Raw genomic sequence first — 144,179 nt, forward strand, 5'->3', positions numbered from 1 at the left:
TTATGTCTGTTAAAACTTGCTTTATATATTTAGGTGTTCCTATGGTGGGTGCATAAAAGTTTATGAATGTTATATCCTCTGCTTGAATTGACCTTTATCATTGTGGAATGCCCTTCCTTCTCATTTGTTACTGTCTTTCTTTTAAAGTCTTTTTTGTCTGAGTACTGCTACCCCAGCTTTCTGTTTGTTTCCATTTTCATGGAATATCTTTTTCCATCCTTTCACTTTCAATCTGTGTGTGTCTTCAGATCTGAAGTGAGTCTCTTGTAGGCAGCATAGACAGGTGAGTCTTTTTTATCCATTCAGCCACCCTATGTTGTTTGATTGGAGCATTTAGTCCATTTACATTTAAAGTAATTACTGATAGGTATGTACTTGTTGCCATTTTGTTAGTTGTTTTCTGGTTGTGTTGTAGTTCTTCTCTGTTCCTTTTTTCTTCTTTTGATCTCTTCCATTGTGGTTTGACAGTTTTCTTTAGTGTTGTGTTTGAGTTCCTTCCTCTTTACTTTTTGTAAGTTTTTGGTTTGTGGTTACCATGAGCTTCATATATATCAACCTATATGTATAGCAGTCTATTTTAAGGTGATAATCACTGAAATTCTAACGCATTCTAAAAGCACTACATTTTTACTCCCTCCCCTCATGTTTTATGTATTTGATGTCATCTTTTACATCTTTTTATTTTGTGTATCCCTTAACAACTTACTGTACTTCTAGTTAATTTTACTACTTTTGTCTTTTTGCCTTATACTAGCTTTCTGAGTGGTGATCTATTGCCTTTACTAACTATTTGCCTTTACCAGTGAGATTTTTTTCTTTCATATATTTTCTTATTTCTAGTTATAACCTTTTATTTTCCACTTAAAGAAAACCCTTAACATTTCTTGTAAGGCTGGTTTAATGTTGATGAACTCCTTTAGTTTTTGCTTGTCTGAGAGACTCTTGATCTCTCCTTCAATTCTGAATGATAACCTTGCCAGGTAGGGTATTCTTGGTTGTAAGTTTTTTCCTCTCAGCACTTTAAATATATCATGCCACTACCTTCTGGCCTGCAAAGTTTCTCCTGAAAAGTCAGCTGATAGTTTTATGGGGGTTCCCTTGTCTGCGATTTGTTGTTGTTTTTTTTCTTGCTGCCTTTAAGATTCTCTCTTTATCTTTAATTTTTGCCATTTTATTTATAATATGTCTTGGAGTGGGTCTCTTTGGGTTCATCTTATTTGGAACTCTCTGCTTCCCAGAGGTGGATGTCTGTTTCCTTCCCCAGGTTAGGGAAGTTTTCAGCTATTATTTATTCACATAAGTTTTCTTTCCCTTTCTCTTTTCCTTCTGGGACCCCTAAATGTTATTACTTGATGTTGTCCCAGAGGTCCCTTAAAGTATTCTCATTTTTTAAAATTCTTTTTTCTTTTTGCTGTTCTGATTGGGTGATTTCCACTATTTTGTCTTCCAGATTGCTGATCCATTCTTCTGTATCATCTAATCTGCTGTTGATTCCCTCTAGTGTATTTTTCATTTTAGTTATTATATTCTTCAGCTGTGATTGGTTCTTTCTTGTATTTTCTAACTCTTTGCTGAAGTTCTCACTGTGTTTCTCCATTCTTCTCTTGAGTTTTGTGAGCATGTTTATGACCATTACTTTGAACTCTTTATCAGGTAAATTACTTATCTCCATTTCATTAGAAGTTTTTTTTTTTTTTTAATGGGGTTTTATCTTATTCTCTCATTTGGAACATATTCCTCTGTTTCTTCATTTTGTTTGACTTTCTGTGTTTGTTTCTCTGAATTAGGTGAAACAGCTACCTCTCATTGTCTGGAGTGGCCTTGTGTAGGAGTGTTCCTTGTGTAGACTATGTGTGCTGGGTGGGTTTGGTGGGCCAGCTGGGGTTGCGGTGGTTGCAGGCTGGTGAAGTCCTGCGGTATGCTGTGTTTGGGCCAAATTGGTGGGCCGTCTGGAGCTGGGGTGAGCATGGGCTGGGGGACTATAGTGGTGCACTGCGTCTGGGGCACCTTAGTGGGCTGGCTGGAGCTGGGGTAGGTGTGGGCTGGGGGAGTCCTGGGGTGTGCTGACTGCAGCAGGGGTGGGTACAAACTGGGAAAGTCCCAAGGCATGCCATGTCCAGGGTGCCTTGGCAGGCTGGCTGGAGCTGGTGTGGGCCAGGGGTCTGGGGCACACTGGAGTGGCCTTAGCAGGCCAGCTAGAGCATCTGGACTGTGTTCCTGCCTGCACTATCAAGGTGGAGGGGGAATGCCATAAACGGTGCTTGCCGGTGCCTCTGACCCTGGTAGAGTTCCAGCAGTTCTTTCCCCTACAATCTAGGTGCCTTTTTTTAAAATTTTTTATTTTATTTTATTTATTTATTTTTCCCCCAAAGCCCCAGTAGATAGTTATATGTCATAGTTGCACATCCTTCTAGTTGCTGTATGTGGGATGCGGCCTTAGCATGGCCAGAGAAGCAGTGCGTCGGTGCGCGCCCGGGGTCCGAACCCGGGCCGCCAGCAGCAGAGCGCGTGCACTTAACCACTAAGCCACGGGGCCGGCCCTCTAGGTGCCTTTTAAACAGCTGTTTTTCCTTTGTGCCCCAGGGTGGGCAAGCCTGCACGCAGGGCCTTCAGTGATACCCTCCCTGCTGCAGGTCACCACATTGGGTGGGGGGTTCCTGTTGATACTGTGTCTCCCTCTCTCCTACCCGTAACTGTGTGGTCCCTCTATCATTTCTTGTGCAGAAGCTGTTCAGCTAGCCCTCAGTCCTTCTTCAGGAGGAACTACTCTACATTTAGGTGTAGATTTGGTGTGTCCATGGGAGGAAGTGAGTCCAGGGTTTTCCTACACTGCCATCTTGGACCTCTGCCTCAAGATGAGTCTTGATGTAGTGGGAGTCAGATTTTTCTTTCTATTAAATAAAAAGACCACTCTTTTTTCCCTTCCCTTTCTCAGATCCACTGTTCAGTATTAGATAGCCAACCTAATTCTTTTTCCTGTGTTAGCTTTTATTTTTGAAGCTCAAAACTGTCTAAATATCTCTGGTACCAATGATACATGAAAGCATAAACTACAAAGAAAGAGGTTATAACTGGGTTAAAATTTCAGACACTTTGAGATTCAAGATAGAGTCACTTTTTGTAATATTGTATTTCAAGAGAGTATGAAAAGTAGAGAAAGTATAGAGGCTCCACTCTTGGTAGACATAAGAGCTATACAAGGGACAGAATCAGGTGAGAAAGTCCAGAATACCATTGCGCTGTTTTGGGTTGATGAAAAAGGGAGAGACTAGAGAAAGCTTCCAAATGTTGAATTTCATAGAAGTAATCTGTCAGTCCTTTGGAATGTAGCTGCCTGCTTAAACTTGATCTCTAACCGCGGCTCACACTGTGTATTTGTTGACATTCTGTGGTCTAGAACAGTTTTAAATCTTCCCTGTGTAAATAAGTTCCCTTTGTATTCACTCCCAGGGAGATAGCTTTGTCCACCTTTAAACAGAAAGAAAAGAGGGCTGGCCCTGTTGCTTAGAGGTTGAGCACATGCGCTCCGCTACTGGCGGCCGGGGTTCGGATCCCAGGCACGCACCGATGCACCGCTTCTCCAGCCATGCTGAGGCCGCGTCCCACATATAGCAACTAGAAGGATGTGTAACTATGACATACAACTATCTACTGGGGCTTTGGGGGAAAAAAAGGAGGAGGATTGGCAATAGATGTTAGCTCAGAGCCGGTCTTCCTCAGCAAAAAGAAGGGGATTAGCACGGATGTTAGCTCAGGGCTGATCTTCCTCACACACACAAAAAATAATAAAAAAATAAAAAAAAAGAAAAGAAATGAAGTATATTAAAGAAAAATGACCTTTTAAGTATGTTGATTTAAGCACAGAAGTTTTTAAGAGGCATGGAATGAAAAATGGATCTGACTATTAAAACTACATTAATATTTTTGAGAAATGGAAAGACAGGTAATTAGTCTTGTTTATTCGACTGCTGCTAATGCCAACCCAATGTTTTTAATATTAACAGCATTGAAAAATGTGAAATCAAGCTTTGAAGCATTGACTTTATACTTAGATCCACATCATTAAGGTGTATACATCTCTGGCTGGAGCTCATTTATTCACTTCATTTTGCTTTTGTGGCCAATCACTGCTTCAAATTGAACATTCTGTACATGATTTATAGCTGCCAAGGCACGTTCAGGAAGAAATCTATATAAAAAAAATGATGAAAAATTTTCAATTTAAAATCTTTGACAACAGAGTTCTTTTTTATTGTCAGTTAAAATACCCTAAGAGTTATCAGGTTTGCATTTAATTTTCCTCTGTTCTTCCTTTCTTCTTTCACAAACATCTACCTCTCTGTCTTTTCTTGTGTGTGGCTTTTAATACTCATAGTTCAAATATTATGCAAATATAAAGAAAGCACTGATACATACCACTCTTCTCACCTTCTCATCTTATATTCATAAAATATTATATGAGTAAAGATCTAAAACTGAAAGTCTGGGCTTATTGCTGAAACTGTCAATGAATCCTGATGCTAAGGGTTCACAGAGAGACACCACCAGAATCCATTCCATCCATCCCTCCACCTCTCCTTAAGTACAGTCATGTGCCGCCTAACAACATTTTGGTCAACGACAGACCACATGTATGACGGTGGTCCCATAAGATTAGTATCATGTAGCCTAGGTGTGTAGTAGGCTACACTATTTAGGTTTGTGTAAGTACACTCTGTGATGTTCACACAACAACAAAATCTCCTAACAATGCATTTCTCAGAACATATATCCCTTTTGTTAAGAAACACATGACTGTATTTACTGAATATCTATTATGCACTTTATAATAACGTAGACTAAAGTACTTTAAAAACAGCTACTGCCTTTGAGGAGCTTATTGTTTGCTGAGAGGCTAAGGTGGCCATCTTGAAACAATTATTGAAAAATATTAACCACCTCTAATTAAGGGCTATAACTGTGAGGAGGTTTAATGTGGGTTGGAAAGCGTAAAGTTTAAAGTGAAGGAAAGCGTCAAAAGGACGATTGGATGCTCAAGGATGGGTAACATTTGAGTCGGCAGATGAAAGGAAGAGCGTATGAGTGAATATATAAGGAGGCAGACGTCACACATTCTGCAAAGAAAGTCATATTGAAAATCACTTTGGCATTGTTGGCTAATGCAAGATTTACCTCCCCGTCTTGAGGGGAAAAAAGGAGGAGGATTGGCAATAGATGTTAGCTCAGAGCTGGTCTTCCTCAGCAAAAAGAGGAGGATTAGCATGGATGTTAGCTCAGGGCTGATCTTCCTCACAAAAAAAAAAAAACATGAAATACTTTGGGACAAACCTGACAAAAAAGTTTGTAAGACTTGTACACTGAAAACTACAAAATATCGTGTAGAGATATTGAAGAAAATGGAAAAAAAAAAAAGGAAAGATATATTGTGTTCTTTGTATTCTTGGATTGGAAGACTCAATATTGTTAATATGTTAATTCTCTCCCAATTGATCTATAGATTCAATGCAATCTCAATCACAACTCCAGCAGGCTTTTTTATAGACTTTTAATTTTTAGCTACTTCACTATATTGTATTCTCTTTAAATTGTCTGTCCTTCGTTAGAACAGTCCCTGGCAAAGTTTGGGTGGAGATGCTAGATGTGGTAGAGAAAATGAATCATGATCTTTTTATAGATTGGGTAAGGCAATAACAGAGGAAACTTACCTGTTCTCCCCAGGGATGGAGAGTTTCCATGGCAACTTTCACAACTGAAAGACTCACCATAATGATAGCTCTGTTAGTGTTTTAGTATATTAGGTGTTTTGTGCTGTACTTACCTCTCTAGTGTTAGAGCGATATTGAGATAGGATGGAACAAAAATCATTTTCTTATTGGTAAGTATTCCATCTATCAAGCTTCTTGCAACTTCATCCGTCTCCAATACAGGCCATAGTCTATGATTAAAAGGAGAAAAAGTTTGGCTCTTTTTGTTGTTGTTGTTTTTTAATTAATAAAGACAGGAAAATTAACTTATCTTTTCACCAAATTAGGATTTAAAATGCTCCAGGATTCACTGCACGAATGCCACCTGCTCCCGGATGCCCTCGCAGGCCATATTGATGTTTTGTTATCACAGTCTTACGCTCTCACATCATAGTTGTATTTCATGGCTCACTCAATCAAACTTTCAAAATGGTGGAGAGGAATTAGATGGTAGAGGAGAAGAGGAACCAGGAAAAGAAGACTAGTGCATAGGATTAATCATGGGACAGAAAGGAAATATCTGACATCTCTCCTCAGGACTTGTTGGGACAGGGAGAGAACTCTATAGCTAAGTATACTTTCTTTCTTGCAGAGGTATCCCATAAAGCTGGATTGTTTTAAGGGTATTTAGTACTTGAGATTTACCTCTGACTTCCTATGCTGCAGTTTAATGAAAGTTGGAGATATGCACAGGGAGTATTACATTATAACTGGAGGTGTGACCTTGCTTATACTGAAGACTGTCTATGTGGGTTCTTGAGAAGTATTCATAACGACAGGTCCATTGTAGAATGCCCATTAGTGCAAGATGATGACAGGAAATTAAAACGTAAATGGATTGACAGTGTTGCACCAGTTAAAATGTCTGGGCATGAGTTGAATGGCCAGTGAATAAAAAGCTTGTGTAGAGGAGTTAAGTAAGCAGTGAATGTCATAACCTCCTTCCTTCAGATATTCTGTAGTTTACTGCAGATTATTACGTGATTGAGGTTTCCATGGCATTGAGTGGCAAGCCAGTAGAGAGTAATACACATCCGTACTTTTCTAAATTATTGGGTTCTACTACTTCCCTCCCTGATTTCTCCTACCTAGTTGCACCTACCCAGTCTCTGAGCTAAGCCTGACATCAGTATATGGACATTTTAGCCTTTGTGAAGAAAATTCAGAATTCAGCAGTCTGGTTAAGACCAAGCCTAAATCTTCAGCATTGCCTGTCAGCTCCAGGGGTCACCTCCAGGCACCACACCACCCAGGGTTGCATTAGTCCTACTCTTTTCTACTGTGTCTTCCCCACCAGTTGACATGTACTCTTGGTACACGCTAAGCCTGAATGCTTACCAAGAGGATTTTTATTGGGCTCAATTTCCTATTTAAGAAAGCTGAGCCAGGAGTCCCAATCACACCACAGTATTTACCTATACATTGTGTACTTGTTAAGTGCCTATGGTCTAACACTGTCAAGGACTCCACCGCCAGGGAGTGACCACAGCTCCAGAGACAACACAGCTAATTCAGAGTTTTGGAGTCACTAGCTTCAAATGAGGCTGAGTTTGAAAGGGAATTTTTTAGCTCTTATGAGTGAATATATTTAGAACTAATTCCCTTCCAGGAATAAATTAGCTTCAGATTAGCAAGCTTAATATATTTTGTTAACTGACAACAGAATATATACTAGAATCGAGGCAAATTTGTGAGGCAGATGTCTTAAGTTTAGGGCCCTTGTCTTCTCCTTTCTGCTTTTTCCCTCCCTTTCAGGACCATTTCTCCTCTTATGGTCTCAAATCCTCCCTTATTAGAGACAAAGTTCTTGCAGAAATTCACCTTGACTAAGGGGTTAAGAACTCAATTCATTGCTGCTCTTAGGAACATGTGCATTTTTAAGGAGAACAAGGTGGTAACAGTGATCAAGTGCTTGTGGTTATATTTCATATATCAAAGTTTTCCAAACCTGTCTCCAGACTCACCTGGTATGCTTGAAAACAAAATAAAACAAAACACCTCATTCTTGGAGCTCATCCCAGCTTATTGAATCAGAATCTCTAAGAAAGAGCCTAAGAACATTTATTTTTTATGTAAGCTTAGGTGATGATTCTTAGAATTAGGCAAGTTTGAAAAATGTTGGAGTACTTTATGCTAGCATTGTGCCAGTGCTGTGGGAGATGGAAAAGGGGCATACACCTATACCTTTCCATACTCTATTTGAGGAGGAAGAGCCATGAATGGGAGAGGGGGTCGTTAGGTGTCATTCATTTTGAGGTGTGGTTTCCAGCAGAGGACACTCTTCCTATCCCCTTAAGCAACCTCTCCAGCCTGCCCCAACCCCCACTCTCACTCCCTCTTGGCCCCTGAGTGTGTGCTGAACCTTTTACCTGGTCACAAAAATACCCAATTGCCTAATTCATTGGCAGCTGATCACTCCTGCTAGTCCCTAATGCATTTTTCCCCGTTGTTCATCTAATTTCTAAGTGAAAACTTAAAGGCAATACAGTAACGTTAATCAGAAAAAATATTTTTACTTTTTTTTTCTATTTTCTCAGTTGACCCACCTAGAAATTTCTCATATAGTTTTCATATCAATTTCTCCTGCCATATTTCCATCCTAACTTGATTTTGACCTCACCTTGTGCTTGGGTTTTTGGTGAACCCGGTATTCACAAAAACAGGGCAGAGACACGAGGTTTTGATACCAGTTTTTCCCAACGCTTTAAGTTCTGATGTCAGAGCTCTGTGGAAGCCAACAGCAGCAAATTTGCTGGAACTGTAAGAGAATTATCCACCATCGTTAGCTATGGGCAAGTGAAACACAATCCTCAGCTCTCCGTGAGAAGGCAATGTTGATTTGATTTGAGAACAAGTAGAAGCCAAACCCCCAAATCTTCCACTTGAGTATTCATTTTCATTTACATTTTCTTATAGGATTTCACAGAATTCTCCATGTACCAATTTCTTAAGTAGTAGCGATAGCAATAGAACAAATCCTAATAACTTGTTGACTGGCTTACTACTCACTTTTCCACCCTACATGTAAGGTGTTCCATTCAATCTTCGAACTGTTTTCTAATCAGTTTTTATTGCTGTTTTTGCTTTGAAAAATATGAATCAGGGAAAGCATATGTAGAAAACATATTTAGTCCCGCAAACTTCTGTGAGACTCTACACATTTCTCCTCTCTCTTGATAACTGAGTTGATACTTTCTCTCTTGACATGGAGGCCACTTTGGCTTCTTAATTTCATTTTAAAGATTTGGAGTAAAAAGACTTCAGGAAGTGTGTGTATGCGACCTTCAGCATATCACTTTATCTTCTTCCTTTGATTTTTCTGATCTTTAAAATGCAGATAAAATATAGGGCTGTCTTGAGGATTAAATCAAGTAGCATATGTATAATAACTTTATTACCTATAAGGATCTATGTAAATGTTAATTGTATTTTTGAGCCAGGTGACAATAAGAACAATAAAGTTAAAGACTGGCTGCTTTCCTAAAGGGGAAGAAAAAAAGGAAAACTATTATTACATTGGGTTTCCACATTTCTAAACATTAAAACAATAGTGAATGTTTAATCTGTGAAATTCTTATTTATGTTTTAAGATGGTAGAGGCAGCTTGAAGCAACCATGTGTATGTACAGTGATACCTTAACCTACACTGAAATTGAACTATATCTGTGACTATATTCAGTGTCAGAAATAATTTGGTTCATGACTAAATTTAACCTTGAACATGGATGTATAAGTAAATAACAAATCAACTAACTACCCACCCCCACAATCACCCACTGATAATCATGTGTTAGCAGTTACAAAAAGAACTGACCAAAATGTTAACAAGTTAAATTTATCTATGAGGTTGATATAAAGCAAAAGGAAATGAGATGCCATCAAAGGAGTTTACAAGGAAAATATATTTTGCAAATAGTGTATCCTTAGGGTCTCCCACCTTTTTCTTTTTCTGTCCTTGGTAGAACATGGAGTGTGCTATCTGCCTCTAATCAGGTAAAGGCTTTCAATCTCACTCTCTCTCTCTTTCTCTCTCTCGCACACACACACAGACACACAAAGACACAGACACAAAGACACATACACAATCTTTCATGACACAAGCACACTGGAAAAGGTTTTGATCCAGGGGCCACTCTGGGTAGCTTATCTTCGGCATGCAGGCCATGGCATAGATTTGTGTTCATTTGGACTTCTGTATGTTTTGCTTCTTAGTCTGTGGGTTCCCTGTTCCTTTTATCCATGATACAATGGAAACATGTATAGCGTTCCTGTGTTCTTTCATTGCTCTACAGAGGAGTTTTCACAAGTCCAAAAATATTTTAAATGATTACGACCAGTTTCATTGTTTTAGGAAAAGTCATTTTTAGACGTTTATTCTAAACTAATACATAAGTTCTGTAAATCCAAATTACCCTGCTATGAGGACTGGAATCTGAGTTATACTAAAACCTTAAAAGTATAAAAATACATAGCACTGCTGGAAAGTAATACTTACCAATATGGAATAAGATAAGGAATCACTCCATGGCCACACACTGAAGCCACTGTGACAATGTGGCCATGATTTCTCTTCATCATTGACGGAAGAAGTGCTTTTGTGATCTTCAAGGATTGTTGCAGAAAGAGAAGAAATGATGACACAGGTGTTAGGTTTCCAGATTAGGTAGTTTTATTTTTAAGACCAAATGGCATTTGAGACAACTTTTGCAATGAAATGAAATACGTGCCATGATTACACGATTACTTCTATGCAAATGATAGAAATGAAACAAAGATTAAAATGTATTGGTTTGAGCCGTCATTGAGTGCTGTAAACTGTATATCATATGCCAACAACTCATCTTAATATTCCCCCTTCTTTCCTTCAGAGGGAATCAAATATCTCCTCTATGGATATATCATCTAAACAATATTATTAAGGGAAAAATTCAGACTTTTCAGAACTGAAAAATTTCCTATGGTAATCTGGTATCATGTGATTTTTTTGTTTTGGGGCTTTATCACTCTAATGAGAAGGGTTGAAATCTTGTGTACCTATATCAAGTTGAGTAGAAAACGCTGAGTTCTGTACTGACCCACAAGCGTTATGCATTGTGATTAGATTTAGTATCTCCCTATTTGTAAAACTGTGCATTACATGTTGATGTTACAGGAAACAAAAAGTCTTTCTTTATCTCCAAAAAGCTTTACTGTTTTGTGAGAAATATTGATAATATTTTATGAGAGTTTTATAGACCCACGCTATGGACCCCATGCCGATGTGTAGAGCCAGAACCGCCAATCCAAGCCACCCTCAAATTCCTGATCTGCAGAAACTGTGAGAGGAAAATGAATATTTATTGTTGCTGTAAGCCACTAAGTTTTGGTATAATTTGTTATGCAGCTATAGATAACTAATACATGAGGTCTCTATGTAGTTTGGCGGGCATAATAATCAATTATCATTAGCATGTGTGAGGGGTTGGGGAGGATGGGGGGACACATCTCTTTTTTTCTTCTCTCTTCCAGCATCCAGATTTGCCCTATTTCTACACTAATATTGCAGCACTGGAAGATTAAGTCGTATAAATGCTCTCTGCAAAGGCCTATTTCAGTCTCCCAAGAAACTAACCAATTATAAGAGGTCTCTATAGCCATATTTCTAAGTTCCAGCATGGATCTAGAGCTCATCTCAGAGTTCCTTCCAGAAGAGCCCCTAACCCCTGCATACATCTGAGTAGTGATTTTTGTTGTCCTTTCAGTTCTAAAATTCTGTGACATGAGGTCACAAGTGAATGTACACTGTATATATTTTCTCTAAAGCACTGAAAACACGTACCTGACAGCCCTTAGCAAACCTACACAAATATTTTTTGAGCACCTGGTATGTGCCAGGCTTTGTGTTAGGTATCAGTGGATAGGACAGACTACCTACTTTCTGTTAAGTTGTGGCCCCTTGAACTCTGTGCCCTTCTGTCAGAGACTCTTCCACTCAAACTAATTTGATGGTTCTTGATTTAAGGTAAATATCTGGCCAGTCTTCCACCCAGAAGGATGTGAACTCAATTATGAACTTCATGTGCCTTAAGAGGACGAGCCAGACATGCACAAACCAGAAAAGTTTCTGACTCATACTCACCCAAAAATGTCCGAGGATGTTGACCTCAAATGTTTTGGAAATCTCTTCATCCTTGGTACTAAGAAGATCAGCTGGATATATTGTCCCAGCATTATTCACCACGATAGTTACATCACCCACTTCTTTCTTTACCTTTTGAAATGGAAAGAACATGTATGTTATAGAAACTCATAGTTTTGGGATTGATATCATCCAGGGATTAGATTCTTTATTCTATTTGATGAGATCTCTGAGTTCAGGCAGCTTTAGCTCAAGTGCTGGTTGCAAAGGGAACACCGTCATAAAGGTGGGATAAACTGTTATTTTAGCATCCAAATTTCAATAAATTTTTAAAGTTGATCGATAAAGTGAAATTAATATTTGTGTTGATTAATAAGATCTGACTAAACATTTTTAAAGTGGTGATTTAGTGATCCTGCTCCACTTAGTCTGGCTAAACCTCTCTGGGCCTCAATTTGCTCATCTGTCAAATGAGGTTAATAGGGTTTTTATAGGGATTAAGTTCAAGAATGTTATAGTTTATCAGAGTGCTTGGTTCATTGTGAGTATTTGATATTTACTCTTCTAAAAATTGTTATAATAATCATTAATATTACATTTTCTATAGAAGACTAGATTAGCACCAACATAAATAAAATCTCACACAGGAAATAATTAAAGTAAAAAAAAGAATTACTGTTAAAGTAACAGGACTAAAACAAAAGAAGAAAGTGATCTTTTTTCCTGGTGGTAAATCTTTTCTCCGACACTCTGTACCACTGCTCAAATTTCTAATCAGAATGAAACTGACTAATAATATGAAATAATAATAGGCAGAGGTGAGTGGATTATATGCAAGGAAAAAGTACTTCCTTCCTTATTCACACAACTACCTCAGTTAGCAGAGGCTAAAAATCTAATTTAAATCAGGCAGTCATAAAGAACCTTTCCATTTTCCACGTGAGTGGACACAAAATTATTTGAAGAGATTTGTATCCTGAAGTCTCACCTGGCTCACAGAGTTATAAATCTCTTCTCTGTTGCTGCAGTCCACCACGAACGCATGTGCTGTAGCCCCTAGTTTTCCGCATTGAGCTGCGGTTTCCTCAACACCGCGCTGAAATTGGAAAAAACAAATTCAGAAAGATGTAGGTCAGTTAGGGGACAAGAGTTGGGGAGAAAGGACTGGAGAAGAAATTTTTTTAAAGATTAAAATTCATGTACGAAATGCCCTCCTTATTTGTAAGAAAATTTAGTGAGAGACCCTGCCTAATTCTCAAAGAGTCTATACCCGGCTTTTCTACCAGGGAACGCTCGTATTAGTCCTGTGTTTTTATCTTGTTTTGCTACATTCTCAACAGCCATTCTGCACCAAAGCAAAAAAAAAAAAAAAAATTCCTTCACATTTTTCCGGCTTTTCCTCTTGGGTTGGAGGTTGTGCAGGAGGTGGTTTCTGTAAAGCAGGCTACTCTCATAGCTTGAAAAACATGTTTGAGAGATGTTGCTCTTTATTGTGTCATGAAAGGAGACGTTTGAGTATGGAGAAGAAAAGAAAACAATTAATTTAACATATATTTGTTGAGCGCCAACTATCTAATACGCAGTAAAGCACCAAGTAGTAATTCTAAATTAGTGGTAATTTTATAAACTATGTACCTCTGCCCATCATACTTTCGTCAATGATTCTGATTTAACCCTCTAGAGGGCAGGAGAAAGAAGGACCTTTATTTGAGGAAGTCTTTCTTTATTTTTTTAATTATTTTATTGAGGTCATATTGGTTTATAACATTGCGTACTTTCAGGTTACATTATTATATACCAGTTTCTGTATAAACTGCATCAGGCTCACCCCCAATAGTCTAGTTTTATCCATTACCATATATATGTGCCCTTTACCCCTTTTGCCCTCCCCTCTACCCTCTTCCCCTATGGGAACCCCTAATCTGTTCTCTTTATCCATGTGTTTGTTTATCTTCCACATGTGAGTGAAATCATACAGTGTTTGTCTTTGTCTCGCTTATTTCACTTAACATAATACCCTCAAGGTCCATCTATGTTCTTGCAAATGGGACAATTTTGCCTTTTTTATGGCTGTGTAGTATTCCATTATATGTATATGTGTATATATATATATATATATATACCACATCTTCTTTATCCGTTCATCAGTTGATGGGCACTTGGGTTGTTTCTACAACTTGGCTATTGTGAATAATGCTGCAATGAACACAGGGGTGCATAAAACTTGTTTTTTTGTGTGTGAGGGAGATCAGACCTGAGCTAACATCCATGCTAATCCTCCTCTTATTGCTGAGGAAGAGCGGCTCTGAGCTAACATCTATTGCCAATCCTCCTCCTTTTATTCCCCAAAGCCCCAGTAGATAGTTGTATGTCATAGTTGCACATCCTTCTAGTTGCTGTACGTGGGACGCGGCCTCAGCATGGCCAGACAAGCGGTGCGTCAGTGCGTGCCCGGGATCCGAACCTGGGCCGCCAGTAGTGGAGCGCACACACTTAACTGCTAAGCCACAGGGCTGGCCCTGCATAAAACTTTTTGAATTGTTGATTTCATGTTCGTTGGATAAATATCCAGTAGTGGGATAATTGGATCATATGGTATTTTTTTTTTTTTTTTTTTTTTTTGTGAGAGAGATCAGCCCTGAGCTAACATCCGTGCTAATCCTCCTCTTTTTGCTGAGGAAGACCGGCTCTGAGCTAACATCTATTGCCAATCCTCCTCCTTTGTTTTTTCTTCCCCAAAGCCCCAGTAGATAGTTGTATGTCATAGTTGCACATCCTTCTAGTTGCTGTATGTGGGACATGGCCTCAGCATGGCCGGAGAAGCGGTGCGTCGGTGCGCGCCCAGGATCCGAACCCGGGCCGCCAGTAGCAGAGCGCGTGCACTTAACAGCTAAGCAACCGGGCCGGCCCTGCATAAAACTTTTTGAATTGTTGATTTCATGTTCTTTGGATAAATATTCAGTAGTGGGATAACTGGATCGTATAGTATTTCTATTTTTAATTTTTTTAGAAATCTCCATACTGTTTTCCATAGTGGCTGCGCCAATTTGCATTCCTACAAGCAGTGTATGAGGGTTCCCTTTTCTCCACATCCTCTCCAACATTTGTTATTGTTTGTCTTGTTAATTATAACCATTCTGACAGGTGTAAGGTGATATCTCATTGTAGTTTTGATTTGCATTTCCCTAATAATTACTAATGTTGAACATCTTTTCATGCGCCTGTGTTCCATCCATATGTCTTCTTTGGAAAAATGTCTGTTCATATCCTCTGGTCATTTTTTGATCAGGTTGTTCATTTTTTTGTTGTTGAGTTGTACGAGTTCTCTATATATTTTGGAAATTAACCCTTTGTTGGATATATGATTTGCAAATATTTTCTCCCAGTTTGTGGGTTGTCTTTTCGTTTTGTTCCTGGTTTCCTTTGCCTTGCAGAAGCTCTTTAGTCTGATAAAGTCCCACTTGTTTATTTTTTCTTTTGTTTCCCTTGCTTGAGTAGAGACAGTATTCAAAAAGATGCTGCTAAGACCGATGTCAAAGCGTGTACTGCCTATATTTTCTTAGGAGTTTTATGGTTTCAGTCTTACATTCAAGTTTTTAATCCACTTTGAGTTAATTTTTGTGTATGGTGTAAGATAATGGTCTACTTTCATTCTTTTGCACCTGGCTGTCCAGTTTTCCCAACACCATTTATTGAAGAGACTTTCCTTTCTCCATTGTATATTCTTGGCTCCTTTGTCAAAGATTAGCTGTCCATAGACGTGTGGTTTTATTTCTGGGCTTTCAATTCTATTCCATTGATATGTTTGTCTGCTTTTGTGCCAGTACCATGCTGTTTTGATTACTATAGCTTTGTGCAATATTTTGAAGTCAGAGATCGTGATGCCTCCAGCTTTGTTCTTTTTTCTCAGGGTTGCTATGGCTATTCAGAGTCTTTTGTTGCCCCATATAAACTTCAGGATTCTTTGTTCAATTTCTGTGAAGAATGTCATTCGGATTCTGATTGGGATTGCATTGAATCTGTAGATTGCTTTAGGTAATATGGACATTTTAACTATATTTATTCTTCCAATTCATGACCATGGAATATCTTTCCATTTCTTTCTGTCTTCTTTAATTCTGTCAATAATGTCTTATAGTTTTCAGCATATAGGTCTTTCACCTCCTTGGTTAAGATTATTCCTAGATATTTTATTCTTTTTGTTGCAGTTGTAAATGGAATTGTATTCTTGACTTCTCTTTCTGCCAGTTCATTATTAGTGTATAGAAATGCAACTGATTTTTATAAGTTGATTTAGTACCTTGCAACTTTGCTGTAGCTGTTGATCATTTCTAATTGTTTTCTGATGGATTCTTTAGAGTTTTCTGTATATAGAATCATGTTGTCTGCAAACAGTGAGAGTTTTACTTCTTCCTTTCTAATTTGGATCCCTTTCATTTCCTTTTTCTTGCCTAATTGCTCTGGCTGAAACCTCCAGGACTATGTTGAATAAGAGTGGTGAAAGTGGGCACGCTTGTCTTGTTCCTGTTCTCAGAGGGATGGCTTTCAGTTTTTCACTGTTAAGTATGATGTTGGCTCTGGGTTTGTCATATATGGCCTTTATTATGTTGAAGTACTTTCCTTCTATACCCATTTTCTTTAGAGCTTTTATCATAAATGGATGTTGGATCTTGTCAGTTGCTTTCTCTGCATTTACTGAGATGATCATGTGATTTTTAGTCAAATTTTATTAATAAGATGTATCACATTGATTGTTTTGCAGACGTTGAACCATCCCTGCGTCCCTGGTATGAATCCCACTTGGTCATGGTGTATGATCTTTTTAATATATTGCTGTATTCAATTTGCTAATTTTTTTTGAGGATTTTTGCATCTATGTTCATCAGTGATATTGGCCTGTAATTTTCTTTTTTTGTATTGTCCTTATCTGGTTTTGGTCTCAGAGTAATGTTGGCCTTGTAGAATGAGGTAGGAAGTGTCTTGTCTTCTTCATTTTTTTGGAATAATTTGAGAAGGGTAGGTATTAAATCTTCTTTGAATGTCTGGTAGAATTCTCCAAAGAAGCCATCTGGTCCTGGACTTTTATTTTTTGGCAGGTTTTTGGTTACTGTTTCAATCTCTTTACTTGTGATTGGTCTATTCAGATTCTCTCTGTCTTCTTGATTCAGGTTTGGGGGGTTGTATGATTCTAAGAATTTATCCGTTTCTTCTAGGTTTTCTATTTTGTTGGCATATAGTTTTTCATAGTATTCTCTTATAAGTTTTTGTATTTCTCTTGGAATCTGTTGTAATTTCTCCTCTTTCATTTTTAATTTTATTTGAGCCTTCTCTCTTTTTTTCTTAGTGAGTTTGGCTAAAGGTTTGTCAATTTTGTTTATCTTCTCAAAGAACCAGCTCTTAGTTTCATTGATCCTGTCTATTGTTTTTTGGTCTCTATTTAATTTATTTCTGCTCTGATTTTCATTATTTCCTTCCTTCTGCTGACTTTGGGCTTTGTTCTTCTTTTTCTAGTTATGTTAGGTGTAGTTTAAGATTACTTATTTGAGGTTTTTCTTATTTGTTGAGGTAGGCCTGAATTGCTATAAATTTCCCTCTTAGTATCACTTTTGCTGCATCCCTTTTGCTGTTATTGGGGCAGTCCCTGAATGAGTGGCAGTTGGTTTCCCTTAGCCAGTGTTGCCTCCCTGACATCCTTCATATTTCACTACCGCAGGCTAAACCCTGGACTATCAGCCTGAAATTCCAAAGAACAGACTCTAACAAAGATTAGAACACTTAGTCACAGAGCCAATGTCCCCTCGTAAACTTTTTGGGGATTGCAGAGGAGTAAAGAGGGAGGACAGGAGCATCTTTCATCGATTTAGGCTTTGGCTGATAGCTTGCTCATTGCAAGATTACAAGAACGACTACACACTCTTGACTCTAGAATCAAGGTTGGTAGAGAGCATTAGTAACCAGAGCTTTCATCAGATGCTTTGATTGGAGAATTAAAATTTCTTCAATCTTATCACTTGAGCTAGAGCACTGCAAAATGTAATGCCTTGTCTTTTTGTAAGCAAAATCCTTGTTTTAGCTTCAAATCCAGTGTGCATTGTTCACTCCACTTATCACAGTATTCCTAAAATAACAGTTTAGATTGAATGAGGGCAAACTGCTAACATAACTCATCATGTAAGGCAAAAGAAACCACCTGTACGAGTGACATCAGTGTCATGGTGGAGTGAGCTTTCCCATAAACCCTTTCCCTGATAAGATACAACAAAAGGAACAGTCACAGATCAACAATGGACTCCTAGACAGCAAAAAGCAAGATCAGAAAGATCCACACTGCCCCACATCTGAGAGAGGAACGTGCTGGGCCCCTGGAGGAAGTGGGGAGAGGTAAGGAGAACTCCTCTCCTTCCCCATCAGATCAGCGATCCTGGTCCATGTGGCTCCCAGAGAGGGGGGAGGGGCGGCCCTCTGCGGGGAAACTGTAGCTCTTTGGGCTCTCTGAGCCAGTGGGAAACTCCCACACAGAGGACTCAGAACTTCTACAGGGCTACCATCAACATCTGAGCACCCCAGGAGAGCGGATAACAAGGGGCGAGCGAGAAGCCCCCCATGCCAGGGACCCAGCAGGCAAAAGAGAGAGCCCCACCCCTCCCCACATGCTGGACACTGCAGCTTAGCTGACCAGACCAGACCAAGTGGCCGGCAGATCACAGTGAACAGCTGGGGCAGAGCGCAGGGGGCTCAGATTACACAGCCCTTAACCCCCATATGGTGGCGGCGGGTGGAAATTACAACCAGATATTTCCAGGATGAGGAAAAATAAAGCCAATACAGGAACCACAATGCAAAGGTACATGAAATCACCAGACCAGAAGGAAAATGACAAGCACTCAGAAACCAACCCTGAAGACACAGAAATCCATAACCTAAAGACAGAGATTTCAAAATAGCTATCATAAAAAAACTCAACAAAATACGAGATGACACAGACAAACAATTCAATGAGATTAGGAGTTTCTTCACAAAAGAGATTGAAATCATAAAGAAAAACCAATCAGTACTGATGGAGATGAAGAACACAATGGAGGAGATCAAGGAGAATCTGGAATCTTTAAAGAACAGAGCTGACAAGATGGAGGAAAATTAGCATTTTAGAGGATAGGAATACAGATATTGTCCAGATGGAAGAGGAGAGAGAACTAAGACTAAAAAGAAATGAAAAAGTCTCCGAGAAATATCTGACTCTATTAGGAAATGTAACATAAGAATTACAGGTATTCCTGAGGGAAAAGAAAGGGGAAGAGGAACAGAGAACCTATTAAAGGAAATAATAGCTGAGAACTTCCCAAATCTGGGGAAGGAGCAGGAAATACCAGTAAGTGAAGCCAATAGGTCACGTAAATATGTCAACAGGCAAAGGCCCACTCCACGACACGTAGTAGTAAGGCTGGCCAAAGTCAATGACAAAGAAACAATATTCAGGGCAGCTAGACAAAAACAAAAAATAATGTACAAAGATACTCCCATCAGGCTCTCAGTGGATTTCTCAACAGAAACTGTACAGGCTAGGAGAGACTGGAGTGATATATTCAAAATACTGAAAGACAAAAACTTTCAGCCAAGAATACTCTATCCAGCAAAAATTTCCTTCAAATATGATGGAGAAATAGTAACTTTCCCAGATAAACAAAAGCTAAGGGAGTTCTTGGCCATGAGAACACCACTACAAGAAATACTCAAGAAGGCCCTCAGGCCTGAAAAAAAGAAAAGAAAGGGAATATAAAGCTTGGAGCAAGGAGAAAAATAGGTAGACAGAATCAGAAAAACAGTAGATCTTTACCGGAATAGGTTAGCAACCACTTAAATACCAAAATCAAAGATCAAAGGAAGGAATTCACCAAAAATAAATATAACCTCATCACTGTAAACACACACCCACAACACAAGATAGAATAAGGTATAACAAGAATGACTTAGAAGGGGAAGAGAAAAGTGATTGAACTGACTTAGTATAAGGAAATAAGAGGCCATCAGATAATGGACTATCTCATACACAAGATTTTTTATACAAACCTAAAGGTAACCACTAAACAAATAATCAAAACAAAATCACATATGATAAACAAAGAGAAAACTAGAAGAGTCATAAGACAGAACAACCAAACTGAATTGGCAGTCTGAAACAAATGGGACAAGAAACAAAGGAAATGCAAAAGAACCAGAAAATAAGTGACAAAACAGCAAAATTAAGCCCTCATATATCAATAATTACCCTAAATGTAAATGGATTGAACTCTCCAATCAAAAGATACAGAGTGGCAGGATGGATTAAAAAGCAAGACCCAACAATATGCTGCCACCAGGAACCACATCTAGGCTCTAAAGGCAAGCACAGGCTCAGAGTGAAAGGATGGAAGACAATACTCCAAGCTAATGGCAGAAAAAGAAAGCAGGTGTTGCCATCCTCATATTCAGACAAAGTAGACTTCAAGATAAAAGAGGTTAAGAGAGACAAAGAAGGGAAATATATAATGATAAAAGGGACACTCCACCAAGAAAACTTATCACTTATAAATATATATGCACCCAACATAGGAGCACCAAAATACATAAAGCAACTATTAACAAACCTAAAAGGAGACGTTAACAACAACACAATCATAGTAGGGGATCTTAATACCCCACTTACATCAATGGATAGATCATCCAGACAAAAAGTCAATAAAGAAATAGTGGACTTAAATGAAAAACTGGATGAGATGGACCTAGTAGACATATACAGAGCACTCCATCCAAAAACATCTGACTACACATTCTTCTCAAGTGTGAATGGAACATTCTCAAGGATAGACCATGTGTTGGGAAACAAAGCTAGCCTCCATAAATTTAAGAAGATTGAAATCATAACAAGCATATTTTCAGACCATAATGCTATGAAACTGGAAATCAACCATGAAAAAAAAAACTGGGAAAGCGACAAAAATGTGGAGATTAACCAACATGCTACTGAACAACCAATGGATCATTGATGAAATTAAAGGAGAAATCAAAAACTATCTGGAAACAAACGAAAATGAAAATATGCCATACCAAATCATATGGGATGCAGCAAAACCGGTCCTGAGAGGGAAACTCATAGCGATACAAGCCTACCTTAACAAACAAGAAAAAGCCCAATTAATCAACCTTAAATTACACCTAACAGAACTAGAAAAAGAAGAACAAACAAAGCCCAAAGTCAGCAGAAGGAGAGAAATAATAAAAATCAGAGCAGAAATAAATGAAATTGAGACAAAAAAAAACAGTAGAAAGGATTAATGAAACAAAGAGTTGGTTCTTTGAGAAGGTAAACAAAATTGACAAACCCTTAGCCAGACTTACTAAGAAAAAAAGATAAAAGACTCAAGTAAATAAAATTAGAAATGAAAGAGGAGAAATTACAATGGATACCACGGAAATACAAAGTATAATAAGAGAATACTATGAGAAATTATATGCCAACAAATTGGACAATCTAGAAGAAATGGATAAATTCTTAGACTCATATAACCTTCCAAAACTGAACCAAGGAGAAATGGAGAATCTGAATAGACCAATCACAAGTAAAGAGATTGAAATAGTAATCAAAAACCTCCCCCAAAATAAAAGTCCAGGATCAGATGGCTTCTCTGGTGAATTTTACCAAACATTCAAAGAAGATTTAATACCCATCCTTCTCAAGCTATTCCAAAAAATAGAGGAAGATGGAACACTTCCTAAATCTATGAGGCCAATATCACCCTGACACCAAAGTCAGACAAAGACAATACAAAGAAGGAAAATTACAGGCCAATATTGCTGATGAACATAGATGCAAAAATCCTCAACAAAATATTGGCAAACCGCATACAGCAATACATTAAAAAGATCATACACCATGATCAACTGGGATTTATACCAGGGACACAGGGATGGTTCAACATCCACAAATCAATCAACGTGACACACCACATCAACAAAATGAAGAATAAAAACCACATGGTCATCTCAATAGACGCAGAGAAGGCATTTGACAAGATACCATATCCATTTATGATAAAAACTCTCAACAAAATGGGTATAGAAGGAAAGTACCTCAACATAATAAAGGCTATTTATGACAAACCCACAGCCAAGATCATACTCAACAGGGAAAGACTAAAAGCCATTCCTCTGAGAACAGGAACGAGGCAGGACTGCCCACTCTCGCCACTCCTATTCAACAGAGTACTGGAGGTTTTGGCCAGAGCAATTAGGCAAGAAAAAGGAATAAAAGGAATCCAAATAGGCAACGAAGAAGTAAAACTCTCACTATTTGCAGATGACATGATTTTATATACAGAAAACCCTAAAGAATCCGTTGGAAAACTACTAGAAATAATCAACAACTACAGCAAAGTTGTGGGGTACAAAATCAATCTACAAAAATCAGTTGCATTTCTGTATTCTAATAACGAACTAACAGAAAGAGAGCTCAAAAAGATAATACCATTTACAATTGCATCAAAAAGAATAAAATATCTAGGAATAAATCTTACCAAGGAGGTGAAAGACCTATATGATGAAAACTACAAGACATAATTGAAAGAAATCGATGATGACATAAAGAAATGGAAAGACATCCCATGCACATGGATTGGAAGAATAAACATAGTTAAAATGTTTATATTACCTAAAGCAATCTACAGATTCAATGCAATCCCAATAAGAATCCCAATGACATTCTTCACGGAAATAGAAAAAAGAATACTAAAATTCATATAGGGCAACAAAAGACCCTGGATAGCTAAAGCAATCCTGAGAAAAAAGAACAAAGCTGGAGGCATCACAATCCCTGACTTCAAAACATACTACAAAGCAATAGTAATCAAAAGAGCATGGTACTGGTACAAAAACAGGCACACAGATCAATGGAACAGAATTGAAAGCCCAGAAATAAAACCACACATATACAGACAGGTAATTTTCGACAAAGGAGCTAAGAACATACAATGGAGAAAGGAAAGTCTCTTCAATAAATAGTGTTGGGAAAACTGGACAGCCACATGCAAAAGAATGAACGTGGATCATCTGTTATCGCCATTCACAAAAATTAACTCAAAATGATCAAAACCTGAAGGTGAGACCTGAAACTATAAAACTCATAGAAGAAAATATAGGCAACACACTATTTGACATTGGTCATAAAGGAATCTTTTTGGATGACATGCTTACCCAGACTAGGGAAACTAAAGAAAAAATAAGCAAGTGGGACTTTATCAGATTAAAGAGCTTCTACAAGACAAACGAAACCAGAATCAAAATGAACAGACAACCTACCAGCTGGGAGAAAATATTTGCAAAACATATATCTGACAAGGGGTTAATCTCCATACTATATAAAGAACTCACACAACTGAACAACAAAAAATCAAACAACCCAATCAAAAAATGGGCAGAGGAAACGAACAGACACTTCTCCAAAGAAGATAGAAAGGTGTCCAATAGGCACATGAAAAGATGTTCAACATCACTAATCATCAGGGAAATACAAATCAAAACAACACTAAGATATCACCTCATGCCCGTTAGAATGGCTATAATCACCAAGACAAAAAACAACAAATGTTGGAGAGGATGTGGAGAAACAGGAACCCTCATACACAGCTGGTGGGAATGCAAACTGGTGCAGCCTCTATGGAAAACGGTATGGAGACTCCTCAAAGAATTAAAAATAGAAATACCCTATGATCCAGCTATCCCATTACTGGGAATCTATCCAACAAACCTGAAATCAACAATCCAAAGAGGCTTATGCACCCCTATGTTCATTGCAGCATTATTCACCATAGCCAAGAAGTGGAAGCAACCTAAATGTCCCTCGACTGATGATTGGATCAAGAAGATGTGGTATATATATACAATGGAATACTACTCAGCCATAAAAAAAGACAAAATCGTCCCATTTGCAACAACATGGATGGGCCTGGAGGGTATTATGTTAAGTGAAATCAGCCAGAAAGAGAAAGACATACACTGTATGATCTCACTCATATGTGGAATATACACCAACACATGGACAGAGAAAACTATACTGTGGTTACCAGGGGCAATGGGGGTGGGGGGTGGGCACAATGGGGTGAAGGGAGATATATATATGGTGATGGACAAACAAAAATGTACAACCCAAAATTTCACAATGTTATAAACTATTAAAACATCAATTAAAAAAAAAGAAACCACCTGTAACAAAAAGGCAGTTGGCACCTTTCACAGGTAAAGGAGATCTGAATTACATTATAGCTGTAGAGTGAATTATTTAAAACCTTAAATGTTTAACCATAAAATTCAGGAATTCAAAGAGACCCGGTAAGGTTAGGTGACCCATCCTTCAGGCAGAATCTTAAATAAGTCATTTTTATTTCTTTTCACTGGAATTTAAAAAATGTAATAAATATTAGTCATCTCCTCAAAATTACATATCTGGAAAGAGATCCAAAGGTTAGATTTCTTCAAGCCATTTTCATGGATTTATACTTATTTATATTTTTTGATTAATGCCTGAGAACAGCAGACAACAAGTTTCTCAATTTGTAAATTCTTGTCCTCTTCTAGAAAGTTCATTGGAACCTCTTCAAGTACCAAACTGATGGCAAATCACTTTCATGTATATCAACTCATCTATTATACAAATGTCCATATCTGTTATATAAAAATATATCAACTTTTTCTTATATTCTTCTTCTTCTTCTTTTTTTTTTGTGAGGAAGATTGGCCCTGGGCTAACATCCATGCCCATCTTCCTCTACTTTATATGGGATGCCACCACAGCATGGCTTGACAAGTGGTGCATCGGTGCTCATCCGGGATCCCAACCGGCGAACCCCGGGCTGCCACAGCGGAGTGCGAGCACCTAACTGCTTGCGCCACTGGCCAGGCTCTCTTATATCATTCTTTACTGTCTAGAAAGAACCAGGTTTCTAAGTTTAAGAGTCATTTTTGAAGACCTTAAGAAAATAGGTGCCAACTAGACACGACAGCAAAGAACATGAGAGAGCAATAATATAACGGCAATTAAAATCTCACTGGGATTTGTGGAAAACCTGATTCTCAGAAAAACTTCACTATCTTTCCAATCTGAAAATCCTGTAACCATTTTTCTGTGTATCTTTTCACAGATTTATCAGAATTCACAAGTTTAGGGAAAATGATACAAGATTTCAGTTACCTCAGTTTTATCTTGAGTAGTTAATAGAGTGTTTACAAATAACAGTATAAGAAATATACGAATGCCCAAGAGAAAGCCTGACTCACTGCATGTAGGTTTTATTTAACACAACTGTTGTTTACTGTGGCCAGGCTTTGTTTAAGCACTTACAATATTTGCTCATTAAATCCTCTTGCCCAGGGGTCGGCAAACTTTCTCTGTAAAGAGCCAGATAGTAAATATTTCAGGATTGTGTGTGTGTGAGGGGAGGTACTAAGCAGATCTGTCGCATGTTCTTTGTTTCCTTACTTGCTTTTTGCTTTGACAGCCCTTTAAAAATGTAGAAAACATTCCTAGCTCAACAGGCTGCCCAGGAACCAGGTCTGGCCCATTAGCTGTAGTTTACTAACCCCTGTTCTTACCCATCCTGTGAGGTATTATCCCCGTTTCAGAGATAAGGAAACTGGGGCTAAGAGAAATGAAGTGATTGCTCAATTGAAGCAGCTTCAAAGTAGCCTAGCTCCTGAGTCTGAGTTATAAACCTGTGTATCATGGCATAAAAATCACAGCTTAGATCTAATTATCTTCCTTTCATCAAACCATCCTGATGCATACGTAGAATAAGGCTCCAGGGAATTTAGTTATCGAAGAAAAAATACAAAGGAAAGCAGATGCTAAGTCAAGTAATTTTTTTTTTTTTGTGAGGAAGACCGGCTCTGAGCCAACATCTATTGCCAATCCTCCTCCTTTTTTCTCCCCAAAGCCCCAGTAGATAGTTGTATGCCATAGTTGCACATCCTTCTAGTTGCTGTATGTGGGATGCCGCCTCAGCATGGCCGGAGAAGCAGTGAGTTGGTGTGCGCCTGGGATCTGAACCCGGGCCGCCAGTAGCGGAGCGCGCGCACTTAACCACTAAGCCACGGGGCCGGCCCTCAAGTAATTTTTTAAACACGTCTTACTTGTGACTTTAAAAGATAGTCCATTACCTTATTAATATCCCACAGAACCAGTCTGCTCTTCCGTTTTGCAAATTCATAGGCCGTCAGCCTGCCTATTCCATGCCCGGCTCCTGTAATGAGAACGATCTCCCCAGCCACAGATTTTCTCCTCCGGGGAATGCAAACCTTCACCAAGGACTCCAAGTAGGAGTAGATGATGGTGATCAGAAGCAGGAGGAGATCCAAGACAATGTTCATGGCTCTGCTGTCTACTCTTCTCCTCTGGTTCAGTCCTTGCTAGGTCCAGCGAAAAGCTGCCCTCTGCACAGAGCTCAAGGGAAGAGCTGTGCCCCAGTTGTTGACGGGACCGGCAGAGGTAAGACAGATTTGCAGGCAAGCTTTGTCTACGTGTTCTAATTGATTGGCTAGACCTCAGGCTTTTGAAGTGATGCCTGTTGCTAGTAAAAGCTTGGCAGAGGGAAACGGGAAAGCAAAAGAAAGTGCTGTCTGGACTTTCTTTCTTTCTTTTTTTTTTTTTTTGTGAGGAAGCTCAGCCCTGAGCTAACATCCATGCCAATCCTCCTCTTTTTGCTGAGGAAGACCGGCCCTGAGCTAACATCTATTGCCAATCCTCCTCCTTTTTTTTTTTCCCCAAAGCCCCAGTAGATAGTTGTATGTCATAGCTGCACATCCTTCTAGTTGCTGTATGTGGGACTCGACCTCAGCATGGCCGGAGAAGTGGTGCGGCGGTGTGCGCCCGGGATCCGAACCCAGGCCGCCAGTAGCGGAATGCGTGCACTTAACCACTAAGCCACGGGGGCTGGCCCTGGACTTGCTTTCTGAGAAGCAGTTCTGTAACATGTTTCACCATGAAGTTTCACCTCTAGAAATAATTCTAGAGATATTGTATCAGCTAATGGTCTCTTGGTATCTCTCTGTAAACTATTTTTTTTTTTAATGAAGAAAAAGGAGAAGTAGAGATGTTATCTTAAGAACACTTGAATAAAGTATGGGCCAACTAAGCTTAGTTTGATTCATTTATTCATGAAAGCTCTGCATCAATATTTCAGTTAGCTAATCATTTTACACGAGATGCCCATTTCCCTGAAAACCTCTTGAGTTTGGGGGAGATTGTAGGTTATACAAAGCAATCAGTTCCCTTTGTGATAATATGGACAAGATCATTAGACCAGGAGCCAGAAGTCTCTGCTTAAAAGTGGTGTGACTTCCAATACCTCAAAAGTGGAAAGAACCCAAATGTCCATCAACAGATGAATGAATAAACAAAATGTGATAGATATATATATATACACAATGCAATATTATTCATCCTTAAAAAGAATGCAGTTCTTATAGATGCTACAATATGGATGAACCTTGAAAACATCATGCTAAGTGAAATAAGCAAAACACAAAAGGAGAAATATTATATGACTCCACTTATATGACCTAGAATAGTGAAATACACAGAGACAGAAAGTAGAAGGGTGGTTACCAGGGATGGGGGTGTAGGGAGAAGGAGGAGTTATTGTTTAAAGGGTACAGAGTTTCAGTTTGGGGTGATGAAGAAGTTACAGAGATAGATAGTGGTGATGGTTGCACAACAATGTGAATGTACTTAATGCCACTGAACTGTACATTTAAAAATGATTAAAATAATAAACTTTATGTCATGTATATTTTACCACAATAAAAAAGTGTGACTTCAGGTAATCCTATTTACTTTTTCTATGCCTCAGTTTCCTAATCTGGAAAATAAAGATAAAAATAAATGCTTTTGGGTAAAATGCTTTTACCAAACACAGACCTTCACCACACATCACAAGCTCAACCTTCCCTCACATACCCACAGGTAAGGTGGTTATAAGGATCAAATGAGAGAGCCTGTATATGAAATGGCTTTGCAAGTAGTAAATGCCTATACAAATCAAATAATAATAATAGTAGTAGCTTTAGGACATCACCATCATCATGGTGCCATGAGAGGATCTCTTTGTCTCTCCCCTTCAATCTACAGTGAGTAAAACATCCATAACCCAACAAAGGCTAATTGCCCAACAATCAGGACACTGGAGAGATCCACACATCAGTACATACAAAGGTGGGTGAATTGAAGCACATAGATGAGGCAAAATGGGAGAACAGCAGAGGCAGTGCCCAAGACCCTGGACCCCCGGCCATGGTGGCTGAGCCACCTGCCTCCAGCCCCAGAGAACCCAGCAGGCAGCAGCAGAGGCACATGTGTCTGGCTAGCAAGCTGCAGGGACACCTATGGCCACAGGGAATAAAGCAGCAGTGGAGGTGGAGGCCTGTGATCCCAGGCCCTCTGGCTGCAGCTCAGAGCCTGTTAGCAGCAGCAGAGGTGTACACACAACTTTGACATCCCAACCACACTGGTGCCTGCAGCCACAAGGTAACAAGCAACAGCAGAGACAGTGCCCCACAAACCCAGCTCCCTCCCTACCCTCCCCCAAACCTTGCCATCGTGCTAGAGTTTCCAACCCAGTTGATCCCAAAGCAGTGGAGATGTCAGCCCTCCCTGTACCCCTGGCAGCAAAGCCAGCGACCACAGTGACACCAGCAACAGCAAGGCATCAGTGACCCTCAGAGGTGCAGATGGCAGACAAGAGTACTGGCAGCACCCCAATAGAAGTGGTGGAGGGTGGAATGTGCAGATCCTCAAATAGAGGCAGAGACAGCTCAGGTAAGAGAAAACAAAAACTAGTGCTGTAGCGCCACCTACTGAAAAACAAAAGGAAGGCCTTTAATCTCCAATCAGTTGAAAAGTCTAAATCAAAACAAAGCTATACCTAAATAAGACAAGTGTTTAGTATGACAAATATGCCAACAGAGGAATAACTCCACAAGCACCACAAAAAGCCACAGTAACACAGAATCACAAAAAGAAAATAAAAAACAGTTCTCCAGAAACCAAACATAAAGTCATGGAAGATTGTGATCTAACTGATAAAGAATTCAAAATAGCTGTCATGAGGAAACGCAACAAGCTACAAGAAAACTCAGAAACGCAGTTCAATGAGCTCAGGAATAAAATCAGTGAACAGAGGAATACTTTACCAAAGAGATTGAAACTCTAAAAAAGAACCAAACAGAAATTCTGGAGCTGAAAAACTCAACAAATGAGGTGAAGAATGCATTAAAAAGCACTGGAAATAGAACAGACCATATAGAAGAGAGAATTACTGAGCTTAAAGATAGAAACCTAGAAATGATGAAGGTAGAAGAGGAGAGAGAACTAAGATTTTTTAAAAAGTAGAAATTCTACGAGAATTATCCAACTCCATCAGAAAGCACAACTTAAGGATAATGGGTATAACAGAGGGAGAAGAAAAAGAGAAGGAGGCAGAGAGCTTATTTAAAGAAATAATAGCTGAGAACTTCCCTAACCTGGAGAAGGAAGTGAATATACAAATCCATGAAGCTAATAGAACACCCAATTATCTCAAAGCAGAAAGACTTTCTCCAAGACACATGATAATAAAGCTGTCAAAAGTCAATGATAAAGAAAGAATATTAAGGCAGCCAGGGGGGAAAAACCCCAATAAGCTACAAAGGGACCCCCATTAGCCCATCAGCAGATTTCTCAGGAGAAACTCTACCAGCCAGGAGAGAGTGTAATGATACATTCAAAATACTGAAAGATAAAAACTGTCAGCCAAGAATACACTATTCAGCAAAGTTATCTTTCAGACATGAATGAAAAAATAAAGGCTTTCCCAGACAAATAAAAGCTGAGTGAGTTCATTACACTAGACCTGCCTTACAAGAAATGTTGAAAGGAGCTCTCCTACCTGAAACAAAAAGGCAAAGGTATACAGAGCTTTGAGCAAGGTGATAAATAGACAGACAGAATCAGAAAATAGCAACTCTATATCAGAATAGGTTAGTAAACATGTAATTATAAGTTAAAAGGAAAGGAAGCATTAAAAGTAACTATAATCACTTCGATTTGGTAATGAACTCACAATACGAAAAGTGATAATTCGTGACAACAAAAACATAGAAAAGGACAAGAAAAAGGACAGAACCTACATAGGCAAATAAAGATAAGATGCTATCAGCAGAAAAAGGATTATCATATCTATGAGACCTTTTATACAAACCTCATAGTAACCACAAAACAAAAATTCAGAGGAGAGACACAAAAGATAAAAATAGAGGAAACTGAGAAAAACATCACAGAAAACCACCACACTGAAATGGCAGTCAGAACGACAAGGGAAAAGGAACAATGGAAATATAGAGCAACCAGAAAACAAAAGATAAAATGGCAATATTAAGTCCTTACATATCAATAATCACCCTAACTGTAAATAGATCGAATTCACCAATCAAAAGACACAGGGTGATTAAGACACTAGATGATTAAAAAACAGGATCAAACAATATGCTGCCTCCAGGAGACCCATCTCAGCTCTAAAGACAAACATGGACTCAGAGTGAAGGGATGGAAGGTGATACTCCAAGCAAATGGCAACAAAAAGAAAGGGGATGTAGCAATACTTATATCAGACAAAATAGACTGTAAGCCACAAAAGATAACTAAGAGACAAAGATGGACACTATATAATGAGAAATAGGACAATTCATCAAGAAGATATAACATTTATTAATATATATGCACCTAACATAGGAACATGAAAATATATGAAACAATTAATAACAAACATAAAGGGAGAAATTGACAGCAACACAATAATAGTAGGAAACTTTATCATCCTGCTTACATCAATGGATAGATCATCCAGACAGAAAGTCAACAAGGTAATAGCCTTAAATAAAACATTAGACCAGATGAACTTAATAGATATATGTAGAACGTTCCATCCAAAAGCAGCAGAATACATATTTTTCTCAAGTTCACATGGAACATTCTCAAAGATAGACCATATTTTTGGAAACAAAACAAGTCTCAATAAATTTAAGAACATTGAAATCATATCAAGCATCTCTTCAAACACAGTGCTATGAAACTAGAAATCAACTACAAGAAGAAAGCTAGAAAAGTCACAAATATGTGGAGACTAAACACATGCTACTGAACAAGTATTGGATCAATGAAGAAATCAAAGGAGAAATAAAAAAATACCTGGAGACAAATGAAAATGAAAACACAACATACCAATGTCTATGGGGTGCAGCAAAAGTGGTACTAAGAGAGAAGTTTATAACAATACAGGCCTATCTCAAGAACCAAAAAACATCTCAAACAATCTAACATTACACCTAAAGGAACTAGAAAAAGAACAAAAAAAGCCCAAATCTGGGGCCGGCGCTGTGGTGTAGCAGTTAAGTGCATGCGCTCTGCTGCTGGCGGGCTGGGTTTGGATCCTGGGCGGGCACCGAGGCACTGCTTGTCAGGCCATACTGTGGCCTGACAAAAAGCAGCGTCTTATGTAAAGGAGGAAGTAGGAACAGATGTTAGCCCAGGGCCAGTCTTCTTCAGCAAAAAGAGGAGGATTGGCAGATGTTAGCACAGGGCTGATCTTCCTCACAAAAAAAAGAGGAAAAAAAAGAAAAAAAAAAGAAAGAGGGTGACGTAGTGTGATGGTTAGTTTTATAGGTCAGCATGGCTAGGCTATAGTTCCCAGTTATTCAATCAAACAGTAATCTAGGTGTTGCTGTGAAGGTATTCTGTAGATATGGTTAACAACTATCATCAGTAGTCTTTAAAAAAAAATTATTCTTGATAACGTGGATTGGCCTCATCCAATCAGGTGGAAGGACTTGAAAGCAAAGCTGAGCTTTCTCTGTGCTATAGACTGAATGTTTGTGTCCCTCCAAGGTTCACATGTTGAAACCTAATCCCCACGGTAATGGTATTTGGAGGTGGGGCCTTTGGGAGGTGATTAGGTCATGAGAGCAGAACTCTCATGAATGGGATTAGCGCCCTTATAAACGAGATCCTAGGGGCCCGCCCTGTGGCGTAGCGGTTAAGTGCGAGCGTTCTGCTGCTGGCAGCCCGGGTTTGGATCCCGGGTGCGCACCGGGTGCGCACTGACGCACCGCTTGTCAAGCCATGCTGTGGCGGTGTCCCATATAAAGTGGAGGAAGATGGGCACAGAAGTTAGCTCAGCGCCAGTCTTCTTCAGCAAAAAGAGGAGGATTGGCAGATGTTAGCTCAGGGCTGATCTTCCTCACACACACACAAAATAAATAAATAAAAAATAAAAAAATAAAAGAGATCCTAGACAGCATTCCTGCCCCTTCTGCCATGTGAGGACACAGCAAGAAAACAGGCTGTCTGTGAACTAGAAAGCAGGCTTTCACCAGACACCAAATCTGCTGGTAGCTTGATCTTGGACTTCCCAGCCTCCAGAACTGTGAGGAATAAATGTCTGTTGTTTATAAGCCACCCAGTCTTTGGTATTCTAATTATAGCAGCCAGAACTAAGATACCCTGAGCAAGAAGAATTTCTGCCTCAAGACTGCAGCAACAGCTTCTACCCAAGTTTCCAGCCTGTCAGCCTCTCCTACAGATTTCAGACTTGCTAGCTTCCCACAAACGTGAGCCAATTCCTCAATGCCTTGAAATACATCGCGCTCTCTCTCTGCATGTATGTATGTATATAAAATCTCCTACTGGTTCTGTTTTTCTGGAGAACCCTAATGCAGGTAGTAGGGTAGTGGGTAGGGAGACAATTACATATGGCCTTGTCACGGTAAGGACTCCAGCTTTAAGTTTTAGATGAGAAGCTAATGGAGGATTTTGAGCTGAAGCATGACATGATCTCATATTTTGTTTTATTTTTTTTTGCAGGGAAAGATTTGCCCTAAGCTAACATCTGTTGACAATCTTCCTCCTTTTTTTTTTTCTTCTCCCCCACCCCAAGGCCCCAGGACACAGTTGTAAGTTCTTCTGGTTCTTCTATGTGAGCTGCCACCACAGCATGGCTACTGACAGACGAGTGGTGTAGGTCCAAACCTGGGGACCGAACCTGAGCCACCGAAGTGGAGTGCACTGAACTTTAACCATTAGGCCATCAGGGCTGGCTCAATCTCATATTTTAAAGAGTCATTCTGGCTTCTGGTGTTGGGAACAGCACAAAGGGGAACAAGAGGTGATGGTGGCTTGGATCAGGGTGGTAGCAGTGGGATGATAAGAAGTGAGAGAATTCTAGATGTATTTTCAAAGTAGAGCAAACAGAATTGTTTTTGTAATGGGTGTGGGGAGTGAGAGAGAGGAATCAAGGATGACACTAATTTTTTTGGCCTGAGCAATTGGAATAACAGGGTTTGGAGCAGGTCTGGGATCAAAAACATCAAAAGCTCAGTTCCGGCAAGATTACCTGGAAATGCCTGTTGGCCAGACAGGCAGAGATATCAAGAAGGCATTTGGATACGTGTCTGGTGTTCAGAGGAGAGATTCGGGCTGGAAATATAAATGAGAGAATGGTGACTGATATGGACCGTGTGTGGTGGGGATTAGAGGATTTTGGTGAGGTGAGTGATGAAGGTGAGGGGAAGGAAGGAGGCAGGTGCAACCCCAGGTTTTTGGCTTGAACACTTGTTAGAAGTGCCATTCTCTGTTAGGGAATGCAGACGGGGTAGTGAAGATGCTGGGTTTTGCATGTGTTGATTATAAGACATTTATTTAACTGGAATTGGAGATAATCTAGGAGATTATGTAGTCTAATTTGATCCTTTTATACATGAGGAAACTGAGGTTCCAGAACAGCTATCTTGAATTAGATTGTCCAGTGCTCTTTTCGCAGTACTAGACTGTGAAAGTAAAAGGCACATCTCCCTAATTCTGAGGTTGGCCCAATCCTCTCTAGATTAAAATAACAAAAAACAAAAAAACTTCAAGAGTCAGATTGGCTCTAAGGTCAAGGGGGAATTCCTATCTATTTTGGGGAAGGATGCGGTGTCCAGTGTAGATTAAGACTATCCCAATATTTTCAGGCTCAGTGTCTCAATTTCAGGAAGCTTTAGACTGTGGTGATACTGGGCCAGGCCAGGCTGGACCTTTTTCAGGAGGAATAATTGGGTATCAGCATTGTAGCATTTTATTCTACCTTAAATTAATTCCTAGATTGAATAGCTTTTCAACTGCCATCAGAGATTTTCATTGGCTGATTTTGGAATATTGTTTAAATAAGAAGGAAAGCTTGGGTAAATGGAATTGGAGGGTGTTGGGGGCAATGTTCATCTCTCTACTGAGTCTGTACGATAGTGAGGTCAGCAAACTTGGGTTTAAATCCTTAGCTGGACTCTAAGTAGCTGTGTGATTTTAGGTGTTTGTTGAACTCTCTGGACTACAGGTATCTCGTCTATAAAATGGGGATAATGATGTCACACACACAGAATTATCCAAGGGAGTAAATCTATCACCCAGCCTGGCAGAGGAGGATCTTAATTGCTCTCCTTCCCCGCAGTAAAATCCTTTTTAGCTGTTTACCCTCTAACCAAATTGGTGTTGAAGATGTACTGAGGGTCAATTTTAACTCTTTTCCTTGGCCTGATTCCCCACTTTTTCTAATTCTCATTTCCATTAAACAGAGTAGATTTCTGGCAAAACAGAATGGTGGCATGGGGTCAGGGCCGGGAGGTGTTTCTGAAGGCAAGCGTGGGAATATTCCCAAAGGGAACAGGAGAGAGGCCAGCAAGTCCTAGCAGTCCCATGGCAGAGCCACAGAGTGACAGCAAGGGCTCAGAGGAAGGCCTCATGGGGTGTCCAGAGAGGGCAGGTTCCTGCCACAGTCAGGATTTTTGTACCCCGCAAAAGAGAGAGCCCCCTGTCATCAAGGTCCTAGTGTAGGACCACAGAGTTCCATGATGGTTGACAATCAGGAGTCTTTCCCCATTTACCCTAAGACCATGTAAGCCTCTTTGATTCTGGTGTGACCCTCACAAGTAGCTCTATTGATGGCTGAGATGGATTTTCTCACTAAACTGTTAGAAGTGGGTTCAAAGTTAGGATTAACTTATTCAACCAACAGTTAGAAGTTTTCAGACTTAGTCACAGCAGTAACTGCCTGATGTTGGTGAATTGGAGCAAGTTTTGTTAAAAAAATGCAGAGAACAAAATTCAGAACCCCTACAGCATTCATTCGCCTCCCAGTGGAGTAGGGCTCCAGGTTCTAGCTTCTTCTGGGTTCCTCCTTACTACTGCTGCGCTCACAGCTATTTCAGGTCCTTCAACAATGTCTACTACATAGGATCACTGGGGGTTTCAATGGCAAACTGTGCCTAGCATGTGGTTAACATTCAATAAAAGGGACTGATTACCATTCTGTCAGCATAATATTCAAGGAGTAGTGCTTCTTTCTCATAATGGTTAATGCCCAAGTTCATCCAAGTGTTAATTTCAGACAAGTGTGTTAAGAGCCAAAACAGGTTTACTGTGAAAAGAGGAAAATTATCAGTACACTTTGGGCCTCAGTTATTTTACTGAAGTTTCACTAAAGGCTTTCTCCTAGTCGACTTCACCGTTCCACTTGGCAAGCTGGAACAGGTGTAACTTCATCAAAAGAATAAACAATTACATCTATTTCAAAACGAGTTAGAAGCTGACTGTAACAGACTCTCCACCTACTAGAGTCATTATCGTCTAACAGGATAGGGTTTAGGTCACCCTATAAACTCTGTGGCAATTCACAGATGCTCTAGTAGAGGCTACTAGAATATAGCTAATGTGTAGAGAGGAATCTAAGTTACATGACTCAAATATAATGATGTTCTGGAACCAGGCACTTTTGACTCAGATTTGTATTTACATCAACTACATGTAGAATATGGTCAAACAGCAATGGTACTTTTTTTTTTTTAAAGATTTTATTTATTTATCTTTTCCCCCCCAAAGCCCCAGTAGATAGTTGTATGTCATAGCTGCACATCCTTCTAGTTGCTGTATATGGCACGCGGCCTCAGCATGGCGGGAGAAGCGGTGTGTGCCTGGGATCCGAACCCGGGCCACCAGCAGTGGAGCACGCGCACTTAACCGCTAAGCCATGGGGCCGGCCCCAGCAATGGTACTTTGATTCTCTGTATTAGAAGAAGATAGTTGATGGGAAAGAGGGAGAAATTTACAGTAAGAGTGATACCTTCTGTGAAATTTTCTTATATGTTATCAAATCTATAGTATAACCTTCCTTAAATGGATTATCATATGGTCCTTATAATCTGCAGTGGCACTGAGAAGATTACTGAACTCGTTCAATAAGTCAGGTGTTTAGGACAGTACCTGACACATGTTGAGTAAACATTAATTTCTGCTTAGAAACTGGATCAAAATCTTTTACCATGAAGTTTCTGAACCTAAATTGTGGCTCATTCACTACATTACATTCTGATTTTTAAGTTTTCTGAGTATGAACTTTCTGATATAAAGACCAAAGTTCTTACTTCATACGTATGTGTCTCACATGGTTTTGAAAATATTTTTAATAGAATCCCACCAAACTATTTATTTTGTCAATTTATAGTTCTGATCTTATAGCCCCATCTCACTGAGCCTCACGCACATCCAAGAAATTTCCAGACACTAAAAAAAAGTAAAAAGACCTTTGATTATAAATCCATTTTCCTTTCATTTGAAGCTTAAGTCATGTTCTGTTTAAAAAAAAGAAAAAGATGGAAACACCAAAAGTTTAAGTTTAATCCCTTTGTTATTGTTGCCACTTATGGCTACATTCTCCCAATTCTCTGCCTCAAATCCCAATGATTCTTTTATATTTGCAACACGTATCCATCTCTAGTTTCCTTGTGCTGAAACGTTTGGTAGTGAAATGTGAGGTCTCTCTCGGAAAACATATGCAACGTGTAGGATGAAATGTGTGAGCAACATTTCTTACATCACATGAAATTCATGGTAATGCCACTAGATTCAGTTCTTCCTCATATTTAGAGAGCTTGAAGTTTCTGTTTCTATGTAGAATACAAAAGGAAACGTGAATTATATAAAATTTAAGTGTAATTAAAAATAAAGATATATCAAACATTTACAGTACAAATTTTGCAAAGCCTTCAGATGAGCGACAAAATCTTGGAAATTATTGTAAAACTGTTTTTGTTCTTTTTCTCCATTTCCCATAAGGTCAATTCCTAAGATATTTCTCTCTTTTCATTATATGAAATTAGCTTTCAGTTAAAGAACAAGTGGTAATAAATGAGGACTGCCAGAGCCTCAAAAGGTGATGTTGAAGAAAATAAGATAATTAGGAAAAGCAGAAGTCCAAACATTAAAAGTCTGATTAATATTAGATAAACTCGACTTAACCCTGGTAAATCAGTTTTCAAAAAACCAAGCACTTATCGTCCTTTAGTTTTATATCCAATCACTGCATCAAACTTAATATTGATCTTTCGTTTTAAAACTGCCAAGAAGCGCTCAGGAAAGATCCTAAAAGGAAGAGACATGAAAATAATCAGGAAATTAATAGAAGTGCATTTGTAAAATATCTTCTTTTAAAATACTTATATTTATCATGTCCATGTTCATCTTAAACAAGATTAAGAACTTGTAACTCTGAGTCACTAATATATGTTCTTTCCAGTTAAATCCATTTCCTTTTCAAAAGGAAAAGGAAGGAGGTTTAACCTTCTTCAGGATAGGGGTGACTTGAAATATTTAGCTTTTGAAATAAATATACTCTTAACACTTTTCAAAAGATCTAAGAGAGGAGGTGTATAGAACTGAACAGTTGAGATGCTAAAGGCTTTTAAAAAAAGAAAACTGAGATTGGAAAGGAAGTGAGTGAGACTAGGAACTAATTTTATACCTTACAATCCAAAATATTAATAAAATGTTCCACTAAGAGACTGGGGAAGCGGAATTGCTAAATGAAAATACAGACGACGCACTTAGTTTTGAGCATAATGCTGAACATATTTAACTTCTGAGTTTAAATTCCTCACGTGTAAATGGAAAAATTAACACCCACCCCACAGTGTTCTTATGAAGAATCAGTGTGTTAATATAAAATGCCTCAAATAGCGACAGATACATAGTAGGTCTAATATTTTTCTCCGCACCCTGTACTTAAGAATATTGAGGAACTTGTCACATTTCAATGAGTCTGAGAGAAACCAAACAGAATATGTAAGTCAGTGTAACTATATGTAGACATCCGCCTCAACGGCATTAAAATAAGCTTTGGAAATTGAGCACTAAAAATTCACAGTCAGAGGAAAATCAGCACAATGATAATAGTGTTGACTATAATAACCATAGTGGTATATAACATTTTTTGAGTATTTATAGTGTACTGAATACTTTAAATGCATTTTTAAATTTATTCCTCATAGCACTATGAAGTCTTATTGTTGTTGCCATGTGACAGACGAAGAAACTGAGCTTCAAAGAAGTTAAAAAACTCATCCAAGTTCACATTGCGACCAAGCCACATAAACACAGCTTCATCTAACTCTAGAGCACAAACTTTGAGTCTCTATGCTAAAGGTCTAGGAAAGAGAATTAATTTATTCAATCAACAAACATTTTGGTGCCTCCTATGTGCCCACTGACTCCTCAAAGTGCAGGGGATACAGTGATAAAAACCAGGCAGAATTCCTTCCCTTGCAGAGTTACGTTCTAAAGGACCGTAATCTCTGGAGGCTTACTTATGTGATGTGACAGGTATTCACATGTTTTAACTCAGTTATTCACCAAGGAGACCCTTGAGCTTCACTACTTAAACCTCTAAGGTATGTTCAATCATAGTTTCTAGCAGAAGGGGCTAAAAAGCCTGACACGTCACTTATGCTTTTGATCTCAAATTTTTTTCAGTCTCCAGGTCAGTAATTCTCAAAGTACGATCTTTGAACCAACTGTCTGTGGCAGTTACCTGTTAAAATACAGATTTCTGGGTTTCGACTCAAAACATCCTATATGAAAATCTCTAGAGGTGAGATCCAGGCATCTATTTTTTAAATCGACCTCCCAAGAGATCCTGACACGCCAGCATGTGGGAGAAGTCTGACTCAAGGCACAGGCAGCAAGAGGCTTTTTTTTTTTTTTGACCTAAGGCACCTCTTCACTTTCCCCTCATTACCTGACCAGCCTCACAGCCACACAGCTGTCCCAGATGAGTAATGAGGTAATGCGCTATGATGAGACATTCTTTAAACCAGTGGTTTCCAGTCTTGGTTGTACATTAGCATCACCAGGAAAGTTGCTGTATCCCTCAGAGACTGGCCACGCTCCAGACCAATCACATCAGAACCTTGGGGAGTAGTCTCAAGCAGCAGCATTTTTAAAACTCCCAGGCGAATTCCAGTGTGCACCAAAGTTGAGAGCTACTGCTCTAAAAAAATGCTTCTCAAATTTGAATATGCAAACAAATCACCTGTGGATCTTATTAAAATGCAAATTCTGATTCAGGAGGCCAGAAGACTCTGTTTCCAACAAACTCCTAGGTGATGCTGATGCTGCTAGGCCGTGGACCACATGTGAGGCAGCAAGGCTCAAGGATCTCTAAAATTATAAAAGATTATTTGGCAATTCCTATGCTTCAGTATGATTTTGTACAAAATAAGAGCTCAATGATTATCTGTTGTATATTTAAATGAATATCTTAAAACCTAACTATGGTCTCCTCCAATATCCTTGTCCTATGATTCCATTAGGTAATAATGCTTAAAAACTTCCTTCTTCATATTTATTCATTTTTAAGACAAAACTTCCAGAAATACATACATTTCTTTCTTTAAAAAAAAAAAGACTTAAAAACTTGTGGAAATTATTCATTTCATATACCCAACTGCTATACCAATCTTGCTTCAATGATTAACAAATGTGGCTTTAAAAATGGATGGATTTTTAATTTGATTGAAGCCTATTATTTTTATTAACTTCATTCCATTTCACTGTACTTTATCAAATGCCTGGTTTTAAATCTGAGTAGAAACATGTAATAGATAAAGCTTTGTTTATAATGCTGACAAACATAACTCTCACTTACTTTTCCACCACTGTAAAAAAGCCTATGGAAGACGGAACAAAAATCATTTTCTGCTCAGTCAGGATCCCAGTTATCAGCTTCTCCACCACTTCCTCAGGCTCCAGGGTGGGTCCCAAACTGAAATCAGAAGCGGTCTTCAGACACAAAACATTTCACTCAGCCTCCAGCTTCAGTCTGCTGCTAAACAAATGAGTTAAATTACCATGGAAACCATAACATAACTGACTGGCAGCATGAAGCCCATCATAGGTGCTCAAAAATGGTAGCTGTTGGGGCCAGCCTGGTAGTATAGTAGTGAAGTTTTCATGCTCCGCTTCAGCGGCCCGGGGTTCACGGGTTCAGATCCTGGGCGTGGATCTGCACAGCGCTCATCAAGCCTTGCTGTGGCAGCGTCCCATATACAAAGTAGAGGAAGACTGGCACAGATGTTAGCTCAGGGACAATCTTCCTCAAGCAAAAAGAGGAAGATTGGCAATGGATGTTAGCTCAGGGCCAGTCTTCCTCACCAAAAAAAAATGGTAGCTGCTTTAGCAATAATAATAATAACAATAACAACCATTTATTTAGTGCTTATCATGGACTGCACACTGTGCTAAACATTCTACATAGGTTATCTCATTGAAGTTTTACAACAACCCTATGAAGAAGATACTATAGTCCCTATTTGGCAAATGAGAATTACAAAAGTAACTAGGACTCAAAAATAATTCAGCTACATTAGGACTGAAAAATTCACTTTTAAATCTTTAGAAGTCTTGGGAAAGAAGTCAGATTCCATTACATGAGTTTTATTATATACTAAGACTCTTAAGTGAAAAATTTCTAAAGTGTCAGATGAATTAACACATAGGAATGTCCCCGGCTCTAGGTCCTTGATCTCCATATGGATCCTTATATTCGTTAGGTCTTAATTTAATTTTCAGCTTTGTTACTTAGTTCCATGTTACATCTTCACTGTGTAATCACCTTGGCATATGCACTACTGAGTAGCAGGTGGTCCCTACAAAGTAGCCTTTGTTATCTGGGTGTTAGAATAAGTACACTTAAGATAGAGTTGTACAAGAGTTGGTGCTAAGTTTTTAACAGTTTATTAATGACTTAGAAAAAAGATACATAATTAAATATATTCATGAAATTCACCAGTGTCACCAAACTGTTTGGGTGACGAACATTTTGGGGAGGCAGATTTTAAATGTGTGTGAAGAGAAATGAGATGAAAAGAATTAGATGCGAGTCTTTAGGAATGAATACAGAATAGCTAATTGGGAAAAAAAAGAATATGCAGTAAAGTAAAATTGAGACAACTGAGAGTGCAGTATTGTACTTAAAAGTGAGCATGATAACAGAATACTGTGAAGGAGAGCAGAGCTTAAAGTATATGTGACATAACCTTTCCTTCTCAGCATAGGTCAATCATTTATTAGAAGACTATGTTCACTCCAGGACCCTGGAGTAATAGTATTACACATGAAAAGCTTAGAGATGTGACAGGAGAGGAAATATGATAATGAGAGCCATGGCTTTGGGCCCCATGGAGGCAAAAATGAAAGGCAATGGAAGCTTGAAGAAGACTAATAGTCCCGTAGCCTGTGGCATAGATAGTTAATGGGTATCAAGGAGGATGAATCTAGAAACTGAAGGATGCTTGTGCCTTGAAAAGTGTTCAGAGCATATTTCCAGCATGTTGAGTATTCCCACGCTCCATGGAAGCTCACAAACACCTGTGTAAACAGCACACTCACTCAGTCACACTGTGGCCTTGCTGACCTACCAATCAAATAGTGTTGCACTGACTGACCTTTTCTTAGTGTACTCCATCTCTTTACCTTAAGGTCTTAGCCTCTGTCAGAGGAATTTTTGTTAAATTTAATGGCTGTCCAATATTATGATTTTAAAAAGACCAAAAGCAAAGGTTTGCAGAAAAAAATTCAATTTTTTAGCAGAATAAAATCTTAACATTAAAATGTCGGTACATGAAAATATTTTTTCCCTGATAGTCTAATGTTAACAAGAGTCACAAATCCTATTAAATAAATGTTCATAACGGATTTTGTAGAAACTATCCAAAAACACTTTGGGCCAATCTGTTGGGGTGGGGAAGAACGCATGTGGCGGCATAGGAATACTCAGGGAGAAAGAGTATTTTCAGGTAGGACTGTTTTTGATTAACTTTTTTTACCTAAGTAGCTGAGTAATTTGGGGGAAGACATTTCTACTCTTTAAAGCTCAGGTTTTTGTTTTTGTGTTTAATCTGAAAAATGGGGATAATGTAGTGGTGTGCTGGTAAATGTTTAACAACTCGCTCTCCAGGGGACAGAATTACCAATTTTGTAGCGTTTTCCAATTTCTATGGTGTAAATACTCCCACCATGGCCAATTGCAAGCTACCAACATGGAGTTACATAAGCCAGCTTCAGTGCTCCACTGGTAACGTGATGGTTAAATGGGAAATGTCCATGTAAGTACTTTATACAGTTATACTACACAGATGTCACTTGTCATCTCCTTATATAACATCTTTTTTATTCTACTAGACAATAAAAACTATCTGTAGCACACACAAAAACTAAATTTTTAGAGAAAATAAAATTTGATATGTATATTACATACAGGAGAGTAGATGTTTTAAAAGGATGTTCAACAAAAGTAATTTGTAGCTGTCAAAAAAATTAATCAGAACATCCAATTACACTTAATCTAATACATTCAGATTATGCTGCATTGTTTGTATCACTAATTGGAAAAAAAGAGATGACTTATTTGAGGGAAAAACATTTAATTAAAAACTATTCAGGGGCCAGCCCGGTGGCGCAAGAGGTTAAGTGCGCATGCTCTGCTGCAGCGGCCCGGGGTTCGCTGGTTCGGATCCTGGGTGCGCACCGATGCACTGCTTGTCAGGCCATGCTGTGGCGGCGTCCCATACAAAGTGGAGGAAGACGGGCATGGATGTTAGCCCAGGGCCAGTCTTCCTCAGCAAAAAGAGGAGGATTGGCAGATGTTAGCTCAGGGCTGGTCTTCCTCACAAAGAAAAAAATTATTCATATACCTAACAATAGAGCGCCAAAATACATGAAGCAAAAATTGACAGAATTGAAGGGAGACATAGACAGCTTAACAATAAGAGTTGGAGATATTAACCCCACTTTCAACGATGGACTTAATAACTAAACAGAAGATCAAAAAAGAAATTGAAGACTTGAACAACAGTATAAATCAACTAGACCTAACAGCATTTATAGAACACTCCACCCAACAGCAGCAGAATATGTATTCTTCTCAAAGGCACAAGGAACACTGTCCAGGACAGACCGTATGTGAGACCATAAAACAAGTCTCATTAAATTTACAAAGACTGAAATCATACAAAGTATGTTCTCCAACCCAATGGAATGAAATTAGAAATCAGTAACAGAAGGAAAACTGGAAAATTCACAAATATGTGGAAATTAACCAATGGGACAAAGAAGAAATCGCAGGAAATGAGAAAATGCTTTGAGATGAACGAAAAAACACAACATACTAAAATTTATGGGATGCAGGAAAAGCAGTGCTTGGAGAGAAATTTATAGCTATAAACACCTACATTAAAAAAGAAGAACTCGGGCTGGCCCCGTGGCTTAGCGGTTAAGTGCGCGCCCTCTGCTGCTGGCGGCCCGGGGTTCGGATCCCAGGCGCGCACTGACGCACCGCTTCTCCGGCTGTGCTGAGACTGTGTCCCACATACAGCAACTAGAAGGAAGTGCAGCTATGACATACAACTATCTACTGGGGCTTTGGGGGAAAAAATAAATAAAATTATAAAAAGGTCTCAAATAAGTAACCTAACTTTCCACCTTAAGAAACTAGAAAAAAAAGAACTAAACCTAAAGCAAGCAAAATAAAGGAAATAATAAAGATTAAAGCAGAGATAAATGAAATAGAGAATACATAACAACAGAAAGAATCAATGAAATCAAAAGTTGGCTCTTTGAAAAGATCAACAAAATTGACAAACCTTCAGCTAGGCTGACCAAGAAAAAAAGAGAAGACAAACTATTAAAACCAGGAATGAAAGTCAGGACACTACTACCGACCTTACAGAAGTAAAAAGGATTACAGACATACCTCGGAGATGTTGTGGGTTTGGTTCCAGACTACCACAATAAAGCAAATGTCACAATAAAGGAAGTCACATGAACTTTTTAGTTTCCCAGTGCATATAAGAGTTATGTTTACACCATACTGCAGTCTAGAGAGTATGCAACAGCATTATGTCTAAAAAAAAATCCACAACCTTAATTAAAATACTTTATTGCTAAAAAATTCTAACTATCACCTGAGCCTTCAACCAGTCATAATCTTTTTTGCTGGTGGAGAGTCTTGTGTAAAACGCAAGTCTTGTGTAAATATCTGCAAAGCACATTAAAGTGAAGTGCACTAAAATGAGGTATGCCTGTATAAGAGAATACTATGAACAACTTTATGCCAAAAATTAGATAACCTAGATGAAACGTACAAATTCCTAGGATCAGACAAAGCACCAAAACTGACTCAAGAAGAAACAGAAAATCTGAGTAGATCTTTAACAAGAGATTAAATCAGTAATCAAAAAACTCCCAGCAAAGAAAAGCTCAGGCCCTGATGGCTTCATGATAAATTCTACCCAATGTTTAAAGAATTAACACGAGTCCTTCTCAAAGTCCTTCAACAAATAGAAGAGGAGAGAACTCTTCCTAACTCAATCTGTGAAGCCAGAATTATTCTGTTACTAAAGTCAGACTAAGATATCACTAGAAACCTACATACCAACGTTGCTTATGAATATAGATGCAAACATTCTCAACAAAACACTATCAAACCCAATCCAGCATCATATTAAAAGGATTATATACCATGGCCAAATGAGATTTATTCCAGGAACGCAAGGTGGTTCACCATATAAATATCAATCAATGTAATATACCATATTAACAGAATGAAGGGAAAGCCCCACATGATCATCTCAATAGGCACAGAAAAAGCATTTGACAAAATCCAACACCCTTTCATGAAAAAAAACCCACTCAACAAACTAGGAACATAAGGGAACTTCCTTAACCCAGTTTTTATAAGCACTTGTACAGTGCAGTCTGATCTGTATAAGCAGAGTGGAGTAGACAAGATAACAGGACTTATTAAATATGAAAAGAGGATTATCAACCTTTCTAATGACCAAAAATACATTAATATAACATTGAAGTACTGTTTTTTTCCCTATCATATTGGCAAAAATTAAAAGTGTGCTAATATTGAAAGCTGGCAAAGGTGAGGGGAATGGGCACTTGACCTCCTGCTGACGGGAGGATAAATTAGGACAATCCTTCTGGAGCGTAATCTAATAAATGTACCAAAGGTAAATAAGTTCCTACTCTTTGATTCAGCAATTGTGTTTCAAAAAAAGAATCATAAAATAGCTGGAAAAGTGAGCAAAGATACACATGCACACACACACTATATAAATACATACATGTACATATATACACATATATGAATATATAAACACACAACACATATGTCTACACGTGTATAAGCACACACAAACAAGAATATGCATGTATTACAATAATGAAAGACTAAAGATCTAAATGTCCATCCACAGAGAAGACGTACATCCAAAGCTTGTTAGGCCAACATTAAAAAGAATAAAGTAAGGTAGCTCCTTATGTATCAACACAGAAAGCTGACAACAGCATATTGCTAAGTCAAAAAGGCAGCTTCCAGAATAGTATGTATGTTTCCATGCACCAGAAAAAGAAATGCATTAAATTAAGAACTGTAGCCTCTTAAATTGGAAATCTAATTTTTCAATAAAGTTATCTCTGGAAGAGTAGAATCTTTGAAGGGGCTTTTCTCTATATCATTTAAATTTTGATTATGATCATCATACATTATCAGAAAAGCAATAAAGATATCTCCAATGAAATATTTAATATACATTTTGAAAATGATGATTCTCAGGAAAGAAACTTCAATTAAAAATTTATGTTAAAAAATAAAGCTAGGAAGAGTAGGGCATTTGGAGTCAGCGAACTAGGAAGGAATTCCATTCTGCCACTATGGGGCCGTGTGACCTTGGGCAATTTTCTTTACTTTTCCAAGTTTCAGTTTCTTTGTCATAAAATAGGCATAGTAAGACTTACCTTGCAGAATTGTTACAAGGATTAGAGCAGAAGTAGGCAAACTATGCCCTGGGCCAAATCTAGCCCTCCTGGATTAGAGATTAGAGGTCATTTATGTAAGGTGTTAGACCTAGTGGGGTACTGTGTATTTAGTAGGCCTTCAATAAATGCTTTTAATAAAACAATTTCTTGATATCCAAGTTTTTTTTTTTTTTAACAAAAATAACTCTTACCTGTCAAAAAAAATTACTCAAAACACCTGATTACACTTAATTCCAATGAACTCAGATTAATGCTGCATTATAACCTTTACAGTAAATCCTTTTCTTTGCAGTGTGTTAGATGTGTAAATATAAGAATCAATAAGCTACATCTTTGATGTGCTTTAAAAAAGAATTTAAGTTCCAACATTAATATGATACAAATTATTTTGAATCAATCATTTAGAGGTTGGTTCAGCTTCCTTATTTCATAAAGGCTGTCCCCTGTGTAAAAAGGAAAATGTTTGGTCTGAATCTCAGTTCTGCAACTTATGGGCAAGTTACTTGATCTCGCTAAGCAAAGTATTGTCATGAGGTCTAAGAAAATTACAGATTATATTTAGTGTCCAAAATATAAACGAGAGTAGGATCTCTCTGTCATCTAATTAGAAGAACTAAGTTTCTAGATTAAAACCAACTTCACCTTTGGTGTCCACTCTAGTATCAGCTACTCTTCAAAGGGGTTCACATGGCAGGACCAAGCCCCAGACCCTTCCTTAGCTGGGTTCTAGTCCTGTGATTAGGCTGGAATCATGCCAGCTTCTATTTCCTCTTTTCCCCCACAGCAAGCTTCTCAGTTATTTTTTAATTGTACTAGTACAGCTTTGCCAGGAGAGGGCACCCTTGCCCACGTGAAGGTGGCGCCCTGTCCTGGGGCAAGGGTAAAAAATTGAATCATAATTTTAAAAAATATAGCGTCTGTTTTTAACTGCTGAAAGACAGTCTGAATGAAATCTTATTTCAGTGATCTAAATCCTGGAAATAATGTAAGAAATTGGCAAATTTTATCCTTGGGGATGGTACTCACCTCTTCCTTTGACACCTTTCAGTTTTAGTGAACTCTTTTTTAAAAAAAGTAATTGATTTATTTATTTTCATTGAGATATAACTGACATATCACATTGTGTAAGTTTAAGGTGACAACGTGTTGGTTTGACACATTCATATATTGCAATATGATTACCACCGTAGCATTAGCTAATAACATCTCTCACGTCACATAATTATTTCTTTTTTGTAGTGGGAACAATTAAGATCTAGCTTCTTAGCAACTTTGAAATTTATAATATTGTATTGTTGTCTATAATCATAATGCTGAGGGAAGTCAGCAGTTTACTTACAGCTTCCAGAACCCCATGTGTAATATATGCCAGTTATATAAAATTTAGACATTTAACCTGTACATAGAGAGATGTCTAGAAGGATGTTCATCAAAATGTTAAGAGTAGTTTCTACTGGACAGAGAGTTTTAAGGAAATTTTATTTTTTTTATTTTTATTTTTTTTTTGTGAGGAACATCAGCCCTGAGTTAACATCCAATACTAATCCTTCTCTCTCTTTTTTTTTGCAGAGGAAGATTGGCCTTGAGCTAACATCTGTGCCCATCTTCCTCCACTTTATATGGGACGCCGCCACAGCATGGCATGACAAGCAGTGCGTGGCGCACGCCTGCGATCCGAACCTGCGAACCCCGGGGCCACCGCAGCAGAGCGCAGGTACCTAACCGCTTGAGCCACTGGGCCAGCCCATTAAGGAAATTTTAAAAGAAACTTTCTTATTTATATTATTCTCTATATTAGAATTAAAAAAAAAGTTTGCATCATGTTTACAAAGACATTAAAGTTATTTCCAAAGAGAGGAAACATTAAAATTAACCTCAGAGCTGGTCTTTTATAATTTTATTTTATTTTATTTTTTTGGTGAGGAAGATTAGCCCTGAGCTAACATCTGTTGCCAATCCTCCTCTTTTTGCTGAGGAAGATTGGCCCTGGGCTAACATCCGTGCTCATCTTCCTCCACTTTCTATGGGATGCTGCCACAGCATGGCCTGACAAGCGGTGCGTCAGTGCACGCCTGGGATCCCAACCTGCGAACCCTGGGCTGCTGCAGCAGAGCGCGCGCACTTAACCACTATGCCACCGGGCTGGCCCCTATCATTTTATTTTTTAACCAAGGAAAGACTATGGTCTGGTACTCATTATGGAGGATAATCTCTAGGTTACCAAAGGAAAGTGTTTTTCACATTGTGGTCCTGGGTTATCTTTATCAATGACTTGTTATTATATTATATATATGATATTATTATAATATGGTGCTTGTTAAACATAGAGATCCAGGCCCCCTTCCCCACCACTACTCTATCCCAACCAAACACAATGAATCAACACCTCTGGGGGTGGGACCCTACATGGTTCCCAAGCACTCCTGGTGAAATGCATGTTTACTTAAGTCTGAGAACCACTGCTTAGGGGAAGAAAAAAGGGAGGATAAGCAAGTTCACCCTATCATTCATATTTTTATTTATATACAATTCTCTCCCTCTCTATCTCTCCACCTGTTTTCCCACAATCTATAGAAGCTGAACCTGAGATGAGCTAAGGGCATCGAATATCAGATATTTTAAAGATTAAAATACTTAGGGAAACCCACACAATGGCTGATAATCATAGCAATCACCAATCCTTTTTTCACCATTTCTGTCTCCACTTACTTGGTACTTGGGTTTTTGATGAAGCCAGTGTTTACGAAATTAGGGCAGAGGCATGTTGTTTTGACTCCGGTTCTTTCTAAGGCAGCCAGTTCTTCCGTCAAAGCTCTATGAAATCCAACAGCAGCAAACTTGCTTGAACTGAAAATAAACAGATAGAGGTCACAAAATAATTCAAGAAAGCTGCCGCATCTATTGAATTCAGATGTCTGTTTCCTTTGTTCTCTGCCAGGCAGCACGGCCAGCACCTGAATCTCAGGGCCCAGCCCAGAGGGACTGAATCAGAACCTGCGATTCTCAGGTAAGTATCTAGGCACACCAAAGTCCACAGAGCACTGGCATAGAACATTTACTGCACCTCAGCATCAGTGATCAGAGTGAGAACTGAGTAGGTGTAAACGTCTTAGGAAAATTGTTAGGGTGTTTGTTTTTGTTGTTGCCGTTTCCATAAAATTTAATGTCACTAAAGGCTGTTCATTATTTACTATAATATGTTCACGGAATTCATTGGAAAATTCTCCTAGATAAGCCCTAGTCTTCCTTTAAGTCTCAGCTTGACTTCCTCAAAGAGGCCTTTCCTGACCCCTAATTTAAATTATTTCCCCACTATATAGTAATATTCAGTTTTCCATAACAGCATGTTTTGGATTTGTAATTAAATATTTAAATATTCATTTGGGTGAATTTTTTTTTTTTTTTTTTTGGTGAGGAAGATTAGCCCTGAGCTAACATCCGATGCCAATCCTCCTCTTTTTTGCTGAGGAAGACTAGCCCTGGGCTAACATCCCTGCCCATCTTCCTCTACTTTATATGGGACGCCGCCACAGCATGGCTTGATAAGCGGTATGTAGGTCTGCGCCCAGGATCCAAACCTGCGAACCCTGGGCTGCCAAAGCAGAGCGCGCAAACTTAACCACAATGCCACCAGGCCAGCCCTTGGGTGAATTTTTAACGTTTGTCCCCCATACCTTTTACTACCAGCTCCACAACTGTGTCGGTCTTCAATGCACCCCCAGGGCCTGGCCCAGTGTTTGCCCTATAATGGGTGCTCAATAAATATGTGTCAAATGAACGAATCAAAATGCAAAGCAATTCTTGTTGTCACAGAGAAGGGACGTTAATCATATTCTAAATGGACATTACTTTCCCAGTTAGGTGTTTTTTTTTAAAAAAAAAAAGCTTTATTGAGCTATAAATTCACATATCATATAATTCACCCATTTAAATTGTACAATTCAATGGTTTTGGGAATATTATATTATTAATTTTTTTAAATTGTGCAAAAATATTTATAACATAAAATTTGCCATTTTAACCATTGTTAAGTGTACAATTAAGTGGCATTAATTGCCAGATAGATTGTTTTCCTATAAGTCTGTATGGATTAGCAGTTATACAAAGTAGCTCTAAGATCTTGCCAATTAACCTGTGCTTTGGAAAATAAAAAGCTGTGGAAAGTTTTCTTTCACCCTTTTTTTTTTAAAGCTTAGACATAGATTGAAGGCTTAAAACAAAGATTGCCAGATTCAATTACATAAAATGTAAATCTTCTGTACATTGAAAAACAACACAAACAAAAATAAGCATATCTAAAATGGATTACTATATGCCAGAGACTGTCCTCAGTCATTCAGATGCATTATTCAATTTAATCCTCACAACTCTATAAAATAGATACTATTATGATCCGCATTTACCAAAAAGGAAACTGAGGCACAGGGGGTTATAGAACTTGCCCAAGACACAAAACAAAGTAGTAGCATCAGGCTTTAAATCAGGGCAATGAGCCAGGCCTCTATATGATATACTCTAAACTTTATTAATTAGCTCCCAATCAAGTTAAGAGGCAAATGACAGACTGGTAAAGCATCTGCAACATATAAGACAAGGATAAGGGTTAATAAATGGCAACTTTTATAAACGAATAAGACAATACTCTAATGAGTAAATGGCTAAAGGACATTAGCAGAAAATTTACAAAACAAAAATACCAGCAGCGGGGCTGGCCCGGTGGCATAGTGGTTAAGTTTGCGCACTCTGCTTCAGCGGCCTGGGGTTTGCAGTTTGGATCCTGGGAGTGGACCTATGCACCGCTTATCAAGCCATCCCGTGGCAGGCATCCCACATAAAATAGAGGAAGATGGGGGCTAGCCCGGTGGCTCAGCAGTTAAGTGCGCGCACTCCACTGTGGCGGCCCGGGGTTCACAGGTTTGGATCCCAGGCGTGCACCGACGCACCATTTGTCAAGCCATGCTGTGGCAGTGTCCCATGTAAAGTGGAGGAAGATGGGCACGGACGTTAGCCCAGGACCAATCTTCCTCAGCAAAAAGAGGAGGATTGGCATGGATGTTAGCTCAGGGCTGGTCTTCCTCACAAAAAAAAAAAAAGAAAGCTAAAAGTGAGTGGATTTTTATCTGCACTTCGTAACATTACATCAAATTTCTTCTTATTAATATTTCTTATTTCAAATTATTCTTTTAAATAACATTTCATTACAAGCTAATGATAGGACTCCATTTTTCCATGTCCTCCCATATTGGTAACTTTCATGCTTATAAATTGGCTATTTGAGTTGACAAGATATGTTAGCCAGAGTTTCATGGCACCTAATTGTTTTCTTTTTAAAACCAAAGATACTTTTGGACAAAATACTTAGCAAGCAGCAAAAAATATTTTAGAATCAAAAGATTAACCTCCCTCACCGTGAATCCAGTTCTTTCATCTTCTGTTTTTCACTTTAATCATTAAACCTGTTGAACTGTAACTCCAAAAGAAACTGAAATTTTTTTTTTCTAATATAGGTGATTAGAGCTGTAATAGATTTCCTTTGCTATGGCTGCAGCAACTCAGGACAGTGACAGCTGAGGGCTGGATTACAGGGAAAAGAACCAGGTAATTCCAGGTCCCCTCTCATTTTATTCTAACAATCAGGAGCCAGAGTGCATAGGATTAGTTCCACTGGGGCAGAGCATTCTGGAAGCTAAATGAGAGGTGGGACTTTCCCGTTTTGCGTGAATATAGGGAAGTGGAATTGGAATGTGATACCAACAGGCACCCTCCTATTATTGAATATTTGCAGGATTCCAGATTCTATGCTAAGTGCATAGATTACATTATATGATTTAAACTTTACAGCATCCTGATGGGTTAGTTTGTTGCTATTATTAGCCTATTTTATGAATGAAAGAAATGAAGCATAAAGAAGTTGAGTAATTTGCCAAAGGTCACACCAAGTTAGTAAGTGATTGAGTCAAGATTCATAACATCATTATTTATAAGAATCCTACCCTGGAAATAACCCAAGTGTTCCTAACTAGTAGTATGGATAAATAAATTATTGTCTAGTCACATGATGTAATACTATACAGGCATGAAAATGATTAACCTACAGCTACCAACAACAACATGGATAAATCTCACAAACATAGTGTGATTCCATGTATATAAGATCAAAAATAGGCAAAATTAATGTATGGTGTTGCAAGTCAATATAGGCGTTACCTTCGGGAAGGAAAGAAGGATTGGTGGATTGGGAAGAGTTCCAAAAGGAGCTTCTGGGGTTGTGTCAATCTATTTTTTTAACTACATGAACGAGAAATGGAAGTGTTCACTTTGTGGTAACCCATTGGGCTGTACACTTATAATTTCTGCATTTTTTAAATGTATGTTATACTTCAATTAAAAAGTTTATGTTTTAAAAAGTAGTGTCTCAGTTTAGTTGCCCAATTGTTAATAACAACAACTGAGAAACATTGGTCTCTGCTGGGAGAAGTCTTCAGTGTGTCTCTGTGAAAGCTCTACCTTGATCAGATGCTGAGCAAAACCCAGAATCAACTGAACTGAAGCTAACTGTGGTCACTAAGGATCACAGACTGCAGCAGCTTAGGCCAGTGAGAGCTGAGGATCCAAAGAGGAGTTGTGCAAGGGCAAGCAAACCGCAAATCTGTCCCAAAGCTGGACGTGTACAAACCACTTGTGTGGTTACAACCCTGCCTTTAGCACAAATGGTGCCTTTGTGTGAATTAGAAAAAGCCACTCCTCTTCTCAAGTTACTTTACTGCCAACTGCTGGAAAATCTCTTCAATCTAAAAGGACCTGGATGTGAACTCTGCACTCTAGAATTGTGTAGTGCACAATCTGCATATCTGTGTGTGTCGTTTCCGCTTTGACAATGCTTGATGAGAACCGTTCTGCAGAAAGCACCATCACTAGTCACCAAAATAAATTTGTTTCTCACACAAAGCATGTTCTCTCTTGGTTTTCACTGCTAAACACTCAGTGGATTAGAATCAATCAGAATCAAACAGTATTTACTATGGCAAGAGAAGGAGGAAGTGTGACATGGTTCACAGCCCTGCTGGATTCTCTGAACCTCTTTGCTTAACTCCGTGCCTGGGGACTAAGACAGAATCCAGCAGGGAGTGGAATGTCATCTGACAACCTGAGAGCAGCACCTGTAGCTACCTTTCATTGAGGAAGCGGAATAAATGCCAAATTGTATTAGCCCTTGACAGTTAGAGGCTAACCACCGAACTTAAACTGGCTCTCAGAGAGACAATTGGCAATCTGGACACCAGAGGTCTGCTCTGTGACCGCAGCAGCAGGTATTTCCTCTTTTTTTAGAAACTCAAGCCAACTCTATATTTATTTTTAAAACTATTAGAAAACAAGTATGTGTGAAAGAAAGAAAGAGAGCGAGAGCCAGAGCAAGAGCTAGCGAGAGAGCGAGGGCAAGCGAGAGGGAGGGAGGGAGAGAAAGCAAGCAAGCAAACAAGAAAGGAAACTAAGAGAGAAAGAAAGGAAATAGAGATGAACAGAAAGAGCAAACAAGTTAGCAAAGATACATACTAACCCTTTTGACTCTAACCACACCTACAGATGGTTGTTCTCAGGTAATGGCAAGACAAGTGATTTTTATTTTGTTTTTTTTTGTTCATCTATATTTTCATTCTTTCTTTCTCTCTCTCTTTCTAGAATTTAGATACTTAATTCCAAAAGAGTACAATAGTAGGAAACAAATTTGAGCATTATTTGTATGCATATTTATTTGCACACTCGTAATTCAACATTTTAAGAGTTATTTGCTAAAATACAAAAACGACCAAGAACTGTTAGAGTGTGTGCAACCAGTAGGATCACCTTGGCTACAGTGGCCTTGCTGATCCGTTCTTTTTTTTTCTTTTTGTGAGGAAGATCAGCCCTGAGCTAACATCCATGCCAATCCTCCTCTTTTTGCTGAGGAAGACTGGCCCTGGGCTAACATCTGCGCCCACATTCCTCCACTTTATATGGGACGCCATCACAGCATGGCCTGACAAGCGGTGCGTCAGTGCACGCCGGGGATCCAAACCCCGGCCTCTAGCAGCGGAGCGCGTGCACTTAACCACGACGCCACGGGGCTGGCCCCTGACCCATTCTTTATAGAATTACAGTGGAGCACACCATTACCGTGCCCTGCTTACTAGAGTAAGTTCTTCAGTTATTACAGTGGCGTGGGTTTTTAAATGGATAACTACTAAAATTTTTTTTACAATAATTCCATTGTTTGGATGATTTTAACGTTTAGAATCCCAGATTATACTCTCTTTTTACATTGTTTTGTTTCCGCAAAATTACTTTATTAAAAATTATTAATATGGTATAAAAATATTGCTCTTGTTTTGTAATTCTGTGCTGCTTAAAAGGGATGAAAAATGCTTTAAGCAGTTGGCTTCTAACTGGATAATTTCCCTGCAGCCACCTCTAGAACGGTCATCCTAGGAGGGGATCAATGATTGATAATGCTGTTGTACAAGACTTGGTGCAACTCTTTCTGCCAATTTCAGCGACTTCGAGTCTATCATCATTTAACAGTAGTCCTCATTAGACAGGGAAAGAAATCACACATAAGTTAAATGTAGGAACCAAAAAAGGAAACACATGTTCACGTACCAATAAGCCAGTAAGTAGGGGACCCCAGTATGCCCGGCTGCTGAAGCCACAGTGACAATATGGCCATGATTATTATTCATCATCGCTGGAAGAAATGCCTTTGTAGTCTAGAAATAGTTTTTAAGAGAGAAAAAAAAATAATTATTTCTTATTCATAGACCCATTGGAAATATTTCTAACAAAAGGTATATTTTGATAACATTGTGCTTGGCATAAATGAAAAAACCTAAATTAACTGCCAAATGTGGCAACATAAGGCAACTGGATAGGATGCCCAGATTAGAAAAACTAAGCACAACAATGGATACCGAGAGCTTTGAAAACCATGCCATTTAAATTGTTAACTTCTCATGTCCCCAGATCCTCTACCTTTTGTCACTGATGTCTTCTATCATCTCATATATTGAGTAGGTATAAGAATCTAGGGTTATCAAAAATATTTACATTTAATGTGAAATTGTTAGAAAATAGTTCGGTTATGTCATCAAAATACTGAAGTGAACAGCAATCTTCCAGTAGTCACGGAATGAGTCATGCCATAAATATTTATTGAGCACTTACTATTTGCTGGGGATTCAGAAACAAACAAGACGATATCCTACATATTAACAAAGCCAGAAAGACAGGCAAACTCATAAGTCAAAAAAATAGAAAGACGGTTGTCAATAATTTGGGAATATTAATGTAAAATAATACTGCATTTTCACCAACCTCAATATTCTTTTGAGATTATTCATCCCAAATTCACATCCAAGAAAAGTTTGAGGGACCCTTTTAGCAACTGGCAATTTGGGCAATAGACTCTTCAAAAACTCTCTCTCTCTCATTATCTCTCTTTATATATTATTTAAGACCTTGAATGGTGAAGTTCATAATAAAGTTTGCAATTTGGGGGCCAGGAAATAACACGAGGCTTGAGTTTCATGAGAATCTGAAAGTAAACTGGGTTCACCTTTTATAGAATCATGGTAGATGACTCAGATGATCCCTAATCCCTTCCTTCATCTCTAAACAGGATCACACAGAGATGTGAGAATCTAGCTTAGAATTAAAACATGTATAACACCTGAAATTTATTATTATTATTAATTATTATTATTAATATTTTTGAGCAAGGAGGAAGAATGATTGATGGGATTTGGTTGTAGTATGAAAAATGATCTCTCTGTATAATGTTATCCCTGGTACCTGGAGAAAACTTGAGTATTGATTTGATGCGTCCTTATGTCTGCTGAAAGCTCTACTTTAAACTTAATCTTCAGGTTTTACAAAAGGGAATGTTTTTATAAAAGAAATCCTACTTACCCAGAAATGTGCAAGTATATTAACTTCAAAAGTCTTTTCAATCTGAGGGTCTTGTGTAGCAAACAAATCCGATGTGTAGATTACACCAGCATTATTTACTAAAATACTAACATCTCCTATTTCTGCCTTCACCTTAAAAAATAAAATAAAATAAAATCTGCATTATTAAGAGGTATGAGGGTAGGTTTGCATGCAATGACTATTAAAAAAGCACGTGTTTTTCTATTAGATATGGAAAAAAAGTAGTTACATAATCTATATGCCAACACACACAAAAACCTTTTACTTTTAGGTACTTAATTTCAAAATAGGCCTTCCTGTAAGTCTACTAGGTAGAAATTTTCTTTTGCAATTTAGTCTCTTGACTTTGCTCTATTGCTTACAGCCCAAGAGGCAGTTGGTTAACAAAAACATAACCGGTGACAAATACGCAGCTTGTATTCTCTAAATACTGCTTTAAAAGGTAAGCAAGAAAAAAAATTAATGGGCAAATGCAGAGACTATTATAGGGAACTATGTAAAACTGATTACACTATTAAGCTGGCCATATCTTCTATTTCTTTATTTTTGAGGTCACTTACTCTATTGCTCACCAACCTTTCTCCACCAGGTGACAGCAGGCTTAGGGGCTAGTAACGCTAGAACCAACTTATATGATATTTTTATGGTTCTTTGAGTAACTAGGCTTCTTGGTGGATGGCCCTTCGAGTTACAGTGCATTTTGTTATACACTGTGTTCCAAATAAAATCTAGGTTCTAGTAATAAAGTTACCATTATTTAGACAGTGCTGCAGTGTGTTGGGAGACTGAGGGTGAGGTGGAAATAGTGGAATTAAAGCCTTTCATTGTGCTATGGATTTTACAGGATTTCATTATTTATTACATTTAATTCGCACAACAATTCTATGAGGTAGCAACTCAGTATGCTCATTTTAAAGATGAGAAACATGAAACATAGAATGGCTGTCTCTTGCCCAAGGTCACAAGCCAGATCCTCTGACCTCAGAGCTCGAGATAAACCTTAAACCTCAAACAGAAAGAAAGCTGGGGGAAGGGGCATCAACACTCCAGTAGGACATCAGTGTGCCATTGCTGGAGGTGCGTCAGCCAGAACTGAATTTCAGGTTGTATTTAGATTATTAAAGAGTCAAACTAAGTTATCTGGCCCTTGATGAACACTATTTGTACCTATAGCCACATATCTAGTATGATATGAAAACTCTTGTTCAGAATAATCCCCCTAAGTTATTGAAAATAACAGGACACTTTATACGGTTGAATCGATGACATTGCTGTCATGCCTCCAAATTAATAATGTGACTCAAAATATAAATTACTGTTTTACATTGCCAAAGAATTTGCCCAGACACTCTTGACCCTTCCTTCAACCTTGAGCTCCCCATCATTACCTATTGTCTCTCCAGAGTGTAAATGAATGGTTTGCACCGTTGTATTTTTTTTTTGCTGAGCTAACATCTGTTGCTAATCTTCCTCTATTTTGTATGTGGGTCGCTGCCACAGCATGGCCGCTGATGAGTAGTGTAAGTCTCTGCCTGGGAACAGAACCCAGGCTGGCACAGCGGAGCGTGCCGAACGTAACCACTAGGCCAGTGGGCTGGCCCCTGCACATTTCTTAATAACGAAAGCAAGCTGGGAGTTTAATGGTTTGGGTGCGTAAAATTGTCCTGATACCAAAACAGCCATATCAAAATAGCTTTTCAAAATATCTGATAATCACATGTCATTGTATGTACTCTGTTTAAGCATATGGTTTATCTTAGAACAATTTCAGTAAAAACACTATGGTTAAAATACATGGAATAGGTCCAAATAATAAAATTATCTTTTCCAGAAAAGCCTGCTCCCAGATGAGTCTGGAAACAAATGTTTTCCTTTTAGGTAACTAAAGATGTTGGGCTAGTAAATCCTGTTAACAATGGTTAATAACGAAATTATATAGATAATATTGGTGTTTCTATTATCAAACTAATAACTAATTCTTACAAAGTGACTCCTGAGCGCCAGGTACTGTTCTAAGAACCTTACATCCGGGGCCGGCTGGGTGGCGCAAGTGGTTAAGTGCGTGCGCTCTGCTGCGGTGGCCCAGGGTTCGCCGGTTCGGATCCTGGGTGCGCACCGACACACCGCTTGTCGAGCCATGCTCTGGTGGCATCCCATATAAAGTAGAGAAAGATGCGCACGGATGTTAGCCCAGGGCCAGTCTTCCTCAGCAAAAAAAGAGGAGGATTGGCAGATGTTAGCACAGGGCTGATCTCACCAAAAAAAATAAAAAAAGAACCTTATATCATTAATTCACTTAACCTCATAACAACCCTACTGCTTCGACCCCCATTTTATAATCGAGGAAAGCGAGGCACAGAGAGGTTAAGTAACTTGCCCAAGGTGATACAGCGAGTATTAACCAGAAGAACACTCATCTCCATGAAGGAGAATCACTGCTAATTCAAGTAAAATACTTATTGTTAAATACAGATGTTTCTTACCTATAGGCCTTGCTCTTACTGTGCCTGCCTCCAGGAAAGCCATTTCCCACCAGTGGCCTGGGTAGTTTCTACTTTTCTTTTGACTTAGCTCAGGTCTCACCAATAATAAAGAGATATCAGTTTAAAATAAAAGATTACAATCTAAAAATAGAAGTTAAAATGTTCCAAATCTAAAATTCCCTAAACAAAGATTTTCTCAAGTCTGGTTGAATCAGAATCCTCATACCAGACTGAATCAGAATGTCCAGGGGTTAGGGCCAGGAATGTGTATTTTAAAGAACTTGGCCAGTTAAGTCTAGTGACCTTCCTGCCATTATAGTATTTAGTTAGCGAGTGCATGTATGAAGGTGTTCAGAGTGAAGCCCCATTATACACAGCACATCTCATCTGGATATAAAAGAGGCAAATGGTGCTTCATAGAAATAGATCTATCTACCTTCAAAGCCTGAGAAACAGTTAGGTTTATCCTAATTTCCTAATTCAGTTCTTTGACTAGAAGACTCTGTCAGTGATTCTGCAGTGTCATCCAAGGATTACCCACATCAGAATCAGATGGGCTGCCGCCAGCCAGGGCCCAGCGAGCACCTGCCGCGTCACCGCTGCAGCTACCGGGCACTTCCAACCGCAGTCGCCGTCTCCCAGCCTGGGGCCCTGCTGAGCTCGGCCCTTGTGCTCCCCGCTGCCGCCACGCCCGCAAGCCCATCACCCGCGGCCGCCTCAGCCCTCCGGGCCATGGGCCTCTCTGGGCGGGCGCCCAGGGGGCAGGAGTAGCCTGTCCCTTATCCTTCCTTACACCACCCCCTGCCCAACCTGCTCTGACATTCCAGACGCAGCCTTGAACTGAGGTTTGAAGGTCCCAGGTGGCAGGCACAACCCATCTCTGAGTTTCCTCCTGTGCTCTGCACCCTGGGCACTAGGTCCTGATAGGGTATCTGGCCTTGGCAGGCTGGAGCCATCAGAGAAAGGCCTCAGGGGCACCTTCATTGTGATGATCTCATACACTCTATGACATCATCCTCTCTCCTACCCTCGACTCCTTCCCAACCAACTGCTCTGCAAACAGCCATCAGTCTGAATCCCAGTGGCCTGAGAAAGTCTTTTCTCCAGTACCTGCCACTGATCTTCTGTCTCAGCCAGCAAGAAGCAACACGAAATGCAAATTCACTGAGAAAAACTATGACAGCTTCATGCTGCAGAAACTGAACGAACAGAGGAAATGCAGAGTACTAGGACATGGCCTTCACTGTGGACCACTATGTCTTTTTTGCACACAGCTATGGGCTGTCTGCTGTCTCTCCAGTAGTGAAGAGCCTCATCTCTAGCAATGATGTGAAGACCACTGATGAACTGTTTATCACCCTTGACCCTAACTACCTGAGTCTGGCCACTGTGGACCAGCTCCTGGTCTACTTCTAGAGCAGCAAGGTGGTGATCATGGAGCAAAACGTGGAGGAGCTGCTTCATGGGGCCCAGTATTTCAACACAACACGCCTTTGGGGGCCGGCCAAGTGGCGTAGTGGTTAAGTTTACACACTCTGCTTTGGCGGCCCAGGGTTCACAGGTTCGAATCCTGGGTATGGACCTATGCACTGCCCATCAAGCCATGCTGTGGCAGCGTCCCACATACAAAGTAGAGGAAGATGGGCACAGATGTTAGCTCAGGGCCAATCTTCCTCAGCAAAAAGAGGAAGGTCGGCAACAGATGTTAGCTAAGGGCCAATCTTCCTCACCAACAAAACAAAACAAAACACAGCACGCCTTTGAATCCACTGCAATGACTTCCTGATTAAATCAATTAGCCCTGTCAACTGCTTGCGCTACCTCTTCTTGGCTGAGATGTTTGGACTCAAAGAGGTATCGGACTTGGCCTACTCTGGCATTCGCGACAACTTCCACTACTGGGCCAGTCCTGAGGGCTCCATGCCTGAGGACTTCATGTGCTGTCCACCTGTCATTGTTGGCTGCCTGCTTCAAGATGAAAACTTGTATGTGCTCAACGAGGACTAGGCTCTCAGTGCACTCATAAATTGGGTGTACTTCTGGAAGGATGAGCAGGAGAAGTATTTCACGAAGTTCTTCTACTACATCAATCTCAATGCCATTTCCAACAAGACGCTGATGTTTGCCAGCAACGAGTTGAGGGGCACGAAGAACAATTCAGCCCACGCAACCCTGATTGAGAGTGTCCTTGTGGAATGAAAGCAGGAGAGGCCATCCAGCCTGCTGAGCTAGCAGCGGAAAGGGGCCCTGCTTGATTCGGTGGTCATCCTAGGTGGCCAGAAGGCCCAGGGCAAGTTCAGTGATGGAGTGTTTGCCTACATCATCCAGGACAACCTGTGGCTGAAGCTCTCAGAAATGCCCTATCAGGCAGTAGCACTTAGTGCCACCTTTGCTGGTTGCTACATCTACATCTCTGGTGGCACCACTGACCAGATTTCAGGGTTGAAAACAGCTTGGCGGTATGATATGGATGACAACTCCTGGACCAAGTTGCCTGACCTGCCAATTAGGCTTGTCTTCCACACCATGGTGACCTGTCAGGGGACAGTGTACTCAGTGGGTGGGAGCATTGCCACAAGGCAGTATGTCTCTAACATCTATCATTATGATGAGCGCAAGGAGGCCTGGCGCCTGGCAGGGAAGATGAGCATCCCTATGGATGCCACAGCCATGATTACCAAGAGTAACCGGAACCTGTACGTTGTCACTGGGCAGTGCTTGGTGAAGAGCTCCATCTCGGGGTGCCGGACTGCTTTGACACCAAAACTGGGGAAGCAGTCCAGAGTATCACCTTCCCCAATGAGTTCAATCACTGGCCCCTGCTCTCTTTTTATGAAGACAACATCCTCTGTGTGCACAGCCACACAGCATGGAAATGAACCTGCAGAAGATAAAGGCCAACAAGATGACCATCTCACAGCCTCTCTTGCCCAACAGCTGCCCCTTGGATGAGTCCCATGCTATATGCTCCGTTGGAGATGGCAGGGTGTTTGTATGTGGAGGTGTCACCACAGCCAGCGATGTTCAAAAAAAGGACTCACTCCACCATCAATCCAAATGCCTACCTGCTGGACCAAAAGACAGGCAAGTGGAAGACCCTGGCCCCCCCACCGGAGGCACTGGACTGTCCTGCCTGCTGTCTAGTCAAGCTACCTTGCAAGATTCTTCAAAGGAATTAAACCACTTTTTAGCTGGGAGAATAAAAAATAAAAAAAGAATCAGATGGGTGAGGTGTGAGTGTGTAGGGTACAAAACATGCAGATTCCTGGGACCAGCCCTCGACCTACAGAAAAAAAACCTCTGGGGTGCTTATTCTTTGACAAGCTCCCTGGAAGATTCCAGAACACACCAAAGTCTGGGCCTCAGATCTCAGTTCTAGGTCTGCGCCTACCTAGTGATCACAAAACTTGTGTTGCTTTGTCTGCATCACGACTGGGTCATCTCCAGACTCTCTCCCAGCTCTGACACGATATGAGTCTAAGCAAATGTAAAATCCCACCTTCTTGGCAGAGCTGTAAATATCTTCTCGGTTGCTGCAGTCCACCACAAAGGCATGAGCCTTTGCGCCCAGTCTCCTGCATTCAGCAGCTGTTTCTTCAATTCCATGCTAGGAAAAGCAACAAAGAGGGCAAGGAGAATAAAATAAATGACATGAGCACGTTATATCAACAGCTGAAAATAATTAAAGGGAGTCAGATTCTTTGAACTAGAATTGGGCAAGAATTTAACTGACACATATTTTTGACCAGGATTTAGGTACTACATGTCGCTCTCAGTACTCTGACTTGCTTCTGTTATTTGGAATTGAATTTAAAGCAAGCTTTTTTAAAGAAGATAAAAGTCTTAAAACACCAGTTTTGTATTCATGAATTTTACACACTTTGTGAATGCATGCATGTATGTGTGTGTATTCCATATCAGGCTTTAAAAAATAACGTTAAGCTTTTTTTCTGTGTCACTAAAAGATATGCATGGACATCATATTCTGGCTGCAAAAACAAAATAAATGATAAGCTCAGAGTTAAATAATAATAAGAGATAAATAATAAGCTCAGAGATGTCACAGTATAGTAAAATGAAACATAAAATAAGTATAATATTTAGGGAGGACCATAAGAAATTATTATTTTGGAATAAGGGATTGGATATTGGCTTTATATGGTTCTAACTAATATGCTGCACTAAGTATAACAGAGCTATATTCAGAGAGTTATGGAAACACAGTGGAGGGGCAAGCAATACAATTCTAGAAGAAGAGGCACCTGAGTTCGGTCTTAAGGGTGAACAGAACAGCCAGGTAAAGAGAAGGGAAAGGGCATACCAGGCAGAGTATAAGCACAGGCTCGGACGGGAGAAAGGTTCTGTGGGGAAGCACTACCAGATTGGTGCTGCGGAGTCACTAAGTTCAAGGCCAGCAGGAGTCCAGGTTAAAGGACATCATATGTCATATTAAGTTTTACCCAAACAGTTAGCGGGGAGCCACTGATTAAATTACAGAATCAGGTTTGTGTAATGTATTGACTATTCTTGCTAACGCATAAAGAACAGATTTTTGGGGTCAACACTAGAGGAAGAGAGAAAAATTCGGAGGCAGTTACAGTGATTCAGGCAAGAGATGATACCAGTTTGAATTGTGGCACTACTGGAAAGAATGTAGAGAAGAGAATAATCTTCAAAATACAGTCGTGTGCTGCACAAGGACGTCTCGATCAACGACGGACCACATGTACGACGGTGGTCCCATAAGATTAGTACCACAGAGCCTAGGTGTATAGTGAGCTATACCGTCTAAGGTTGTGTAAGTACATTCTGTGATGTTCGCACAATGACAGAATCACCTAAGGGCACATTTCTCAGGTATCCCCGTCAAGCAACACGTGACTGTATGATATCTTTAGGAGGCAAAAGCAGCAGGACTTGGTGACTGCATGAGGAAGTTGGGAAGGAACCAAAGCTGACGTCCTTGCTTTTTAGTTTTGGTAACTAGAAACACGGTGCTGCGAGAAGTCAGATGGAGATCACAAGGAGAGAGCAGATTTGAGAGAAGGAATGATGAGCCCAATCTGGGGCATGGATTTTGAGTCACCTTAAGTTCAGGATCAGACCACAGGGTTCTGTTTTTGTTTTTTGTTTCTATTTTTGCTTGTTTGCTGGCTTGCTTTTGACCAATTTTGTAGCTTTTTTATTTTAAAGAATGTCTCAAATGATACCTTTGATTGAGGCTTAGTGTGTGAACTCTGCAAACCAAGAAATTATTGTCAGCTAATGCACAAGTGGACAGACTTACTACATTCACACTAGTGTGCAAATCTGCTAGTAAACAGCAATTACTTTGGCAGAAAAACTGAGTCTGAACAGCTATGGAAAGAATTAGCAGTTTGAGTAGTGAACTTATTGCGGCAGTAAAAGGAAACAGGGTGTTTTCTCTCTACTGAAATCTCCCACACAAACTGCAGCATACTCTGATGAGGAGCCCTTACACCCCAAGGGACATCAGAACATCTCAGGCAAACCTTATGTTGCTCTCCTGTACCTAACAGGCAGCTTTTAGCACTTTCCTTTATGAGTATATTTTATTAATATTACATATGATGGAATATCATTCAGCCTTCAAAAGGAACAGAATTCTGACACATGCTAAAACATGGATGAACCTTGAGGATATTAAGCTAAGTGAGACAAGCCAAACACAAAAGGACAAATATTGTATAACGCCAGTTATATGAGCTACCGAGAGTAGCTAAATTCACAGAGACAGAAAGTAGAACGGTGGTTGTCAAGGGCTGGGGAAGAGGGGAATGGGAGTATTTGTTCAATGGGTACAGAGTTTCAGCTTGGGATGATGAAAGTTCTGGAAATGGATAGTAGAGATCATTGCCTAACAATGTGAATGTACTTACTGCCATTGAACTGTACACTTAAAATTGGTTAAAATGGAAAATTATGTGATATATATTTTACCACAATAAAAAAAAAGTTTAAAAAGTATATTATATTGATTCTTTGGGTCTCATCTTTATAAAATTCAGTCCTTATTTGGAACAAATTTTACAATAAAAATCCATTTACCATTTATCCCATTTTCAGAGATTTGCTTATTACTGGGTGGCTTTGTCTAACTATCAATGGACAGAGTGTGTAGAAGCAAAGATGATCTTCCTTTACATATGCAGTCTAACTTTTGCCCTATTTCCTTGGTCTTCCTCTCTTAGGGCCATGGTCTGCTTTCCACGCCTTCTGAACTATGCAACAAATTTAAGTTCTAAATTCTACCAGGAAAAATTTTAGACCATCTCCATATTCATTTGGTAAGAAATAAAAAATAAGCAGACCTTTGGGAGAGAACAGGTTCCTCCCTTAAAATTTTTCTCAGCACATTGGAACAGCTCATCATTTTTCAAAATATCTCTTGTTAATTTTTTTCCTAATGTGTTGGATTCAGTTCTCAAATTTTAATCGTGGGCTCCCCTTTAGCCTTTACTGACCATTCTTTTTTTTTTTTTTTTTTTTGCTGAGGAAGATTGGCCCTGGGCTAACATCTGTGCCCACCTTCCTCTACTTTATTATGTGGGATGCCTCTACAGCGTGGCTTGATAAGCGGTGAGTAGGTCTGCGCTGGGGATCTGAACCTGTGAACCCTAGGCTGCCAAAGCGGAGCGCTTGAACTTAACCACTGTGCCACCTGGCTGGCCCTTTTACTTACCATTCTTTGTCCTCTATCCCCACAACTAAAACCTTTTGCCCATTACCTAGATTACTACACATCTAAATGTTTTTCTGATTCCTTCCATTACTTTTTTCCAATTATTCATCGTTACCTTTTCATTCAATAAACAGTCTTTGCATATATATTCCGTGCTCACCACTTACTGTAAATTTATCTTTCCAAATTTATCTAACCAGGCATGGAGGTGAGAATGGTCAAGAAATACGAGATTTTCTACATAAAACAGAATGAATAATTCATGGTATCAGTCTCAGTAGAATAACAAAGCGGAAGCCACCACCAAGCCTCCCTGAATTCAGGATCCTTGTTTGTAGACTTTATGACGACTATGAAGATGTCAGCCCCTGACATCCTGAGATGGATAGATCTGGACACAGCTCTCCTTGCTGCTTGAGTTAATCCGAGAAACTGTCTGGAGACAATTTGTCTTTGTACTCTAGGTGAAAAGAATCTGATCTGGGGGGGCTGGCCCCGTGGCTTACTGGTTAAGTGCGCGTGCTCCGCTACTGGTCGCCCAGGTTTGGATCCCAGGCGCGCACCAACGCACCGCTTGTCCGGCCATGCTGAGGCCGTGTTCCACATACAGCAACTAGAAGGATGTGCAACTATAATATACGACTATCTACTGGGGCTTTGGGGAGAAAAAGGGGAAAAAAAGGAGGAGGATTGGCAATAGATGTTAGCTCAGGGCTGGTCTTCCTCAGCAAAAAGAGGAGGATTGGCATGGATGTTAGCTCAGGGCTGATCTTCCTCACACACACACACACACACACACAATCTCGTCTGGCCCCTCCACGGCCCTCCAGCTGGATCCTAAAAGAATCTTAACCTCTACTTCACTTTCTCACTCATTCTCCACATTTCCACCAGTCCAAGAGTTGTACATCTCTAGGTTTTGCTGCCCAAACTGCTCAAAATTTCCACTCTACTCTCCCTCCCCAGTCAGGGTTAGTGGTTCTCAGACTTTTCTAATTTAACAATCCGTACAATTCCAAGAGAAGTAGACTGGGGTGTATCTACTGCAGCAGGACTGCTAATCTCCTATTTAGCCAAATAAGGACATTACAGACGAACACAGCAACTATCGTCGTAATTTCATTAAAGATATATATATTTCACCCACAAAAAAGTAGGAAGGACATAATTTCAAAACAAAAGATGGATTATTTAAATTAAACGAATTCAACGTAATAAAAACACACGACATTATCCATCATTTTCTGACCACTTCCGCTGCTACCACTGTGGTCTGACAAACCAGCATTGTCTCTTATCTGGATTATCACTGTGATCTAACTGCTCTCCCTACAACCCAGCAGCCGGAGGAAACTCAACAGAAACTGGCTCAAAACCCTCCAGTGGCTCCCCCGGTAAAAGCGGAAGCACAGACAGTAGCCTACAGAAACAATAGGATCTGGAGTCTCTGTTCCTTAAGTCTCTAGACCAGCGCTGTTATAATGTGAGTCACAGACTTAATTTTAATTTTTCTAGTAGCCACATTTAAAAAAATATGTAGTAGTATATTTTAACTTAATATATCCAAAACATTATTTTGAAATATCTATTATTATGAAATGTTATAATTTCAACATGTAATCCATATAAAAGTTATTAATATGAGGTTCTACATTCTTTTTTCATAATAAGTTTTTGAAATCTCGTGGGTATTTACATCTACAGCACATCTCAGTTCAGACGAGCTACATTTCAAATGCTCAACAGCGACAAGCGGCTAGTGGCTACTATCAGCTACTGTACAGGACAGCATACATTCTCGACCTTGATTTTACTTCTTCCCCTTCCCTCACTCTGTGCCAAACTTTGCTGATCTCTCTCTGCAGAGATATGTGAAGGGCTCACTGCACCCTCAGCCTCTTCTTTTTTTTATTTGTTTATTTTTTGTGAGGAAGATCAGCCCTGAGCTGACATCCGTGCCCATCTTCCTCTACCTTATATGGGACACTGCCACAGAACGGCTTGACGAGCGGTGCGTCAGTGCGCGCCCGGGGTCCGAACCTGTGAACCCCGGCCGCCAAAGTGGAGTGCACGAACTTAACTGCTGCGCCACGGGCCGGCCCACAGCCTCTTCTGATCTTGACTCAACTGTCTCCATCTCAGCGAGGCCTTCTGATTAAGATCAACACTCCCACCCCTGCCCTCCCCACCATACAGAGTCCCTATCCTCTCCCATGTTTTACTTTTTCCTTATACTTATCACCATCCAACAATTACATATTTTATTATACAGCATGTCTTGTTTATCGTCCCCAGCTCATGAGGTTCGTGTTTTCCTCACAGCCGTATTCTCAGTTCTGCATTAGAACAGTGCCTGGCAGATAGTAAGTGCTCCAAAAATATTTGTTGGATAAATGCACTTTGCTCCAGATTAGAGAAAATTTTGTACAAACCAGCACTGGGCATTGGGAGTCATTCACCTAGATGTGTAAACTAACCCTCGCACATCTTTGAATTTTGGCTGAAACTTCACTTTGGAAAGGAATAATAATAACTAACACTCTAGTGTAGTTACCATGTGCCAGCCACTGTGCTAAATGCTTTGTGTACATTATTTGGTATAATCCTCTCAGCCCTCTAAGATAAGTACTGTTATTTTATCCATTTTGCAGAAAAGAAACCTAAAGCTCTAGGAAGTTCCTGTGAAGTTGAGTAGTTATCCATGAAGAAGCGGAGAGCTCAGCTGACTCTCACCACACCCCCACGCCAGACACTCTCCAGTGTGACCACAGCAGACTAGGCTGGGCCTCGTTTGTATCTTTCATTGCACATGTAATTATTTAACGTCTATTTTCCCTACTAGGTTGAGGTCATGGGACCCTATCTCCTGTTTGCCACTGTGTTCTTAGTATCTAGGCAACAGGTACTCAATAAATATTTGTTGATTGCTATTTCAATCACCCACTCACTGGGTTAGCTCTCATCTAACTTCACATACCCTGAATTCTTGTTCACAGCATTGGAGGTTGACTAATGTGTATGGGATGGCGTTTCAGGCTATCAAGTGCCTTCAGGAAACCTCTTTGGCCATCTGCCACTGGCCAAATCAAAGGGAAGACTCCAAGTTCCCCTCTCTTCCTTAAGCCTACACCTATTCTAGTAAAACATTACACTGAAATTTTTTTTTATTGTTTTTAACTGAAAGATGATTTTAAAATTTTACTCTTGGCAATTACTATGGCAGAGTAATGTTGCTTTCTGTTGGGTCTAATCTTTTAAACCCATTTATCTCAGTAAGTGCAAGTAGAATTTTTTTCTTTTTTCTTTCTTTTTTTTTGTGTGAGGAAGATCAGCCCTGAGCTAACATCCATGCCAATCCTCTTCTTTTTTTGCTGAGGAAGACTGGCCCTGAGCTAACATCGGTGCCCATCTTCCTCCACTTTACGTGGGATGCCGCCACAGCATGGCCTGATAAGCAGTGCATCGGTACGCGACTGGGATCGGAACCCCCGGCACCCCCGGCCGCAAGCAGCAGAGCATGTGCACTTAACCGCTAAGCCACGGGGCTGGCCCCAGGACTTTTTTCTTAATAGGTACAAACCTCTTACTCTTTTAATATACTAGCTAAAACGATTACTTTTTCCATGTGATTAAGATAGAGGGATCAGTGAAATCAGGTTCAGGAAGAGCTTACAAATTATTTTCAGGGCAAAAGTGAGGATAAATTTATAATGTTAAATTAGTGATAGGCAGTAACTGGAAATCTTATATTCTCTAGGTCCGTTTTTCATGTGATCACAGAAACATTAATTAATCCATGTTTTTTCCCCCACCTATAAAATGGCAATAGTAATTTTTTCTACGTACTTTACAGAAATGCTGTAAAGGGCTGTTGCCTGCAAAACGCAGACCAGTCCACTGATTAAAGGTACCAGAAAGTAAAACATAGTAAGCACTATTACCTTATTTATATCCCACAGAACCAGTTTGCATTTAAGTTTGGCAAATTCATAGGCAGTCAGTCTCCCAATCCCATGTCCAGCTCCGGTAACCAGGACAATTTCTCCCGTGACTGATTTTCTCTTCTTGGGAATAAAAAGCTTCAGGAAAGACTCTAAGGTGAAAAGGATCAGCAAGGGCAGAAGCAGTAGTTGGTCCAGCAAGAATTTCATCCTTTCTGCTGCGGCGAGCGTCTGCTTTGCTTCCTTTACCAATCACTCTCAATTGCTTCTAAGAGTTGTTCAGTCAAACAGCAGAGGGAACAACGCGAGAGCACGGAAGGGCTCCCTTATAAATAAAGAGAAACAACTCCAGACCGTTCCTTCCGCTGGGCTGGGCTTGGTTAGGACTTCTGCCATTGGCTCGGGCTGCAGCGGAGCGGCTGCTCGCCAGCTCAGAAATCTGGGCGGGCCAAAGCCCAGAGGAGAGCGAAGCTTCCTAGTTCTGGCGCGCAGCCCAAGCCATCTTTCGCCCAGTTTCTCCCTGTCTCCTGAGCCGGCCTCGGAGGGTTAGTTGCCGCGTGTTTTCCTAAATTTGATAGATTCTTCTCCAAGTTAGAAGGTAATTGACAGTGCCTGCAGTCCAGGTGCGTCTTTGAAACTTGATGGTTGCCCATCACCAGTCAAGGGAAGAAGTGTAGTTTTCTGTGTTAAAGGAACCTGGAGAGAAGGCCAGTACTTGTTCCACTCCCAGCTGAGAAATGCCGCTATATCACATTTTAGTTTGAGTTAAGCACGATTTCTGGAGGACAGAGGAAATTTTGTCCTTTCAAGGACAGCGATAATCAAGCCCCAGGAAAAATCTGGTCATACAGAAGAGAATTGTTTCTACAAGGAAGAGCGTTATATCTGGATAACCGTTTTCACTCAAAACCTATCAGAATTTGTGAAAAAACATATTACAATTTAGTAATTGTATCTTTATCCAGTTTAATAAATCACTGCCTCCAGAATGAATAATAAAATAGAAAGAAAATCACCTTGCCTACAGATTACATATGTAATTTTTAGTTTAGGAGCCTATATATGTAAGTATTCAATATATAATTGGTGATTTAAAAAAAATCCTAGAGATTGGTTATTGAAAATAAAGACCCAACTCTGAACTTGTGTACCGTAAGAATTGTCTGTTAAATGTATTTTTTTCAACTCAGTTCTTGATAGTAATTGAATTGGGGCTTTTTGTGAGACACTACAGTGCTTGGAAAGAGACTTTTGTCATGTGGGTGACTAATGGTCACCCTTTATATTTAAGAGGCAGGAAGATCACAAGAAATTGAAGTTCACGAATAACTCATACTCGCTTCTCTGTCTTACTTAGCCCTACAGTGTCAGCGGGGATGAAGGGACAGTGACAGTCCTGCAAAAGCAGAGCTCCACCGTGGAGTTCTTGAAAATTCTGAGTATCATCTGCAACTTTTTCTTACAGCCCCCAAATCAGAGTTTACAATGGTACAAACATTTATATAGAGAGTTAACAGTTTCCAGAGCTTTTTCCTACACGTTATCTCATTTGATTTTCAAATAAGCCTCCTAGGAAGTAGAGAAAAAAACTATTTTGTGAACAAATAAATCAGTTAGATTGACTTTCTAAGGTTCCCATGGCAAGCAGAAGTGCAACTAGGGCTAGGGGCAGGGTCAGTGTTTGTCCAACTTTTTTGCCCAATACCTGTAGGAAGAAGTCACATTTCACATGGTGACCTAGTATACGTGTGTGTTTCCTTTCATGTATGTTGACTTTCATATATATTGAGACTCTGGCTCTGCTATTTTTCTGTTAAAAAATTGTATTTAAAAAAACTGGGTAGTTTTGATTCACTGGGTTGACCAGGGTTACATTGGTCTAGGGAAAGAGCCCAGGTTTGAAAGCATTCACACCTGAATCCCATGTGTGTATGTGACTTCGCCTCCCTGAGCATGTTTCATAATTTGTAAAATTGGGATGTTACTAACACTTACCCTACAGGATTCTTGTGACGTTCAAATGAGTTAACATAAAGCAAGTACTTTATCAACTATTCAACTCTGTGTAACATAATTAACACTAATATAATTATAATGTGAATGGTTTTGTGAATGATGATTAACTACTAATCTGACACTGTGGTAAAGTATGTGATTTTATATATTTGTGGTTTTTAAAAATACCTTTCATTGGGTAAGTTTAAAATGTTTTATATGGGGCATCTTAATTTCATACTGCCTTCTGTTAAAAACAAGACGACAGGCTCAAAATGCAGTTGCTTATGCTAAGCCCCATGTCCCCAAACTGAGACTGACTTACAGTTTCTGCTTTCCCGGAAATGGAATCGTAAACCAGGCAATCAGGAATCACCTGATCAGCACTAGTTAGGTCATCTGATAGATCTCTGCCACGCCCTATGGAAAAGTGACCTTGCAATAACCAACCTGCTTTTTTGCCAGTATAACTTCCTTGTTCCCACTCCCTCGTGCCTATAAAAGTCTTTCATTTTTTACAGCTCCTCAGAGCTCCTTTCTATCTGCTAGATTGGATGCTGCCTGATTCAAATTGATTTTTGCTCAAACTCTTAAAAATTTTAATGTGCCTCAGTTTATCATTTAACACTTCCCAGCTGTTGAAGTGGCATAAAAAAAATTAAGGACAAGGGGTCCTTCCGCGATATTTTGAGCACTTACTATGGCCAGGCATTGTGTTAAGTGTTTCACATACAAACACAGTTCATCTTATCCTGTCAATAATCTTAAACAGTAGGTTCCATTGCGATGTCTATTACATGAATGAAGAAATAAAGGATTAAGAGAAATAAGTAAATCGCCTGAGAGCATAATATAAATGGTAGAGTTGAACTTAAACCTGGGTTTTTATCACTATGCTGGATTGCCTTCTTTCTTAGGGCAAAGAAGAAAACCTAAGCCAGTTCTAAATCACTTTGGAAATTTAAAAGGATCAAAACTCCTACTATTCATTAACACCTCCTACAGCAGTCATAATACCTCCCTCTCATACCATTAGGTAACTTAAATGCCTAATTAGCAGGCGATAGAGTGCAGCTATTAAAACGATGAGTTTGAATTCCTGCCAAGCTTTTTACTAGCTATGTGACATCTGGTTAATTATTTACTCTATCCTGAGATCTCAGTTGCCTCATCTGTAAAATGGATATAATAGGAGTTTGGTTGAATAAATGACATATTTAAAAAGCACAGAGCAGGGCCGGCCCCGTGGCTTAGCGGTTAAGTGCGCGCGCTCCGCTGCTGGCGGCTCGGGTTCGGATCCCAGGCACGCACTGACGCACCACTTCTCCGGCCATGCTAAGGCCGGTCCCACATACGGCAACTAGAATGATGTGCAGCTATGACATACAACTATCTACTGGGGCTTGGGGGGGAAATAAATAAATAAATAAAATATTTAAAAAATAAAAAGCACAGAGCATAATATCTTACAGACAAATATACTTAATGAACGATAGCTATTACTATCAACCAGGAAATCTTTCTGCTTTTATTTTCCTTACTGAACAAATTGATGGTAAACTCCGATGCAAATATAAGGTGTTCTGGTTATGTATTGCTGTGCTGTTATGTATTTCTATATCTATCGGGCTGACTGTCCTTCTGTGTATCATGTAGCTACATTATTTATTGTCTATTTATCTCTATAAAATAATTCCATCACCATCATCACCACTAATTTTGTCTTTCCAACTAGGCTGCACAGAAGGATTCCATGCACAGTTAACTTCTGTATTTTTCACAGTGCTTAAGCACAGTGTCATACACAAAATAATGACTAGTCCATAAATATTTCTTTTTGATCTTTGTTTTATGAAAATTATATAATTTTTGTTTATTTAAAAAACAAAGCACAAAAAATCCGCAACAAATATTGGCAAACGGAATGCAGCAATACATTAAAAAGATCATACACCACGATCAAGTGGGATTTATACCAGGGACACAGGGATATTTCAACATCCACAAATCAATGTGATACACCACATTAACAAAATGAGGAATAAAAACCACATGATCATCTAAGTAGATGCAGAGAAAGCACTTGACAAGATCCAACATCCATTTATGATAAAAACTCGCAACAAAATGGGTATAGAAGGAAAGTACCTCAACATAATAAAGGCCACATATGACAAAGCCACAGCCAACATCATACTCAACAGGGAAAAACCGAAAGCCATCCCTCTCAGAACAGGAACAAGGCAATGGTGCCCACTCTCACTACTCTTATTCAACATGGTGTTGGAGGTTTTGGCCAGAGCAAATAGACAAGAAAAAGGAATAAAAGGAATCCAAATAGGCAATGAAGAAGTGAAACCCTCACTCTTTGCAGACAACATGATTTTATATATAGAAAACCCTAAAGAATCCATCAGAAAACTATTAGAAATAATCAACAACTACAGCAAAGTTGCAGGGTACAAAATCAACTTACAAAAATCAGTTGCATTTCAATACTCTAATAACGAACTCACAGAAAGAGAACTCAAGAATACAATCCCGTTTATAATTGCAACAAAAAGAATGAAATATGTAGGAATAAATTTAACCAAAGAGGTGAAAGACCTATACAATAAAAATTATAAGACATTAATGAAAGAAATTGATAATGACCTAAAGAAATGGAAAGATAGCCCATGCACATGGATTGGAAGAATAAACATAGTTAAAATGTCCAGGGCCGGCCCCGTGGCTTAGCGGTTAAGTGTGCAAGCTCCACTACTGCTGGCCGGGGTTCGGATCCTGGGTGCACACCGACGCACCGCTTCTCAGGCCGTACTGAGGCCACGTCCCACATACAGCAACTAGAAGGATGTGCAACTATGACATACAACTATCTACTGGGGCTTTGGGGAAAAAAAGGAGGAGGATTGGCAATAGATGTTAGCTCAGAGCCGGTCTTCCTCAGCAAAAAGAGGAGGATTAGCATGGATGTTAGCTCAGGGCTGATCTTCCTCACACACAAAAAAATAATAAAATAAAATAAAATGTCCATACTACCTAAAGCAATCTACAGTTTCAATGCAATCCCAATCAGAATCCCAATGACATTGTTCATGGAAATAGAACAAAGAAATCTAAAATTCATATGGGGCAACAAAAGACCCTGAATAGCTAAAGCAATCCTGAGAAAAAAGAACAAAGCTGGAGGCATCATAATCCCTAACTTCAAAATATACTACAAAGCTATAATAATCAAAACAACATGGTACTGGTACAAAAGAAGACATACAGATCAATGGTATAGAAATGAAAGTCCAGAAATAAAACCACACATATACGGACAGCTAATCTTCGACAAAGGAGTTAAGAACATAGAGTGCAGAAAGGAAGTCTCTTCAATAAATGGTGCTGGGAAAACTGGACAGCCGCATGCAAAAGAATGAAAGTAGACCCTTGTCTTTTGCCATACACAAAAATTAACTCAAAATGGATCAAAGACTTGAAGGTAAGACCTGAAACTATAAAACTCCTAGAAGAAAATATAGGCAGAACACTCTTTGACATTGGTCTGTCTTGACATGAGTACAGCCATGTTTGGCCACTCCATTGACCTACAGCCACCAGCACAAAAAAGAAATACAAAGCTGCTTTCTGTGTGGTGGGAACTGGCCTTTCTCCCACGGAGAGAGTTGCAAGTTGTAACATTTCAAGGCTCTTGGAGCGTCGTAGCCCGGAATGGACTGGCCATCTGTGCCGGGCTGAGACGATAACCAAAGAGAACAATGCACGTACACAACTACTGGGCTGGGACGTTAGCCAGGGGGCTCAGTGCACGTGCGCCACTGATAACCATTTTGTGCATGGAAACACTAAATGCTTGCTCTGCAAACTCTGTAATTGCTTACTCTGAAAATTACTGATGGTATAAAAACTGCTGGAAACTGAGCCCTGGTGAGAGTTCCACCTGTGGAAGGGACACCTTGCCCAGGACGTGTGATCCTTGCCCAGCCGCGTCGATTGACAGGGCTCTCCCGGCAGTGGGGCGTAAATGTTGTGAGTAATTGATTTGATGTGAAGTAATTGATTTGATATGAAGTAATTGATTTGATGTGTTCTCTTTTTGGTCAACCTGGTGTTTCTCTTTCTGGTTGATTTCTGTCATTTCTCTTCAGCCGATGTGGGTGTTTTCCCTTTCCAGTCGGGCTGATGTTTTTTCCCTCTTAATATTTGACCTATTCGGATCTGTTTGCAGACTATCGCCTTTACTATCCTCTATATAATAAAATATACCTTCAGTCCATTTGTTTGGAGTGGAAAGTGTCTTTTACATCTCCGATCGAATCCCCGAACCTCTCATAACAGGTCTTAGAGGGATCTTTTCAAATTCCATGTCTCTTGGATAAGGGAAACAAAAGAAAAAAATAAGCAAGTGGGATTTCATCAGACTAAAGAGCTTCTGCAAGGCAAGGGAAACCAGGATCAAAATGAAAAGACAACCCACCAGCTGGGAGAAGATATTTGCAAATCATATATCCAACAAGGGGTTAATCTCCATAATATATAAAGAACTCACACAACTAAACAACAAAAAAACCAAATAACCTGATCAAAAAAATGGACAGAAGATATGAACAGAATTTTTTCCAAAGAAGATATACAGATGGGTAATAGGCATATGAAAAGATGTTCAACATCACTAATCATCAGGGAAATGCAAATCAAAACTACACTAAGATATCACCTTACACCTGTGAGAACAGCAATAATCACCAAGAGAAAAAATAACAAATGTTGGAAAGGATGTGGAGAAAAGAGAACCCTCATTCACTGCTGGTGGGAATGCAAACTGGCGCAGCATCTATGGAAAACAGTATGGAGATTCCTCAAAAAGTTAAAAATAGAAATACGTTATGATCCAGCTCTCCCACTTCTGGGTATTTATCCAAAGAACTTGAAATCAATAATCCCAAGAGGCTTATGAAACCCCTATATTCATTGGAGCATTATTCACCATAGCCAAGAAATGGAAGAAACCCAAGTGTCCATCCACAGATGATTGGATAAAGAAGATGTGGTATATATATACAATGGAATACTACTCAGCCATAAAAAAGACAAAATTGTCCTATTTGCAACAACATGGATGGACCTGGAGGGTATTATGTTAAGTGAAATAAGCCAGACAGAGAAAGACAAACACTGTGTGACTTCACTCGTATGTGGAATATAAACTAACACATGGACAGAGAGAACAGTTTGGTGGTTACCAGGGGAAAGGGGGCTGGGGGGTGGGCACAAGGAGTGAAGGGACACATTTATATGGTGACTGACAAAAAATAACGTACAACTGAAATTTAACAATGTTATAAACTATTATGACATCAATAATAATTTAAAAAAGCACAGAAAACAACCCAAAAAATACAAAGAGAAAATAAAATTCTTTCTAATCTCATCTTTCAGAAATAAACATTTCCTTTGTAACGATCATGCCAGTCCTCAAGCTGTCAGATTTCTTTGTATACTCTGGATATTAGACCCTTATCAGACATATGATTTGTAAATATTTTCTCCCATTCTGTAGGTTGTCTTTTCACTTTCTTGATAGTGTCTTTTGATGCACAAAAGTTTTTAATTTTGATGAAGTCTATTTTACTTTTTTTTTGACATTTGTGCTTATGGTGTCGTATCTAAGAAACAGTTGCCTAATCCAACATACACACAAAGATTTATGCCTAGGTTTTTTGCTAGCGGTTCTGTGGTTGTAGCTCTTACATTTAGATGGTGATCTGTTCTGAATTAATTTTGTATATGGTGCAAGTAATGGGTCCAAATTCCTTCTTTTACCGGTGGACATCCAGTTGTCCCAGCACCATTTGTTGAAAAGACTACTTTTCTCATTGAATTATCTTTATCACGTTGTCAAAAATCGTTGACCATACAAGCATAGGTTTATATTTGGACTGTCAATTCTATTCCATTGATCTATTCCATATATCCTTTCTGATGCCACTACCACACCGTGCTTATTATTGTAGGTTTGTAGATAGTCTTGAAAATGGGAAGTGTGAGTGAGTCCTTCACCTTTGTTCTTCTTTTTCAAGATTGTTTGGCTATTCTGGGTCACTTCTATTTCCACATGAATTTTAGGATTAGCTTGTCCATTTCTACCAAAAGGCAACTGGAATTTTGGTAGGAATTGTGTTGAATCTATACATCAACTTGAGAGTATTGTAATCTTAATGATATTAAGTCTTCTGATCTATGAACACGAAATGTCTTTCCATTTATTTATATCTTTTTAAATTTCTTTCAAAATGTTTAGTTTTAAGAGTATGTCTTACACTTCTTTTGTTAAAATTAGTCCTAATTATTTTATTCTTTTTGATGCTATTGCAAATGGAATTTTTTTCTTAATTTCATTTTCAGATTGTTACTGATAGTGTGTAGAAATAGAATTGATTTTTGTATATTGATCTTGTATCTTGCAACCTTGCTGAACTTGTTAATTCATTCTAATAGATATTTAGTGGATTTGTTAGAATTCTCTATATACAAGATTAGATCATTTGCATTTCCTTTCCCGTCTGGTTGCCTTTTTTCTTTTCCTTGCTTAATTGCCCTGGATAGAATCTCCAGTACAATGTTGATTAGAGGTGACTAGAAGTGATGAGTGATGAGAACAAGAACAGAGATGTCTTATTCCTGATCTTACGGGAAAAATATTCAGTCTTTCATCATTAAGTAGGATGTTAGCTGTGGGTTTTTCATAGATGCTCTTTATCAGATTGAGGAGCTTCCCTTCTATTTCTAGTTTGTTGAATGTTCTTACCATAAAGAGGTGTTTGATTTTGTGAAATGCTTTTTCTATGTCTATTGTGATGATTGTGTGGTTTTCTTTTTTATGCTATTGATATAGTGTATTACATTAATTGAGTTTCATATGTTAAACCAACCTTGCATTCCTGGGATATATCGCATTTGAACATGGCACATATCTTTTTTGTATATTGCTGAATATGGTTTGCTAGTATTTTGTTGAGGATTTCTGTGTCTCTATGCATAAAAGATATTGGTCCATAGTTTTCTTCTGATGTTTTTCTCTGGCTTTAGTATCAGAATAATACTGGCCTTATAACATGCTATGAAGAGTTTCCTCTTCTCTTTTCGGGAGAGTTTATGAAGAATTAATATGAATTCTTCTTTAAATGTTTGGTAGAATTCATCAGGGAAGCCATATTGGTCTGGGTTTTGCTTTGTGGTTGTTTTTGAATGCTAATTCAGTCCTTTTACTTATTATAAGTCTCCAAAGGTTTTCTATTTCTTCTTGAGTTACTTTTGGTAGTTTGTGTCTTTCTTGGAATTTTTCCATTTCATTTACAAAGCCATGTCTTTTTGAAGCCAAAGACCAGTTCTCTTCCCATTACATTATGTAGTCTCTTGCTACTGGTATTCTTTTTTTTTGGTGAGGAAGATTGGCCCTGAGCTAACATCTGTGCCAATCTTCCTCTTTTTGCTTGAGGAAGATTGTCCCTGAGCTAACATCTGTGCCAATCTTCCTCTACTTTATATATGGGATGCCACTGCAGCATGGCTTGATGAGCAATGGGAAGGTCTGTGCCCAGGATCCAAACCCACGAACCCCGGGCCGCCAAAGTGGAGCACATGAACTTAACCACTACACCACTGGGCCAGCCCTGTTATTGGTATTCTTTGAAAGATATCTTTGTTCTTTGTTTCTGAAGCATTTAAAGGAAGGTAAGTCTCATTTATTGTATTTCCCATGAATCTATAGACACTATTAGTCAAACTTTTTTTATCCAAATGTTGTAATTCTTTCCTTTTGGATATTTTACTAGGCTGTTTCAAATCAATGCAACTGATATTTTTGAGCATCTTCTCTGTGCAAGTCACATAATTCTTTCTAAAGACTCCTCCTTCATTTTTAACTCTTTCATAGAATCCTCTTTTGCCTCCATTTCAATTCAATTCAGAAAGCATATATTGAGTTTTTGTATGTGCCTGTAGCTGTGCAAAGTGGCAAATGTGGAATACTAATATTTAGAAGAAGCAAACAGTCCAATGGGTGAAACACATGCAAAATGATGAATGCTGAACACCGTGAAAAGTACTATGAGAGGTAAAGACTAGGGTCAATAAAGGCTCAAAGAAAGGAGCAATCACCTCTCTCTATGGAGGTTAGAGAATGCTTCACAGGCAAACTTAAGTAGGAGCTCATCACATTAATGTACAGGAAGAGAATCAAGAGCATTCATAGCAGATGGCACAGGGTATGCAAGGTCAAGATAGTATGACATGGCATGTTCTTGGAACTGTGTAAGATTCCAAGGAGGAGAGATGGGAGATGAGACTGAGGAGGTGGACTGAGGCCAAGTCTTGCAGGGCTTTCTATGTTATAGATTAGAATGTGATATGATCCAGTTGGAGATCAAGAGTATTGATACATTTTTTTTTTCTTGCTGAGGAAGATCCACCCTGAGCTAAAATCTGTTGCCAATCTTCCTCTTTTTTGCTTGAGGAAGATTAGCCCTGACCTAACATCTGTGGTGTAGGTCCGTGCTTGGGATCTGAACCCATGAACCCAGGTCACCAAAGTGGAGTGCGTGGAACTTTAAGCACTCAGCCATGGGGCAGGCCCCAAGAGTATTGATACATTTTAAATAGTAGGATAACATGATTGAATCCTTCATTCATATAACAAATTACTACACACCTCCCTTGTGCCAATGATTGTGATAGGTTCTGGGTTCAGAGGGGCAGTGTAACACTGAGCAGAGGTTAAGAGCACTGATTTTGGAGCCAAATTTTCAGGGTTTGAGTCCTGGCTCCATTGTTACTAGCTTCATGACCTTGGACAAGTTACTTAACCCCTCTGAATCTCATTTTCCTCACCTATAAAATACAGATAAGTATAGAATCTGACTTTTAGGGTTGCTGTGAGGATAAATCTAGTAGTATACACAAAACACTTAGAAGAGTTTGCTATCATTATTATTGTTACAATCTTGAATGAAAGCACTCATTGTCTGTCTTTGTGAATCTTACATCCTAGTGGGGAAGGTAGAAAATGAAGTAATAACCCAAATGAATATATAATTACAAATTCGCTATTATAAAAATTTTATGAAAGAGTCAAAGAGGTGCTTTGACAGAGAATAACAGGTAAGTGGGAGGGATACCTCCTTTATTGAGAGTGACCAAAGAAGGTGATATTGAATCAGAAGTCTGAAGATTCTGGCAAACACTTTCTTCTCTAGACATTTTACCTAAGCCGATAACTTCAATTTCCACCTCTCTGTGACTGTGTCTTAGTCTGTTCAGGCTACTACAACAGAATATAGTAGTCCCTCCTTATTCATGGGGATATGTTCCCGGTGAATGCCTAAAACCATGAATAGCACCGAACCCTATCTATACTATGTTTTTTCTTATACATACACAACTATGACAAAGTTTAATTTATAAATTAGTCACAGTAAGAGATTAACAACAACAATAATAAAATAGGGTAATTATAACAATATACTGTAGTAAAAGTTACTGTAGATCCTAGTAACCTCAGCATATGATTTTTTTTCCTTTCCTTAAGTCAAGAACTTTCACCTTTTCACTTAAAGGAGGCACTTTATGGCTCCTCTTTGGCATATCTGAATTGCCAGCATCACTACTCTTGCACTTTGGAGCCATTATTAAGTAAAGTAAAGGTTACTTCAACACAAGCACTGTGATCCTTTGACAGGTGATTTGATAACTGAGACAGCTAAGTGGCTAAGGGGCAGGTCATGTATACAGTGTGGATACACTGGACAAAGAGATGATTCATGTCCTGGGTGGGATGGAGTGGGATGGCATGAGATTTCATCATGCTACTCAGAATGGTATTCAATTTAAAATGTATGAATTATTTCTGGAATTTTCCATCTAATATTTTTGGACCATGATTGACTGTGGATAACTGAAACCATGGAAAGTGAAATCATGAATAAGGGGGGACTACTGTACCATAGACTGAGTGGCTTATAAACAACAGAAATTTATTTCTCCCAGTTCTGAAGGCTGGAAAGTCTAAGATCAAGGCACCAGTGGATTCTATGCCTGGTGGGGCCCGGCTTCCCGGTTGGTAGATGGCCATCTTCTCCTGTATCCTCACATGGCAGAAGGGGTGAGGGAGCTCTCTAGGACCTCTTTTATAAGCATATCATTCATGAGGGCTCCCCCCTCATGACCTAATCACCTCCCAAAGGCTCCACCTCCTAATCCCATCATCTTTTGAGGGTTAGGATTTCAATAGATGAATTTTCAGAGGACACAAACATTTAGTCTGTAGCATTCCACCCTGGCCCCCCCCAATTCATGTCCTTCTCACATGCAAAACACATTCATTACATCCCAACAGCCCCAAAAGTCTTAACTCATTCCAGCATGAACTCTAAAGTCTAAAATCCAAAGTCTTATCTATATGTCATCTAAATCAGATGTGGGTGAGACTCAAGGTATGATTCATCATGAGGCAAATTGCTCTCCAGCGGTGAGTCTGTGAAACCAACATGCTATGTGCTTCCAAATTACAATGGTGGGACAGGCACAGGATAGACAGTCTCATTCCAAAAGGGAGAAATAGGAAAGAAGAAAGGAATGGCAGGTCCCAGGTAAATCCAAAACCTAATGAGTCAAACAACATTAAACATTAAGGCTCAAGAATAATCCTCTTTGGCTGGATGCTCTGTCTTCCAGGCCCACTGGGGCTGCAGTCCTACCTCCATATCTCCCCACTGGGGTCAGGTGCAGGTGCCTCTGCAAGTCTGGGGTCATTGCAGTGCCCTGCCCCACCTCTGCTGGACATTGCTCGCTCTAATGGTGGCTCTCTGTGGTGGCACTGCCCTTTGAAATCTAAGTGACGGCAGTCATGCCCTGAGCCCTTGCACTCTGTGTGCAGGTGGAGACAATGCTGTACTTTTTTTCTTTTTTTTTTTTTGTGAGGATGATCAGCCCTGAGCTAACATCCATGCCAATCTTCCTCTTTTTGCTGAGGAAGACTGGCCCTGGGCTAACATCCATGCCCATCTTCCTCCACTTTATATGAGATGCCGCCACAGCATGGCTTGACAAGCAGTGAGTAGGGCCGTGCCTGGAATCTAAACCTGCGAACCCTGGGCCACTGAAGCAGAGCGTGCGAACTTAACCTCTATGCCACCAGGCCGGCCCCTGGGATCTCTTTTAAAAGGGCACTAATCCCATTTGTGAGGGCTCTGCTCTCATGACCTAATCACCTCCCAAGGTCCCCACCTCCAAATACCATCACACTGGCAGTTAGATTTCAACATATGAATTTGTGGGGCACACGAATATTTAGTCTGTAGCAGAGTGACTCACATATGTACTGCTCTGGTCTTGACCTTTCTCCTGAACTTCATACCTTTTATCCAACTGTTTCTTGCACTTTTATACCTTAAGTTCTCTCAGAACCACAAGCTCAGTATGTAAGTGAACATAAGTGGCACCATCGTTACACTAAATGACCCCAGCCCCTCCTCTGTGTGACTACTTGCTGCTCTGCACATACTCTAAAATAATTCACATGCTCTCCTGATTTATGGCCTCCACTTACACATGTACTCCCCTATAGCTCGATAAATTAACTTTGTTTTGAGCTTATCCCCACGAACAGGCTGACCACAGGTGGGAAACACACCTGGAAGGTATCCATCACAGCTGACAGAAGAATGGAATAATGTGGTGCCTGGAGCCCATCACGCCTAGAAACCAACATCCCTGGACCCCCTCCTCACTGCCCATTTTCCCTATATAACTACCTCAAGATTCTGTAATTCTTGAAGATGGTTTTTTTTAGACATTAGTCTGTCACCTTCCCAATTATGCCTGCTAATCAAATTAAAGCTTCCTTTCTCGATCTCTAATTCGTTGTGATTGATTGGTTCAGATCATGAGGCGCAGAGCAAGCCCATTGCTCGGTATCAAGTATATCTCACCAAACTCTTTATCTTATCTTCTTCTTAATTAATGACTATAAGGAAAATATCACTCTAACAACTTATTTTTGTTTTGTCTCAGGGGGACAAATTAATGCTCAGAGACTGAGATTCCGTCTTTGCCAATAATTTATTTAACACAGGTTCACTGTGGTAATTATAATAATTTCACAAGCCAATAGCATACAGGATAATGTTTCTTAATAAGCCAATAAAGAAATAACATACTCCAAACCAATGATAGATTAATCACACTATTGTTCCACAGTAAGGGGAAATGAATATAATAAAGTCCAAATTTGGGGGCTGGCCCCGTGGCGTAGCGGTTAAGTGCCTGCGCTCCACTGTTGGTGGCTTGGGTTTGGATCCCGGGTGCACACCAATGCAGCATGTCAGGCCATGCTGTGGTGGCGTCCCACATAAAGTGGAGGAAGATGGGCACAGATGTTAGCCGAGGGCCAGTCTTCCTCAGCACAAAGAGGAGGACTGGCATGGATGTTAGCTCAGGGCTGATCTTCCTCACAAAAAAAATAAATAAAAATATAAAATAAAGTCCAAATTTAGTTGAGGGGTACCTTTCTATGAGTTGGTCCTCAGGAGAGATGGCTAAGCCAATTGAGAGCCGATATCCAGCTGCCAGTGCAAAGTGAACATCCCTAGTTGCTAGAGCACGTTACTAGGGAATGGCAGTGCCAGTGCTGGCAGGCAAGATGATCTCCCTCATGGGCCACTGCACAGTTTTCACCACTGCTGGTGAAAGAGTTGTCTTTACTGAGGCAGAAGCTAATGCCCCAAGGTCTTCTGAGAGCTATTTAGATGAGCAAAGGGTAGCCTTGCCCAGACCGAACACTCGGGTAGTCCTCACAAATTCTCAGTATTTATAGTCTAAATGTCCTGGGGCCAGTCCGGTGGCGCAGTGGTTAAGTGTGCCCGCTTCGCTTCAGCAGCCTGGGGTTCGCAGGTTCGGATCCCGGGCGTGCACGGACTCACTGCTTGTCCTGGTGTAGAGTCTTATTTAACTCACCAGGAGGCGAGCCCACTTGGTTCCGTACCACAGTGACAGTTTAACCTTGTACTGAGAGAAAGAGGTTCAGAATCTTTCCTATAATGTTCACCTCTGTTTTGTTCTAACTTGTTTTTTTCTTCAGACCACTGTGGATATTCATTGTAACTTGGTTCATTTCATATGAAAATAATTCCCCTATGGAGAGATGAGGGAGTAAATAAAAGAGCATGCAGGGTTATTTGTCCTTGACTTGTCACCCTGGGAATTAGAGTGAATCTGCTTAATTCAGTTCCTCTTTCCCAATATTGAGCAGTTTACCTCATCATAAGCAAAAGCACTCAACACAATTCCATTTTTGTCACCTTTGTTGTCTGCAGCCTTCCAAGCCACAAAGGGGTTTATACCCTTGATTTTCCCTGGAGCTTTATAAAGCTGCCAGAACCCTTTGTCTTATGATCTCCCCTGTGTTAATTATTTAAGTCTATTTACTGTGACTTTACTCTCTACCTGCCAGTGATAACCTCTGCGAGTTCACTGCTCTTTCATAAACCTTGACACTGTGTTCTCTGATTACTGCCAAATCTACCCCTATTGTGCAACGGTAAAAACAGTTGCATGTTGAAGACCAACGTGCAGAGAAGAGACTAGAATAAGGCCAAAAAATGATAGATAGGTCTTTTACTCAGTTCTCTTTACCACCCATGCCCAGGGTTATATTCATGACCTTGATATCCCCAGTAACTGCCCTGCAGCCCAACCCCAGCTAGGAGCCTCCCACACCCACCCCTACCCTGCCAGCTCACCTTCTTGAGTGTGCCCACTACAGTAACTACTTGACTGGTGTCCTTCGATCAGATCACCTGACTCTTCCACTTCCAATCACCTATTACCTGACTCAGTTTCTCCCTCTCTTTACTCAGCTTAGATCCCATACCCCTCATTGTAATCATTCTTCTGATTCTTACTCCCTCCATTGGACTCACCTGGTGGAGATCCAGCCTTCATTAAATCTTGCTCTGTTCTATGCTGTGCTTGCACCAAGAAGCTGAGCATTCCTGAAAACAAATAAACAAACTCAACCGTGCAGACTGATTTCATGAACACAAATCTCAGATGCATGTTAAGTATTCCCTGGGAGGAAATTTCCTGTTTCCTTTCCCACCCTCTGAAAGAGGCCATAGCACATGTTGTCTTCTCTCTTCAATCTGTCTATACTCTCTTTCCCACCTTCACTCTCAGTTGATGAATCGGCCTCAACTGAGAAAAACAGAAGCAATCACAATGAATGCTTTCATCTTCCAACTACCAAATTGATCAAACTCTCTGCACCTGACCCCAGGCTCACTGCCTCCTCTTCTGTTTCTGTGAATGGTGTTCCTGCTCCTACCTCACAGCATCTCCCACACTAGTCCCTGGATCCCATCCCTTCCTGCCCCTCCAGCCTTTTCAAGAACTTCACTGTCGCAATGATTCCCTCTTCCTCCTGTTGGAGCTGATTTTTAAACAGCAAATAGTTCTCTGCCCTGGAAGGCAAGTCCTTATCCAGAGCTCTAGGGGTCAGCTCTGTGACAGTCTTATTGAACCATTTTCTGGCCTTCGAGGAAGAAAAACTTTTCCTCTACCATACTATGTTGAGTAATTGGAGTTCTGTGAATTAAACAGAAAAAAAAACATATTAGCAAGAGAAAAGACAGATTTTTATTTACGTATGCACAAGAGTTCACAGAAACCTGTGATTCAAGGAGAAGGTTAGAATTTGGGGTTTTATGTACCATTTTACTAGGGGTAAAGGAGAGGAAGAAGGACACATAGGAAAACAAATGACTTTTAGGAAAAATAAATGGGCCCTTAGGAGAATAGATGAGAGATACGATAGTTTTGTGATAATGTCTGTGACAATCTTTCCTGGTTGCAAAACTCCTGAAACTCCTGGGGAGATGATTTATGACAACTGAGTTTTTTGGGAGGTTCTGCTTTTACGTGGACAAGGGAGTTCAGAAAAAAGCCTATTCTCAAGTTCCTTCAGCTTAAAATAATTGTTATGCTACAGTGCCATATTCTGGACCCCTTCACAGCACTGTGCTGAATCATTCTCCTTGGCATCCAAACATTCTTTTATCTTAAACAACAACAAACTCTGTCTTAATCACATCCCTCTCCACCTACCACTCCATTTCTCAACTCCCCTTCACAGGAGCCAGAGGGATATTTTAAAAACAAAAATCAGATCCTGCCAGTGTCCTGATTAATTCACTCCAGGCTTCTTGTTGCACTTAGAATAAAATCCAAACTCCTTGCCCTCTGCTACAAAGTTCTACATGACGTGATCTCTGCCTGCCTCTCTGCTCACGTTTAATCCCTCTCTCACCAGGACAACTATGTCTTTCATAGAAATTAAACATAGAACCTAATTTCTTTGAGACTTATGAACAGTGGAAATATATGATATCTCTTTGACACAAATGCATAAGAGACAAGGAACAAACCAAACAAGATTTACTAATTTTATAGAATTGGGAAAATCATTTGAAGATTGTGCCTTGAGTATATTAAATGCTATTTTAATGACATGATAGTGTTAATGCAGCTTCGTTGGGTAACCTAGGGATCTGATTTTCAGGGTCAGCCACTTGGTATTTGCAAGAGCCAAGTAACAGACCCGGAGCTGATTTTCAAACAGCAAGAAGCTCTCTGCCATGGAAAGCACAGTCCTGCTCCAAAGGCCTAGGGGTTTTGCTCTGTGAATTCCACACAGCTTCCTTATCCACCATGGATAACCCTTGACCAATGGATCTGCAGGGCCATAAGGACCAAGAGGCAGCCTGCAGCACAGGCTGGACCTGACATTGAGTGCTCTGTTACTCTGGCAAGACTCAAACTGGTGGCATTCCAAGTTAAACCAGTAACGTGTCAAAAGAATATTCCCAACAGTTGTATTTGTGTATTTGCCACCCGCAAACTCCAAAGAAGCCATGACATATTGTCCCTCTTTCGTAGTGGTGGAGGGTATAAAGTGCAAACTTTACCTAGAATTTTACCACCACCTAGATTCTACAATTCATGTTTACTATGTCACACCCTTTAAGCATTTGTCCACTTATCTTTACATTTCAAAAATCTATAGACATAAGACTAGCACATACTTATGCTCAGTATTTAATGGTAAAATTTAAACGTGTTGCAAGTACAATAAAACATAAAAATTATATACTCATGTACTACTTGAATGTGGATTCCTCAAAGTGATTACTAGTAATTTGTCTATTTCCCCAGATAGGCTAGCATATGTAAACAGGAGGGCACTTGTGCATGTGATGTCCTCCATATAAAATCTCTTGGAGTGAGAAGGGAGGGGACCAACCGGCAGGGTGCTGGGCCTCATGAATGAGCCCTAGTCTCTGCTTCAGCTGACCTTCAACCAGGACAGGAAAAGCTTGCTGGTATCAATGAGGAATCCTGCCTGGCATTTCCTTCAGAGGGAAAAATATTGAGGCCCATCTCCAAAATTGGTAGCCGACATTTGTATGGGACTGAATTTGGCTCAAGGAAGAATATGGCCTGGAGTTCCCTCACCCTACTAGAGGGACACTGCCATATTCTCTATATACTCCCAGCTCTTAATATGTAGAGTATGATTTTTCCATGTGCTACTATGGCACTTTTAACCCATCCCTTCTTTGGACATTAACATCCCACTTTGGACATTAAGTTTACTAGTAATCCCAGCCACAAAGCTACAAAGGGAATTCCAGCTTTCTGGAATGCTCCACACATAATCTCAATGAATATTCCAATGGTTGGGGACCATCGTACTACCAAAGGTTTGACTATTGCAACCTGTGTTGAGACTGTCTAGAGACTTGGCCGTTAAAGAGATTTTAAAAGGGCACAAAGATTCTTAAAGGGGAAGGGGGTCTCTTCAACAGGGAGAATTAAGCCTCTTTTAATTTATAATTTGCCCATTTAATTTGTATTTGCCTAGTGGTATAGCCATTTAGTGGCTAAATCAGTGGGCTAGCAGTCTGCTAAATCCCTTTAGCAAGCTATGGGTAAATACAGAATAGTTAACCATATTCAAATCACTTTTCTGTACCAGAAGGAACGTCCTTTTGGGAATGCTCCTGTTTTTAGGAACACAGCCTTCTTGTGTGTATACTCATGATGGCCTAAGTGCCCACTCTAAAAAGTTGTGCATTTTACACTCTTACCGGTATTTTGTGCTGACCTTTTCCCCTCCACCCCTGTAAACTTTAGGTGAAAGGGATCTGTCACTTTTGATAAATTCACATTAACTCTTAAAAATAAAGGTATTGCATTCAATATAGAAGATGCCCTGGGCCGGCCCGTGGCATATCGGTTAAGCGCGCGCACTCCGTTGCTGGCGGCCTGGGTTCCGACACCTGGCGCTCACCGACACACTGCTTGTCAGGCCATGCTGTGGCGGCATCCCACATAAAGTGGAGGAAGATGGGCACAGATGTTAGCTCAGGGCCAGTCTTCCTCAGCAAAAAGAAGAGGATGACATGGATGTTAGCTCAGGGTTGATCTTCCCCACATAAAAAATAAAAAATAATCATAAAAAAAAAAAGATGCCCTACCCAAAGTATTAACAAATGAAAAGCACATATCCTTTAATAGACAGGAGAAATGGAAGGTGGAAAGATAGGGACGGAAACTTATACTTCTGGAGGTATGTCCAGATAGTTCTTATGTTACTCCTTGCAGCCCTGCTAGCATATGCTGTAGTTTTGACTTGATGTAAACCCTTGTTTCTAAGCTCTTTCTCTACCTATAAATATCAATGAGAGGTTATAAACGGAAACTTATGGAACTCACCAAAAAGAAAAAAATTACTGACTTAAAATGTGGAAACAAAATGCGTTTTGTTTTTCAACTAGCTGTTAAATAAGCTAACTTTGTTTCTTCCATATAACAACGCTAGGAGACTATCAATTAAAACTTTGGCAAACACTTATTTTCAACAGCAAAAGAACATTCTTCGAAATCTCTTTCACCTAACACATAGTAACATTTGTAACGATTATCCTTGAATAACTTCCTTGTCTAACAAAAAACCTGAGAGTCAACAAGACCTGTTTTGTTTTTGTTTTTTAAAGATTTTATTTATTTATTTATTTTCCTCCCAAAGCCCCAGTAGATAGTTGTACGTCATAGCTGCACATCCTTCTAGTTGCTGTATGTGGGACGCGGCCATGCCAGAGAAGCAGTGCATCAGTGCGCGCCCGGGATCCGAACCCCGGGCCGCCAGCAGTGGAGCGCGCGCACTTAACCGCTAAGCCACGGGGCCGGCCCTGTTTTTTTTTTTTTTAAAATAAATGTTCTGTTAAGAGGATGGTTTGTTGGGCTTTCTGAATGTCTGATCATGTCCAGTCCCATCCTGGAATACACTGCATTGAGATTCCATTGACTGCACGGAGGACATGCTTGGCTCTTTGTACAAAAGACTCAGTTTGATTTTTGGTTCCTGCCTTGCTGATGCAAGCTACATTATAGATTTATTTATTATTCAGCTACAGATGAACTATGACCTGTGTAGACAGTTGTTACATGGACTGTTGCATACAGTATGGGTTAGGAAGACTCTTACCGAAACCTGTACAAGGGTTCCACTGTGGTAGTTCTATATCTCTTTGAATAGCACTGTAGCTGCATTAGTCGATTCCCTAAGGGAGGGAGGTGAGAGGGAAGAGAGAACTTGATTTACTCAACACTTACGTGTGCCATACATCCTGCTAGCAGGACTGCATAAGAGTTTTTTCTTTTTCTCCATTTTATGTCTAATTGACTCCTATTGTTCCTTCAGATCTGTCTCAAGTGATACTTCCTAAGGGGAGCTTTGCCAGACTTGACCAAATCTCCCTATCATAAATTCTCAGAGCACCATGAATCTCCCTTCATAACATCGATAATAGTTGCAACTTGACATTTATTTGTGTGATTACTTTTACCAATATCTATCTCCCCAACTAGCCCGCAGACTCAAGAGGGCACTGCTCCTGACTGATTCTGCTCATCTTTGTACTCACAGTACCAACTACAGTGCTTGCACACATCAGGTGTTTAACAAATATTTATGGAACAAATGCATGGTTAAGAATTGGAGCTTACAGTCATACAGCTCTAAATTTGAATCCTGGTGTGGTAGGCTGAATAATGACTCAAAGGGTATCCGGTCCTAAACCCCGGAACCTGTAAATGAAACCTAATTATGGAAAACGGGTCTTTGCAGATGTAGTCAAGGATTCTGAGATTGTGAGATGATCCTAGATTATACAGGCGAGCACTAAACGAAATCACAAGTGTCCTCATAAGAGAGAGTCAGAGAGAGAACTGATACAAACAGAAAAGGGGAAGGCAATGTGACATTTGGAGTGCTGCAAAACGCTGCGACCACAAGCCACGGAACGACAGCAGCCACCAGAAGCTGGAAGAGGCAAAGAACGGATTTCTTCCTGAAACCACTTATTACTCAGATATGACTAAAAAGCACATGGTTCACACCTTCAGCTGCCAGTAATCCCTTCCTGGCGGAGAAAATAGGACAACGAACTTCTCTCACTTCCTTCTCTTTCCTCTTCCCCTTGCAGTTCCTTGTCTTCTTTTACTTCCTCCTTTCTCTTCTGTTTTCTCGAACTTTCGCCCCGACTCGTCCCAAGTAAGCTCGCGCAAACTGAGAACTCGAAGACGGCAGGCGATACGCCGCCGGCACGGTGTTTGCTTTGCGGCGCGGCCGTAAAGCGCCGTCAGGCACCGGGGTCGTCCCTGGGCCGGGTCGCTGTGCCGCCGGCAGCTGGCGCTGGGAGCGTGGTCTTCGCTCTGGCGGAAGCGCTGAACTGTTATGTATGTGGGGAGGGCTCCTGGTCCGCAAGAGTTTCCGAGAGAGACGTAGCTACTTCCTCTCGGGAACGGCAGGGTGGCCCGGCCCTAGTGCCCGTTAGATACCCGGCTCGGGGCTGTGGGGCGGGCGGAGGCTGCAGCCCCAGCTACGAGCGACCTCCCTCCGCGAAGTCGCCCGCGGGGCGTTGATGGCCGGACGCCTCCTGGGGAAGACTTTCGCCACCTTGTCTCTGTCTGTGGCCTTGGCCTCTGTGCCTGTCAAGTCTTCGGGCTGTCTCAGCATCCCGGCGTGCAGGTATGCCCCTCCAAGGGCCGCTTCTTCTCCGGAGGTCCTGGGTCGCGTGCGGGAACCAGCTTCCGGCCCGGCGGCTTCCTGGGTTTGCTTGCGTCCCGGACATTTATAGCCATATTTCAAAAAGGCTCAAATGTTTTATCTGCGTTTTGAGGAAAACTAGTGATGGTGACGTTTCTTGGTCGATGATACTGAAATTTGCCGTCCTCCGTAAGTCACCGTTATTGTCGCCAGCGAGTTTATATAGCACTTGTCTGGGTGTGGTGTTGTCCTGTGCCTTTTTCTGCTAAATACTTAAAACATTATTGTTAAAGTTAGTACGTGCACTTAGTTTAAAAATGTGAGCAGTATAAATGGTGTAAAATGAGAAATATAAGTCGTCATTCCTCCCCTCTACCACTGCTTCTCAGTGTAGACAGTATATTTATTATCTGCCTTTTTCTTGATTTGCCAACTCTGGATAAATTTACTGATTTATGGTGTCTCACACTGCCTCCTACTTTTATTCATCTCTTGTATGGTTTTTATTCTTTGGTTCAGTAAACACGATGTCCTAGATGCCGTGCTGGGCACAGAGTAATGAACTCACTTGATGAGCTGCCTCTAGGAGTGTTTTGTTTTGTTTTGTTTTGTTTTAATTTTTCTTGCTTGGCATGTCATGTTTACTTCTGGCACAAGGACATTTTCTTCTATTCCCCCGCCCTATTTATTTCTTGTCCCCACTTTTTTTTTCGGGAACCCCCCGTGATCGCTGTTGGAACTTCTGGGTGAAGTCTCTGTTTCTCTTTTTCTCTCATTTTCCATTGGTTTGTCTAAGAGATTTTTCTTAAATTTGTCTTCCAGATTACTAATTCAGACCTTAGACCTGTGCATTGTTAGTCATCTCTTCTATTAAATTGTAAATTTTGACAAGATCTTTTTTCCCTAAATTGCTCTTTTTAATAGCAGCCTTTTCTAATTTTATGGATATAAAAAGTCTTTTGAATCTATAAAAATGATAATTAAAATAAACAGTTATGTTCTATTTCCTGAATTATCTGTCTGTTTTGGGTCAGTGATTCTTTGGTCCTTTTTCTTTCTGTTTTTTCTCAAACATCTGGTGGATGCCAGTTATCCATTGCTCTTTCGATTAATGTAGGTAATAGGCATTGTTTTCTCTAAATGGGAGGACTGGTTGATTATTGGCTCCATGTGCCAGGACACCTAGACTGGAAGATTTCAGTTGAGAATGTGTGATTAGGTAGCGGGTGGACAGGCTGGGAACCACCCTCTTCTGCCTTTGTCCCAGGGTTTACGCTAGTGGAGCAACTTCTCTGCTGAGCATAGCTGCCTTAACTTTTTTTCCTCAGTGTAAATTGTAGAGATATTAAGCCTGTTTCTGCTGTGTTCTCTAACACCAGTATTCACAATAGAGGTCCTAGTCCTTCATTTTCTTTAACTTTTGGCTTTATTTCGGGGGCAAACAAAACTGGCAAACAATTGCCGACTTTTTGTTTGGAGGATGGGGAGGGAGGAGGACTGATTTCCATGGTTACTGCTCCACTGCCTACTTATTACATTTGGGCTCACTTATTTCAAGCTTGAAACCTCTCAGGCCTCCTCTTGTAAGAATGGCATCTCTCCCTCACCCTTTTGTGCATATTCTCAAATATAATTTGTTCTACTTTGGTTTGTAGGTCAATATGATTCCATATTTATTTATTTATTTTTATTTTTATTTTTTTTGTGAGGAAGATCAGCCCTGAGCTAACATCCACGCCAATCCTCGTTTTGCCGAGGAAGACTGGCCCTAAGCTAACGTGTGTGCCCATCTTCCTCCACTTTATATGGGATGCTGCCACAGCATGGCCTGACAAGTGGTGCATCTGCGCGCGCCCGGGATCTGAACCTGGGCCGCCAGCAGCGGAGTGTGTGCACTTAGCCCCTATGCCATGGACCGGCCCCCTGATTCCATATTTTTTATTTTCCTGAAATTGGTTAAAATCTCTCATTTGCTGGTGGTATCCTATACTCTTTCCTGCTGTAGATTTTGTTGCGTTTTATACATCTTTATCTCTTTTCAGTGGGATTTGGGGAGGGAAGGAATAAACATCTATGCTCTCTGAAAGTCACTAATTCTATTTTTGATAGATGTCACTAGAACGATGTAAAATTGCTTGGCAGTTATTCTTCATTTTTATAATGCTGGGAACCCTAGGTGAAGTGGGGTGTATCTAAAACCAGTGACTGCTTACTGGCTTGGAAGAAAAAGCCAAAAGTTAAGCCAACAAGTATGTGTTGAGTATTGCAAGGCATCCTGGAGGAGACAAAAGAAATTTGTCGTCAAGTATTTTACTGTACTTTAATAATTTGGGCAAATCCAGAAAGTCACAGTTTTGCAGTTGGTTTTTGTAATTTGACTAGAAGGTTGCAAATGCCTATTTTCTAGAAAAGAAATGATAGTATATAAAGATGTAGTGAATGCTTCCAAGTTTTCCAACAGGATCTATCAGTGACGTGTGGAAAACAGTGTATAGTTTATTCCTGTGAATACATGTAAACATATATGTGAGCTAAAAATGAAATCAAGTTAGTATAGCTTAATCTTAAGAGCCTGGAATTCAGACTCAGCTTGCCTGGGATTGGATCCTGATTCTGCTATGAGTTGTGTGACTGGTAAACTTATTCAGCCTCTCTGGGCCTTAGTGGTCTTATTTCTAAAATAAGAAAAATAATACCTAACCTTAGAGTTGTGAGGATCAAATGAGTTAATATATTACAGCACAATAACAGTGTTTTGCACCTAGCATGCACTATATACATTTGGCTGTTATTATGGCTATTAGTATTATTGCAAATTTGCTTTATTTCAAAGCACCGTATCAGTATTGCATTTCTTCACGTTTGACTTGGTTTAGGAACCAGTTTTTATTAGCTACTGAATTCCCACTTGCTTGTTCAGATGTATTTCTTGCACCTAGTCAGTAATGCACTAAAAGAATCGAGGCTGTATTTGTGTATATTATATATATTCTTGTTCTGATTCCTTTCAGTGTATCACATTTAAACAGCAGATATAAATAGCAACATTAACAACGTTCTGTTGCATTGGTCTATATGTCTGTCTTTATGCCTGTATTACACTGTTATGATTGCTGTAGCTTTGTAGTAAGTTTTGAAATCAGGAAGTATGAGACCTTCAACTTTGTTTTGCTTTTCCAAGATTGCTTTGGCTATTTGGAGTCCCTTGTTCCTGATCTTAGAGGAAAAGCTTTCAGTTTTTCACCATTACACCAAAAAACTGTGGGCTTTTCCTATGTGGCCTTTATTATGTTGAAGTAGTTTTATTCTTTTTTTTTTTTTTTTTAAGATTTTATTTATTTATTTTTTCCCCCCAAAGCCCCAGTAGATAGTTGTATGCCATAGCTGCACATCCTTCTAGCTGCTGCATGTGGGACTTGGCCTCAGGATGGACAGAGAAGTGGTGCCTCGGTGCGCGCCCGGGATCCCAACCCGGGCCACCAGCATCGGAGCGTGCTCACTTAACCACCAAGCCACGGGGCTGGCTCTGAAGTAGTTTTATTCTATTCCTTGTTTGTTGAATGTTTTTATTATGAAAAGGTATTGAATTTTGACAAAGATTTTTTCTGCATCAATTGAGACGTTCATGTGGTTTTTTCCCTTCATTCTGTTAATGTGGTGTACTACATAGATTGATTTTTGTATGTTAAACCATCCTTGCATTCTGGGAATAAATCCCACTTGGTCATGGTGTACAGTCATGTACCGCCTAACAATGTTTCAGTCAACGATAGACCGCATATACGATGGTGGTCTTGTAAGATATGGCCTAAGTATGTAGTTGGCTATCATCTAGATTTGTGTAAGTTCTGTAGGGGAGGAAGAAATTTTCCTGTATCCTTCTAGTTTCTTTTGGCTGGCTATTAAATTGACATGAGACAGATTAACAGGAGAAAAACAAACAAAAATTTAATAACATGTATACAGGGGAGAAACCCAGGAAAACCAAGTAACTCACCTAAATGGCTGAAGCCCTTACCTTAAGTACCATCCTCAGCTAAAGACAAAAGAAGATGTTGAGGGTAGGGAGAATCAGGGACTTCAAAGGGAAAAAAGGCAATGCTCAGGTAAGTGAAAAGGAGCTAACGTTTGGAAAACAAGTGTTTGGTTTTACAGAAATAGAAGAACACTGAGGGGAGCCCAACAAACAGGCTTTTCTAGGTTCCTTCCTATCACCTAGTTCATGTTATGCTAAGGTGATAGCTAGCTTCCTGAGACAGTTTTTTTAATCTGAATTTTTTAGGAAAGGTAACAAGAAAAGCTTTGAGTCTCTTGTTTCTTAAAAATAATTAGCCTCGGGCCGGCCCCATGGCGTAGTGGTTAAGTGCGCAAGCTCAGCTTCTGGCAGCTCGGGTTGGATCCCGGGCGTGCACCGACGCACTACTTGTCAGACCATGCTGTGGTGGCGTCCCATATAAAGTGGAGGAAGATGGGCACAGATGTTAGCCCAGGGCCAGTCTTCCTCAGCAAAAAGAGGAGGATTAGCATGGATGTTAGCTCAGGGCTGATCTTCCACACACACACACACACACACACACTAGCCTAAAATAATCTTCATGTTAAAGAGACACATATTGGAGTGGCAAATTTTGTCCCCCTTCGGTACACTCTCTGATGTTCATATGATGACGAAATCGCCTGACGATGCATTTCTCAGAACATATCCTCATTGTTAAGCAGTGCATGGCTGGATAATCCTTTTAAGGTGCTGTTGAAGTCTGTTTGCTATTATTTTGTTGAGGATTTTTTCATTGATATTCATCAGGGTTATTGGGCTGTAGTTTTTTGGTAATGTTTTTGTCTAGCTTTGGTATCAGAGTAATAGTGGTAGCCTCATAGAAAGAATTTGAAGGTATTCCCTCCTGTTCAATTTTTTGGAAGAGTTTGAGGTGGACTGGTATTTCTTCTTCTTTAATGTTTAATAGAATTCACCAGCAAAGCCATCTGCTCCTGAGCTTTTCTTTGTTGAGAGTAAATAAATAAGGTTTTTGTATCACCTTTTAAAATTATTTGTACAGCACCATTCAGATTTTACCACTTGTCCTGAAACTTTTTTTTCCTTTATGATTCAAGAGCCAGTCCAGGATCATTGATTGCACTTAGTTTTCACATCTCTTTAGTCTCCATCTATCTGGAAAAGTTCATCTGACTTTATCTTTCATGACTTTTACCAATTTAAAGAGTACAGACCTTTATTCTGTAAGATGTCCCTTACACTGGGTCTGTTCTATATTTTGTCATATGTAGACTCTGGTCATATATTCTTGTAAGGAATACCTCAGAAATGATCACTGTATACTTGTCAGTTTGTGATATCTCACTGTGTACTTGTCAGCATACTTCTCAGTGCACATGATGTCGACTTAGTTTACGACCCCATCAAGTTGGTTTTTCTCCCATCAACCATTTGTCTCAAGAAGGGCAAATTGGTATTGTGAAAGCAGGGGAAGGGAACCATCATCACTTTACCATGTTCTCAGAATCCCCTTTTTCACTTTAGATGTCTTAATTTAGGATCATTAGGAATTTTAATCTTTATTTTGAGAATAATGAGAAGCCGTATAAGTTTTTAGATAGGAGAATACCTGAAAAATTTTCATGTATGCTGTGAGGTAAAGGTTAAGGTTCAGTTTTTTTCTTCTTCTTTTTTTTTTTTGTATATGTTATCCAATTATTTCAGCTCTATGCCTCTTAATTTTACTTTAAATTTTACTCTGCAGTTTACAATTTGTATATTTATCACAGTCTGACTTCTGGTAATATTACATTATTTCATGTTGTAAGAACTGTACCACAGTTTATTTCTTTTTTTCTGTTCTTTTTCTTTTGTGCTGTTTTTGCCATACATTTTACACGTATTAGACTGTAGATTTTTGTTATTTTTTTAAATTTTTTTATTATTATTTTTTTTGTGTGAGGAAGATCAGCCCTGAGCTAACATCCATGCCACTCCTCCTCTTTTTGCTGAGGAAGACTGGCTAACATCTGTGCCCATCTTCCTCTACTTTATATGGGACGCCGCCACAGCATGGCCTGACAAGCAGTGTGTCGGTGCGTGCCCGGGATCCGAACCAGGGCCTCCAGCAGCAGAGCGCACACATTTAACCGCTACGCCACAGGGGACGGCCCCTGTAGATGGTTTTTAAAAATGTATTCTTTCACATAGACTTAAACAGTCTTCTTTTACATTTGTTTTTATGGTTGAATTTTCTTTTCTTTTTTTTTTTTTAAATAACTCCCATAGTAGACCGTATAGTTTTTTTTTTTTTTTTTATTGCCAATCCTCTTCCTTTTGTTTCTCTTTTTCTCCCCAAAGCCCCAGTAGATAGTTGTATGTCATAGTTGCACAACCTTCTAGTTGCTGTATGTGGGACGCCGCCTCAGCATGGCCGGAGAAGCAGTGTGTGGGTGCACGCCTGGGATCTGAACCTGGGCCGCCAGTAGCGGAGAGCTTGCACGCAACCGCTAAGCCACGGGGCCGGCCCCTGTGGTTGAATTTTCATAACAAACTTTCTTTCTCCAACTTTTGTGCTAACAAAAGTAAACCTCTGTCCCTTTTTCTCAACTAAAATAAATTCGGTGAGTAGATTCCAGTTAATAAGATTTAGCAATATTTTAGAAATTTTCATATTTGAAGATAATCTCTCACAATTTTTTAGACCTTTATACTAACATGCATCAAATTTGAGTTTGCTGATTTTTAAGTCTTTGAAATTGAGAAGGGTGTTTTTGGGTCTTTGAATTAGGTTCTTTAACTTGTCTATTTTTTGGTATTTATATAAAACATATATGTTTTTTTTTTTCCCCTCCCAGAGACTCATTTTCATTGTGGGGGTTTCATCTTAACTCCAACATCATGTCTGGTTCTAATGGTGCCAAAGAGACTTCCCACAAGAAGGCTCGGACTTCTCCTTACCCAGGTTCAAAAGTTCAACGCAGCCAGGTTCCTAATGAGAAAGTAGGCTGGTTTGTTGAATGGCAAGACTATAATCCTGTGGAATATACTGCAGTCTCTGTCTTGGCTGGACCTAGGTGGGCAGATCCTCAGATCAGGTGAGCAAATTAGTGGGCATTACCTAGATGTAAGACTTTTAAAGAAGATAATGGTCGTGTTTGTAAATTGTAATTTCAACAGCTGGAAGATCATTTTTATCTAGTGTGTGACTTTGTTATAACTCAGTTTCCACATATGCTTGAATTCTTGCCAAAGCTAGACAGTCTGTGTTTGTTTTATTCTTTTGGGGGTTTTATCATGATCCTTCCAAATAGGTAAATCTATTTTGCTGTGAAGTTTTTTGTTTTATGAAATGACAAGTGGTGGTATCTGTTTTCATTTCTTCTGTTTGGGTTATCAGTAGAACAGCTTTTGTGGTTATTTTCCAACATAGCTGGACTTGTATTTGAAGTAGTGAAAAAATTTTTCAAAAATTTTTTCCTGTGCGGCCTGGTGGCTTAGCGGTTAAGTGCTCGCGCTCCGCTACTGGCGTCCCGGGTTCGGATCCTGGGCACGCACTGACGCACTGCTTCTCTGGCCTCGTGTCCCACATACAGCAGCTAGAAGTATGTGCAACTATGACATACAACTATCTACTGGGGCTTTGAGGAAGAAAAAAAGGAGGAGGATTGGCAATAGATGTTAGCTCAGAGCCGGTCTTCCTCAGCAAAAAGAGGAGGATTGGCACGGATGTTAGCTCAGGGCTGATCTCCCTCACAAAAAAAAAAAAATTTTTTTTCCAGATTACTGAGAACAGGATGATGATAAAATTAGACCAGTGTGAAAAAATAGAAACGGGGTAGATCAAGGAGAGAGAGAAAGAGGAAATCAAAAACCTCAAGCAAAAATGCTTTGACTAAATTCATAGAAGTGCTGCATTGATTCACATTTTAAATTTATGTTCCTTTTAATGAATATAATGATAGAGATTTTTTTAATGTACTAACTGTGAGCTAGGCACTCTACTAAATGTTTTTTTAGCATTATTTTATTTTATTCTTATAACTACTCTGGAAGGTAGACAGGGTTTTCTACTTAATGGAAAAACAAAACACACACAAAATGAAAAAAGTTTGTCTTTTGTATATGGTCACAGAGCTAGTAGATGGTATAGCTTGGACTTGGACTCAGTCTACTGCAGAATTCGTGCTCCTCACCACTCTGCTGAACTGCTACCCTAGTTTTAGAGCAGTTTTATAAGTTTGATTTCATGAGTAAATTTATTGTAAATGATAGTACTCTCAAGACATTATTTAGTCAGTTAAGTAAAAAGTTTTGCTAGTTGAATAGATCTGCTATTAGTTCATTAGTTGTTAAACCTTACCCTGGTCTTATTGCTTTGACTTGATTTTGACCCAGAGTTTCCTTATTTTATCCAAAGATGTGTTTGTAGCTTTGTAATAGTACTTGGATTATTAATTAATCATGAAGCTAACCTGTGGAGAAATTATTAGCTTTAAATGAATTCCATTTTCCCCATTTTAGAGGATGTACATGTTTTTACGTATATTATACACACACATTATGCACAATTAAAATTAATGATGTTGGCAGGGGTGCTATATAGTGTAAATAGAGGAAGATTGAATATATTTTCTTATTTTTCATTCTATTTATTTTTTTAAGAGTTGACTTTATCACTATCTAAATCAAGCTTTATTACTAACATTAATGCTTCAATTATAATTAGGTTCATTTTTTTTTTTTAAATGGTGAATTTCTCAAGTCCTAAGAGCGCTGTAATTCTGGTTTTATAATTTCATGATTTTTACCATTTAATTCTTTTTATTTGTGTGTTAGATGGAAGATTGGTTAGAAGTCTTGAGAGAATGTCTGGATCATTCAAACTGGAAATTCTTCCCAAAACAGAGCACAAATATTTCTATGCTCACTTAATAGAATTAAAGCAAGAAAAAAAGTGAAACTTGTGTCAGAACTGCCCATGAACTATCCAGTGCTGTACAACTCTTTATTCACTGTCAGTGCAGTTATGTCAATGACTTCATAATGGTGAGGAAAGGAGTTTGTTTATATCTATTTTTAAAATATTTTTATTGAGGTATGACAAATGTAGTAAAATGCACATTTTTAAAGTGTGCGGGTGTAGCTCAGTAAAATTTTACACTTTTATAGCTCTGTAACTGCCATCTACATCAAGATCTGGAACATTTCCAGCATGTTATATCTATTTTAATCTACATCATAGTTATTATGAAGTTTGTGGGGTGAATTTGCTGTTTTGTGGGTTTACTTTGATAAAAATGTTAGCTAGTATACATTTGAAGAAATTAAAATTATTTTGAGACGGTAGAAACATCAAGATATCAGAAAGAATCTTATTTTTTGGAATCACATAGGAACCAATAATTGCCATATTGTGTCCACAGGCAGTTCCTCTTTGCTAGTAGTAATGCAGACTTTCTTTTGTAGCGTGTGGAGGAGCTCCAGTTCTTCTGCCATTTGTCCTTCCCGGATGGGTTATAATACACATCCTTGTATTGTAAGGTGTTTTGATTAACACATTTTTTTTCAGTAACTATTTTAAAGGAGTAAGATGGATTTGTAAATGAAAACTCACCCTTAAAGAATTTAGTTTCAAGGATACTGCTTATTATAAATAACAGATTGACTAGCATTATTAAGCTGTTGGTAAGTGTTGAATCATTATTTCTTATTTTGCATTGGTATTCTCATTGCAGTGAAAGTACGTTTTCTCCCAAGTTTAATGAAAAGGATGGGCATGTTGAGAGAAAGAGCCAGAATGGACTGTATGAGATTGAAAATGGAAGACCTAGGTAGGTACTGGGAATGGAACATCTTACATCTTACATGGATATTCAAAAGTTAGAAAATATAATTAAATTTATCGAGTGCTTGTATGTACCATACATTGTACAAAAGAATTTATATATGTGATCTAATTAAATCATCACAATAACTCTAGGTGGATATTTTTAGTTTCATTTAGAGATAAGGAGAGAGAATGTAAGCAATTTTTATTAAGTGAGTGAATGGCAGAAGCAAGATTTGAATGCATCTTTTTGCAACTCCACCTTGAAGGTAGAAAAATTTAATTGAGTATAACTTAGCAGAAAAAGGATTGAAAATTGTAAGTTCAGTAATTATTTATTAGATGATGCTTTAAAGAATTTATCCAAACACGTAAGAGTAAAAATAAAAGTAACCCAATAATTTAACATCAAATTTTTTTCTGTACTTCTAAAAATGATTTTTCTACACAACGCCAAAATTTTCCGTTTTCCTTCAGAAGACGTTATAAAGTTAGGAAGAAATGTAAAAATTAGCATGCCCCAAATGAAACAAAAGAAGGATCACAGATCTCTAATCGTGGTTCTTACCCTGTAAAAATGTTGCAATTTGTACTGTTAGTCCCTCTAGGACAAGGAAATGATTGTGCTCCTGTCACTCCAAGCTTGTCCTTCCGTTTTGCTAAATTCTTTCTTTGGTCATATCTTACTCAACTTTCTATGTTATTGATAAGAATCTCTTTAAATCAGACTCTTCTTGTATTTGACTTATTCCTTAGTCTTTTCTGGGTAAAATATATCAAAATACAGATATAAAAGGATCAACAGCAAAGACAAGATAACATATTGTTTTAGTCAAGACTCGGACTAGTAGAGGCCAGCTCCACCTTGCCTGAGCAAAAAGTGAACCCTATTCTAGGGCTGTAGGGTTGTCTCAAGGAGCCCAAAGCAGAAATGCAGCTAGCTTAGGAAATTGGAAATGCGTCAGGACTGTCTCTCTGCCTCATCTCTGCCCTTCTTTATATGTTGCTTTCATTTCTCTTTCTCTGCAAACAACTTTCTCTGCTTCTCAGGCTGTAAGATAGTCTATTAAGTATTTTTTCCACAGCTTCTAGTTTACAGGTTATAGGCTTTGTCTTTTATAAAAACTAACATTCTCTCTCTTAATATTGGCTTTGATCATTTGTATTTAGGGGTGTATGGTTACACGGAATAAAACATGGTTGCTGGCCACCCTGCCCCTCCTCCTGTGAATTTGAAAAGTAGAATTATTGTCACCTGGCCAGGTGTTTTGTCTTTGTCTTTCTGTCTTTATTTGCAAGTCTTGCTGAAAAATTTCTGAGTCTACTACAAAACAGTATAAAAATTCATCAACTTTAGTAACAGTCACAGGGAAGGCCAGAATAAAAAGAGATGGCTGAAAGAGACATTTTGGCAAGTTGTTTATTTAGTTTCACATGCTAGGAGGGTAAAAAATATAATATTAAATAGGTAAGATTGCAGATTAGGGCATTTTACTGGTACATAGTGAAAGTTGAATATTTAAGGAATATTGACTGGAAGACGATTACTCAGGCCCGAGTGTTGCTGTGTTTATCTGACAGACTTTAACACTGGGTTGTGGCATTAGGTTAAATAGTAAGTTGGCATTTTTATACAATTGTTTTCTTTAAAACTTGAATTTTGGTATATTTGAAATCTTGAAATATTGAATGATACTACTATCTCATTATATGCTACAAAATATATATCACTGATAATAAAGATCCAGAACCCACTTGGGAAAAATTGACTTTAAAATGGAACAAAAAATATTTTAATGGGAGGGTTTGTAGGAGAGTGGAGTAGGAAAAGAGGATGAGAAAGTGAAGAGAAGTGTGGGTATGCTGAATGATAAATCGTCACTGTTGTAGAGACAGATGATGTTTCGGTGCAGAGCATTTTATCCTCCAAGATTTGAGAGTACAGTAAGGTTCTAGTTTAAATTTAGAAGTATAGGTGAAAACTGAAACAAATTCTTGTATTGTAGGACTTTGGAAATGAGATCCTCCTCCTAGATCAAGCCCAAAGCTTAAGACATGCACAAAAGAAAAGTTAAATAACAATGCTTCCAGTGCTAGAGATGTGATAGTGCTACTGGATTTGTGTGGAGATACTATTGCTCTCTTATGGCTCTTACTACCTTTTGGGTTGTATCAAGTTGGGTTAAAACAGATGAACACATTCAATTGATTTTATGTTTTTTTCCCAGAAATCCTGCAGGACGGACAGGACTGGTTGGCCGGGGGCTTTTGGGGCGATGGGGCCCAAATCATGCTGCAGATCCCATCATAACCAGGTAAGAACTAAAAAAAATTTCAGTAGCAAAGAGCTACTGTTGGGAAAATAGACTGTAACCATGTGTTTACATACACACACACACACACACACACATATATACACCTGTGTATGTATGTATATATGTGTGTTTGTATACATACCTGTATATATATATATACACACACACACACACGTGTATATATACATCCACACACACATGAAATCTGTATTTCAAAGGGACTTTATGTAAAATTATAGTGATGTGATATAAGTGTAAAGCTGTAGTTTTATGTTGTATGAGTAGGTTAGGCATTATCTAAACAAAGTTAATTCACCAGATATTTATAGAGCATCTATTTGTTCTCAGATTTGAGTAGGTGCTTTGGAGGATATAAAAAGGTGTAACAATTCTAAATTTCAGCTCCCTATCAATGAAGAGCTATGGCTTCATTTGCAAGATGAAAAATATGAAATAAAAAAACATGTCAAAGAAACATGAGTGATACAGGGAGCTTTAGAAGATTAGGAGATTGGATGTGGGCATGGTGATGGTAAACCCAGAGCACCCAAGAAAGGCCTTATGAAGGGGGTAGACTGGAGCTGAACTTGAAGCTTGAATAGGTGGCTGGGAGGAGGCCTAAGAAGGCGTGTAGTACTATCTGTCTGAGTACTGGGAGACAGTGAAAAGACCAGCTTGGTTGAAACAGAAGATTCTTGTAGGAAAATAGTGGGTGATAAATTAAAATTAATTTTTTGCAATTCTGTCGTGGAGAATATTTAATGCCAAGTTAAGGAGTGTGAACTGGTGCCATTGAAGATTTCAGAACAGGGGGAAGGCATTCTCTTCCTGAGGCAGGTCTAGCTGGTTAGCCAAATCATATTCAGAAAGTCCCTTGGTGAGCATGAATCAGAATAAAGAAGGTAGGTGAATCTAATGTTTAGGTGGACTTATCCATCTCCATGGGAATCATCTTTCCAACACATCTGGAATATTCTGTCATCTCTGTCATCCTTTTAATTTTTATTTTCAGGATTTCTTTACTGACCAACTCCCTCCTCACATGTAATTGTCACTTTCCTACTTTACGTAATGCAAATACCCTCAATATTCTTACTTTTTTAGTTTTGATAATTTTGTGGGCCTTCCTTTCTTCCAGGAGACTTTGTTTTTCTCTGATCTGAGATATAATGATAATTTCATAGTTTAACTCTAGGAAACCAGCTTATTTCCGTTATTTTCAAGTTACCAGAAGAGGCACCAACACTCACCCCATCTTATTCTTTTACTTGCCCTTTGAGTTCCCCTGCCAAAAGAGATCCTTACCCCACACCCCACCCCAGTTTTATCTTCCATGCATCAATCCATCTTTCTATCCACCCATCCACCCATCCACCCATCTACCTATCTACCTATGTACCTACCTACCTACCAACCAACCTATCAACCTACCTCTATCCATCTAAAATTCCTTTAGAAACTTTACGGTTTAAATGAGATGAGAAGAGTTAATATAGTCTTATTCATCAATATAATTAAGATAATGTCAGTAAATATTAATGGCAGTATCAGTTTCTTTTCAATTTTGGTGAGGCTGGCTAAAAACAGGAAGGTGTAAAACATTTGAAGTAGGAGTGCCGGTAAGGGGACAAGAAGCAGAAAAGAAAGCCAGAGACTTGAAAGGTAGCCTCTAATGGGCATATCTTTATCTCTGGAGGACCAAATAGCAACTAGGAGTAAATCTGGTGATTGTGTGTCAAGTTGTTTTGAAAAGGTAGACTTTTTGAGCTTAACTCTGCAATTATACAAATGAGAGAACTGAAGGCTTAGAGATGGTCCAAGGCCATAAAAGAGCCCACAGAAGGCAGAGTCTGGCTTTTAGCTGTACTCTTAGGTTGTTGTTCTTTGCTACCTCAGTAATGCCTTTGTTAACTGATGAGTCCCTCCAAATAGATGAGTGGCAGTGGAAATGGAAGGAAGAGAAGAATGACAGATGATGAAGGAAGAATCACCAAGATTAAATGAATTGTTAAAAATATTGCTTTAAATTAGGCAAGAAAAAGGAATAAAAGGAATCCAAATAGGTAACGAGAAGTGAAACTCTCACTATTTGCAGATGACATGATTTTATATATAGAAAACCCTAAAGAATCCATTGGAAAACTATTAGAAATAATCAACAACTACAGCAAAGTTGCAGGGTACAAAATCAATCTACAAAAATCAGTTCAATTGCTATATGCTAATAATGAACTAACAGAAAGAGAGCTCAAAAAGATAATACCATTTACAATTGCATCAAAAAGAATAAAATACCTAGGAATGAATCTTACCAAGGAGGTGAATGACCTATACAATGAGAACTACAAGACATTATTGAAAGAAATCGATGATGACATAAAGAAATGGAAAGATATCCCATGCACGTGGATTGGAAGAATAAACATAGTTAAAATGTCTATAGTACCTAAAGCAATCTACAGATTCAATGCAATCCCAATCAGAATCCCAATGACATTCTTCACGGAGATAGAAAAAAGAATACTAAAATTTATATGGGGCAACAAAAGACCCAGAATAGCTAAAGCAATCCTAAGAAAAAAGAACAAAGCAGGAGGCATCACAATCCCTGACTTCAAAACATACTACAAAGCAATAGTAATCAAAAGAGCATGGTACTGGTACAAAAACAGGCACACAGATCAATGGAACAGAATTGAAAGCCCAGAAATAAAACCACAAATATACGGACAGGTAATTTTCGACAAAGGAGCTAAGAACATACAATGGAGAAAGGAAAGTCTCTTCAATAAATGGTGTTGGGAAAACTGGACAGCCATATGCAAAAGAGTGAAAGTGGACCATCTGCTATCACCATTCACAAAAATTAACTCAAAATGGATCAAAGACCTGAAGGTGAGACCTGACACTATAAAACTCATAGAAGAAAATATAGGCAACACACTATTTGACATTGGTCGTAAAGGAATCTTTTTGGATGACATGCCTACCCAGACTAGGGAAACTAAAGAAAAAATAAACAAGTGGGACTTTATCAGATTAAAGAGCTTCTACAAGACAAACGAAACCAGAATCAAGATGAACAGACAACCCACCAGCTGGGAGAGAATATTTGCAAAACATACATCTGACAAGGGGTTGATCTCAATAATATATAAATAACTCGCACAACTGAACAACAAAAAAACAAACAACCCAATCAAAAAATGGGCAGAGGAAATGAACAGACACTTCTCCAAAGAAGATATACAGATGGCCAATAGGCGCATGAAAAGATGTTCAGCATCATTAATCTAGGGAAATGCAAATCAAAACAACACTAAGATACCACCTCATGCCCGTTAGAATGGCTATAATCACCAAGACAAAAAACAACAAATGTTGGAGAGGATGTGGAGAAACAGGAACCCTCATACACAGCTGGTGGGAATGCAAACTGGTGCAGCCTCTATGGAAAACGGTATGGAGATTCCTCAAAGAATTAAAAATAGAGGTGCCCTATGATCCAGCCATCCCGCTACTGGGAATCTATCCAACGAACCTGAAATCAACAATCCAAAGAGACTTATGCACCCTTATGTTCATTGCAGCATTATTCACCATAGCCAAGAAGTGGAAGCAACCTAAGTGTCCCTCGACTGACAATTGGATCAAGAAAATGTAGTATATATGTACAATGAAATACTACTCAACCATAAAAAAAGACAAAATCGTCCCGTTTGCAACAACATGCATGGGCCTGGAGGATATTATGTTAAGTGAAGTAAGCCAGAAGGAGAAAGACAAACGCTGTATGATCTCACTCATATGTGGAATATAAACCAACACATGGACAGAGAAAACTGTATTGTGGTAACCAGGGGCAATGGGGGTGGGGGGTGGGGGCAAGGGGTGAAGGGAGTCGTGTATATGGTGATGGACAAACAAAAATGTACAACTCAAAATTTCACAATGTTAAAAACTATTAAAACATCAATAGGAAAAAAAAAAACTGTAAAAAAAAAAAATATTGCTTTACTGAGGACCGGCCTGATGACGTAGCCGGTAAGTTTGTACACTCTGCTTCTGCGGCCCAGGGTGTGCAGGTTCGGATCCTGGGCGTGGACCAATGCACCGCTTGTCAAGCCGTGCTGTGGTGGCATCCCATATAAATGGAGGAAGGTGGGCATGGATGTTAGCTCAGGGCCAGTCTTCCTCAGCAAAAAGAGGAGGATTGGCAGCAGATGTTAGCTCGGGGCTAATCTTCCTCACACACACACACACACAAAATGTTGCTTTACCAGGCACTGTGCTAGGTGCTATTATTAGTTTTTCCATTTGTTTCTCACAAAAACTCCTGAGTAGGTACTAACATGTCTACTTTATAGATCTGAAAATGGAGACTTGCCTAAATCTTGTGGATCTGAAATTTGAATCAGCAGTATTTGGCTCCAAGTGTTGCGCTTTCTCTTTTACACTAGTATTTCACTAATAATTATAAGAATCACCTAGGCACTTTTATTTATTTTTTATTTTTTTGCTGAGAAAGATTTGCCCTGAGCTAACATCTGTGCCAGTCTTCCTCTACTTTGTATGTGGGTTGCCGCCGCAGCATGGCTGCTGATGAATGGTGTAGGTCTGTGCCTGGGAACTGAACCCAGGCTGCCAGAGCGAAGCGTGCTAAACTTAACCACTAGGCTACGGGGCCAGCCAACGTAGGCAATTTTATTTTATTTTATTTATTTATTTATTTATTTTATTTTATATTTTATTTATTTTATTTTTGTGAGGAAGATCAGCCTTGAGCTAACATCCATGCCAATCCTCCTCTTTTTGCTGAGGAAGACTGGCCCTGGGCTAACATCTGTGCTCATCTTCCTCTATTTTATATGGGATGCCGCCACAGCATGGCCTGACAAGTGGTGCATCAGTGTGCACCCGGGATCTGAATCTGGGCCGACAGCAGTTGATCGTGCGCATTTAACCACGGGGCTGGCCCCCAACGTAGGCAATTTTAAAGCAAAGATTCCATCCTCCTTTTTTTTTTCCAAGTGCTTCATGATTCAAGCTAGCGTTGTACAGTGCGAGATTTCACAAACTTTCTTGTTCAGAATCTCCAGGGGAAGTGTTAAATTTTTAGATTCCCAGGTACTCTCCTAGAGATTTCCCATGTATAATGGGAATTTATCTGAAGTTCCTTTAGATCCTTTCAAGTCAGAATGAGATGGGCAGTATTAATATATTACTGGGAATAAACTCAGGTCAAAAAGTTAGTAGCAATATCATTTTCTTTCCAGTTTTGGTTAAAGACAGGAAGGTATGGACCTTTACCTCCCTTTAGTGGGGAGGGATTATCCAAAGTAAATAGGAATATCATTGTATTTTATAAATGTTAATGAGGTTCATTAATTAAAATGGTATGTTATTTCTGTTATATCAAGAAATCTTGTTTTAAATTTGGTGATAATGTGTTTTATACTAATGAGCGTAACAAGAAACTACTCTGCTTAAAATCCTTAAATGAGTCCCTTCAGGATCAAATCTGAGAATGTAAACTTGATACGCAGGCTGTTCATCATCTGTCTGGTCCTGCCTTCTTGCCTAGCAGCATCTCTCTATTCTGCTTTTCTTCCCTGTGCTCTGGCTATGACTGGCTGAACAGCAGGGGCTCTGTATTAGTCTTTGTTTTCCCTGCTCTTTGCATGTGATATGTAGTAGGTGCTAGTAAACGTTTGTGAGTGAACAGAGCCCTCATTCACCTTCTTACCCCGCCTCTTCTCTGACTAGTGTAAACATTCTGTTTGTTTGGTTTAAGTAAGTAGTGCTAGAGTGATTACGAGTGCAGATTCTGGAAGCAGACTGCCTGGGTTCAAATCTTGGTTTACACCACTCGTCAGCTCTGCAATCTTCGGCAAGTTATCTCTTCTCTGTGCCTCATTTTCTGCATCTGTAAAATAAAGACAGTAATACAACTACCTTATAGCATTGTTTTGAGGCTTAAACGGATAAATACACTAAAGCCCTTAGAACCAGGTAAGTGATAAGTGCTATATAAATGGCTTTTAAGGGTAAAATCTGTCCTCTCTCCATTCTCACGGTCTCTGCCTTCAGTCCTGTCCTCATCGTCTTGTACCTGGGTCATGGTAACAGTCTTCTTGCCTCTAGTCTTGCCTCCCTCCAAACCAACCTCCACACTTTTGTCGAAGTGAGTGAGCTTTCTAAAATACAAATTGCTTATGGGTTCTTTACCCTGTTTAAAAATATTCTCTGGCTCTCTAAGCAGATGAATTTGATGAATTCTTTGCCTACTTCTCCAGCCTTATCCCCAATCTCTCCCTCACTGATGCCCACGTTGCCAGACCCCACATATATGTTCAGTTTCTTGAACACATTATTTTATTTTATGACTTTGTTTCTTGCTGATATTAGTCCTCTATCTGGCATCCTTAAAGACAGATGCTATTTTCTTGTACTAATTATTCTTTCATTTCTATTTATTGTACTCATCAAACTGTCACTCTGCCTTATAATTTATTCATGTACATGTTTAGTTCCACTGCTAGATTATGAGCTCTTGCAGGGCAGAAATTATGGGTTAGATGGATAGTCAGCCACAATATAAAGAAACTTGGAAACTCATATCTAAACCAGTGTATTTCGTTGAATCTCATTCAAAGTGATGATTAGATCATAGGCTTTCTTTTTTGGTTTAGTATTGGAAGTTCAAAATCTTTTATCTCTGCCTAAGAAACTATTAGAACAATTTTTTTTTTTTTTTGTGAGGAAGATCAACCCTGAGCTAATATCTGTGCTAATCCTCCTCTTTTTGCTGAGGAAGACCAGCTCTGAGCTAACATCTATTGCCAATCCTCCTCCTTTTTTTCCCCAAAGCCCCAGTAGATAGTTGTATGTCATAGTTGCACATGCTTCTAGTTGCTGTACGTGGGACGCGGCCTCAGCATGGCCGGAGAAGCTGTGCGTCGGTGCATGCCTGGGATCCGAACCCGGGCCGCCGGTAGCGGAGCGCACACACTTAACCGCTAAGCCACGGGGCCGGCCCTAGAACAATTTTTAAAATTGGGTGGGGGGAGGTGGTTGCGGTAGAGGTATGGAAGGGGAAGGGGAGATTTATCAGCATCTCTGGGAAAGAGACTGTGGTTGGAAAAAGTGGATTCTGAAATTAACATTGCCTGGTTACTATTTAAAAAACCATATGCAATTCAATTCAAAATATAAAGTTAAACTAAAGGGTAGAATGAGATTTTTTATCAAAAGACGGCATAAAGATTGAAAAGCACTCCTGTTGAGACCAGCTGAACCTGTATCATATAAACTGCTTTTCTTTTTTTTTTTTTGTTTATTGCAGTAACATGGGTTTATAACATCTGCTTTTCTGATAATACGGAGTGAACTGTTATAAAGCAAATATTACCAGATCTCTCTTACTTCCTGTAATTCTTAAAAAGAACCCTTGGGCTTTTTTTTTTTTGAATTTTTACAACTCTTCCTTTAAATTCTATTCTGCTTTTAAACTTCTTTCTTTTGGTAGTACTTTAGTAAAAACCGTGTATATCTTGAATTTTTATTATGGAGAATACAATATCCTTTATGGAAATTAGACATTTGTCCTAGTTTATAATAGTGCTCAATATGGAATATTTCTTTGTTTCTTTTTTCTTTTTTTTTTGGTGAGGAAGATTAGCCCTGAGCTAACATCTGTTGCCAGTCCTCCTCTTTTTGCTGAGGAAGATTGGCCCTGGGCTAACATCCGTCCCTGTGTTCCTCTACTTTATATGGGACGCTGCCACAGCATGGCTTGACAAGCGGTGTGTCGGTCCACGCCCAGGATCTGAACCTGCCAACCCTGGGCTGCCGAAGTGGAGCACACAAACTTAACTGCTACACTACTGGGCTGGCTGTAGAACATTTCTAATACAAAACTCTTTTTTGGGTAAAACCAGCTGATTTGAGGTAAATATATATATACTCTATTATAAAGAAAAATAACACGTTTATAACTTTGTCTCAAACTTGAGATAGAACCTTGGTCTTTGTTCTAGATTGGTTTTGACCTTACATTACTATTTATAGGTGGAAAAAGGATAGACGTGGAAATAAAATCACCCACCCCATTTCTGGGAAAAACATCTTACAATTCGTTGCAATAAAAAGGAAAGACTGTGGAGAATGGGCAATCCCAGGGGTAAGCATTAAAATTAAATTAATGTTTAAGTTCTTTTTAGTTGCTTTATTTACTACAAAGTTACTGTATGTGGCTCTTTTCTACTCCATTTACCTCCATTCCTCCTCACTTCAATTAGTAGTTGTTTTGTCATTCATCACTGCTGTGAAGGGACATTGTTAATAACAAGTGTAGGAGCACGGCTGTTAGAATCTGAATCTAATCCTAAAGCCCTTGGGAAAGAACGTGGACTTTGGAGTTAGACCTAGGCTTGTGTCTTGGCCTTTCCACTTCGAGCTGAGTGATGAGTTCAGACCCTCATCTTTAAAGTAAAGTAAAATCCTACTTCATAGGATTACTGGAAATAGCACGTAAAGCACCTGGTATATAGTAGGTACTCATTAACGTTGGGTCCATCTCAGAACTCAACCCCTACTCCAAGCCCAAGTTAAGATTTTTAGCATTTGTTTTGTTGAATTCTGATAATTTTAGACATAATAAAAAAGATAACTTTTATTATTGTTTCTTATAGTTTTTAAAATTTCCATAATATCCTCAGGAAGAGTGCACTTCTGTTGAGTTCTTTCAGTGGTATATTTGAAGTGGCTTTTTAAAAATGTGTATTGTGAAAAAAAATGTGTATTCTGTGCGGCAGAGGGTTTTATATTTTATGCCACATTGTAAAATGGAGATAGTTTGATGAGAGGATGACTTATACTGCTATCTGCAAGAATGGTTTTTTCTTTGTAGGATAAAAATAGAATGGAAATAAAGATCTCAGCTAACTGTGATATAAGCTTAGGCTAATTATTACGAGCCAAATAGTGAAACTTCACTCATGCTGAGTGCAGAAACACAATAATGATTTTATTATAGGATCTTATGTTTTCATTGTCATTTGAAATTCTGATCAGTCAGGGAACTGTTGTTACTGATACTATTTTGAGAGTCATTCATCTAATCAGTATATTTTGAATATCTGCCTTTTGTCAGCTAATATTTTAGAATTTGAGGATATAACAGAGCAACATAAACAAACATCCCTGTCCTCTTGTTGCTCACATTCCAGTGGGGGAGACATATAAGATTTTTTTTTTTTTTTTTTGTGAAGAAGATCAGCCCTGAGCTAACATTCAATGCCAGTCCTCCTCTTTTTTTTTTTTTTTTTTTTTGTGCTGAGAGAGATTGGCCCTGAGCTAACATCCGTGTCCATCTTCCTCTACTTCGTATGGAATGCTGCCACAGCATGGCTTGATAAGCAGTGTATCGGTGTGCACCCAGGATCCGAACCTGTGAACCCTGGGCCACCAAAGTAGAACGTGTGCACTTAACTGCTTGAGCCACTGGGCCAGCCCCTCCAGTGGGGGAGACATATAAGATAAGTAAGTTATTGTATGTTAAAAGGTGATAGTACTAAGAAAAAAACTAAAGCAAGGAAGGGGACTTGCTTTAGTTTTGCAATTTTAGATAGGGTAGTTAGAGAAGGTCTCTCTGAGAAGGTGAGATTTGAGTAAAGATGTGAAGGAGGTGAATGAGTCAAGTATGTGGATATTCTGGAGAAAAGCATCTTGGACAGAAGTAATAGCAGATGCAAAGGCCCTAAAGTGGGAGTATGTCTAGCATATTCTAGGACCATTGAGGAGGTCAGTGTGGCTGGAATGGAATGACCAATGGGGAAACTATCAACTTGTGTTCTTTCTTGCCTCCAGGCTTTCTTTCCTTAGCTCGGGTTTGGAAAATACCAGGAAATGCATGTGATTGGCTCAGTTTGCCATAGGCAAACCTTGGACCAATTATTGTGGTCAAATATATGAGGTACCCTGATAGGCTGCTTCTGCTTGAAACAAATGGTTTAGAGCAGAGCATATCACAGAAGATTGGGGATCGTGATTATGGGCAGATAGAGCAGTAAATGTCCATTGCATCACTCAGTAAAAATTTGTTGAATGAATTAAAGGTTAATTTTTTAATTTTTTTAACAAAATTGTGACTCTTAGGGGATGGTGGATCCAGGAGAGAAGATTAGTGCTGCACTGAAAAGAGAATTTGGTGAGGAAGCTCTCAACTCCTTACAGAAATCCAGTGCTGAAAAGAGAGAATTAGAGGAACAGTTGCACAAACTCTTCAGCCAGGAACATCTAGTGGTAAGAAATGGTGGTTCCTAGGAAGGATTTAGTCCTGTGGATTAATGAAAATGACCTGAAGTTCACCTGGAAATCTGGTAGATCCTTCTCTGAATAGAGTGAAATACTTGTGTATTTGAAATACGTATTCATAAGAACAACTTAAATCATAGTAGATTTTCACTGTAAATAAATTTCTACTTAAAGTTTTATAGCCCCACTTTAGGTCAATAACATCATTTATTATAACACTTTTCCTCTTAGTTTTTCTTTAGATTAGTTGTGAGCTAATGTGACAATGAAGAAGCTGTTTTCTTATACGTTGAGTACCCATCCAATAGAAAATATTTTTTATTTGCATGAATTCAGCTCTTTTGAAAGGACATTTACATTTTAAATTGTGTTATTCAGAGTTTTTCTGGTTGATAACCATTTAAGTCTCATGTCTGTTTTGTCTGCATATCCTTTGTGATTAAAAAAAAAATACCTTATAAGATATATGTGTACTAATAATAAGGAAAAGTACAGATTTTCTTTTCTTTTTTGTTGGCTTTTGCTTGGATTGCTTTGTTTTCTTTTTAGAATTGAGATTTCTTAATTATTTATCAACGCTGTACAGTTTTGGGTCACATTTGTGTTAGATCCAAATCTTTTCATGTATTAATAACTTAAGTATTAATCTTTACTAACTTTATTTATAGATCTCCTTTGTTTAACTAGGAGAATCTGCCTTTGTATTTCTGAAACTGTAGTCACAGAAATTGTTAAAATAGAAAAGTACTTAAATTATAGAGACTTTAAAAAAATCATATGGCCCAAATATGACTATTCTCAGATTCTTAAATTAGAGTCTGAGGTGTTGAGGGTTTTGTGAATTTTAATGCTGCCTCAAAAAGTTCTTGAGAATATTGTTCCCTGGGAAATTTAAAACAAGCATATGGAATGCTACATTAAAGGTTCTATGATATTTACATTTATTTTTTTTTTATTGTGGTAAAAAACACATAACGTATAATTTACCATCCTTACCATTTTTAAGTGCACAATTAAGTAGTGTTAACTATAGGCACATTGTTTTGTAATAAGATATCTACATTTATGATTCTTTTTTTTTTTTGGTGAGGAAGATTGGCCCTGAGCTAACATCTGCCAGTCTTCCTCTTTTTTTGCTGAGGAAGACTGGCCCTGGGCTAACATCCATGCCCATGTTCCTCCATTTTATATGGGACGCCTGCCACAGCACGGCCTGACAAGCAGTGCATCGGTGCGCACCTGGGATCCGAACCCGCAAACCCTAGGCCGCCACAGCGGAGCGTGCATGCTTAACCACTTGCACCACCGGGCCGGCCTCCTACATTTATGATTCTAATGAAGGTAACGTGTCTGCTCTACTCATTCCTGTTTCACTCTAGACTTTTTTTTTGTCTGCCTCCTTTTAAAAATAGATATATAAGGGATATGTTGATGATCCTCGAAACACTGATAATGCATGGATGGAGACAGAAGCTGTGAACTACCATGACGAAACAGGTAATTTTACTGATGTTTATTAAACTGACTAGATTAGAAGTTTAAATCAAGCAGCCTAGTAGGGCACAATTAATTCTGGACTATTTTAGTGTCTTAAGCCAATCAACTGTTGATTATAGGATTATATGAAACCAAAATTGTTGATATTAAAAGAATACATGGAAGAAAGCCTTAAAAGTGCTACGAGTAACTAATTTCCTTTAAATTAAGGTTGAATTTGTGGACTAAAATTATGTGCCTTAAAGTTGTCAAATTGTTTTATAGTATAAGTCCATTTGTGTAAAACAAAACCAAAGCAACTGGAGATTTGGGTAGGAAGTAGGAAATATAGCCCTGATTAAGGAAATGGAATTTATATCTGTTTTGCTGTTTGAAGTATTTTTATAATAAGTATGTGTTATTAAAACACAAAACAATATCAAAAAAATTTCCAAGTATTGAAAAAATTTAAAATGAATGCTTTTTCTGGTTGGTGAATTTAAAAACTGGGAGCGGGGGGGTGGGGATCAAATCTGTTATTACCAGAAGAGAGGGGAAATTTGCTGTCTTAAAAATTAATTATGGGGGCCAGCGCAGTGGCACAAGCGGTTAAGTGCACGTGCTCTGCTGCAGCGGCCCGGGGTTCACTGGTTTGGATCCCAGGCGCGCACCGACGCACCGCTTGTTAAGCCATGCTGTGGTGGTGTCCCGTATAAAGTAGAGGAAGATGGGCACGGATGTTAGCCCAAGGCCAGTCTTCCTCAGCAAAAAGAGGAGGATTGGCAACAGATGTTATCTCAGGGCTGGTCCTCCTCACACACACACACACACACAAAAATTGATTATGATCTTTAATTTATAACATTGATCACTTCTCTTGCATCACATTGCTAAATTGGATGACTTTTAAATATTTTGTTTTCATCTGTAGCATAATGAAATGAGGGTACCATATCAGGTACCACTGAATATTCTACTCTTGGCTCTTTTCTGAGATGTGTAACCTTGTATACATCACTTGTTCTCTTGGACTCAGTGTTTTCACTTATGAAATGAGCTGGAACTAGATCTGTCACTTTTACATTCTGTGCTTTTGCTCGTTGAACTTGGGAGAAACTCCCAGCACCTTTTCCATTACTTCTATCTAACTACTCTAAGCAAGATATTAGAAGAGTTCATCCTTGTGGTATTGAGAACTTAGAGGAAATATTTCAGAGGGAGAAATATTCAAATGTAATGTAGAAGCAGGTCTGTATGACTTAAGTACTGATAAATTTGTTAGCTAATTATTTTTGGACTTAAAAACAATAACTGGTTCTCTAGCGGTTGATTATATAGTTTATGAGTTGTTCAAATCACTGTTTTCACCCTTCCTTTCTCTTTAAATTAAAAAAAATTTCTCATGATAATTCAAAATCTCTGCCATATCTGAGTCTGATTGTGATGCTTGCTTTGTCTCCTCAGACCATGCTTTTTGCCTTTTAGCATGCCTTGTAGTTTTTCTTGAAAAGTGGTTGTGATGTATCTGGTAAAAGGGACGGAGGCGAATAGGCCTTTGGTGTGAGGTTTTGTGTTTATCACTAGGAGTTGGACTGTGCTCACTGTTTGCTGTAGCTGTAGGTATAGGTGTCAGAGGCTAAAATTTCCTGTCGTGTCCCTGTTTTCGTCTTCTCTATTGTTTTTGAGACTTCTAGAGACTTCTAGTCTAGAGACTTCTTCTTGCATAAGGTCTGAGCTGTGCAGTTCTTTCAGGTGTGTTCCCCTGTTATTAGACAGGAGCCCTGCTGATGTGGTGGTCAGGTGTGGGGGGAGGGAAATCATAGGAGAACCTATGATTAGGTCTTAGTCTGTTAGTGAGTCTGTGCCTCTGGGCTGTGATCTTCACAACTGCTTCTCAGCTTTCCCCCTCCACCCTCACTCTTCTTAAGTGAGGCAGGAGGGCTAGAGGGAACTAGAGTTTGGTATTTCCCTTCCCCTAGGTAGGTTAGGCGTTGGTAAAATAGTTTTCCTTTAGGGCAGAATGCTCTGGGTATATTTCAAAATGGTTACTTTCCCCCTTTCTCTGCTGGAAGCAAGTGGAGATTTTTTTTCTCCAGTCTTCACCCTGAGAACCTGCTGGCATTTCTGGAGGTAAAACTCATGAAAATGGGCCCTCCCGTGCATCCCAAGATGGAGCCTTCAGGAGGTTTTATCCCTCAAGCTAGTCCACAGATCAGTTTCCAGAAATTAGTCAGTTACCTTTTAGATGTTCCTACCAGTTGCTGGCTCCAGTGGTGGGCTTCTCTTCCTGGTAAGTTGTGATTCTCTGTATTTGCCTGTCTCTCTGGTTTTTGGGGTGGCAGTGCGCTGTGACCTCAGTTCTCTGATGGATCTCAGAAGAGTTGTTGATTTTCAGTTTGTTCAGCTTTTTCCTTGTTGTGAGCGTGGGAGTGATGACTTCTAAGCTCTTTACATGTCAGGTTGGAACTCTTTAAACCTTTTAGAATTTTGTTTTGTGTAATTTATTAGGTGACCAGAAGGGGAGAGGAGTAAAAGAACTTTTTATACATTGTTAGTTCTGATACAGAGCATGTTAGAGGACCCTGTTGTTTAGATAATCAGATATTTCCACGTAACTTTTGGATTCAGGTTTTCTTTGATTCTGGTACTCATTGATGGTTGGATGTTGTAGCTGCAATGAGGATACACACTTTAGTATTTCATCTAGTATGTCATTTTAGTATTGAAATTTAGAAACCTGTGTGCTAAAACATCTGATTTGTTCTTTTCTTTTAAGAAGTAGCTTTATTATTTTATTATAAAGATAAAGCTAATACTTGTTAATAGTAATTTATTTAGAAAATAGATGATATAAAGAGGAAAATTTAAAAAGCACCAATTATTTCATTTCCTAAGGATAATCATTGTTAACATTTTGGTTTATCTTCTTTCAGACTTCGTATAGCTGTTTTTAAAATAAAAATGAGGGCCGGCCCGGTGGCGCAAGCTGTTAAGTGCGAGCGCTCCGCTGCGGTGGCCCAGGGTTCGCCGATTCGGATCCTGGGCGCGCACCGACACACCGCTTGTCAAGCCATGCTGTGGCGGCATCCCATGTAAAGTGGAGGAAGATGGGCATGGATGTTAGCCCAGGGCCAGTCTTAATCAGCAAAAAAAAAAAAGAGGAGGATTGGCAGATGTTAGCTCAGGGCCAATCTTCCTCACACACAAAAAAATAAATAAAAATAAAAATGAGCTCATACTGTACATTCTGTTTTGTTACTTGATGCTTTCACTTAAAAATATATTATGGACATCTTTCCATGTCAGTATATACAGACATGCTTCATGTTTAATGACTATATGGGAGTCCCTTGTGTAGCTGTCCCATCACTTATTTAATCTGTGCCCTATAGATGGAAAGTTTGGTTATGTCTATTTTTTTTTTTTTTTGTGAGGAAGATCAGCCCTGAGCTAACATCCATGCCAGTCCTCCTCTTTTTTTTGCCGAGGACGCCCAGCTCTGAGCTAACATCTGTTGCCAATCCTCCTCCTTTCCTCCCCACTCCCAAAGCCCCAGTAGATAGTTGTATGTCATAGTTGCACATCCTTCTAGTTGCTGTATGTGGGATGCTGCCTCAGCATGGCCGGACAAGTGGTGCGTCGGTGTGCACCCGGGATCCGAACCCGGGCCGCCAGTAGCTGAGTGCATGCACTTAACTGCCAAACCACAGGGCTGGCCCCTGGTTATGTCCATTTTTTTCTTTTTGGTTATAAATAATGTGACCTTGAATATTTTAACAAGCTTGCCTTTTTATTTCTTTAGGATAAATTCTTTGAAGTGGAATTACTCAAATGTTTTTTTTTTTTTTTTTTTTTGTGAGGAAGATCAGCCCTGAGCTAACGTCCATGCCAATCCTCCTCTTTTTGCTGAGGAAGACTGGCCCTGGGCTAACATCTGTGCCTATCTTCCTCCGCTTTATATGGGACGCCGCCACAGTGTGGCCTGACAAGTGGTGCATTGGTGGCTGCCCGGGATCCGAACCCGGGCCGCCAGCGGGGGAGCGTGTGCACTTAACTGCTAGGCCATGGGGCTGGCCCACTTGATTGTTTATTGTATTCTCAATGCCTAGTACCGAGTCTGGTGTATAAGAGGCACTCTGATGTTTGTTGAATGAATGCTCATAAAGAGCATTTGATTTTTAAAAGCTCTTGATAAACATTGCCAAATTGTCCTACAGAAATATGCCTTTTACATTACCAACAGTGATTGAGAGCACTTATTTTTTGATAATTATAATTACAAATATTTTAGTAAATATATTTATATGTATTTATAAATATAATTATAAATATTTTATGGTTTCTGGTTTGGTGTCATGCTTAGAAAAGTCCACTTACCTTAAGACTTTAAAATGAGTCCACCAGTAATTGTTTGTTTCATTTTTTTACATTTAAATCTGTAATCCCTCTGGAATTTATTTTGATGTGAGGTTTCATGCTTATTTAATATGAACTCTTCTGTTTTTTGGATAATATTCTTTCTTATAAAGAGAAAAGCTTTCCTGCTGGTGCCACTACTAAAAATTTAGAAACTTGGTTAAAATATTTGGAAAATTTGAGACATTCTTTTAATTCACTTGGCCACCTAATACAATGATGATTTAAGATTATTTTTAGCAGGAATACTTGAAGATATAGAGTTGTGCTGAAAAAGAAATTAATAAATGAATTACTTGGTAGTGTTTTTTCTTTGGTAACCAGGTGAAATACTGGATAACCTTACCCTAGAAGCTGGAGATGATGCTGGAAAAGTGAAATGGGTGGACATCAGTGATAAACTCAAGCTTTATGCCAGTCACTCTCAATTCATCAAACGTGTGGCAGAGAAACGAGATGCACACTGGAGTGAGAACTCTGAAACTGACTGCGGTGGTCATAGCTCAAAATCTCCACGTAAGCCAAAGGCCAAGAGAGGAGCGGGTACTGAAAAGAAAGCAGTAATATAAAAAGGTCAGAGCAGGTCACTTTCAAATTATTTTGTTCACTTTCAAAATGATTTGCATTTATTTGCATTGAATAAAATTAGTAAATATGCTGAAATGGAACACAGAATATTCTGCTTTCCAATCAAAAGGAATATAAACAATCATATTTTGTATGCATTCTCTATAAGCATGGCTTTAAACCAAATTTAAACAACTGATGTTTTTTGAAGAATTAAATCTGAATAAAGAGAAATTTCGGATCAACCATAACTTCTGCCTTCCGTCTAGTTCTTGTTTGTCAGTTCTTTTTTTTCCCATTGATCTTCTGAGCTCCGAAGGATGTTCCCTCCATGTCAAGCTCCTTTAGGAGAAGCAACACCGTTGTCTAATCTGATTTATCTTTAAATTATTTGCTTCACATTTTGCTTCATATAATCTTGTTGAAGATGATTTCAAAAATGGGAACCTTATGTATTCTTGAGAGTCATCAGTTTTATGAGGAAATTTTAGTCACTCTTTTAGTCAATAAAGATCAAGATCAGTGAACAAGAGCTCATTGTCTTATGTTCAAAAAGTCTGAATTAAAAAATGTGTCCAGTAAATTAGTAATTTAAATTGATTTAAATATTTATTTCACACTACTGTAATTGTATTTGTCATAAGTGAACTAAAAATAGATGTTCAGAGAGGCATTGAAATCAGACGGAGACAGAGGGAGGTCTGGGAGTTGAAGTGTTTTTTCTTAGGAAGGGAATGTTAAGGATTGAAATAGGTTTTTGAGAGACTCACTGTTAACATAATTCCCAGAGGAAAGGAAAGAGTTGGTGTTCTAGGTGTTGCTGGAAGCAGGGAAGAAGGAGGAAAGTAACACTGCCTTGTCTCAGGGACGTGTGTATCACATTCTGGTTGAGATCTCCGAGATATCTGGCTAGTTGGCAAGGTCCCATGATATTAACTCCTGTCAGCCTGAAGTAGGGACTGGCCTAATTCCACCTTCGTTCAGCTGGACTACACATAGGGCATCTGAAGAAAAGGAGGCTTAGGGGACAGAGGCATGGTTGTTTTCTTTTCTTCAGACATTTGAAAAAGGCCTTCGGCTTACTCTGTAGCTAGAGGACAGACGTAGGGCTAAGGTAAATCAAAAGGGTCTTTTTTTTTTTCCGATTTAATGTCAAAACTCCTTTGGTGGTAAACCTGAACAGTTGAACTGACAGGAGGCTTTTTCCCCCATAGTGTGACTAAGTTTTGCTGAGAAACATTAGAATGTTTGATTTCAGGATGCTGCCTCAAACCCCTCTGGAAGAGTTATAAGGTTTATATATGGTATTAATTTTCTAAAATCCATAAAATCCTGGTCCCTGGGTATGTAATAAGGGACTTGTGGTTGACAAGGATGTGCTGCTCATTAGGTGAGGGGTAGGATGACCTCTCAGCATGAGAGAGTCTGATTCTACTTTTACTCTTTGGCAGGAGGAAATTGCTTCTTCCTAGCACTGATAGAATTCTGTAAAATCAAAACTGCTTACAAAGGCTCTTGAGAAAGTTTGAACAACTCCCTGAAGAATGACATTTCCTTATGTGTAATAGTTTTGATACATTTAAATTGACATTAGTAAAGATCTTAGCTTATATTAAAATTTTATTTAAAGAATGAAGCACATGGTCTATAGATAATAAATTCTTGGTGGCATTTTGGAATTTTTACTGGAACATTTACAAGGTAAGCAGAATGATAAAACTATAAAGTATAGATAAGATAGAAGTAGATAATTTTCTGATTACTGTAGGTATCCAGTACCATCTAAAATAGAGAAAAATCAGATTAAAATTTTAGTTTTAAGACATTTCTGGAGGAACATCTGGTCTTATATCCTATATGATATTACTTCATATTTGATCTTTTTATATTTTAGATACAAGGAATATTTTTTGGTTTTTTAGAGACATTTAGTAAAATAAATAGGAATAATAAATACAATTTATTGATTATCTACATTGTATCACTTAATTCTTACAACAATCCTGTGAAGTTAGGTGGTATTATTCCCATTTCACAGATGAAAGTGATATTTAGAAAGGCTGCACCAAGGTTTATTCAGTAAGGCACAGAGCTGGGATCAGTCCTGGTCTGCCTGGTTCCAAAACCTATTCTCTATCTGTTGTACTCCCTACTAAAGTTATGAAGCTTTTATGATTTGTTCCTGTACATAGGCATTTGGAGGATTATATATTACTTAAGTAGTACTCATGTTATCCATAGTAATTACAGTTATGGTTTGTGCCTTGAAATTTAAGGGCCACTTGTGATGTGGCTAGCATTTTGAAATTGTTTGCATAATTTTGGCCCAAAGAGAATTTATTTGATAATATCTTAACCTAAAGATAAGTGGCCACAATCAGTGTTTGTCTTACCAGCAGGTGTTCTTGAGATTTGAAAGCATTTAAAACTCAAATAGAAGCACATATTAAACTTACATAAGACCATGACTACCTAAAAAGCTAAGTATTTGGTAGCTAAAGAGGGCACTTGAAAATTCTAACCACTTTTAGAGGCTAAATGCTGCTCTGTCTTACAGTATAAGGACTTTATGGTGGTTTTCTAAAATATTTGTGAAGTTTTAATAAATGATTTTAAAATACATCCTTTGAAGAAAGCATTTGTAATTAATTTGGTCTTGTTTACACCTACTTTCATCATATTGTTAATTTACCAATATGGGCACAACCTGAGGCTATTAAACTCTTAAGATAAAAATATTTAAAAATGTATAATAGTGTTTGAAAGATAGTTGGAGATTTTACTAACCATATATAACTTCTGACATAGTAGTGAGAATTATTTCTGCCAAAATAAACAATACAGATTATAGTTACTATACGAAGGTGTCTTTGCCATAATTTCATCTTCGCCTCCACCCGTGTCTCCCAAATTATGATTATTTTGTTGTTAATGGGTTAGTATTGGTATAAGCGTGTGTAGGGAGGTAGAAAATAGTGTGGTTCTGTTATACCTAAATTCTGGTAAGTTGAATGCTCCACTGTCTTTTCTGCAACATAGAACTTAATTTCTCCCACTTGGCCCCTGATGGCCTGGTGAGAGCACTTGAAGTGTAAGAAAAAATAAATAAGCACTTGAGGGCAGTGAAACATGTCAGGAGGCAAACAGGTGAAATCCAATTTCTTTCTCAAAATCGGGGTTGAGAATATTTTGGTTCACTAGTTTCTCTCAAGGTAGATTAAAATAAATATGTACTGTATATAATTTTAATTGACATTAATTCAGATATTTAAAAAAGGAATATACCTTTTTGGTCTCTCTCTGTGTCTCTTTTTTGTATATATTTTAAATGAAAGCAAACTTGTGTGAGAATCAAAGTAGAAGTCTCAAGGTTTGCAGCTTTTCCATGAAGGAGCTGATGCTTTTGTTTGTTGAGGAGGTGTGTTGCCTTGCCTTGAGATCAGGCTGTTTTCTGTGGTAGTTTTCACAGCAGGCTTTTCTCAGTGTTTACTATGGATTGTCCATAGACAAAAATAAGCTTGAGGTAAAATTTACTATTTAAAATTTCTTCACCTAATACTGCATATATTTCTGTAAACTGAAATTTTGTCAAATACCATGAGCATTATGAAAAGAATACCTTTTTAGACCTGCAGAAATTCTGATCTAAATATCTCGGAGGAAATTGAGTTTATAACTCATGAGCTCTGATCTGGGTAGATCAGTTGGGTTCGATTCTGCTATATGTTTTTATGGTTCAGAAGAAGAATTCTTTTTTTTTTTTTTTTTGTCAGGAAGATCAGCCCTGAGCTAACGTCCATGCCAATCCTCCTCTTTTTGCTGAGAAAGACCAGCTCTGAGCTAACATCTATTGCCGATCTTCCTCCTTTTTTTCCCTTTTTCTCCCCAAAGCCCCAGTAGATAGTTGTATGTCATAGTTGCACATCCTTCTAGTTGCTGTACGGGACCACCGCCTCAGCATGGCCAGACAAGTGGTGCATTGGTGCGCGCCCGGGATCCGAACCTGGGCTGCCAGCAGCAGAGCGCGAGCACTTAACTGTTAAGCGACAGGGCCAGCCCCCATCAGAAGAATTATTCTTACCTTTCCTGAGATTAAATGTCACTTGCTTTTATCAATATAATCAAAGAGATAAAGTCTTACCCCAAAGAAGCCCTAAAAATAAAAAGATTAATAGGATATCATCTTCAGTCCGTTAGATTTGTAGTTTATAATAGCTTGAAAATTAATATGGACTTACCCCAAGTTGGTTCAAATAGAAGTGATTAACTGTGAAAGAAGGAAAATCAATGATCAGTGCGGTCAATGGGTTTGTTTTTTAACTTAGTACCTATATAAGTTAAAATATTTTCTATATAAAGATCTTTGTTTTTATTGAAAAATTAATTTCATTTTACTGCTTAGTGTTTTGTTTACATGATATAAGATTTTAAAGTGAATATATAATATCTAGATTTAAATTCCCTTAATTCACAGAAATATTTTCTTCTAACTGCCTTGTAACTATTCATTATATCTGAAAGATAGAAAATTGATGTGAATGGTTAAGAAACTCACTGTGTACACTTCCATACATAGTGCTTTTTTCCTTAAATTATACAAATTCCCTGTGTGAGTGATACTTGAACCAAAATTTTAGGACGACTATGAATATTTTGCTTTGAGGGTTTGTTTACACAAGCAGTTTCACTGGAAAAGTATTGCTTTGTAGCTTCCACAGGTCCTTCTGTTTTAAGAGACTGGCAGCTTGCTCAAGGGATTGACCACTCCATCAAGAAGGTGAATCCGTCTATTTGTAGAGCTGTCCCTACCAGTATGTGTGCTAGAATATGTAAGCTAAACACTATCCCAACTTGTTCTTGGGCAAGAACAATGCCTTGAGTCATCTTAGGATGCTTGTTCCTGCTGCCTGATTAACTAGGATCCCTGGGAGAAAAAATTCTTATCACCGTGAAGATATGGTAATTCTTTAAATTATTCTGTCAGGATTCTCTCCAGGATGGGTTGTGATCAACAGCACTTTTAAAAAGTTCAGAAAAATAAAGTGTAAATAGGTATTAAGTGTTCAGATCTGGTAATTTGAATGAATCATGTGTCTGAGGAGTCAGTGTTTTCACTGGAAGAGACCTTGGAGGTAAATTCATACATTTACCAATGATCACATGGCTAATTTAGATGTGAAGATGAAATTAGAATCTAGGCTTTCCAACCACAAGCCAGTGCTCTGTTAGCCATGTTTTGATGTAAAAGTGAGCTTGCTAATTTTGTAATCCTCAATAATTAATTATTGAAGATAGTTTCCTGAAACATTTTTAGATATATGCTAGAATTTTTATGATTTTTCATTTGGAAATGTACTATAACATTGCTTAGACAGAGTGGATTGTGGGAAGGGCACTAGCTATTTGAACTCAAACTTAAACTTATTCAGTTAGGCTCTGAAGCTACTTGTTGACCTTAAAGTTTCTGGGATACTTAAATATTCTGCAAGATGGTTGACTTTTAATAGTCTGTATTGAAGAATCCTGATAAATTTGATCTCAGGCACACAAATGATTTAGGCCTAAACGTCTGACATTTTTACAAAATACTGCATGTCCCTCATTGTAAGATACCATGAAATGTAAAATGTACCATTTAGTTAATGATAGCATATTAAAGAAAAAAGGGATCCTAGATTAAATGTCTGGATCTGTTGTGAAATGTGTCTTGATTTCAGAAAATGTTTAAGTGTGAAAAGTATGTTTTTAGACAGGGAAATGGAATTTTTTAGTGTTATCTTTTTTAACTACTTTCAAGTATTTCTCCTGTGTTTCCATAAACTAAGATTCTGAACAACTTATTGTATCAATACAGAGCCTCATTAAAAAGTTGAATTGTGTCCAATTCAGTAAAAACATTATCTGTTGAGATTTAGATTCAATAATAAGATGTGTTTATGCTACTACTTCATTAGTGAAGAAATAAATCTATTTTATCTCTCCTAAAGCAATTTATTCTGTGACTCTAAGTCTTTTGACTCTTCACTTTCACCTTCATCAGTGATAGAAGAGATTGTTTTGTCGATTTATAAATAAAAGATTTATAGTTTGGATAAATTGAATAAATGAATGAAGAACTGCTGGCGCATATTGGGATTGTTTTTTGGCTTTAACAGTTGTGCTTTATTTCGTTTCCAAAGAAATTGGACTAATAAAGACAGTAATTTTCATGATGAATTGGCTCATTTTATACTATAGGGTGTTGAATGTAATATTTTTCTAAACTTTATAGATTAACAGGGCAGAAGATATTTACTGATATAAGATCCTTAGGTGTCAGCTAGAATAAAGGAAACAAATAATCAAAGAGTTGTAATTCAGCATTTTATCGCTCTTTTATATGTTATACATTTTATTTTAGCTTGGTTAATGAAACCATGCTTTTTAGAATTCTTAGCTTCTAAAATTATGTCATTAAATAGTCACTAATATTTCAAGTACTCCACCCTATAGTACTGCTCCACCCCTTTCAAACCTACTACCTCTGGAAACATATAGTTCACATTTTCTCTTGTGGGCTCCAAATGTAGTAGGATCTTCTTGGGAAGAGCGTTAAACTTAGGCTTACTAGGTTGGAAAGAAGACTATATTTTGGGATCACTTTATGAAAGAAAACTTGTATAATGTCATCTATATTATAATAGGAGTATCATTTAAAAACTTGGAATTAAAATGCTATAATATACACAACTTATTTTTTGGATGGTGACTGACTCAGTCTTGTCATATGTAATTATCCCTTATTCAGTAAAATCCTGTCAAAGTAAAATTTAAATAATCCATTTATATCCTGACCATAACCTTAAATCTAGTTCTGAGGCTTCTAGGACAAATTCCGTTTCAATAAGAATGCATTTTCCCCCATTAATGGCAGGTATAAGCATAAAATTTTAGAGGTGAAATGAACTTTATAAAATCATGCGTTTTCACTATTTTATGTTCTAGAAGAAAATAAGGCTCAAAGGAGTTTAAGATTATTCCAGAGTATTACATGGCAGAGCTTGCGTCCCCAGATTATTTGACTTCAAATGCTTTTTCTACTGGTCTCCCCGATTCCCTCCACATGATCAAGGAATGTTTCAGGTTTTTGATAGTTCAGTTTTCAAGGGTATATAAGATTTGTACAGGGGGCTGGCCCAGTGGTGTAGCAGTTAAGTGCTCACGCTCTGCTGCAGCGTCCCAGGGTTCGGACCCCGGGCGTCCACCGACGCACCACTTGTCAAGCCATGCTGTGGTGGCGTCCCATATAAAATGGAGGAAGATGGGCACAGATGTTAGCCCAGGGCCAGTCTTCCTCAGCAAAAAGAGGAGGATTGGAGACAGATGTTAGCTCAGGGCTAATCTTCCTCACCAAAAAAAAAAAAAAAGATTTGTACATTAAATGATTCAAATTGGACAAAATATCAACTAATGGTCCCCAAAAGAGAATGATAAGCACTAGTTCTTGGTATCAAATTCTTCTCCAATTAAATCTTAAGAATTTTCAAGTTTTTGTTTTGTGTTCATTTAAATGCTTTGTTAAAGGAAACTTGAAGTATAATTACCTAATTTGGATCATAAGGAAGAGGAAGAGGAATTGGAATCTACAAAAAAGAAAAAAAGTGAATTGTGAACATTTTGTTTTGGCTTTTTTTCTCATTTTTTCATTCATTTACCCATCCATACATCCATCCATCCATCCATCCATCCATCCATCTGTCCATTCATCCAGTATTTATTGAGCAATTATGTGCTCTCAGAGAACCCAACTTCTAGCTGGTGAAAATTAGATTCTTGTGGGATTTAAGTTATTTTTTCTTTCAAGAGGTATGCTTATTTTGCTTAATCAGTCAAACCTAAAGCCCAGGAATTTGTCTCATGCATTGATAGATCTTGCAAGTCCATTAGTTTGTCTATAGTAGTTCATTCTTTGCCTGATTTTTAATACTATTCTGCCATCTGGTGGAAGGAAGAGTTTCCATTTCGAATACTGGTGATTCTTTTTATTGCCACACAGATATACATAATTTTAAACAGATGTTAACAGAGATTCCTAATTCTAATTGTAAATCAAGACTCCAGGATTTTGCATTAATTTAAAACAAACCTCACTGAATTCAGCCAAAAAAAGAAAAAAGAAACAATGCACCTAGCCCTGAATAGAACCTAAATAATTAGCAATTAATTATAAATGCAAGTACATAGAAATTTAGTGGCTAAGATTCAATTAGGACAAGTGAAAACGTAAAGTCCATGGAGGACTAACTTTGGTGACAAATTTCTGAAAGCCTACTTAAAGTTGAGAAATCAACTGTCTGAAATTAAATAGAAGCAAAGGGAAGGTGATGATTACATTTAGATAAAATTATGCAAAATTGTGTTTATATTTTAAAAATGTTTAGGTGCTAGACAGGAAGTTAAGCTAGATGCTATTTTAAAATGTGTGAATTTTTCAAAACATCATTGCTTAAATACTGTCCAATTTCAACATGTCTCCAACCTGTGTTGCAGCCTGATTGTACTGGTCATTCTTTCCCCAAATTGCCATGTGCTTCTCAGGTCTGTGCCTAGGCGCTTGCCCGTGTACCTGGAGTGCCTCAACCACTCCTCATCCTTCATAACCTGGATCAGATACCATCTTCTCTGGAAATGAAATCTTTGACACATCTTAAGTCGGCTGGCTTTGTATTTGCATCTAGAAGGACTTATCAAATTACATTGTTTTTTTAATTTATGAATCTCTCTTCCTCATCAGATTGTGAACTTGTCTCATACTTTTTGTGTTTCCTGCACTCGCTGTAGACCCTATTATATAGAAGACACTCAATAAACATTAACTGAATAAATGCTATCTGTCTGTACCAACAAAAGTATTACATATAGAATAAAAGCAATTTCATTACGTATTTAGCATTCTTCTGGCTTTTATTAAAAAATGTTATAAGAATCCAGATATTAGGAGAGATTGAATAGGGTCCAATAAGGAGAACAAAGTAATTATATTGTTTGACCAGTGATAAAAAGTTACAGAGAGCTGGAAAAAAACTTTTTAGAGAAAAGAAAGCAGCAAGGTGATTTAGGAAAAGAACAAGAATAGATATTATAGAAAAAGGTTAGTATTCTCTTCATGAAGAGTAACTAGGCTCATCATAGTCAAGGTAATTCGGGTTAAACACCTTTTTGATGATGAGTGTAGAGAGACATTGGAGGAAGTCACTGAAGACTTGGAGGGACATTTGTTAGTCCCTTGTCACACTCCACCACAAGCTCTGAGGGGAGGGGAGCATGAATAGCTGATGCCCTGTGACCTCTTAAAACCTCATCTTTCTGTATCAAATTTGGAAAATTTCATAACCGTCATCCAGCTAGTAAATACTTGTCACAAGTTGAGACTCCCCAAACCTGGGCTCACCAGAGGCAGTTGTGGAGGTAGGGGAAATGGGATCTGAGGAAAAAATGTGGTCCTTGTGGTGGGTAAAAGTGAAATCTCTGTAAAAAGAAACATGTCAATCATTTCAGGCAATTGTAAACTTTTAAAATGATGAACATGTCATTTGAAAATATAACTAGAAGTTTACCTGTCCACTGGAACTTCCTCCAGATTGTTCAAGCTTGTAAAACAATAACAGCAACAAGGTAAAGCAACATATTGTAATACTTGATTCATTACAAAGAGATTATTCTAAATGAGAAGAGGTAACAAGCCACTGTTGAGCATTATATCCAACAACGAGGTAGCTTCACCTCTGAAATAAAAAGCAGTCAAGTATCCGATAGGGAAAAGTTGAATTAATTTTGTCCACTGATTTTTTATTTTTTCACCTTTAAACTTATTTCCAAAGTGTTTTTACCTTTTTTTAAGATTAATTACATATTGTGTGTCTTCTTATCTTCAAATCAACAGTGTTTTCAATTTGGTTCTCAGCATTTATACGTTCAAAATAAGGAGAGTGTGGAAGTGAAATTTAAATTTTGCATCCCCAAACACAAATTTTGAAAGCTCCCTCACTGCTTTGAAAGCTCCTTTGTTACAAAATGTGCAGGAGAGAGTGTTTCTTACCTACTTGGTGCCCTACCTAGTTAGACTATACTAAACGCGGATTAGACTCCTAGATCTCATTTGTGTAGATGTGGAAGGCATGGCTACAGTCAACAGGAGGTGGTTCGGGGTGAGGGTATTGTAAATGCAACTCAATTCAAACCTTGGAATTCAGACCTAGGTCACTTGTTCTACATTGCTAAGTTTATTTATGAGCTTCTATTTTCCCGTTAGGACTCAAGTGCTTTAGATGCATGTTTGTCATCCTCACATGACTCGGAGGTAGTTCCTAAAACTCATTTTACAGACAGAGAGGCCGTGGGTTAGTTCCTCACTCAAGGTCACTCAGCTAGCAAATGGCCCGTGGAGCTGGAATTTGTACTGGGAAGACCCTTGGGCTGAGGAATCGTGGTAAATTCCTGGGTCTACAACTTTCCTGTACTCCACTGTCCTCTTTTGCGAAATGAAAAGATACAAGAAATGCTTTCTAGTCCAGAAATATGATGTCTCTAAAACGGAAATGGAGTGGACAACTGAGGAGGGTATGCACAGGGGTGGGCAGTGCGGTGGCTGAGCTCAAAAGGCCAGCCAGGGCGAGAAATTCCATTCTGAAGGAAGAGTCTGGAAGTGAAGGAGATCATTTTTAGTTTTTTCTATGTAAGTCTTATTCCCATTGCAAGTAGACTGTTGAGTTAGAGGTGTTCAAATGTGGCCACGCTCACATCTGCCTCCAGATTCAGGTTTTGTAAGCCTAGAACAGTGCTTTGAAAGACTGGGAATGCTTTCAAACAAGACATGAGTTCTCTGGCTCATAACGTCGCCTACACTTTCTGCTCTTCCTTATAATCTCACAGTTAACCTAAACCTGTTTGGTCCCCGAAGTTATTTGAATTTGTGATCTCTACTCACAAATCTTCAAACACCTGTGTCATATCATGCTTTGGATTAGGGATGTATCACCACTGGCTCAAATGAGATTTCTTAAGTAATACGCAAATAAACCTACCTTGAGCTTCCACCGCTACGAGACTTACCAGGCCTTCACCTGGTCTGGATGCTGTTACTGACAATTATAATTTCTCAAGAAGGACATAATATGGAAAAAACCTTGTAAGGCATAATGGATTGGTAGAGAATAGGCACAATATGAGTAAATTCAATAAAGGAAATCAATGTGATCTTTACTGGCCTGCTGATTCTGAAAGCAAACCTTTTTATGTTTTTAAATCACATTAATTGAAATTAACTTACCTTCTGAGTTTCAAACCAAATCACTGTACTCTGGAAGTACAGTGGATTTTTGAAAGAAATCCAAATTTTGGAAGAATTTTGGAAGAAAAGTCAACTTCATCATATTCTTAATAAGACTTGTTCCTAGCATCTGAAGCAAATTACATCTCTTTATATATAAGTTACTCTTCAACTATTTTATATGTATTTCAAATTCAAATCTGACTTATCTTCACACTATTTTACTTTGCCTGGATTTAGGCAACTTATCTCCCTTTCTCTTCTTTTTCATTTTCCTCCTTTGTAGTTTTCTTTCTTCTGGATTCAAACCCTTGAATTTCTTTCTTCCTTTGATAAGTGGACCTATTAGAAATAATTAAATTACCCAACACAAGAATACCTTACATTTTTTTACCTAGTGCCATAGAATCAGTCCAAATTATACTGTGTGTCTTTTCAATTACCTTTGCTTCAAATGGTCCTCGGAGCAACAAATCCAAGGAGCAGTGTGATCTCCTAGCATCGCTATTCCTGTCTAGTATTTAAGCCATATTACTAATGCCTTTATGGTCATGGGCAATGAATCACAAAATTCAAAGCTGAACTGAATGATTGGTTCTAGTCTAGGAATCCAACTTCTAAAGTATCTCAATTACACAGAGATAGGCTTGAAGACTGATTACTCAGAAGATAACTTCATCTCCTTGGCTGAGATTAGAGTAACTTTTTATGACAAACAACCCATAATTAAAAATTGTGACCACCAAGAATATTAAAGTGTTTTACAATATATCATCCAGGCCAGCTCTATACATGGGAGCCTTAACTGACAGAAAATTTAAGGTTCTAAAATGTTCTAGGGTCCGGCCCCGTGGCTTAGCAGTTAAGTGTGTGTGCTCCGCTACTGGCAGCCTGGGTTCGGATCCCGGGCGCACACCGGTGCACCGCTTCTCTGGCCATGCTGAGGTGGCGTCCCACATACAGCAACTAGAAGGATGTGCAACTATGACATACAACTATCTACTGGGGCTTTGGGGAGAAAAAGGGGAAAAAAAAAAAGGAGGAGGATTGGCAATAGAAAAAGGGGAAAAAAAAAAGGAGGAGGATTGGCAATAGATGTTAGCTCAGGGCCAGTCTTCCTCAGCAAAAAGAGGAGGATTAGCATGGATGTTAGCTCAGGGATGATCTTCCTCACAAAATAAATAAATAAATAAAAAATAAAATGTTCTCTTATTAAATAATATTTTTACCTCAAAATGAATATCGTTTTCAAACAAAATATTTTAAAATAAACATTCAGGTAATATCCTTAGCATTAAAATCATTTTTCACTGTTCCAAAACATTTAAAATATTTAAAACACTTAAAATGGTAATTTAGGTCCAATTAATGCCTCCAAATATAATTTCACTGTTCTCAACAAATTTACAATTAGAAACTTAGTTTCTAATTCGTTAAGACCTCTCATGACATTTCTTTGCAGCTACACACAAAAACATTTTGAATTTTGGAATAATTTCTAATATTATTTTCCTAGTTGGAAAAAATTATAAATAGTACTTAGATTTTGATTAATCAAGTTGAACTTAATTATTTAGACATGACATGGTGTGATGTGGTCTAGTTAAGAACAAGTGACTCATTGAGCTAAGAAAAATGATAATAAATACAATTTTGAAGTTAATCAGAGAAGATTATTCTGATAAAAAATACACTCTTCCAAAAGTTCTTCAAATAAAATTCCTAGGGGCACATTCCCTCAGTGACTGCCACAGATAAGGCTCCTAACAACAACGAATTTTTGATTATTTGAAAAAATAATCGAAAATTGCTTTGATTTCCATTTCAGATGGGAAAATATGTAAAAAACCATTTTATTTTCTTTCAAATATTTTAAGGAGAATAAAGCGTGTGACAGATTCTTTTATTTTCTTGCTTCAGACCTTAGAAAACTCTGTTATGGTGTCTTTTATATTTTTGCAACCCAGCTTTTACTGTATTAATAGTTACCAAAGAAGAACTCAAAGGAAAATACAAATTTTCTCTTATGACACATTTTCTTGCTACCAATTTACAGTAGTAATATTATCTCTGATTCCACTGGACATCATGACATTTTCTGTGTCATCATTACATTACCTTTATTTTTGAGGACATAAAATGTGCAGAGATTTTGCAGGGCCTCCCTCTACCGTGACTCACATGCTCAGCTGCACAAGAGCTAGAATTAGTTGTATCTAGCAGTGCGTAATCATCCATATTTTTCGCTGAACTTGGTAAAGAGCACTTGAATTCAAATTTTTTTTCTGCTTAAACTTACATTATGACAAAGGACATTCATGAGCAACTACCATTTAACAACTGAATGTTTGTTTCCCGTAGGAAATGTCTCCCCCAACCACACTCACACTTTTTTTGTTAAGTAGTAGGGTCTAGGAAGCACAATTATAATTTGATATGAAGCGTGAGCCTTGAGTTAGTCTTTCACATACAATTGTTTAAATAAATGACTAGAAATAAACTTGAATGAGCATTTGGATTTTTATTAGGATATTAAGATATTGAAAATAATACACATTAATAACAAAAGAGCATTATTTCATTTTCTTGAAGTGCACATGACATTACGGACAAAATGAATGTATTATTTTTTCAAGTTTCATAATTAGTAAGTATCTCATAAATGGATGCTGCTGAGAGTGTTGAGTTAAACTCCTGTTCACAAACAGTGTACAGTATTTTGCATACCCGACTTTACTTAATTTTAAAGTTTTATTTCCAAAGTTAATGTTAAATATCCGGTGCATATACTGTTATCAAGCAATTACTCTCATTGTCTTCTCAGACATGCAAACATTTTGCTAAATATAAATCTACAAGTATCAAGGTTGCATATATTTCAGAAGTGGTCAGAGCAGAGGAGGATGCTGGAAAGTTTGAGTTCTTTCAAATCTTATTTCAAAACAGGAGATTTTCATCTATATCTTCTGTAAAAAACAAAAACAACACAAAATGCACTTTTAGAAAGTAGCCAGATTAGCAATATAAACAAAAAATGTTAGAGCAGGGGGATTGGGGAAGCCATCTAATACGACAGTTCTCAACCCTGCTAGGGCATCAACATCACTCGAGAAGTTTTTGAGAATATGTGTTTCAGGCCTGACTCCTGGCCTCCTGAATCAGAATCCCAGGGGTGGGTCAATGGCCTGTATACTTTTAGAAAGCTCTGCAGGTAGTTCTGATGTAAGGTTGAGAACCACTGATAAAGGAGGTTGAAGGGAGGCTCAGCCAAGAAGTGCCCAGTATACTAACCTATAAGGGTTGCTAAAATATAATAGACATAAATAGAAGTACGGTGCCAGTTAAGTCAAGTTTCCAATCAAGTAATTCTCAAAAACTTGTTGCCACATCTGTGGAAGAAGACAGCATCCTCCGGAGGACATGAGACCACGCCTTACCAGCATGGCCCACCCTCACTCAATTAACTGTTGAAGAAATATTTCAAGCAGACTAATTAGAAGCATACTAAACTACTACCCTGTCTCAGACAGGAGGTAATTTTCCTGCCCAATATAAGTCTTCATCTGGTCCCAAGAGTGGGACAGATTATGGACTTTGATATATTTATTTTGAGCACTGGCTTCTTTTGAAAAAGTGGGATAACAGTCTCATTACTTATAAACCTACTTATATTTGCACTCATACTTTTTGTTTTCTTTCTGTTGTTTGAATGAGAGATGTGCCTCCTATTGACTTTAAGCCTAATAATCCTCTACCTTGCCCAGGATCTCTTCTGATCTTCTTGAGATTCTCCCCTTATTTTCCTCTTTTTTTTTGCCTTACATCCTCAACTTTTCCTTTTTTTCTGGGCCTATCCCATTAGTGTTTAAATATGCTGCATATCCAGCCTCCAGAACAGTGCCTGGCACGATGTGGACCATCAGTAAACATTTGTTGAGTGAATAAATGAATGAGTGAATGAGTGAGTGCTTAAGCCTCTTTTATTCCCCGAAATGCTTTTCTCGACTCTATAGCCCTCTCTAGCTCTTTCCTGCCGTCAAACACTCACTCTTTACCCTTTCTCATCTCCTATTTTTTCTCAACCGATAGAATCTAGCTTCCACCACTACCATTCCACCAAAGCTGCTCTTACCAAGGCCACCCAGGATATCCTTATTTCTACATTCAACCAGTATTCTTACTTGACATCTCAGCAGCATTTGGCACTGTGATATTTTCCTCCTCTTTGAAACACCTCCTTAGACATGGCACTATCCATTTTTCTTTCTTCCTTTCAGGAGACTTTTTATTCTCCTTAGTGAACTCCTTCTTCCTCCTCTATCCATTGTCTAGATGTTGTTGTTCCTTGGTGTTTAACTCTAGACCCTTTTTTGTGTAACTCAACACAGTTTCCTTGGGGAATTAATTCCCTTCCCTGGTGTCAATTACTTTCTGTATGCTCATAATCTCCAAACGGGTATTTCAATTCCCAAACTCTGTCTTGAAAAGCAGACCCATATCTCTATCAACTGTACATTATCTTCCAAGTACTTCACAATTCAACCTGTCCAAAATGGAACCTATCATTTCCCCCAAATCTGCTTCTGTTTTCGTGTTTTCTATCTTAGTGGAAGGTATCTCTGTTTACCTTGCCTGGCCCGAGCCAGGAACCTAGGCATTGTACTCCTCTTTCTCTCAGTTTCTTAACTGTCTGCTCTCTGCCTCCATATATTCCTGTCAAACATCGTCTTATTATTTCTGCATGCTACACATCTTGAATATGTTTATATTCTTGGGTTGATCTTGAACACATTTATATTTTTTAATATCTTTAATATCTTGAATATGTTTATTTTTCTTTTTCCCCAATGTAACTGCCCTAGTTCAAGTTCTCATCAACTGTTGCCTGAATTTACCACAACATCCTCTCAACCATCTCTGGCTTCTCCACAGTGTAACCAAAAGAATCTTTCTTAAATACAAATCCAGTGAAATCTCTCCCTTGTTTAAAAACTTTGGTGATCCTCCGGTACTGTTAGGATAATGTCTTTAACTGGCTAGTAGGACCTGCATGATCTGACTTGTTTACCCTATTAGCCTCACTTGGAAGGTTTTTCTAAAGATCGACGTGGATATATGTCAATATAGGGTACCACTAAATAAATAAGATTCTTCCATTTCGTAATAGAACCCCCATTTTACACATAAGGAAAATGAGACTTGCTGAGAATAAGTGGCACGCCCTAATTCACATAGCTAATTAATGACAGAGGTGGCATATTCAAGCACATCTACTTCAGACCAAAGGCAATTAAAATTCAGGACAACACTGGCTAAAATTGATCTTGTCGTTCTATGGATTTCTCAGCCCTGAGGGAAGGAAAGATATGATTACAGAGATACATATTTTTTTGCTTTCCATAGCTGCGTCCCAAAGTAGTACCTTGTTTACTTGTTCTGACTGAATATTTAATATCTGCTTTATTGGCTTACTATGTGATAATTCTTTCCTGTCTTCAAAATAATGTAATCATTGCCAAACCACAGGGAACAAACAAGATCATTAGGAGCTTTCCGAGTCAATGAGCTTGAAGCCCTTCCTGCTCCTCCCAGACAACTGCCCAGCCCAGAGCCTGAGTGAACCTACATGCTGAAGAGCTTCCAGAAGTTTCGAAAGGAGCACTGAAGCACAACTGGTTTCCTTAAATAAACGGCCTCTGTTTGAATTTACCTTTTGATCACTCCTTTAAAATCATGTGCCGCATAAAAGGGCATACATAAATATGTCCTGTCCCAGCTAAGGTTTTCCCGTCTTGATAGTGGTGGTGTGGAGGGGGCAGGGCAGCTGTACTTGGTTACATTTGTCTTTTTTTTTTTTTTTAATAATTTTATTTATTTATATTTTTTTCCCCAAAGCCCCAGTAGATAGTTGTATGTCATAGCTGCGTATCCTTCTAGTTGCTGTAGGTGGGACACGGCCTCAGCATGGCCAGAGAAGTGGTGCATCCCTGGGCACCCGGGATCCGAACCCGGGCCGCCAGCAGCGGAGCACGCGCACTTAACCACTAAGCCACGGGGCCAGCCCTACATTTGTCTTTTTAACACGGGAATTGGAAGAGACAGTTTTAGCCATTATGTAAGTATTGTGTTTATAGAACAGATGTCAGAAAGGAAACTGGCATTATTTATATGAGTCTGAGTCTTAATAGCTTGTTGATTTCCTATTAATGCTAACAAGGTGTAAATAGTATGTGGTTGCCAATCTCCAAGATGGCCCTAGGATCCCCACCTCCTGTAGTCTTCTCCCACATTGTAGCAGGGGTGGTCTGAATGACCAACAGAATATAGCAGAAGCAATGGTGTGTCACTTCTGAGATTAGGTCATAAAAGACATTGCAGCTTCAGTCTTGGATTTTCTATTTCTTTTTTATTTTCTTTGCTGAGGAAGATTCGCCCTGAGCTAACATCTGTTGCCAGTCTTCCTCTTTTTTTGCTTAAGAAAGATTAGCCCTGAGCTAACATATGTGCCAGTCTTCCTCTATTTTTTACGTGGGTCACTGCCACAGCATGGCTGATGAGTAGTGTAGGTCCATGCCTGGGATCTGAATCCACGAACCCAGAGCACCAAAGCAGAGCACCAAACTTGACCACTATGCCACGGGGCTGGCCCTGGATTTTCTATTTCTCTCTCTGATCACTCTGGAGGAAACGAGATGCCATGTGATAAACAGGCCTATGGAGAGGACCACATGGTGAGGAACTGAAGCCTCCTGACAGTAGCCATGTGAGTGAGCTTGGAGCAGATGCTAAGCCAGAACCATCCAGGTAAGCTACTCCCAGATTCCTGACCCTTGGGAACTGTGAGAGAGATTTTAGGCTTCTAAGCTCTAGGGTAATTTGCTATGCAGTAATAGACAATTAATACACAGAACTAGATGCTTACCAAAATATACATTCTTTGCTCCTTACAGTTGAGCTTATTTCACAGAATAATATTGTAGAGTGAAAGGACTAACATTTTCTGCTTACCTATTTATCAATAAATAACTAAATCCTCATATTCTCAGTTCTTTCTAATTTCAAGGCATTATACACTTGCGTGAGGGATATTTTTAAAGTGAAGGTCACATAAGTTACCTGTTTTTGGGAAATTCTGACCTTTAATGAACTTTTCCCTACCACATGGCTGCATATTCATCCCACATGTATGTTGTGAACATACGTATAAAACCTCTGCTTCAGAGATTTCATGTTCACCGTTGATTTACATTCTGCAAGTAGTTTTGATTGCTCATTTTTTGAACATTTTTCAAATCTTGATTATGAAAACATGCTTGCCCATAAAAATCAACTCTAACTTAGGAAAAGAAAAGGAAGTAAATTAAGACATATTCTAGTAAAACAAATGTATAAATTTAAATTCCTCCACTTTAGGAGTAAAGAAAGAACTCTCTGATCTTTTTTTTTTTTTTGTCACTGAAAATGCAGTAATGGGTGACTTTTGGATTAAAGGAATAATATCTGGACACAGCTTGTGATGTAAGGCTCAATCTTTTGTGTCTTGGTGATGAATTCTAAGATTCTTCTGACATCTCCCATTGGTTGAATCAGGCTTGCTCTTCACATATGATTTTTAAAAGTTTGGCCCAATACAGAGGTTAAGGAAGGACATAAAATCCTTCCTTCCTTAGAAGGGTAGCTTTCTGAGATTTGGCGCAACTCTCTGGATTCACATACTTTTCCTAGGCTTAGCCAACTGCGAAGACCTCAGTGCAGTTAAGTCTTGCTAAGACCCTTGCTACCCTTTGAAAACACAGTATCGTAAAGGAAGTGAGAAATAACCCTGCAATGACAGCACGGGCATGGAGGGAGTCCTACCTGGGACACTGCCACCTTACTGTCTCTAGGTTTCAATCTGAACACACAGCGGGACTACTCTATGAGGGCTGAGGGCTTAGGGCTTATCTGGACAAGAGGACACCTCTCTCCCTGGGATGATGATAAATTTACCTTCTTTAATTCCAAAGCAGTGGCCCCACTCCTTCAGGGTGATGTGCTTATCCTTGTTGGGGTCACACTCAGCAAAGAAGCGAGTTATGCAGTGTTCCATGGGCACCAGAGATGCTCGCAAAGGAGCAAGCTCGGAATGTGTCAAGACTCTGCAATGAAATAAATGGCAGCCTATTAACTGAGTAGCTCGTATATGAAAGTTAACTCTTGGGATCACCAAGGACATTTTTCTTCCATGAGGTTGTGGAATATGCCGAATAAATAGTACATTCATGAAAAGCTCCAAATGACATAAACTATTTATGGGTGAAATAGACAGTTTTTGAAATGTCAGTTCACAAGGTTTCCTTCTTCACTGAGAACTGTCTTCCTTCCACCCTAAATTTATAGGAGAGCAACCCAGCAGTCACGTTTGTACAACCTGGCTCTTACCCACTGGCTATACCTGATTGTTCCAGGTACGTAGATGTAGGCACTTGACCCAAGTTGGGCCAATCAGATTATCTTCGGAATTTAGGATAAGAATGAGAAAGAGTTGAAGGAGTCTCTGTGGGAGGCTGGACCCTAACATGTAAACTTGGGAGCTGTGGTGTGGCCATATTCTGTGATTTTCAAAGCAGTTTTGTGTTTAGACACCTAACGACATTTGTTTGGCATTTCAGTGTTCTAAGATGGAACTGGGAAATTTCCTAACTCTGTTTAGAATTCTTTTGGTATAAATAACTAGACATTCTATCAGGGAGATGACATAGTAATGGAGAAGTAAAGAGACTTTACCTGTCCATAGGATGTTGGTCAAGTTCATGAAACTGCCAGTGCACAGGATACACATACATGTGGTAGTTTTTCTTAAAGTCCCTTAAGAGAAGGTCGATGGAATGGTCCCCAGCCAAGAGTCTCTTTTCATCCAGGTAAATTTTCTTGACCTGGGATTAGGAAGTGAGAAGACTATCAGAGAATAAGACAAGTGTAATGGAATTACAACTTGCTAAACTTTACTTGAAGAGTAACAGTAATATGACAGAGGAAAACAAGCCCAGGCCATCCTATGAGACCAAATTAAATGCCTTCTAACCAATACTAGAGCCATTCTTATTTCTACGTAGAATAACAGCTAATATTAAAAAAAAAAAACCCTGTGGTTTTCAGAAGAAATTTAAGTCTTTTTTCATCTTTTCTTTTAATCAAGTAATGTCCATTACATTCCTTAAAACTATGAGGTGTTAATGAAAAGGGCTGAATTGACCTGGTTAGTTAGTGAAAAGTCCTGCTTTTCCCCCACTGGCATAATCCGTTCTTAATCCTCTATGTGTTTCCACCCAGTGCCTGCTCAGTCTCAGTTTAGCCCTGGTGTGACACCATTCGGCCACCTCCGTTGAATTTTCTCTGTTTTGGGTCTAATGCTCTCAAGGTTCTCTGTGACAATGTATTAAAGAGACAGGATAGAAATTATTTTTTGGGAAATGTATATAAAATTCTTAGTTTGTGAGGTTACCTGTTACTTCACTGAGTAATTGGAAGCAATCAGAACAGAAGTTCTACCTGTTCCCATGACCACAACTACCAACTTTCCTCTTTGTTACCATGGATGAACTTCCTGTGCTCCTAATCTAAGCCCAACCCTCACTAGTGCTCAGGAGCCCACCCCTTCTCATCTACTCAAGAATACCCTATGGCAGCTGGGCACCTTTCCTTCTTTACTGGGTTATTTCCAGAAGCATACAAACATCCTCTACCATCTCGGACTGGCGGCTGGGGCTCTTAAACTCACATTCCCCTCCAGTTACCACCTCATTTCGCTTTTCTCCTTTACAGCAAAGTGTCTTGAGAATATGGTCTATACTTGCTGCTTCCACATTCTTCCTCCTATTCTCTTTTGAACCCTGTCCACTCAGGCTTTTCTGCTCCCCACTCTGCAGAAACAGCTCCTGTCGAGATCAACTACGACCACCACATGCCAAACCAGTGGCCAACTCTCAGTCCTCATTTTACAACCTGTAAACAGCATTTAACACAGTTAATGCACACTCTCCTTCTTGTTTTATTTTGTCTTCATAGCACATTTAATCCCATCTGATATATCTTATACATATATTTGCATAAATATTTATTTGCATGTATGTTCATATTTGCATATATGCATACATATAAATATATATATCTACATACATATCTACACATATATATATGTATACACTTCTTTGTTCAAAGTCTGTCTCCTTGCCTAGAATGTAAGCTTATGAAGGCAGAGATTTTTGTTTGGTTCATTGCTGTATCTCTAGCATGTAAATCAATTCCAGGTACCTAGGATGCATTCAATAACTATCCGATGAATGAATCGTCCCTGGGAACTTCTGGAATCAGTATTCTGCACTTTTTAATCTTAATATATTACTAACATTGTGAGTAATGGATTTCCCTTATGTATAAATCTATGTCTGGCCTATGAGGGCAAAAAGGATGTTTAGATTTAAATAACATATCTGGGCCTAAATATACAAATGCTGAATATGGTTCACTTTGCTCAACCAGAGCTTGTTCTAGGTATGAGTTGAACAGCCCTTGCTCTGGCCACTGCTCTTTATTTAGGAAGGGGGTGGTTTGGCCGTGTCCCAAACTTTGTGGCATGAATGGTAACCACGACTATTCTGTTAATCCATATATGCTACCAGGCCGGGGGAGGCAAAGTGGGCTTTTGTCGATATGCAGATGGATGTAGCGCCCGGCTCCCACACACACCTTTTTCCCTCAGGCCCTGCAGACAGACACTTACATAGCCGACCCATAGGTATCTTACTTTATTTCTCTGCTTCTCATTTAGATAGACAGCATGTTCAGGGTTAGGCTCGTAAAGCTGCATGAGGATATTCTTGAGCCAGTCCCTCATCCTTAGAGGAAACTGAATTACTTCAAAGTCCGTACAAGCAGGAATAGCTGTTGCAAGTAGAAAGTAAATAGGTTTTAATCTTTGGGTCTTAACTCCTCTCCTATGGCAAGCCCTCATAACAGGAAGCTTAACAACTTCCGGTGACTGACAGCATCCTCACTGCCCCACCGTCACAACAGTGGTCTTTAACCCTGGCAGCACAACAGAATTGCCCGGCATGTTTTAAAAACATACCAGATACCACCTTCCATTCAAAAAAATTCTGATTGGATTAGTCTGGGGTAGATCCTGGGCGTCAGGATGTTTTAAAAGCCCAAAAGTAATTTTGATGTATAGCCAGGGTGGAGAACCACAGATCTAGAATCAGAGAGTTGGAATTTAGAGGTGGAGGACACAAGACCCGTTTATTAGGGGAAAAGAGAAAAAAGGTAGATGTTAGCTTATACTGTAGACAAGTAATGTTAAATCTCAGTGGCTTAAAGGCATAAAGGTTTATTTCTTTTTTTTTTTGCGGTTTTATTGAGATATAATTGACAAACAACACTGTATAAGTTTAAGGTGTCCAGCATAATGACTTGACATATATATATTGTGAAATGATTACCACAATAAGTTTAGTTAACATCTATCACCTCATATAGTTACAAAAAAAATTTATTTTCCTTGTGATGAGAACCTTCCGGGTCTACTCCCTAAGCAACTTTCAAATATACTATACACCAGTGTTAATTATAGTCATGATGTTGTACATTACATCAAAAATTTATTTCTTGATCCTGCTACAAGTCCAATACAAGTTGGTAGGAGGGCTCTTTGGGGCTTGGGATGATGGAGACTCAGGATGGAGACTCCACCATCTCAACACCATCTCAACACAAGGTGAAGGGAACATGGAGAACCATATGCCAACTCTTAAATGCTTCTGCCCAGAGCTCACATGGATGAGTTTTGCTCAAATTTCATTGGACAAAGCAACTCATATGGCTACATCTAACATCAAGGGGGCTGAGAAGTTTAATCCTCTTATGTGTTTGGAAGGAGAGAAGAACCGAAATATTCCTGAGCACTGCTAATGTGGAGAATCAGTTAGCGACGAGGAGATACAAACACAATTGAGAGGATCCTGGGGAAGGAAGACAATTTTAAAAAACTTCTGGAAGAATATGTTGTCATAAAACTGCTTGGCCGAGGCTTAACTTAACTTGGGAAGAGGACAAATAATTTAGCAAAATTCCAATGATTCATCTCAATTATTGAGTGGATAACATTATCACAGTGGTTCTGAACCCTGGCTGCACATTAGAATTGTCTAGGTTACTTTAAAAACAAATGAAAAAACAATACCAAGGTTCCAACCCAGTTCAATTAAGTCAGAATCTCTTATAATTAAAGCCTGGGCATTCTTCTTTTTTTTTTTTAAGTCTCCCCAGTTGATTTTAATGTGTAGCCTGGGTTCAGAACTACATTAGCTTTTTCCTGTTTGCATATATATGAGTATGTAAATATATTCTTCAGATATGCACAGATTTACCCAAAACCCTCTCAGCAACAGTGACAGAATCTTACATTTGCAGGCTCCAAAATAATCCAGCTGCAGTTGGTGCCCCTTTTTGGTCCCCTCCAGTCTGCACTTAGTAGCGAACAGATGACAGGAGCTGGCATAGGTCTGATTGTCAGTGCCACAAACCTGGGAAAGAAAAGCATGAGAAAAAGCTCATGC

The 144,179-nt window shown here is 39.0% G+C and overlaps 4 protein-coding genes, 1 long non-coding RNA gene and 1 pseudogene across 8 annotated transcripts in view; 2 read left to right on the plus strand and 4 right to left on the minus strand.

Annotated features, from left to right (window-relative positions):
- Nucleotides 1–4,005: 4,005 nt before the first annotated feature.
- HSD17B13 (hydroxysteroid 17-beta dehydrogenase 13) lies at nt 4,006–26,256 on the minus strand. 2 transcript variants are annotated; one of them, XM_058546454.1, is made up of 7 exons: nt 26,047–26,256; nt 12,851–12,958; nt 11,863–11,994; nt 10,240–10,346; nt 8,365–8,502; nt 5,819–5,935; nt 4,006–4,189 (listed from the first exon to the last, which is right to left on the minus strand). In XM_058546454.1, exons 1-7 carry the CDS (start codon nt 26,254–26,256, stop codon nt 4,099–4,101), a joined length of 903 nt encoding a protein of 300 aa, XP_058402437.1. In that variant the 3' UTR covers nt 4,006–4,098. The 2 variants fall into 2 exon arrangements, with proteins under 2 accessions (XP_058402437.1, XP_058402438.1); XM_058546455.1 differs by lacking the exon at nt 12,851–12,958.
- A 9,502-nt stretch (nt 26,257–35,758) lies between these two features.
- HSD17B11 (hydroxysteroid 17-beta dehydrogenase 11) lies at nt 35,759–69,480 on the minus strand. Of its 2 annotated transcripts, XR_009221003.1 has the most exons (8): nt 69,193–69,480; nt 62,048–62,155; nt 56,045–56,176; nt 54,740–54,846; nt 48,812–48,949; nt 39,924–40,040; nt 36,816–37,363; nt 35,766–36,006 (listed from the first exon to the last, which is right to left on the minus strand). XR_009221003.1 is itself a non-coding variant. In XM_058547465.1 (7 exons), the coding sequence occupies exons 1-7, from the start codon at nt 69,400–69,402 to the stop codon at nt 37,273–37,275; spliced, it is 903 nt and encodes a 300-aa protein (XP_058403448.1). In that variant the 5' UTR covers nt 69,403–69,480; the 3' UTR covers nt 35,759–37,272. The 2 variants fall into 2 exon arrangements, 1 of the variants encoding a protein (XP_058403448.1); XM_058547465.1 differs by having other exon boundaries at nt 35,759–37,363.
- LOC131409847 (calicin-like) lies at nt 59,101–61,727 on the plus strand (annotated as a pseudogene).
- Nucleotides 69,481–83,301: 13,821 nt separating the features above from the next.
- On the minus strand, nt 83,302–90,987 carry LOC131409769 (uncharacterized). Its single transcript, XR_009221004.1, has 3 exons — nt 90,712–90,987; nt 85,173–85,244; nt 83,302–84,384 (listed from the first exon to the last, which is right to left on the minus strand). It is a non-coding gene; the product is annotated as an uncharacterized LOC131409769 (long non-coding RNA).
- Nucleotides 90,988–91,066: 79 nt separating this feature from the next.
- On the plus strand, nt 91,067–120,526 carry NUDT9 (nudix hydrolase 9). 2 transcript variants are annotated; one of them, XM_058547463.1, is made up of 8 exons: nt 91,067–91,342; nt 98,213–98,452; nt 101,093–101,188; nt 103,413–103,499; nt 111,570–111,681; nt 113,658–113,804; nt 115,229–115,313; nt 120,033–120,526. In XM_058547463.1, the coding sequence occupies exons 1-8, from the start codon at nt 91,236–91,238 to the stop codon at nt 120,275–120,277; spliced, it is 1,119 nt and encodes a 372-aa protein (XP_058403446.1). In that variant the 5' UTR covers nt 91,067–91,235; the 3' UTR covers nt 120,278–120,526. The 2 variants fall into 2 exon arrangements, with proteins under 2 accessions (XP_058403446.1, XP_058403447.1); XM_058547464.1 differs by lacking the exon at nt 98,213–98,452.
- Nucleotides 120,527–134,520: 13,994 nt separating this feature from the next.
- The window catches only part of SPARCL1 (SPARC like 1), a 17,072-nt gene continuing 7,413 nt past the window's right edge, over nt 134,521–144,179 (minus strand). The window contains exons 6-10 of the mRNA XM_058546456.1: nt 144,026–144,146; nt 142,370–142,506; nt 140,350–140,498; nt 139,573–139,721; nt 134,521–134,549 (exon numbers count right to left, since the gene is read on the minus strand). Coding sequence (XP_058402439.1) covers nt 134,521–134,549; nt 139,573–139,721; nt 140,350–140,498; nt 142,370–142,506; nt 144,026–144,146 — 585 coding nt within the window. The remainder of the gene's footprint in view (nt 134,550–139,572; nt 139,722–140,349; nt 140,499–142,369; nt 142,507–144,025; nt 144,147–144,179) is intronic.

Source organism: Diceros bicornis, chromosome 8 (assembly GCF_020826845.1).
Source record: "Diceros bicornis minor isolate mBicDic1 chromosome 8, mDicBic1.mat.cur, whole genome shotgun sequence".
Lineage (NCBI taxonomy): Eukaryota > Metazoa > Chordata > Mammalia > Perissodactyla > Rhinocerotidae > Diceros > Diceros bicornis.

What these genes read in the sequence shown, in the direction of transcription:
- HSD17B13 (XM_058546454.1), bottom strand. Translation starts at nt 26,256, where the DNA reads ATGAACATTGTCTTGGATCTCCTCCTGCTTCTGATCACCATCATCTAC. An exon ending in CCTTATCTTATTCCATATTG is followed by an intron (nt 8,503 to 10,239) that starts GTAAGTATTACT and finishes ATTCTCTTACAG; the next exon opens with TTCCAGCAAATTTGCTGCTG. An exon ending in ACCAAAAACCCAAGCACAAG is followed by an intron (nt 5,936 to 8,364) that starts GTGAGGTCAAAA and finishes TTTTAATCATAG; the next exon opens with ACTATGGCCTGTATTGGAGA.
- HSD17B11 (XM_058547465.1), bottom strand. Translation starts at nt 69,402, where the DNA reads ATGAAATTCTTGCTGGACCAACTACTGCTTCTGCCCTTGCTGATCCTT. An exon ending in TTTACAGCTCTGCCAAGAAG is followed by an intron (nt 56,177 to 62,047) that starts GTGGGATTTTAC and finishes TTATTTTTTAAG; the next exon opens with GTGAAGGCAGAAATAGGAGA. An exon ending in TTTTTTACAGTGGTGGAAAA is followed by an intron (nt 37,364 to 39,923) that starts GTAAGTGAGAGT and finishes TCTTCCTTTTAG; the next exon opens with GATCTTTCCTGAGCGCTTCT.
- NUDT9 (XM_058547463.1), top strand. Translation starts at nt 91,236, where the DNA reads ATGGCCGGACGCCTCCTGGGGAAGACTTTCGCCACCTTGTCTCTGTCT. An exon ending in TGGGCAGATCCTCAGATCAG is followed by an intron (nt 98,453 to 101,092) that starts GTGAGCAAATTA and finishes TTCTCATTGCAG; the next exon opens with TGAAAGTACGTTTTCTCCCA. An exon ending in ATTGAAAATGGAAGACCTAG is followed by an intron (nt 101,189 to 103,412) that starts GTAGGTACTGGG and finishes TTTTTTTCCCAG; the next exon opens with AAATCCTGCAGGACGGACAG.